Raw genomic sequence first — 144179 nt, 5'->3', positions numbered from 1 at the left:
CCCAGCCCTGCGCCCGCTACCCCGGCCCACGCTCTGCACTCTCTCATTTCCCTCCTCTCCTCCCAGCCTATTTTGTGTTTTTCCTGTCTGTTCTCTGTTCTTTTTCTTTCTTTATCTCTCTCTCACCTTTTTTCTATCTCCTTTTTGTTCTTTACCTCGCGTTCAACTGGCTGTAATTTAAGCCTACTCCCTCCCCTCGGCCAGGGGGCCCAGCCCTGCCTTGGCTGGGGGCCCCTCTGCACGTGTACGATGACCGGAACGACCGCTCCCTCCGCGGGCGGCTCCAGGCCATTCCCGGGGCTGTTCTTGCTGGGAGGAGGACTTGAGCTGCTTTGCCCGCCGCTGCAGGGCGCGCTCCCAGCCCCTCTTAACATCCGCGCAGCTCGGGTCTGGGTCCTAGTCAACTCAGCGAGTCTCTGACCCATCGGGACCCGCTCACAACACTCCCAACGGACCAGAATCTGCTGACTGTGTTGGGGGATGCTTCTCCAGAGCCCCGAGGGCACTAAAGCAGAACTCTGGAAGAGAACTGATGTGGGATACTAAGAGAGGAAGCAGATGGGGGAGGGAGGACTCCTGGCTTCCTGTCCCCCCTCCAGTGTGGTCACTTAATCAGTCCCGGCTGCCCTTGGTGAAATGGACCCTGTTCCCTCCCGCCACCCCCTCCCCACGCAAGGACTGAGTAGGCTTGTGTGCCTTGGGCAGGTGGCCCTTTCCTTGCTGATATGTGGTCCTTTAAGGCGAATTTCATTTTCTAAACTCTCCTCCTTTGCTTTCACCCACAGGACACATAGTATGACCATTAGGTGTTTCGTCTCCCAGCCATTTTCTATGGAAAACCAAGGAGATCGGGCCATGATAGCCACTGGCAGCTTTGAAGAAAGGGATGCCTTTAGAGAAGCTTGATCTTGGAGAACTCAGCGTGAGACCTTACTAAGCCAGGTAAGAGTCCAGTCTACAGGAGGTGTCTCGTGCTGCCTCCTAGCCCTTTGGTCTAGGGGCCGGGGTCAGGAAGACATTAGCACCACCACCCCAGTGAAGTCGCTCTTCAGAGTTTGCAAAGAACTTTCATATATCCCTGGTCTCATTCTGGCCATTAAGCTGACTCTGACAAACCAAGGAGGGTGGTCTCCATTATACAAAGGAGGAAATTGAAGCCCAGATGGTCCAGTGATTGGCCCTGTGTCACCCTGGGAGTCAGTGGCAGAGCTAAGACAGGAACCTATTGTTCTAACTACATATTATTGAGTCCAGCTTTGACTATCTCTGAGACTGAGATTAGTAATCAGGTGTATTTTTTTAACACTGAAACTGGTTATTTGCTGGGGACTGTAAAATATGATTAACTCTTTCTAGGCCTGTTTTACTTACTCTTCTTAGTAGGGTCTTTAGCTCAGGTGACTGTTGTCCCCATACCCACATCTCTGAAGGACCTGGGCAAACCCAAAGCAACATTCACAATGGCAGCTGAACCTCTATACATTCATCTTTGAGGTGGAGGAGGGCTGGGTCTTACTATTCTCTGGCCTTCACAACACTCTGCAACCCAGCTCAAGGTCAGGACATAATAGACTCATGTCATCATGTCTGACGGCCAGAAAAGGGACACCATTTGCCTGAACCCTCTCAGAACTATCATAGTGACAGAAGAGAACTGGGTTGGGTGTTGGACTTCCTCATGAGAGCCTTGCCTGTGCCTGGGGCTAAGAAAACAGGAGAGAAATGTTCTGGGCAGCAATACAAAGCAAATAGCATAAGCTTTGGAGCCTAAAAGATGTGGCTCTTACTAAGTTCCCTCATCTGTAACATGGAAGTAAGAGCAGCCACCTCAAAGGGCTGCTCTGAGGAGTAAGTGAGCTGATAGAGTGCCCCAGGCAGTGGAGTAGGGGAAGGTGTGGAACACTTCCTGGGAGATGGATGTGTCAGAGCAGGGAAGCTGGGGAGTCTAGAGCACCTTCATCAACCCATTCTGCCATTTGAATGCCAGTCTTCACTGAGCCTCCTGTGGGCCAGGTTCCAGGGAAACAATAAGGCTAGGCCCCACCCTTTAGGAGCTCTTGATGCAACTGAGTAGTAAGTAGCCTCTGGATTTCCCTGGTTGCCCCAGTCACCTGGGTGAGAAGCCCAGGAGGAAGAAGCTGGGTGAGCTGTTTGTTTCCATGGGTCTCTGTGTTCACAGCTGACTCCCACCACATCCTCCCTCTGCCAGCCAGCTCTGTCTTCCTGGCCCCAATGACAGGGGCAGCCAATCAGGCTGGGCTCAGAGCAGCTGCTCCTATGAAGTCAGAGAAGTGATCTCAGGGGAGAGAGAAGCAGGTCACCCTCCCCCATTGGGGTGCAGGGCTCACTTCCTCCTGAGGCAGCAGAGGAGGGCGTTGTTCCAACTCTGAGAACAAAATGGAGCTTTTGGTTTCCTCTGTCACTCTTCATAGCTCTGACCTGGACTTCCCCATCCCCACTGCTTTTACGGTGAAGATATAGATCCCCTATGTTGGAGGAGAAACTGTCCAGACAGGGAGACAGTTTTCCCTGCATCACACAGTAGGCCAGGCGGAGAGAGTCCAGTGACTATGCACTTACTCTCAGCCCCAAGAATTGTCCAGTGTCCTTCAAGGCACAGCTAAATTTTACCTTTTCTGATTACCCACTCTTCCTTACCTCTCTCCCGATGGAGTTAGTTGTTCCCTCCTCTGCATTTTGAGAGTACGTCCTGCAAGCCTGGAGTGCAGCTGGAATCACCTGCCTACCCCCTGTGCCTGGACAATAAGTCCCCTCTAGAGTAGACAACATTGTCTCCTGTGTCTGAACCAGTGCCCAGCAATGCTGTCGTGTTGAGTGACTAGCAAGCCCAAGCTGTGTGGGGGCTGGGGAAGAAAATTAGACTGATGGGCTGGGAGGGGACTGAATTGGACTTTTCTTTCCTTTTCTTCTAGACTTAGATAATTCCAGACCCATAGGGATCTCTCCTGCTTAAGAAATCCAGGGCATAAGCTTGTGGTTTTGTGCCTTTCAGGGCTTGATCTGGCTGAAACTTTTTCCCCACTTTGGCCTGTCCTCCAGACAGATCTGCAGAAGTAGGAATGTGGGTATGATCACTGAAATCTCTGCACTCAGCAGACAGGGCTGGGCCAGTGCCTGTTTGTGAGGCAGCACTGGATAGCCCTGATCCAGACTCTCCCTGAGTGAAAGGGAGGGAACTCCGCACAAGATATGGACTCCTCTGGCAGGAGTTGCCTCTCCAGCCCCTATTTGGGTTCCTCCAGGGAACTCACTCCTATTCCCCCTCACAGGGCTGCTCTGGTCCTTGCTTAGGGAGGTGGTGCTGTCAGGGAAGGTAAGGGTGAGGGGGTGAGCAGGGGTGCCTGGGGATACTGCTCCTCATCGGGCTTCTCTCTCCTTGGCTTAGATTCCGGCAGAGTTCCTCTATCTCGTCTTGTTGCTGATTGAAGGTGCCCCCTTCTCCAGTTTTTCTCCATCTCCTGGGAAATCGGCATCATGGTTGGGTTCAAGGCCACAGATGTGCCCCCTACTGCCACTGTGAAGTTCCTGGGGGCTGGCACAGCTGCCTGCATTGCAGATCTCATCACCTTTCCCCTGGATACTGCTAAAGTCCGGCTGCAGGTAAGGGGGGGAAGCCTGGGGGTCCTGATGGTGTCTGGTCTGCTCCCTTCCCAAGACACAGACTTGTCAAGGGCCAGTGGGGTGTTTGAGACTGTAAACTTTGGAGCATAGGGATGGCAGGAGATGGGGAGGGCAACCTTCCTATCCCTGTAACCACCGTTTCTTTGCCTTGTAGATCCAAGGAGAAAAGCAGGGGCCAGTGCGGGCTGCGGCCAGCGCCCAGTACCGCGGTGTGCTGGGAACCATCCTGACCATGGTGCGCACCGAGGGCCCCTGCAGCCTCTACAACGGGCTGGTCGCCGGCCTGCAGCGCCAGATGAGCTTTGCCTCTGTCCGCATTGGCCTCTATGACTCCGTCAAGCAGTTCTACACCAAGGGCTCTGAGCGTGAGTGTGGAGCTGGCCCATAGTCCCCTTGGCCTTTTCTTCTCAGTGATTGATCCTAGTTTACTATGCTGCAAAGCTCCTTTAGTCCCCAAGATCCCTAGGAGAATCAGAACTGAGAACTAGAAGGTGCCCTGATTCTCCTAACGATTCCTGAGCACCTGGGCTGTGCCAGGCTCTGAGCAGGGCATCATCCCATGAAGTCCTCACCACCACCTTGAGAAGAGTAGGTGGTGCCATCCTCATGTTAGAGATGAAGAGACTGAGGCTTGCCGCGGGGAGCAGACTTGGCCAAGGGCACACAATGGTGAGCTAGAAAACACACCCAGGACTTTTGCCTCCAAGGCCAGCACTCCTCCATTTCATCTCCTCGGCATGCCATGCCCACCCGCCATTTTACACATGTGGAAACAGAACCCAGATCAAAAGGTCACCTTTTTCCAAGATCACATGGCAGGGGGAAGAGATCTGGGATGAGAATCCAAGTCTTATGAGTCCCAGTCCTTGAGAAAGCCACTTCTCTCTGAGCCTTGTTTTGCACATTTGTCACGTGGAAATGATTCTCATTTCTCAGTGGTGTCGAGCAGGTTAAATGAAGTGAATGAAAATGCTTTATGAAGAAATCACTAACTCTCATTCTGTCCTACTCCTTGCTGTGTCCCAGTGCCTAGCAAGTAGTAGACACAGTGATACTTTGATGCGAGGAGTTATTAGAGCAAGAGCTAGTCTGGATCCTATTCCCAAAAAGCAAGAGGTTACAGTGACATGGTGATTTTGGTGGAGAGGCATGCCCAGCTGGCCGCTGACCCCCATGGTTCTCCCACAGATGCCGGCATCGGGAGCCGCCTCCTGGCAGGCAGTACCACAGGTGCCCTGGCTGTGGCTGTGGCCCAGCCCACAGATGTGGTAAAGGTCCGGTTCCAGGCTCAGGCCCGGGCTGGTGGTGGCCGGAGATATCAAAGCACCGTTGATGCCTACAAGACCATTGCCCGAGAGGAGGGGTTCCGGGGACTCTGGAAAGGTCTGTACCAGGTGTTTCTTTCTCCCCGTCTTCCTCTCCCCCCATTCCCTGGTCTCACATAGACACTGCTTCCTCCTGTAGGGACCTCTCCCAACGTTGCTCGTAATGCCATTGTCAACTGTGCCGAGCTCGTGACCTATGACCTCATCAAGGACGCCCTCCTGAAGGCCAACCTCATGACAGGTGAGTTAGGGTAGATGATGCTGGGTCTCGCCCTTCCTCCAACCAGAAATCAGGTGTAGGAATCTGTTTGCTTGAAGACCACATCTTTTCATCCTGTTTCCCCTCTGCTTGTGGAGCGAGTTTCTCTCTCCCATTTGCCATATTGAAGCCAACTGCGGCAAAGCTCTCATTTTACACATTGAGGCACTGAGGCTAGATTGGCAAAATGACTCCTAGGTCCTCAGGAGAGCTGGCTGGAGTCTCCGGCTCTCTAAAACCACGAGACCCCTAGCTACTTAAATAATCTCTCCCCTTATGGAATGATGGGGCAAGGAGTCCTGACTGCCTTGCCTACTTCTCCTCCTTGGCAGATGACCTTCCTTGCCACTTCACTTCCGCCTTCGGGGCGGGCTTCTGCACCACCATCATCGCCTCCCCTGTCGACGTGGTCAAGACGAGATATATGAACTCTGCCCTGGGCCAGTACAGCAGCGCTGGCCACTGTGCCCTTACCATGCTCCAGAAGGAGGGTCCCCGAGCCTTCTACAAAGGGTGAGCCTCTGACCCACCCCGCCCAATTCCAGGCCTCCTATCACTCAGTTGGGAGAGAACCACCTGGGACTGAGCAGCAACCAAGTATCAAACTATTTTTGATCCTGGCCCTGGTATTTCACTGGCATTCTCTCATGCTCTTAACTCCTTCCCAGAGTTGCTATCATCCCTACTTTATGGAGGTTTAAATGGAAGGGATTCTTGCTCACAGCCACACAGCTGTGAGGCTATTACCTGGGCCTTCCCAACCTCCTTTGAGACAAGCAGCTGGGTTGGATTGGATGCCAGGGCCCAGCAGGGTAAGTGGGAGGTGCCCCCTGTGACCTGTGTTTTCTCCCCTCTAGGTTCATGCCCTCCTTTCTCCGTTTGGGTTCCTGGAACGTGGTGATGTTCGTCACCTATGAGCAGCTGAAACGGGCCCTCATGGCTGCCTGCACTTCCCGGGAAGCTCCCTTTTGAGCCTCTCCTGCTGCTGACCTGACCACCGCTGGCTTTGCTTTGGCTTCAGCCAGGCCCTGCTTCCCTTTTCCTCCTCCTCTCCTCCCCTTCTCTCTCCCCCCACCCCTTCCTTCCTCTCCCTTTCCCACCACCTCCCTTCCCTCTCCCCACATTCTCATCCCTCTTCCGTACCCCATCTTCCATTGCCTCTCAGTCCTGGTGGAGTTGACCCCAACTGACCCTGTGGGAGGCCTGGCAACAGCCAGGATCCCAAGCCCTCAGTCCCCTGAAAAGTTCAGCCCAACTCTTCATCCTGCTCCCAGCCCAGCCCCACCAGCACATCACCCATAAAGCAACCTCAACCTTGGTGTCTCCTCCCTCTCTTGTAGCTGTTACCAGAGGTCTTGGTCGAATGGGCCCTTTTGATACCTGGTAGACAAGGGAGGAGCCACTTTGAAAGGAGTGTGTGGGCTACCTTCTACCCCTAGCACCCAGCCTGGGACCCATGGAGGTCATCTAGTCCATTTTGCTTTCCAGACCAGGCCTGGGGCTGAGGTGGCAAGTGAAGGAGCATCCCACAGTCACAGCAGTGGCCTCGCCTCCCCTTCCCCTGCCAGGCCACTTGAGCTTTCCCTCACTCAGTGCCTGGTGCTCCAGCACCAACCTTTCCAACCTCCCAGCTGGCCCCAGGCCTGTTTATCTGCAAAGTGAAAGTGTTCCCATCTGCCCTGCATTTCCTGTGCTTCCTGGAAGATTTAGAGGAACTTCGGAATCTTAGGTGCTGTGGGCTTATTTTATCCCGTTTTACAAATGGGAAACGAACCTCCCCAAAGTCCCGGACTCAGTGGGGACAAGTCAGGCTGCTTCCCATCCTCCAGAGTCACACCCTCAGGAGGGGGCCTGGGTGCACCTGCACTGGGTGGAGCGGGCTGCAGGGCAAACATTGGCTGCAGCCTGAGGATACTTTCCACTTTGAGTCTCACCCTCTCCCTGGGCTAGAGATCCCAAGGAGATGGTGACAAGCCATGGCTTAGCCTGCACAGGGATGTCAGCCTTCCTGCCTGCCTGTCCTCAGCGGCAGTAAAGCAGGTAGGCAGGGCTACTTCTGTTTCAAGCGTTAGGGGACTCTGAGGTCCCGGAATACCCGAGGCCTCTCCTGCAAGGCTGGGCCCTCAGAATTAAGTCACCCAGGACCATTTTATAGATGTCTGCAGAAGCTGAGGGCTGCGACAGGTCACGCAGGCAAGGACACAGGAAGACGGCAGCTGAACTGGGACCCTGACTCAGACTCCTCCCCCACCCTGTGGACTCGTCCCCCAGGGGCCAGTGCTGGGGTCCTACCAGAATCCTGTTGGGCAGCTGTGGAGCCAGGCCCAGAAAATAATGACCTCCCACTTCCCACAGCCTAAAGCAGCTCATGCTGCTGCTCCTTCCCTGCTGGTCATTCCTGGAGGCTAGGCCCTTCAGTGCTTGGGCAAGGAGGCCTGGAGAAGGAAGGAGGGCCCAGGATTTGTCACCTTACTTCCTTCTTCTGACAGGCTGAGCTGAAGCCTCGTAGTCTCCAAGAGGGACAGGGTTGGGTGCCATGAGTTGAACCTGGTTGAAGGTGGCAGGCAGCCCAGCCAGGCTCTTCTCTGCTGGGCTACAGGGAGTCAGCATAAGTGGAGGTGCTGGTCAACACACCTTAATTCTCACATTAATCCTGTGGGGCAGGCTGTTACTGTTTTGCACCAGAGGAAACAGGTGCAGTTTGTTGCCCTAGGCATGTCTGTCAGCTGGTTCATTCACCAGCCTTGTGTCCCAGACACTGGACTGGACATAGGCCACCAGGCTTCATCCTGGTTCTGAGCATGATCCTGGGACAATGAGGAGCTGGGAACAGTGGTAGGAACCACGGCAGTGTACTGGTAGGCCTGACTCAGTCACTGGTCCTCAACCCTTAGTGCCTATGAAATGAGCCTCTGGTAAGCCCTGCTTTGCCTGACTCAAGGTAGCACTGAGGATCACAGAGGTAATCTTCATAAAGGTCTCGTCAGGCTTCCTTCAGAGCTTCACCATGAGGCAGGTTAGGAGCAGACTCCTGCTGGCCCAGAGGAGACCAAGAGTCACAACCCAGGCCCCACACTCCCTCACCCACTTGCTTGCTCTCTGAGCAGGGCAGCTACCACCACCCCTCTCAACCTGGGTTCTGCCTTAGAGGGCAGAGTTTGCTTCACTCCTCTGGTTTCCACAAGGCCTGCAAGATAGGAGTTGTAGTCTTTGCTGTAAAAAACTGAGGCTCAGAGAGGTGAAGCGACTTGCCCAAGGGCACACAGCTGGTAAGTAGCATACCTGAGGTGTATCTAACTCCAAAGCCTACATTGTTTAATGACTATGGAGATGCTTCCTAGAACCATGGTCCAGATTCTACCTCAAATTCTGCTGCTGCCTTCTCCCTGATGGTTTAAAATGACTGATTAGTGCTACTGAGTCCCCATTTAGGAAGAAAACCTTAAGCTAATATGGTGCTTTGAATGGTGGAATCCAAGCAATATGGACAATATGGGGGCCTTTTCTGGCACCTCTGAAGTCACTCCACAAAAGTGGCCACCTCCTGTCAAGCTTGGACCTATCACAGCCCAAACCTAGACTCAAATGTGGGGAGTCTCCCCTGGCACAGGAGAGGTGCCTGACGCACCGTTGTTGGCTGATGGTGGGCAACAGGAGGCAGATGTGGTCTGCACAGGCCCAGCTGGGCCTAGAGGCAGGGACTCCCACAGGCCACAGTGGCAGCAATGCTGTCACCCTGAAATCTAAGCAAGTTCACCAAGCACTTTCACACCAATGACTTAATCCTCACAAGCACCCTGAGGCAGGGTATGAGCTCTGCTTTACGGATAAGACAGGGACCCCGTAACGCCTAAGGGGTGAGGGGCGGGGCCGGGAGCAGAACCCAGGTCTGCCTAGAGGCAGCCCAGGACCCACCGCACAGACAAGGGACTTAAGGCTGGCGAGGGAGAAACCAAAGCCATTCCAGCATGTGTGTCCTTTGTGCTGCCTCTAATCTAAGCTGGGTGAGTTTGTGGGAAGCGACCCTCGAGGTTCTGATGACAGTTTTGCCACTGAGCCGTGTGAGGCCTGGGACAAGTATTTTCTTCTCTGCTTCAGTTTTCCTGAGTACAGTGTCACCATATCACACTAGAGACAGCCCCTTGTAAAGATCGTGTGTTATGAGAAATCAGCAGAGCTGGGGACCCTCAGAGGCTACACAGCACTGCCCCATGCTGTCACAGTGGGAGCACAGAGGCTCTGAACCCTCAGGGACCCGGCTATGCCCACAAAGCCAGGACAGGGACCCAAGTCCTTGGCTACTTGGGCCCTGCCCTTCCCTCTGCTCCACAGAAGGGCTACATGATGCTCCTCTGCCTCCCACACACACTCTCCTGGGTGTAGCTGGAGGACAGGAAATAAATCTTTATTGCGTCAGTTTAAAAAGTCCCGTGGCATCCCAGCCTCCCGTCATGTAGGCACAGGGGGCTGGCTCCCTTGCACACCCTGAGGCCGTGGGGGTAGGAGTGGCGTGAGGCTCAGCTAGCCTTCCCCTTCTGTTCCTGCCCCCAGCCCACCAGGGTTATGTCAGCAATGCCTGGCGCAGCATCTGCTTCTTCTGGGGTGTGAGGCGGGTGGGGAACTGGATGTCGAAGAAAATGAAGAGGTCCCCCTTCTTGGTGGGGTCCTCAGGCAATGGCATCCCCTCACCTGGCACCTTCTTGAAGTACTTGGGACTGGGACAGGGGAGGATGAAACACGGGAGCTTAGAGGGCCCCCCAGAGCAGCACTTCAACTCATCCCAGGCCTCCCCTGCTCCCATAACCTCAGGCGTGGGGCAGTCACTACAGCTGCTGCTGTGGGATGGCTCTTTCCAGCCAGAACTGGTGGGAGGGGAGGGGGGTGGCTTGTTCCAGACAGCTTGCTCCCTGAAAACCCATTTACACTGAGTCTCTGGTGGAGGCTTCCAGGGGTCTTGTTTTAGATATGGGAAACAGGAGAAGGAAGGGAGGAAGGTGAGCAGACCCTGGGTTGGAGGTGGGGAGTATGGGCTACTGAGCAAAGCTTCCCAAGCCAAGGGCCTTTCTTGGAAAGGGACCTAGGGGTTCCAACTCAGAACCCTGATGAGATGTTTTGGAGGATGAAGGCAACAATGGTTGTCCAGCACTGGAGGCCTCCAGCCTCCACAGTGGCTTCATGCAAGTTAGAAAAAGGCACTCCATTTGCCAGGTGAATGCAACCCATAGCTTGGCCAAAGTAGGGGCTGGACTGCAGTCCTCTTGTGCCCCCTTGTGCTGGGTACAACCTGCACAACTGTACCAGGCTGTGTCTAACACTGCCCTCTCCTAGGTAGTGAGGTCCAGGCCAACCCTTCTCCTGCCTACCAGGACTCAAGCAGATGGACTTACTGGATGATGTCATTGATGGGAATGTTGAGCAGACGGTCATCTAGGGTCTTCACTTCCACGGTGCAACAGGTCAGAGCCTATGGGACATTCGAGCCAAAGGTGAGAGTGGGGAAGGTCCCCATGGTCATTCTGTCTAGAAGGTACTTTATCAGCCTATTCAGTGCCAGATGCCAGACTCTGAGCGGTCCGGGATGTTCAAGGACTAACAGGTGAGTGACCCACACAATTACCTGTCCTCAAGGAGTTCACAGTCTGGTAGGTAAGACTGATGTTGTGTTATGATAGAGGGAAGTAAAGGGGTCTGTGGGAGCCAAGGAGAGGCCCCCAAACCATTCCAGGGTGGGACATGAAGGTACATAGTCGTGGTAGTAGTTGATGGGGGCCTTAAAGGATGAGGAAGAGCTTGCCAGTTAGACAAGGTGGGTAGACCACATTCCTAGGAGAGGGCACAACATAAACAAGAGAGTGAAGGTCTGAAAAGGCACAAAATGGGCAGGAGCTCTAAGTGGCACAGTGGCTGGACTGCGGGGGATGAGACCAGCCAGATGGTAGAGGCCTCGAATGCCGTGCAAAGATGTTTAGACAATGAGGAATGTGGCACAGTCCCATGAGTATGTGAAAAGACCGCTTTGGGGAAGAGCCTGGAGGAGATGAGAAGGGAGGCAGGAGGGCCCCCGAGGAGGCTGCTGCACAGATCCAGATGCACAGACACAGACAGTGGGGATGAACAGAAGGGGACGAAGTGGAGAGATTTGAGGGTGGAATTGACAGGACTGAGTGACTGACTGCAGATTGGGTGGGGGAGGGGAGGCAAAGTCTAGGCCAGTGCCCAGGTTCTTGCTGGGGCTGTGAGGGCGTGGAGGAGCCACTCACACTGGAGAGTGAAGACAGCCGCAAAGATTGTGTGGCACTCATCACATTCTGAAGGCCTGCAACATGCTCTGAGGTGAATGGAGAGTGAGGCCCACTTGCCTTGGGGCCTCTGACGGGGCAGGGGGTGTTCACTCTGATCCGCCCACCCCCTGCTCCTCCTCTTTGCCCACTCACCTTTCCCAAGGGGATGGGCTTCACAAAAAAGAGGTTGTCATTCTCCCTGCGGAAACGAGGGTGTAGCTTCTCCTTTACGATGAAGATGATGTCGGCTGGGATGATGTTGGGGCCCTGGGCAAGGGAGACCAAGGACTAATTGACTGTGTGCCCTTGGCCAAGTTCCTGCCTCTACTGGTCTCTATATCTTTGTCTGAACAATGAACAGATTAGACCAGTTTTTCTGGAAGGGCCTTTTCAGTTTGGCCCCATAGCCCCTCCTGTGAGAAGCCTACCGGATGACTCCTGCCCCAGCCGCCACCCCCCCCCACTTCTCCCCTACTGAGCATGCCCAAAGAGATGCACTCAGTTGGAGGGAGACAGAGGCTTCCTCAGATGGTGGGCAGAACACTGGGCTGGGGGTCAGAGGAATACCCATAAATCTCTGTCCTGCCAAGCTTCATTAAGTCACCAAAACTCTGCTGAGGTCTCTTCTGGGCACAGGGCATGGAGGAATAGACCGGCCCCTACGCCCAAGGAGATCCCAGTCTAGTAGGGGAAACAGACACGTGGTGAGTCCTCAGCATGCTCAAGACTGTGATAAAGGGAACCCAGAAGCGGAGAGGCGTTGACCCCGGTGGGGAGGCCAGAGGAGACTGCCCAGAGGGGTGAGCCCTGGGGCTGGGTCTTGAAGGGGGTTTTTGGAAGGAGATGGTTCATGGGTGAGAAAGTGGGCAAGAACTAGGGGCAGAGGAATTCATCTCTCTCGGCTCTGAAGACACCATCGCTCTGCCTCTTCTAGGGACTTAAGGCCTCAGCATGCCTTGGACAATAATTTTATATTTTTATTTAAATAAATATTTAATTTAAAATTATTATTAATAAATGGCTTCTGAGTAGCTCCTATAGTTGGGCTTCACTCAGAGAAACACTGAAGAAAATGAAGACAAGCACTAGAGCTGGGACTGTGTTCTCCTTTCAGCTCTTGTGCTCTTGCCCTGGGAAAGTCCCTTCCTTCCCTGAGCCTCAGTTTCCCACTCGGCAAAGTGGGGAGAAGCCCTGGGCTGCTCGTTCACAGAAGCGTCGTGAGGCTCTGTCCCTTGGAAGGGACATTAGGGATTGTCTCACCCACTCTGCAGACTGCTGTCCCTGTCAGACCAGGGCTCAAAGGGCAGGAAAAAGCATCGCCTCCTTCCCCCTCAGTCTTCCACCACATGAGCCCAGGTGACTGACCCTAGTCAGCTTCCCTCCCTCTCACCTGGTCCCCTTCCTTCTCGAAGGTGATGCGTGTGCCCTGCCTCCAGCCAGGCTTCACGTCAATGGTGAGGATCTTGTCCTTGATGGTAGAGGAGTAGCCATCCTCGTTCAGCACCTGCAGCGGGATGGCATGGGGGGAGGTTGCTCAGGATTTCCCAGGTGGCCTTTACACACATGAAAGATGCCCCGTGGGATCTGTGTTCAGCTTAATCCTTTAGCAATGGGGAGAACCTGCCCCAAGCCATTCCTACTCCACCCCTTCCATTGGAACTGACAAGAGATTTTCGCATACTGAGGTATATGGGGTGGCATTCTGGCCCAAAACTCTTTTGGCTTGAACTAAAGAAGTCAGACGTGCATTGTACCCCTACTTTGACTATTAAATTAAAGAATGCATTAAACATTATCTCAAAGTAAAAGAATGCACTCTTTTAAGATAAGAACGCATACTTCCCCTCCTACACCCACCAGCAGCGGTAACACCTGTATCAGTACTCTTGAAGATAAGTTTCCTTTCCTGGACCTCAGGGTCATGTTGACTTACTAATTTGCAACTGAATACCTCTCTGAAACGTTGATGAATATGGATCCTAGGTGTGTGTAATGTATGTTCTTTGTTCTGAAAATGTATCAAACTGTTCTGAAAACCATGCTTCTCAGAATGCTTTCTTCCTTTGTGGAAGTTGCCTTCCGGGTTATAATCCTCATCTTGACTCAAGTAAAACTCACCTTATCCCTCTTATCTATAGAATGGTTATTGGTTATTTTGCATCAACAGAACCAAGAATTTATGATTCCAGGATGGCAGTGCACGTCATGGGGCTGAGGCCTGAGAAGTCAAGCAGTCACCATGAGCTGATCAAGCCCACAGCTCCAGTCCCAGAAATCACGCGGCCTTGGCCACTAACTGATACACAGTGAACATTTACCAGTTCCTCTTCCACCCAGAGGTTCTGGCCCTGAGCCTCTGGCAGGTCTCTTAGTCCCAAAGAGGGAAAGATCATGAGATCAACATATCTGAGGCATTTTCTTACTATGTCATCCATCCATTCCCTAATCACATGCCCAGAGAGGTGCCATCTATGGAAAGCATGAGCACAGTTGGCTTCTCCTCTGCTGGGCAAAGGTGTGAGAGGGCCTTGCTCTTGTGCCTAGCACTGGGCCGTGGGACTGAGGATCTTCCTTAACCAGTCCCCTTGGGGACTATCTCCCAGCCCACCCTCCATGCCCACACTGCTACCTCGTAAGCATGAAGCATACACTTTGATGAAACCCTGGGGGTCTGGTCTGCCAAAGAATAATGCCCAGAGGGCAGAATTTGCAGAAGACTCCTCCTACTCAGAGCCCAAACTTCTTCCAGGGCTGGGGCTGAACTGAGAAGAAGAGAAAGAACCCATTCCAGTCAGGAAGGCTGCAGAGGGGATTCCTGCACTAGGAAAGAAACGAGCTACTACCCTCAGTTGTACCTTCCAAACTTCAGATTCTAGAAATCTACAATCCTAGGTCTCCAAGTCTAAGATTCCATGGTTCTATCAGAGATCGTGCCTGAGGTCCCCAGTTAGGGTCAGGGAGGAGGTGACAGGCAGGTTGGATGGGATACATCGTGGCTCCCAGTAGGACCAAGGCAAGTACTCACCCTTCGGGAGATCTTAATTTTCTTGGTGCAGCCGAAGAATAAGTCCTCCAGGGATAGGTAGAGGTCTCGTTCGATTGGGGCATCCTGTTTCTTAACCCCTCGGCCCCGGAGCCCCCCAAAGTTCAAATCTGTCTCATTTCCTTCTTCATCAAAAAACTCTGCAGGAGGTGGGGAGAGGAGAGGAGTAAGAGAAATGATGTTCAAAGACTCGGATTCATAGACATCCTCCGCTCTCCCTTCTTCAGTCCCCAAGAGTGATACCCAGCATCCCGTTCCTACCTCGCAGACTCAAACTGTTTGGTCAGGCCAAGAAGCTGTCCTCAATTGCAGATCCAATGGTTATCATCCCTTGCCACTCCTCACTGCTTCATCCCCCGCTTTGGACATCCCCCCACTTTCCTCACTCCCTGTCCCCTCAACTTGGGGATGTGCCCCTCAATGCTGGCTGCCTCAGGAGAGAGAGGAGTGCCCTCTGGTGGCAGTACCTGGTAATGCCAGAAATGACGCACTGTTAGCTTTTGTGAGGGAGCGTCATAGCATGCCAGTCCTCCCTACCCTTGCCCCTCACTGTCCGGCCCAGCCCAAGACCACCAGAGACCCCAGACTCAAGTTTCTATGAAGTCAGCAGCTTAGATGGCAGTGGGGCAGGGTTGGTCCCTAACAAATTTGAGGTCACCAGCATATCCCCAAACTCCTCTTTTGCCCCTGCCCAGCTTTACCCCCATGACCCCTCTTGCTGCCCTGCCCTTCCATCCTAGAGAGCCCCTGTGCCTTGATGTGCTGTGCAATCATTTGGGCTTCAGTTTCTCCATCTGTGGGATGGGGTAATAATGCCTGGCCTGCCTTCCACCATTGGATTAGACAAGATAGTGGAGAAGAAGAGCTAAAACTTGCTGAGAGCTCCCTGTGCATCAGGTGCTGTTTTCGGCTCTTTGCATTATTATCTCATTGGGTCAAGAGGCCAAACAAAACGCCCACAGCCCCACAGCTGATACGTAGAAGAGTTGGGATCTGAACCCAGATGATTTGACCACAGAACCTGGGCCCTTAACCACCATGCTTATTGCTAGATGTGAAGCCCTTTGTAAACTGCAGAGCCAGGGGTCATATCATGATTAAAATTGTTTGTACTCTGCCTCTCATGGTTAGTGCTGTGGAATGAACTTCACAGGCTAGAATGGTGCAATGACCTTAGGCTGGAGAGGGCAAGGCGGGGTCACACTATGTCTCCTCTAAGATATGATGGGTAATTGAGAGGCCTGTGAATTACCTGCTCCCCTCTTGCATTGCTGAATTCATTTGTTCACTCGGCACCTATGGTGTGCCAGGTCTTAGCCACTCTGGTAGCCAGGAAGCCCAGCCCCTTGACTCTGCGGGGAGATGGGACACAGGAACCCCTGGGGTGAAGCACTGTGGCAGTATAGCTCCTGGGCACTACTTGAGGGACCCCCTACTCTGAGCTTGACCTTCCCTGATGAGCGATGCCTGTGTAAGCTCTGGTTTGGCTCCCCTGAACTGCCTCTTTTCCATGCACCTGTCCCTGGGAGAGAGAGGTCCATAACATGGCATTTTTCTGACTGCGAAGCCCATTTTCATAAACATTATCTCATCTGATAATGACCTGTGAGGCACGGACTATCACAGCCATTTAACAGTGAGGAGGCTGAGGTTTCAGAGAGGGGAAGAAATTTGCTCAGAGTCACACAGTTCATAAGTGGCAGTACATGGATTTGAAGCAGACCTTCTGACCCAAGTCCTTGCTTTTTCCAGTCTCACATGGAGTTCATACCTCAGCTTCCTCTGGCAGACAGGAGAGGCCAATGCACAGTGGGTGGGGTCTCTGAGGTGGAGGGGCAGTGGGCTGTAACCCACTTGTTAACATGGAGAAAAGGAAGAAAGAACTTTTGAAATGCAGACAGGCTGTAGTATAGCCGGGGAGAAGGGGCTAGAGGGATAGGCTGTGAAAATCTAGACTCTCTGAGTCGCATAACTGGAGCCAAGAAGACAAGTCTGAATGTTAACTGTCCTTGCAAGATGATTCTGAACCTGAGAAATCAACTCTTTGTCAGTTTGTCTGGGAGCCGGGATCATCCACTCATCCATCCACATGCTCGTATAACACACACCTGCACAATGAAATCTTATGCAGCCATTAAAATGAATAAAGTAGATCTGTATATAATATAGTATATAATAAAATAATCTCCAAGACATAATAAGTGCAAAAAATCCGTGTGTACAATGTGGTTCCATTTCCTTAATGAAATAAAATGCTTATATAAAAATAAATATATGCTCATCAATGCATAGAAAATTTCTGGAAGGACACACAAAGTGTTAACAGTGAGTGGCTGCTTCTGGAGAAGGAATGGAGAGCTGCAATTTATTTTGTCTTCAATAATTTTTTTTTACCACGTACTATATATATTTCCTAAAGTAAACAAAACAAAACTACTCAAAGCAAAGTATCTTTCACAGCTTTGTCCTTTCTCTGTAAGGCAAGCGGTAGGGAGGATCTCTTACCACTAAAGGGGTTGTCTCCTCCGAAGAACTCATGGAAAACCTTTTCGGGGTTGCCATGGAAGACGTAACCAGTTGTCCATGGGGTCTGGGATCCAAACTCCAGAGGAATCCCGCCCTTCAGGCCCTCTTCTCCGAACTTGTCATAGATGCTTCTCTTCACAGCTGTGGATAAGTGTCACCTTGACGAGGGGTCCAGCCTTGGGTGCTGATAGCTGGAGGGCTGGGAAGCAGGAAGATATGGGGCCAAGAGGAAGGGGCAAAAACAGCCTGGCAGTCTTTGGAGGGAGATTCTAGAAGTTATGGGTTTCATTTTATTGTGAGTGGTCCTGGTGTGGTCTCATAGCCCAGAGGAGAGAGGGGCAAAACTGAGACTTACTGGGGAGGCAGAATCAAGAGGCTAAAGGTCAGGCTATTGTCCTGGGATTTTGCTTAACTCAGTCATTATAGCTACTGTCTCCTCTGGGGTAAATAAAATCCTAGAACCTTGAAATTCTAGAATCTAAGAATTCTAGAGCTTCCAAATTCTAGAGCTTTAAAATCCTAGAGTCTAAGGATTCTACAATCCTGAAAACTCAGGGCCAGAGACACCTTAGTGATCTGGCCTTTCTTCTCCAGTCTCTGGGATTACAGTCTTCAGGACAAGCCCTTAGCGAAACCCAGTGGGCACGGCCCCGGGCAGAGGTGGGAGTCACACTTTCTCCACTGTTCTGGTTTCCATAGGAGAGAGATTTCCTAATTACTGGCCTCTCTCTGCCCTTTTATACACACTCTGTTCTTGGGGAGATGGAGATTTAGCCACTTGGAAATCTGGGAAGAATATCTGGGTGTGCCTGCCTCAGTCTTAGCCTTCCTCCCTTGGCAGCAGCCATCTCTCCATCCCTGCAGGGACAGGTGAGGCCTGGGGGACGTGGGAGAGCTTCCCCAGGCCCTGCCCTGAGACTGAGTCAGCACGTCAGCCTAATCCAGGGGCTTTCCACGTCATGGCCTCAGCCTTAGCTTGTGTCTACTGAGAAAGGTAATACTTCAGTCTGCTTTCTTTCTCAGTTTGTTTAGATTCTGGGAGGGAAGAGGAATGCTTAGTCTCTATTGGGCCCCCTCAAAAGCCCAACACTCAGAGACTTGAGGAATAATCTTAAAGGAGAAGTGGGACAGCAGGTGTCCCGGGGTCCCTCCTCCGTGCTCAGCCCCAGTCACTCACGGTCGCTCAGCACATCGTAGGCCTCTGCTATTTGCCTGAACGTTTCTACTGAGGATGGTCCAATGGAATTCAATGGGTGGTTCTTAAGGGCAAGTTTCCGGTACCTGGAAGACAGGGGGTTCATACAAGGCACAGCAGCTGATGTGTCACTGAGGTACAGACCATCGTTCAGAGCTAGTTCTGCTGTCTACTGCTTGGTGGCCTCTCAGAGCTTTGATGTTTCCAGCTATAAATCAACCCAGCCCTTCCTTCTCTCTCTCCTTTCCCAGCTATCAGACCTGCACTGTGGTCTGAAGATTCCTCCTGCGTGCTCCTGCTCCCCCTTCACCCTCAGGAGTGTTTCCCCCAATACCTTTCTTGCATATTTAATTCCATCTTGGTGTCTGAACTGACACGCAGGCTTCTTGGAAATATTAGATAAAATAAGGTGTCAGAGGGCCTGGTGCAGAGAGGCACTCAGTGCATGTCAGGACCCTTCACTGTCTCCCGTCTCTGTGCTCCTTCTTTTCCCTGTTCTGTATCCACCCGATCAGTGATGGGATTCCTGCAGCATCTGAGAATCTGATGTGTCCCAAGAGGAAAGAGATGGCACGAAGCGGGTGATTTGTGGAGGGTTTAATTGGGAACCACTTGCCAACGTGCAGGAAGTGGGGAGGGAAACCATGGAATGGTGCAGTACTCCTGAGGCCAGGAGCCCTCAGACACCCTGGCCACCCCTGAGCCTATAGGAGTTGGGGCAGGGAGAAATCCCTCAGGACAGCGTGTGTGGACAGGGCCCTTGGCAGGAGCTGTGACCTTCAGTTAAGGGACATAGCCGACCTGAAGAAACCCCATAGGAGGGGAGCTGAGAATAAATACCCCGGCCCCTTCCACCTCCTGCCTTGTGGTCCCTTTAGCGGAGGCATCGGGAAGCCAGAGGGCCAGGAAGTCTATTGATGCAGTTCAGACGGGCCAGCCTCCAGAGCAGAAGGCAGGGTGGGGAAAGGCGGGGAGTGGGTCTAGCGGAGCCAAAGGAGGGCATCAGCAGCCCCTAAGTCACTCAGTTCAAATTCGAGCCCATTTACCCTCCGCTGGGTCAGAGACCAGCTCCTCTGCCCTGCTCACACCGTCCGTGCTGGTGACTCCAGAGTTCTGCTGCCGCTCTTTCACTCTACACGCTCACCGCGGACAAGCTCCTCTACCTCATGGCTTTGAGTACAACCTGCTTGCTGATAACTCCCAAATCTCTGTCTCAAACCGGGGCACTGCCCTGAACTCCAGGCTTCTGTATCCAGCTGTCTACTTGGTGTCTCCTCCTCCATGTCCCGCAGGCTCCACAAACTCAATGAGCCCAAACGTGAACCCATTTTGATTCCTCATTTGCCCCCATTTGTGCAGACACTGCCGCGGGAAAGCCGAGCGTTATCTTTGCCTCCAAGTTCCCCTTCGTCCCCTCCACCCCATCCCATCGGGGACATTTCTTTCTAACTAATGTTCTGTTCCTGCCTCTTCCTCCCTCTCACTACTGCAGAACCAGGTCCTCCGGTTCCAGTTTCCCGCTCCAGGCCATTCTGTGTGCTGCCGCCGGTTTGATCTCTCTCCCTTTTGTTAATCTGATGCTTCTAAAATGCTCCCTACCCAAGTCACTCTCCTGCCTAAATCCTTCACAGGTTCCCCCTTTGTCTTCAGCACAAAATCCAGATGTCTCTACGATTCAAGGCCCTGCTTTGCTCTCTCTCACAGCTCTCCCTCCCTGCTCCCATGGCCTCTCCTGCCCTTCTTGCCATGCTCCAAACTCCCCACACTTCATCGCTCGTGCCTTTGACCTTCTACTCTCTCTACCTGTAAGGCTCACCCCTCTCCAGCCCCTCCCATCTCCTCCTGGCAAATTTTTATTCATCCTTCAACATCGAGCTCAGGGGTCAACTCCTCCAGGACACTTTCCCTGACTGCAGCCTCCACTCTAGATTAGAGTCCCCCTCCCACGTCCCCAGTGCCTTTGATCCCAGCACTCAGCAGGGGGTGCTCCAGTTGCTGGGTGACTGGTCTGTCTCTCCCATTAGACTGAGTCCCTTGAGTTGCTGTGTCCAGTTCTCCGTGTCCCCACTGCCTCACACAGAGCAGCAGTGAGAACGAATGATGTGAACTGACTGCCCCACAGGCAGCCCATCTCGCTGGGCGGCGGCCCTGACTTTCAGGCAACGCTTCCTCTTGCTGAGCCGGGCCTGCTGTCCTGTGACTCCGCCTCCATCCACGAGGGTCCTGGCTCTGCCCTCAGAGGTCTGACAGAGACCCTGCTCTGTCCACCTTCAGAGACTTGATGACCGTTGTCAGACCTCCCTTACATGTCTCAACCAGCCCTTCTCAGTTACAAAGGTCACAGTTAGGAGGAGAATTGCAAGTAAATTCTATCAGTGAGTAAAAGCAATGAAGAGCTCAGTTTTTCATACAAACTGGAGTGGTTTTAGGATTATCCTCACAGTAACATCACTCTCCTTCACCTGCCTTCCTGAGTGGGAGAGGGGGTGGGGTCACAGCTCCGACGTGGCAGCCTGGAGAGGATGAGTGACACTGAGAAGGTTAATCGCTGGGTGATTATGAACATTGTGGTGCTTCTCTTCATTATAAGTTTAGCTTTTTTTCTTTTTTGGATCAAAAAAGTCTAGGTACTCCCATGGGAGAGTGTGTTATACACGTGACTCAGCCCTAAGAGCTGTTGCAGGGAAGAGGGGTTCAGGACTGTTGTTTGAAACATACGCAGTTCTTTTAATCACTCTTTATATGACATGGTTACAGATGCAAATGATTGCTGGGCATTCTCATGTTTATTGTCTCATATAATCCCATTTCAATATCACAACAACTCATTTTTTTTTTTATAGATGAGAAGACTGAGGCTCAGAGAGGTTAAGTAATTTGCCCAGGTCACACAGCTAGCAGGTAGGAGAACCTGGCTGCAGACCTGGGTCTTTTCAATGCTTAAGTTGGGCTTATCCTGCATTCCAACTGCCCTCCCTCCTGGTGACCTTTCCCCAGACAGGCCCCACTGACCAATGAGATGCCCTGAACAGTGGGTGATATCACACACTGTCCTGAATTGTTCTCTACTTGTTTCGTGCTTTTGTGTCTCGTTTCTCCAACCACACTGTAGACGCTCTCCACTTACTGCCACAGGACCTGGCCCACAGCAGGCAACTAGAGTAGACATGGTGTCTGATTACTGGTTCCACTGTTTCCTAGGTGCCTGGCCTTGGCATAATCATAGCACCTACTACTCAGGGTCATTGTGAGGATTAAATGAAATAATGGTGAAGGTTCTCAGAACAGCATCTGCACAATTCAATAAATGTAGCTGTTATCACTACCCAACCTTAAGTGATTGAATTATCCTAGATTCCTCCCATTTTCTTTACCCTCCAGTGATCCAATTAATAGCCAAGTCCATTTCCTCTCCTCTCTCCATCCCACTGCCCTGCTTCGAGCCTCATCTTTTGCCTTGATTATCATGAGCCTCCAAGGGGGTCTCTCTCCTTCCAGGATAAGCTTCCAGGACACCCTGTACTTCCCTTTTTGTAACACTCATCACACTTGTGACTTTTTCAACATCTGTATTCACCAACAAAATTAAGTTGCATATCTGTCTGATTCGTGATTATAACTCTAGCTGCTACCATTGCACCTAATCCATATGGTAGGCACTCAATAAATATTCGTCAAAAAGACTTTTTTTCCCAGAAAAATGTGCTGACTCCTGTCCTAGACTTTCTTAGAAATGGACCACAAAGTCCCCAAGATTTGATGGAAGTATTCAGAGATGCAGTTTATTCAAGGCCAAAACCCCACGTGACGGCCAGAATGAAATTTGTAATGCATCCATCTGGCCAGGTCACCCTCCTGTTCACAATCCTTTGGTTCTCCATAAAATTCAAGACAAAGTTCAAATGTCTCCTTTGTCCCTATTTTATTGCTAGGAAAACCAAGACACCCAGGAGAGGAGACAGGGCATAGAGGGTAAAGAATGATGGGTTGGGGACCCTGACCCAGCCCAAAGCCAGGATGTAAGTGTGTAAGAAGCAAGAGAAGGAACCACCCTAAGCTGTGCAGGAAAGCTCAGTTTGGAAGAGAGGAGGGTGGGGCCTGCCCTAGCACACCCCTAAAGCCTCGCTTCCGCCCCAACTTACGCCTTCTTGATCTGGGCATCCTCTGCATTTCTAGTGATGTGGAGTAGAGCGTAATAATCCTGGCCCATGGCTGGCTGGCAGTCAGTCAGTGGCTAGTCCTGGCTCCGGCAGGGCTGTTGGTCTGCATTCCTTGGTTGCTCCTGACAACCACACAGGGGCACTCTGGGAGTTGTAGTCCTTCCTGCCAAAGCAAACTGCCTTCTCAGCTCAGCCTCATAGAAGAACAAATGAACAGATTGCGAGAACCAGGGCTGATTCTTTGAGCCTGATAAAGGTCACTCAACTCAGAAGCCACAGTGTTTAAAGAGAGTAGCAATTACTTTTAGTTAAAAGTTTTCAGAACAAATGCATTTGGCTGTTTTTTAAAATAAATTTTTATTTTAGATTTTCAAAAAAGTTGTGAAGATAGTACAGAGTTCCTGTATACCCCACACCCAGTTTCCTCTATTATTAACATCTTACGTGAGTACTGTACATTTGTCACAAATAATTACCAATTGATACATCCTTTATAAGGGAAGCCCATACTTTATTCAGATTTCCTAGTTTTTAACCTAATGTCTTTTTTTGTTCCAGGATCTCATCCAGGATTCCACGTTATATTTAGTTGTCATGTCTCCTTAGGCTCCTCTTGGTTACAATTGTTTCTAAAATTTTCCTTGTTTTTTCTTTTTGAGGAAGATTAGCCCTGAGCTAACTGCTGCCAATCCTCCTCTTTTTGCTGAGGAAGACTGGCCCTGAGCCAGTCTGTGCCCATCTTCCTCTATTTTAAGTGGGACACCTGCCACAGCATGGCTTGACAAGCAGTGCCATGTCTGCACCTGGGATCCAAACTGGCGAACCTCAGGCCACCAAAGCAGAACGTGCGAACTTAACCGCTGTGCCACCGGGCCAGTGCCCAAGTTGTCCTTGTTTTTGATGACTTCAACAGTTTAAGGAGTACTGATCAGGTATCTTGTAGAATGTCTCTCAATTGGGGTTTGTTTGATGTTTTTCTTGTGATTAAACTGGGCTTGTGGGGTTTTGAAAGGAAGACCACAGAGGTAAAGTGCCGTCCACATACCACAGATCAAAGGTACATACCATCAACGTGACTTTTCCCTGGTGATGCTGGCCTTGAGCCTGCTGCAGTCGTGTTGGTCAGCGTTCTCCACTGTAAAGGGACTTTCGTTTCCCCCTTTCTGGATTGTACTCTTTGGAAGGAAGTCATTTTGCAGCCCACCTCAAAGAGTGGGGAGCTCTGCGCCACCTCCTTGCGGGCAGCAGCGCCCTGTCATCCACTTACATCCCACATCCAGTCAGTCACCAAGTTCAGTCCATTGTACCTCCTAGATGCCTCTCAAGCCCTTCTTCTGCTCGTCCTCCTCCACCATGGTCTTGCTTTGGCTTTCATCTTTCAGCAAGGCCACTACAACATCCTCACTGTCCTGCTTGCTTCGTCTCTACCCTGCCAAGACCACACTGCACAATGCCCAGAGTTAATACACTACAGCACTTGCACTGCTCAGACTAACCCTCCTCTCTCTCACATTCACCTAAGCTGCCACCTCACCCGTCCCACCACACCCACCACCGACGCTGGCTTCAACCAAACTAACTCCTACTTGGTTTCTTCCCCCATGAAATAGCTTATATGCACAAAAGAACAGCATTAGAACATTCCTTATTGAAGGAATGTTGCCTCTGTGTGCCCCTCCCTAACTGTTTATTCTCCTCTTGCTTTTCTTTATTGTTTTACTATGGTGCACACATCCAGCGGTGTACTGGTAGGTATTTAACAACTAGCTCACCAGAAAGAAAAAAATAGCCCTGATTTGTAGCATTTGCCAATTTCTCCCAAGCTGGTACAAGCCAGCTCCAGGACACCACGGCATGTATCCCTAACAACATACTTATCTTTTCGTGTTTTTGAACTTTACATAAATGGTATCGCTTATGCAAACGGCACGCCTTTGTGTGTGTGTGACCTATTTTCAAGGAGGCTGTATAGCATTCTCTGCTGATGCTGAACATCCGGGTATGTGTCAACTCTGCGAGGTGAGGTCACACAGTTTTCTGACGCGGTTATTCTAATTTATGTGGTCAGAACAGCACTGTTGGAGAGTTCCTTTCTGCTCCACATCCTCACCAATTCTTGATGTCAAGTTTTTAAATACTTGCCAATATAGGCGTTAAATAGCATCTCATTGTGGATTTTAGTTTGCATTTCTTGGTTGAGCATCTTTTCGTGGTTATTGGCCATTTGTTTTTCCTCATTGTGAAATGTCTATTTAGGTTTTTTTGCCCATTTTTCTGCTGGGCTATCCTTTTTTAAAAATATTGATTTTTGACTCGTTATGTTTTCTTTTATGTTCTTTGTATAAAATACAAATCCCTTTCGCTTTTTTAGCATTTTTTAAAAATGGGATCAAATTTATCAATCTTTTCCCTTTTGGTTATACTTTTTGTGTCTAGTTTAAGAAATATTCCCTATGCAAGGTCATAAAGATCTTCCCCTAAATGTTCTTCCAAAAGTCCATTTCACTTTTAGGTATCATGGAATGATGGATGTAGAAATAGAGAGGTATGTATGTATTGTCCACTGATAGGTCCTAGAAACAATAATATGCCAGGAGTAAAGAGCACATTAGTGCCCAGATCTTGGTTTCTGAATACCATGTTCCACTAAAAGGAACCAGGGCTATTTGGACAAATGACTGTTTCCAGGCCTGGGGTGGGAAAGTGGAAGATAAGGCTTGAATATTTGTGGTACCAGAAAATATGGAAGTGCTCAAAGAATGATGGAAACATGTCAAAAGGACATAGGATCCAGCTTGAAGGAGGTCCCACTGGCCCAACTGGGACAATTTAAACATCAAAATAAATAACAGTAATAATGGCTTATGATCTACAGAGTATGAATTCATGAGTAGTCCATACTAATATATCTATGATGAATGAACAAGTGAACGAATAAATACTTGGAGAAGGGGAAGTTCTACCTTATAGTAAGAATGCCAATTACAAATGTAAAAAGAATGATGGGATTAGAAAACCACCATTTGGCAATTATCATAGAACAACTGATTCAGAGAAATCATCCAGGATGCTAAAACTAGTTGGTGGAAGTTTGATGAGGAATAGGATATTTATATAGTTTCAAAGTAGCTCCCCACAAAAAAACTTACTAACTTTGCTGTGGAGAAACCTGGTAGACATCATGTTACCAATTTAACATCACCTGACTATAATAAAAAAGATGGACAAAAAGAAGTGTTGGCAAGGACACGAAGAAATCAGAACCCTTATACACTGCTAGTGAGAATGTAAGGTGGGCAGCCACTTTGGAAAACAGTTGGCAGTCTCTCAAAACATTAAACAGAGAGTTACCGTACGACCGAGCAGCTCCATTGCGAAGTCTATACCCAAGAGAACTAAGACTCACGTTCACACAGAAACTTGTGCATGAATGTCCGTAGCAGCATTACTCACAACAGCCAAAAGTGGAAGCAACCCAAATGGCCACCAACTGACGAATGGATTAAAAAACTTGGCATATCCATACAATGGTGTATTACTCAGGATTCTCCAGAGAAACATAGTCAACAGGATGGGTGTGTGTATATAAAGAGAGAGATTTATTTTAAGGAATTGGCACAATTCCTTATGTACCACAATTATGGAGGCCTGAAGAGTCCAAAGTCACAGGGTAGGCCTGCAGGCTGGGGACCCAGGGAAGAGTCACAGTTCAAGTCCAAAGGCAACCCTCTGACGCAATCCCTTCTTGCTTGGGGGGAGGTCAGTCTTTTTCTATGAAGGCCTTCAACTCACTGGATGAGGCCCACTCACATTACGGAGGGTAATCTGCTTTACTCCAAGTCCACCGATGTAAACGTTAATCTTGTCCAAAAAACACCTTCACAGAAACATCAGAATGTTTGACCAAATATCTGGGCACCATGGCCCAGCCAAGTTGACACATAAAATTAACCATCATGAGTGCAATGTTGCTTGGCAACAAAAAGAAATTAAGTACTGATGCATGCCACAACATGGAAGAACCTTGAAAACATTATGCTACGTGAAAGAAAAGATTATGCTAAGTCAAAGAAGCCAGACACAAAAGGCCACATATTGTATGATTCCATTCACATGAAATGTCCAGAACAGGCAAATCTAGAGAGAGAGAGTTGATTAGAGGTTTCCAGGGCTGGAGGGATGGGGAGTAACTGCTGAAAAGTATGTTTCTTTTTGGGGTGATGAAATGTTCTGGAATTAGTGGTGATGGCTGGACTACCTTGTGAATATGCTAAAAGTCACGAAATTGTATACTTTAAAAGGGTGAATTTTATGGTTTGTGAATTATATCTCCAAAAAAACCTTAACATTACCAGTAATGGGACAAAAAATATATCATAAGGCTCTTAGCATATATCATATGCAGCTCTTAGGACAGAGAATCACTTTTGGGGTATTCTTGCCAAAATGATAACCTGAATCTAACCATGAGGAAACATCAGACAAACCCAAACTAAGGGTTCTTCTACAAACTGGCCTTTATTCCAAAAACATCACATTTATGAAAGACAAGGAAAAACTGAGGAACTACTCCAGACAGAAGGTAAATAAATGCCATATGTCATCCTAGATTAGGTCCTGGACCACAACGGAAAGAGTGATTATAAAGGACATTGTCGGAGCAACTGGTGAAACTTGAATGGGCTCTGCAGATTCGATGATAGTACGGGTCAGTGCTGGTTTCCTTGTTTTGATAGATGAACTGTGGTTATGCAGCAGTGTTCTTGGTTTTAGCAAGTGCATAGTGAAGTGTTTAAAGGTAAAAGGACATAACATTTGTATATTACTCTCAACTGATTCAGAAAAAATATATATAGCATATTTAACCTGTGTAGTATATATATATGTGAGATAAATATATACAGAGAGAGAGAGGGAGTGGGGGAGAGAGAGAGAATGATAAAGCAAACATAATAAAAAGTTAACAACTGGGAGATCTGTATGGGGTATACCAGAATCCTTTGTACTATTCTTGCAACTTTTGTGCAAGTTTGAAATGATTTCAAAATAAAAAGTAAATTAGAAAAAATATATATATATCCACAAAGAGACTTGTTCAAGAAAAAGAACAGGGGCCGGCCTGGTAGCACAGCAGTTAAGTTTGCACGTTCGGCTTTGGAGGCCCAGGGTTCGCCGGTTTGGATCCTGGGTGCGGACATGGCACCACTTGGCAAGCCATGCTGTGGCAGGTGTCCCACATATAAAGTAGAGGAAGATGGGCACGGATGTTAGCCCAGGGCCAGTCTTCCTCAGCAAAAAGAGGAAGATTGGCAGCAGATGTTAGCTCAGGGCTAATCTTCCTCAAAGAAAAAGAAAAAGATCATTTACTTCACAAGGCTACTGTGAGGACTGTGCCTGGCACAGAGTGCATGCTCAATAGCTGATGCCACTGCCAGCTCTTCAGGGCTGAGAAACAGACACACTTCTCACAAGGAGTCACAAGGGGGCATCTGAAAGCCAGGAAACAAGGTCCAGCAGAGAGCTTCACTGGGCTTGTAGCGCTGCAGATGGGGCTTGGCCACACTTCTTTACCCAGAATGCAATCCTCAACCCAAAAGAACAAAGACCTTTGCTGCAAACCGAGGATTATTCCATCCATAGTAGACAAGGCCTTGGGGCACCTGAGAGCTGGCCTCTGCTCCTTCTGTTTGGGTCCGGATTTCAGGGTGGTTGTGAAGTGTCACTGCATCCATCACAACCAGGATAGCAACTCTGGAGATCTGTGAAAATGGGCTCGTGAAGGTGACGGCAGTGGAGAAGAGCAAGTCCTGGCACGGGAACGCTGAGACATGCTTATGTGAAGTCAGCCATATCCTCCCTCATCCTGCTTTCTTTTTTTTTTTTCTTTTTCTAAAGATTTTATTTTTCCTTTTTCTCCCCAAAGCCCCCCAGTACATAGTTGTATATTTTAGTTGTGGGTCCTTCTAGTTGTGGCATGTGGGATGCTGCCTCAGCATGGCTTGACGAGCCGTGCCATGTCCGTGCCCAGGATCCAAACCGGCGAAACCCTGGGCTGCCAAAGCAGAGCCAGCGGACTTAACCACTCGGCCACGGGGCTGGCCCCATCATCCTGTTTACTTAATCTGACTTCTTAGGGTTTCCCTGTGGACCTCCTAGGATTCCAAAGTTTCTGAACTTTGGAATATGCCCCTTCCAGTTTACCTAAGCCTGTCACAAATTACTCCTTAAATGAAACTGCTCTAGTCCCAGACTACATGGTGTAGTGGAAGAAGGCAGACTGAGTAAGGTCCAAATCAGGGCTCTGGTACTTAATTTCTCGAGCCTCAGTTTCCTTATCTGTAAAACAGGAATAATATCATTTCCTTTTTAAGAGTGTTGTAAGGATTAAATATATATACAGTACCTAGAACAGAGTAGATACTAATAGATACTCAAGGAATTGTAGTGCTTTATTTTCACAATTTGGTTTCAGCATAAGCAACAAGTAGGAAAAAATGGGAATTTAATTTATTTTATTTTATTTTTTGCTGAGGAAGATTTGCCCTGAGTTAACATCTGCTGCAATCTTCCTCTTTTTGTATGTGAGCTGTCACCACAGCATGGCCACTGACAGACGAATGGTATAGGTCTGCACCCGGGAACTGAACCTGGGCCACCAAAGCATAGTGTGCCGAACTTAACCACTAGGCCACTGGGGCTGGCCCAAAAATGGGATTTAAAGTTATGATAAACTGTACAACTTTCTGCTCTCTATGACTCTTGGCAAATCACTTCATCTCTTTTGAGTCTCACTACCTGCATGTCACAGTTAGTTATAAAGATTACATGAGACTATACCTTTAAGAACCCTGTGAACCATACTATTACCCCAGCCAAGAATGACTTTCTTCCCTTAAATAAATCCAGATCTTAGCCTACATGGCCCAGCTCAAGTGTTGCATCCTCTAAGAAACCTTTTCTCTAATAGTCTCTAAAAATGTAAATGATAAGGTATTCACACTCTGAAAATTGATAAAAAGAATGAGAAAGGTCTGAGATGGGAAGAACTCAGAGATACTAAGAGATAATAAAGCGTGGAATACATACAGTATGATTCTATTTTTACGTTTAGGGAAAAAAAGAGGTGACCATGTCATACCCTTGCTTAAAACGATTTCATGGTTCCCCACTGCCAACCAAGTGAAGATCAAACTCCTGAGCTGGCATTCAAGCCCCTGTGCTATTTGGACCCTGCCAACCTCTCCAGCCTCATCTCCTATAAACCAGCCTCTGAGCCCTGGGTTCCATCTGTGACTAAGGTGCTCTCCACCATCTCTTCCTCTAGGTCTCAAACCTCAGCGTGCATCAGAATCACCTGGAAGCCTTGTTAAAAATACTGTGAGCCCCGCCAATAGAATTTCTGACTTAGGTCTGAGGTGGGACCCCAAAATTTCTACTTCTAACAAGCTCCTGTGTGATACTGCTGCAGCTCTTCCAGGGACCACACTTTGACAGCCACTGCCTTTCCAATGATATGATTCCACTTCATCACCTGTATATAGGCCGACCAACCACGTCAGTTTGCCTGGGACTGAAAGTCTCGTGTAACAGAAAACCCTTCAGTCCAGGCAAAATTGGCTGGTTACTCTAACTGTATAAGAATCTTTCCCAGGTTGCTGCTTATGGGCTATTTGCTGCTACTCTCAGGCAGTCATTCTCTATGGCCAGGCAAACAGGAAGTGCCTGAGAAAGGAGTTTCATCAGCTTGACTGACTTTTTGCTGGAGTAAGAGTATTTAACAAAGTTTTTCAAATTCAGATTCCTCCAAACATATTCTCTTTATTTCCTTCAGAGAACAGGCTTTAGTCCTCTGGTCCCTGTAAATATTTAACACAATTGGTGTGAGATCGCATTGTAAGCATCTGTATTTGCCCTGTGTTGCGGGGTAAGTTTATACAAGAAGTTGGGGCAAATGCAGTGAGCACATGTGAGCTTCTTACTCATTCAAAGTAGGTCTTGTCAGGGAATGATGGTTCCACATGGGCCGATGTAGCTGCCTTTCTGCGACTTCCAAAGGAAGCCCAAGACAACCAAGGGCCCTGATCCTTGGGAAGGACTGATGCTGTTTCTGCTCATTGTTGGTCAGGGTCAATCTTCATTAACTGGGACTCCTCTTTCCAGGGGGTCAGAGGTCAGAGAGCTGATAGCGTCGCACAAGACCATCTCGACAGCAGGTATAGATCTGCTTTTCCCACGTGGCTACCTAGAATACAAGAGTTTGCAGCTCAAAGGAGGCCTGGGATTCTTCCATTTTAAAAAGAAAGAGCATTCTCATCGACCTCCACTAGTATAGGGAAGTCTGAAAAGCTTTAGCAACTCCAAAGACAAGAGAAGAATTACATCCATGATATGTATTTAAAAAATGACTGGCCAGAGTCAAGGGCACTTATGACTACAGAACAGAGAAACTAATTGCCTAAGCAGAGAGCAAACCATTAGTGTCGTACATGGTTTAGTGCAGAGGGTCTGTACCTGGGGAGGAGATGGTCCATAGATAGGCCTGAGTAGCTCTGAAACTCATAAAATTGTATGCAAAGAAGTTCTCAATATGTGCCCTTTTTTTTTAGAAGGATTTCACTGACTTCCCAAAGAAGTCTGAGAATCAAAGAAGATTAAGAACCATAAATTTAGTAGAAGGAGCTTGAATTCTGGAGTTAGCTTAATCTCAGGTTTGCTAATATGTAATTTGTACGACCTAGGGCAATTTTCTCAACCCCTAAGGGTCTCAGTTTCCTCATTTGCAAAATGAAAATAATATGTTAAAATTCACAATACAGAACACTAAGCAAGAATTTTAAAAAATGAAGTGGATCTGTATGCATTTGTCTGGGAAGAGCTCCGAGACATTAAGTAAAAAAAAAAAGAAAGTCATAGGGCAATAAATATAGAATGATCCCAATTACGTACAAACTAAAGATAAAACTATATTATTTACATAAATATATAAACAAAAGATGTAAGTGCAAATTCTCCAAAAACAATCTTGTAAAATATATGCCAATGGGGCTGGCCCGGTGGCGCAGCGGTTAAGTTCACACGTTCTGCTACTTGGCAGCCCAGGGTTCGCCGGTTGGGATCCCGGGTGCGGACATGGCACTGCTTGGCAAAGCCATGCTTTGGTAGGCATCTCACGTATAAAGGAGAGGAAGATGGGCATGGATGTTAGCTCAGGGCCAGTCTTCCTCAGCAAAAAGAGGAGGATTGGCAGAAGTTAGCTCAGGGCTAATCTTCAAAAAAAAGAAAAAGAAAAATATATGCCAAACTATTAATGCTAGTTACTTCTAGAAAGAAGAATGAAACTGAAAAGGTCTTTAAGGGGACTTTTAAGTCTCTATTATTCTATATTGTTTGAATTTTTATAGGTATGTATTGTATAACGTTTTTAAAAATATAAGAAAAAATAGGAATAATAATACCTATACTTTGATGAATGAGTTCAATGATTAAATGAGATAATATATGTAAAACAACATCTGATCAATAAATACTATTTCCCTTTTCCCCTCTAATAAAATGAGATAATCAATCTCGAACTAGAAATAATAATAATGATGGCTAATAATCATAGAATCTTTTAAATTTACAAAGAGCTTTCCTATGCATTATCTCACTATAATCTTCATTTTAAGATAAATTGACAGATGGGGGGGTGAGGTTATTTTTTAAGTCTCTAGAGCCAGTAAGTGATGAAGTCACTTCTGATTCAAAATTATGATTTCCTTCTATCCCACTCATAAGTATCTGATCACCCCTAAGACCACAAAGTAGCCAGATTCAGTCCGTTCAAAAGTCCTAGATCCCAGGTGAGAATCGCCTAGGCCTGGTCTCCTCTCAGGCGTGTACCTTGTACACGGGGTCACAGTCAGCCCCAGTGAGCTCAATGACATAGTCTAAGTCTTGCTGGACAATGAAACAGCTTCCATCACCTAAAAGGCAGAAAGAAAATTTAGATAATTGAAGAGAAAGCTGCATGCAGAGGAATTAAAAAACTATTTTAGTTTATTTCTGTACATCACTAGCCTAAAGAAGATTGTCCTGAGACCCAGAACAGCAAACAGGTCTCATTATGTAGGCCAAATACGAGGCCCTGTAGTGGCTGCCTAGAATGCTGGGCTGGAGAGGGTTTGAAGGTTAAGTGCAAGCTCGGTGGGAAGAAAGGTTGTCTTTAGCCAAGGGCACAGACCAAGCAACTTCAGGTTTATATATCTGTTTGCAAACTTATCCTAGGAAATGATTTTTAACAGGGAATTCACCTATATAAATGTTTTCTTTAAGAAAAATCTATGCTCCCAAATTATTCTTCAATCTATAAACTTGAGCATATATATTAGGCAAAGGAGGAAAGTTAGACCAAGAAAATAAAAACCCATCTAATTTATAAACTTAATTTTCTCAGAAGAGCATGAACAAATGAAACTTGAGATCATCTATAAACTGCTGAATAAGGTGATTTTTGTTGTTATTTTACTTAATATAAAAGTAATACATGCTAGGGACTGCCTGGTGGTGCAGCGGTTAAGTTCGCATGTTCCACTTCGGAGGCCCAGGGTTCGCCAGTTTGGATCCTGGGTGCGGACATGGCACCGCTTGGCAAACCATGCTGTGGTAGGCATCCCACATATAAAGTAGAGGAGGATGGGCACAGATGTTAGCTCAGGGCCAGTCTTCCTCAGCAAAAAGAGGAGGATTGGCAGCAGTTAGCTCAGGGCTAATCTTCCTCAAAAAAAAAAAAGTAGTACATGCTCATTGAAGAAAACTTTAAAAATAAACAGAGAAGTAAAAAATCACCCATAATCTACCACAAAGATAATTACTGTTAACATTTTAATGTACTTTCCCAATCTTTTTTGTGCAAATTTTTATTTTACATGGTTGAGAGCATAACCTCTTTTATAAGAAGATTTTTATGCATAAAGTTTTTTCTGTATTAAGATTATAACTTTGTATAAAATCCTGAAAAAGAATCAAAAGATATTAATTAACCTTCTCAAACTTTTTGGAAATCTAAAAAACTGCTTTCCAAAATTATCTGTCAATCAATTTTATTTTATCTGTTAATCAATCTATCCTCCAACCAGCAGCATACAGGAGGACATTATCCTTCCTTGCACTATTAATATTAAAAATAATCTTTTCCAAAAAAGAATATTTATCTTTTAGAGATACATATAGAAATACTGACAGATAAAATAATATGATGTTTGTGATATATTTCAAAATATGATAAAGGCTGGGGATTATAAAGGAATGGGTAAAACATGATGAAAGAAGATTAGCCATAAATTAGTAATAGTTGAAGCTAGATGATGGGTGCACCAGGTTTATTTCTCTATCTTTGTATCGGTTTACCAAGTTCTATAATAAAAAGTTTAAAAAATTGTTTAATCTGGCAATTTCAATCTCCTCTCTAGTAAATCAAAGAGTTCGAAAGGACCTCAAAGATCATCTACCTCCACCTTCTAACTAGTACAGAATTCCCTCTACAGCACCTGGCAGCATAGCCAACCAGCCTATGCTTGTCCATCCCCAGAGTTAGTGGTGCTCACTACCTCAATGCCAGCTTCTTTCTTACAAAACAGATGGCTTTTCCTTATACAGTCGCACATCGCTTAACAACAGGGTATGTTCTGAAAAATGCGTTGTTAGGTGGTTTTGTCGTTGTGCAAACATCATAGAGTGTACTTTCACAAACCTAGATGGTATGGCCTACCACACACCTAGGCTCTATGGTACTAATCTCATGGGACCACCATGGTATACACGGTCGGTCGACTGAAACATCGCTATGCAGCACATGACTGTATTGAACTGAAATGCGGCTCCTGATAACTTTCTTTTATTGATCTTAGTTTTGTCCTCTGAAAACAGAGTTATAATTTTACTCTCTTTGCCTTTTTGTTTGTTTTGTTTTGTTTGTTTGTTTTTGAGGAAGATTAGCCCTGAGCTAACATCTGCTGCCAATCTTCCTCTTTTTGCTGAGGAAGACTGGCCCTGAGCTAACATCCATGCCCATCCTCCCCTACTTTATATGTGGGACGCCTACTACAGCATGGCTTGCCAAGCAGTGTCATGTCCGCACCCGGGATCCGAACTGACGAACCCTGGGCCGCCGAAGCAGAATGCGTGAACTTAACCGCTGCACCACCAGGCCAGCCTCTGCCTTTAATATTAATATACTAATATTAATATAAGATGTTAATAACAGAATTTATGCCTTTCCTTCTTTCCAGCAGAAAAGAGTTACAAACAGTAGAAGGGCCACAAGTTAGCTCTTCTCCACGTTACCTCCACTTTACTCACACATCCCTTTGCAAGGGAGATGTTAATATTCAACAAAATGGCCTAAAGGTAGGACAGAGGAGTTAAGAAATGCAGAGGCCCTGAGTGGCCTACATGTGGTTCTCCAGGATACCAAACTCTATTACTTCAGAACTGCCACCAAAGCAACAGAAGCTTCCCATGTGCTGCATCATGGCTCTGTGTTTGAAGTTTACATTTCTTGAGTCTCAAAATCTCATTTTAAGCCAGAGTGGGAAACCAACCATAATCTGTTTTCAGTTTCTCATTGTTATTACTTCAGCAAAAAAAAAGTGACATCTATTATTGAGTTTCTTTTCTCTCCTCTCAAAAAAGTATGATTACCATAGGTCTTCTTCTGCACTCAAGTTTCTATATGCAAATCTTATCTACTTGATAAGTCCCAGCTCTAATCCCATTCCCTCTAGGAAGCCATTTCTAACACCCCATACAGTCAACACTTTCTCCATCAATCTCCTGTAACGTTTATTATTCCTTTGATACTTCAACATATCTTGCCCTGTAGCATAATTCTACTTTTTGTGGTTCTGTGCCTTGTCACTGGATCATGATGATAAGGAACATGTTTTAGGAAGGCTTATAGGGCAAGGGGTAGTAACAAGAGTAAGAAGAAACTTATCATTTATAAAATGTCTACTTTATGTCGATTACTTTACATATTTTATCTCTAAGAAAATTGAGACTTAGAAAAGCAGAATGGCTTACCAAAGGTCATGGGACTATTAGATTAAACCATATAAATCTGCCATTTTAAATCAAAATGGTCATATATTAGGAATTTCATATGGTTGAATCTAATAGTAAGTGGTGGAGTAAGGATTTAAACTCATTGATTAGGTTGTCAGTTTGGATCCAAAATCTAGGCTTTTTCTACATAACGCTGCTGCCCAATAAAACAAGGGTTAAGTAGGAGTCAGGGCTAGAGCTATGGATTCCAATCATTAACAGCTAAAACCATGAGAACAGTCAGTCCTTGAGGAAGAATGGAGAGGAAAAAGTAGAAGGACAAAGGCTGAACTCAGGAAATATCTCTGTTTTACGGATGGCAACAATAATAGGAATAGCAAAAGGATTCAAGCTCAACAATTTGAGAAGCTACAGTATACCATGAATCAGGCTAGGCACTTATAAACATAGGCTATTGAAACCAAGGAAAGGAGAAGTAACTGGAGAAAGAGAATAACCAGGAGATTAATTAGTATCAAGAGAGTAAAAGGAGCTAACAATTTTAAGAAGCAAATAACAGTAACAGAATTAATTGCCATTAAGAGTCACGGAAGATGAAAAATATGTACTCACTCATTCAACAAACATTTGTTTAGATTCTTCAGTCCTGTGCAAGAGCTGGGGATACAGAAATGAAGAAGATGTGGTAGCTGCCCTCAAGAAAACTTAGGGACTAGTAGACAAGACAGGGCTGTATACTTAAAAGGCCACTGGATGTAGCAAGAAGCTCATCACCGGTGGCCTTCAAGGGCAGTTTGAGCAGAGGGATGGGGAAGGAGCCCAGACTGCAGAGATCTCAAGGGAAGAATGTGGCATGGCAGCAAAGGGAATCAAAGAAAAAGGATCACAGTGAATGGCGGCAGCAGCGTCAAGGGAAGCTGTCACAAGCTTATGCCAGCTGTTCTCCTGTTAAGGTTCTATAAAGCATCACCAAACCGATGCCAAGACATGGGGAAGAAAGAGAGATTAAGAGAGAATGAGTGCAGAGAGCTAGAAGATTAGGTCTACAGATTCCTGATTGCTCTTTGCTATGGTCCGGAAATCCTGAAGGAGAAGGGCTAGGGGAACAAGGCGCCAGTTCCGACAGGGATGAAGGCTATCGACTTGTATCAGAGAGCTGGCCATGGAAATCCAGACATTGCTAGCTCCCTACTCATCTATTTCCTTGCCCTTCTCCTAACTGACGGAATCCCAAATAGTCTCCAGTAACTGGTGACACAGGGGGTGAATCCTGACTAACCCAACCCAATTATGGTGATTCCATTCCCTTTGTTGGTTACTGCTTTAGGCATGAGCATGGATTATAATTCTGGTCAATGAGGTATGACAGTAAGTCTGCTGTGCTACTCCTGAGGAAATTTTCCTCATTCATAGAAAGGATAGCAGTATCCACTGCTACGTGAGGATAAGAGCTGCTGCAGCTATCTTGTGCTGTGACCATGAGGGAACAAGCTTGAAGACAAAAGCCAGCATGCTAGGGAGGAGAGCATCAAAGGATGGAAAAAAGCTGGGTCCTCGATTTTACTTCTTTTTCATTGCTAAAGCTTTTATTTATTTCTTTATTGTTATTATTTGTTTCTGCTGGAAAAGATTCGCCCTGAGCTAACATTTGTTGTCAATCTTCCTTTTTTTTCCCCCCTCCCCAAAGCCCCAGTACATAGTTGTATATTCTAGTTGTAAGTCCTTTTAGTTCGTCTATGTGAGCCACCACCACAGCATGGCTACTGACAGATGAGTGGTGGTGTTCCATGCCCAAAACAGCCAAAACATCCTAACTCCCACACTGAAATACTCAGGTAAGGTGGTCCCTACAGGTCATCCAGTCCAGTCCTCTTCACTTACATCATTCCTGTGAGGACTCACAGTGTCCCTTAATGGGCACCTTGTTCCATGCATTTCCCCCAACTCCACTCCCAAACTCCATTCCAAATATTTTGTCCTGGCTACACCAAGGTACTCACTTTACCTAGACTACATATGTAAAGCATCACACACAGTATCTACCCCATAGTAGGCACCTAGTAAATGATAGATCCCTTCTTTTTGCCCCTCTACCCTCATCTAAGACTTTGCACACACTATGACTTTGGCCTTCAATGTTTGTCTTTACAAAACAGTCATTGGCTTATATGTTACCTAGTCCATGAAGATGTCCCTGTAGCATTCCTACCACTAGAGTTAGCTTTACTCCATGTTCTCATATAGTTTTCTGCTGCAGTACTTATCAAACTGTACTTAATCACATGTCTATATGCCTGTCTGCCTCACTAACAGCTCATTTAGGGCAGAGACTGTAACTGATTCATTATTGAATCCTCAACATTTTGCAATAAAGGCCAATACATTTACTCTACCAATGTTTATTGAGCACCAACCATATAGTGGGCACTGAGCTAAATGCTGGGGTTGACACAATGAAAAAGGCACAGTCATTACTCTCAAGGAGCCTAGATTGGAGGGGGACATAGACAATTACACTTTCCACATAGTGTTTATACAATATACAATATACCAAAGAATCACGGAGGTCCATACCCCTAGCCCAGCTATAGACCAGACACTTAAATCCATGTTTAATTGAACTACATGGAACCATCTCTCTTAAATGGCCCCTAAACCCACCTTGGCTAGCAATGAATCCGTCTCTGAAACTCAGCAAGGACAGAACTGGTGCTCCTGATCTGTGCATGACTTGTACTGGAGTCCTAGGATTCAGGGTAAAAGGAGCAATTTTACTTTTTTTTTCTTCAAAAGCAACACTAAACTATATTCAACATATAGTACTTAGCATATAAAAGCAAACAGGACAAATGTGGACAGAGATTAGATCCTTATACGGTTTCTTTCCCGGCAAGATCTTTAAATAGTAGATCAAGGCAATTCATTCAAAATCACCTTGGAGTTGGGATCAGCCCCGTGGCTGAGTGGTTAAGTTCGTGTGCTCCACTTCAGCCGCCCAGGGTTTCACTGGTTCGGAACACGGGTGCAGACCTAGTGCCACTCATCAAGCCATGGTGAGGTGGCGTCCCACGTAGCAGAACTAGAAGGACTACTACAATATACAACTATGTACTGGGGGGCTTTGGGTAGAAGAAGAAGAAAAAAATGATTGGCAACAGATGTTAGCTCAGCGCCAAGCTTTAAAAAAAAATAGTAAAATTACCTTGGAGTGAATCTAAACGTGTCATCGAACTGAATGAACTAAGTCACTACCAATATCTCCAGTTTTATGGGAACGTCTGGCAAGCTTTTAAGATACCAGTGTTAATAATACGTTAATCTTTTTTACTTATAGACAGAATTAAGACAGTTATGAAATATTAAAATTGTCAGGACTCTGTAAAACGAAAAGAAAGAGGAGTGAGAATTAATTTAAAAATATGTAAGAGTGATTTTATTTTTTTGGTGAGGAAGATTCACCCTGAGCTAACATCCATTGCCCATCTTCCTCTTTTTTTTGCTTGAGGAAGACTAGCCTTGAGCTAATATCCATGGCAATCTTCCTCTATTTTGTATGCAGGATGCCTCCACAGCATGGGTGATGAGTAGAGTAGGTCCATGCCCAAGATCCGAACCCGCAAACCTGGGCTGCAGAAGCGGAATGCATGGAACTTTAACACTCAGCCATGGGGCCAGCCAAATCACCCAAGGGTGATTTTACAATAGGGGCCAGAGATTCCCTATCTCCATGGAGGCAAAAACAAGTACAAAAGTAAAGAAACAGATTATAGAAGAAAAGGTACAAGCTAGTCACTCTGTAGCTGGAATTTCTTCACTGCTCTTGGAACAAAGTCAAAACTCCTGAGAGCAGTCTGAAAGTTCTTTCTAAGCAAACTCCTGTTTTCCTGTCTGGGATCACTTCTCCCCACTGCCCCGCCCGAAGGGTATATACCAGACAGGGCAGCAGTGAGGAGTGTTCCATGTTTCTCTCTATGCTGTGCTACTGAGGGCAGGTCCTTTTCCTGTTTACTCGGTAACTTCCACTGGACAAGAGCCAATTAAAGCCCCATTTCCTTGGAGAAGCAGTCTCACCTTCTTCCCTCTCCTTGTCAGTGCTTCTTCAAATTCCTGTGTATAGTCCTGTCAGACCACTTGATCACACTGCATCACAACAGTCTTTTACTTGTCTGTCTTTACTGTTAGATTCCAAGGGCCCCAAAGGCAGAGTCTGTATCTTTTATTTCTGTTTTTCAGTGCCCTGTACAAAGCCTGGTGCCCACAGAAGTCATTCAATAAATATCAGGTGAACAAAGGAAAGAAATAGAAGGAGGAAGGGACAGAGTTGTAGAAATTGTTAAATCCTAGGACGGAGAGGTTGTATGATTCTCTCTGGGTATCTTTAAGATCAGCATAAGGCCTGTTTTAGATAGGTATGAAAAGCTAAATAAACAGAGCTGCTTACTTGAACTAAAAATGATTGATCTTAGGTCAACCCAGACCTAATATCATAGAGAAAATTACTGAGCTCCTTAAGATTAAAAGTTCCACACAATCATTTTAAGTGAAATGTTAGTTCATTATTTAAGCTTAATTTCCAAAGCAATCACTAAGATAGGACAATCATGACAGTATAAATCAAATTATCTTTTATTTACTTATTTTTTCCCCTCTTTTAAAAAATTTTATTGAGGTTATATTGGTTTAAAATATTGTGTAATTTCAGGTGTACATTATTACATATCAGCTTCTGTATAGACTACATCGTGCTCACCAGCAATAGTCTAATTTTTATTCATCACCATACATATGTGCCCCTTCACCCCTTGTGCCCACGCCCCGACTCTCTTCCCCTCTGGTAACCACTAAACTGTTCTCTTTATCCATGTGTTTGTTTATCAAATTACCTTTTAATACGATTCCAGGAACAATAAGATCAGACAATTCACACTGGAAAATGCTTATAAATGGAAAAATATACCCTTGATTCAATAGTCATCTATACGCTAGGCTAATCAATGTTAACACCAATAAAAATTTCCACTCTGCAGAAGACCTGCATCATGCAAATGAATGGTGACTCACCTTGGATTCCGCACGTCCAGCTGATAAATGTTTCCATCTTGTGTCCCAGCCAATAGCAAGAAGCCAGAGAGAAAAGTACAGCAGTTGAAGGCATCTGAGCCAATAAAGAGGAAGACCTGAGAACAAATAGAGACAAAAATGCTGTTTAAAGATTAATTTGTTTCCAGGAATAGAAAGGCACCAAGAAAAGGAAAATTTTTACCATTTTTAGAGATATTTTTTTCTTCCCCCTTTAAGTACTCTCAATCTAAACTAAGCATTCACCAACAATTGAGGAGGAAGCAGTCCCAAGATTTCAGGAACCTAGGTCGGCTGAGGACTTAAGCAGTTTACATAACACCATACTCTGAGGTAGTAATTTTCAAACTATTATCCTTCAATACACTGACTCATAGGATCCTCAACACCAAAAATCCCTTTTTTCCCTCTTTTCATTACAACCCCCGTTTGAGAAACACTTGCAATTCACACATTTAAGTTTTGCTTCATGTCACTTGTAACAACCTTTTGAAGGGAGATACTTTGTAGGAAAAGAAACAAGCTTAAATAAAGTGGCAATTTAAAGAATCATAATTCTCCCTATGTACCTGAAAAAATAAATTATCAGATTTGTATTTAATGTTAGCTCAAACTGATTATTTCTCCATCAAATGTTCTAAAAAGGAAAGAAAAGAACAAAACAAAACAAACTCCTGATTTTCCTTTGGAAATAAAAGCCAGCAGGGAAATTCAGAGTGCAAAGGCAATATGATCAACAATAATGATGTTCCTGGAACAAACTTGGAAAATGGAAACATTACCAGCACAATGAAGTAAAGAGATGAAATGAAAATACAAAGCCTGTGGCCAAACCAAATCATTAAAGTTGTCTGGCTGATGATGACATGAGCTGGAAATAAATTTTAAAAAATCTAATCCCAGAGACCTTAGAGTTCAATTAAGAGCACAGTCTGCCCAGCAAAACCTCAGAAGATGAAGGAAGAAAATTCAACTAATTCTTCTGTAAAAGACAGGTCATTAATTGATCCAGAGCCCTGAAGCATGAGTCCTTTACTCAGAATTTCTTCACGTTGCCTTAGAGGTAGAAGGAAATTTATGAAACCTGATCATTCTACATACTGCACACTGAGGCCCAGGAGAGTAACTTATCAAAGATCACAAAGCAGCAGAGCATTTAATCCTCATCACAAAACCATACAAGGTAAGTCCTACTATGCCCAGTTTAGTGAGGGGGAAACTGAGGCTCAGAGAGGTTAAGAACCCATTCAAGGTCATAGCCATTAAGTGGGAGAGCTGGCATTTAGATGTTGCCCTTATCCCAACTTCATGTTCTTAATCACTACTCTGTACTGCCTGTTACTCATGCAGCTTCCTCAAAAGGTAACCACAGGGAGCAAGCAGAAATGTTTCCAAAACCGCTTTCTAAGAATCAGCGTGACCCAGGTTGCCCTAGAATTCAAAGGTCTTAGAGGAACCACTTGCCGGCTGCCTGCTCTGTAGTCCCAAGCACTGAAGTTTCTTGTCTTCCCGGGCCAACAGCAGCATTTTCGACTCTGTTCCAACCTCCCGTTCACCTGCATGACAGATGAGCTATGTCAATAACAGGCTGGGCTGATCAGCTGGCAATACCCAGAAAGCACAGATACCAATGGCTGTTTACTGAATTACTGTTAATGATTCACTTATTAATTTAAAAAAGTACTTATTATGTTCTATATCTTGACTGTGGTATTTCTTTACATGACTGTACACATCTGCCAAAACTCACAGAACTATGCAATTTAAAAAGGTGACTTTTACTATATGTAAAATATATCTCAATAATTATGTTAAGAGAAATAAGCCAGACAGAGAAAGACGAACTCTGTATGACTCCACTCATAGGTGGAAGTTAACATATAGACAAAGAGAACTGATCGGTGGTTACCAGGGTAAAGGCTGGGTGGGGGGAGGGCACAAAGGGTGAAGTGGTGTACCTACAACATGACTAACAATAATGTACAAGTGAAATTTCACAAGGGTGTAAACTATCATAATCTTAATAAAAAAAACCTTCTGCCATAAAAAAACAAAAACAAAAACAAACATACAAAAAATATATCTCAATAAACCCAACTTAACATGACAAGATACCATACTAGGAACAGTGGTACAATGTTGAACAAAATAGTCTCTGCCCTCAAGGTTCTTATGGTTTAGAAGTATTCATTCACTAAACAAATGCTTATTAAGAGTCTACTATCAGGGCCGGCCCTGTGGCCAAGTGGTTAAGTTCGCACGCTCCATCTTCGGCAGCCCAGGGTTTTGCCAGTTCGGATCCTGGGCACGGACATGGCACTGCTCATTAGGTCACGTTGAGGCGGCATCCCACATGCCACAACTAGAAGGACCCACAACTAAAAATATATACAACTATGTTTTGGGGGGATTGGGGGAGAAAAAGCAGGGGGGAAAAGAAAAAGAAGATTGGCCACAGTTGTTAGCTCAGGTGCCAATCTTTAGGGGAAAAAAAAAAGAGTCTACTATGCATCAGACATTCTGCTAGGTGCTGAGGAAATAGTGATGTACAAACAAGGGTCCTTACTCTCAAAAATTCTAGTGGAAATATGAAATAGTGGAATAGGTAAATAAACAGGTAGGATATTTTCAGACCGTGGTAAGTTCTACAGTGGGAATAAAACAGGAAAATATGATCAAAAGTGAGTAGATAGTGGGAAGACAGGTGGGGGAAGGGAACTTTAAATTTCAACTTTAAAAAGCCTCCAGGGAAGCCACTTTTCAACTGAGCCCTGAATGGTAAACAAGAAGCCAGTCATGTGAAGAGTTTCAGGAAGGACATTCCAGTCTAAGGGAAAAACAAAGCAAAGGCCAGGAGGCTGGCAGAGGCTGTGCTGAAAGAACAAACAGAAGGCCTGTACTGGAATACAGTGGGCCTGGCAGAGGACAGTATGACACGAGGCTGGAGAGGAATGCAGGGGTCAGAAAGTGTAAGGGTTTGCAATAAGCCACGGTAAGGGGTTAGGATTTTCTTTCTTTTTTTCGCTGAGGAAGATTTGCTCTGAGCTAACATCTGTGCCAACCTTCCTGTATTTTGTATGTGGGTTGCTGCCACAGTGTGGCTGCTGGCGAGTGGTGTAGGTCTGTACCCAGGCACCAAACTTGGGCTGCTGAAGTGGAGTACACTGAACTTAACCACTAGGCCACTGAGCTGGCCCCCTAGAATTTTAATAAATGTATAGAAGGAGGCCACTGAGGACACCAGGGACAAAGGAGAGTGACATGAATGGATGTTTTTTTAATGACCACACTGGTTGCTCTGAGGAGAACAGATTATAGGAGAACAGTACAGGCAACAGATGGTGACAGATTGGACCAGCAAGCTGACAAGAGGAAGAGTAGGAGGGAGAGGGCAAGGTGGAAACATTAGAAACACTCTGAAGGTAGAGATGACAGACTTTGCTGATGTGGGACATGAGGAAAGGCAGAGGTAGATGGTGAATAAATCTCAGGCTTTGGGCTTGAGCAAACGGGTAGATTGCGGTGCCATTTACTGAGATGGGAAAAAACAGATTTGGGGTAGGGGTAAATCAAACACACCATGTTAGACAAGGTAAATTCAAGCTAACTATTAGATATCTAAATAGAGTCTGAAACTCAGGAGAGAGGTCTATACTTTAGATACACTTTTGGAAATCACCAGCTTAAATACAGTATTTAAAGCCATGGAACTGATGAGAACACCTAGGGAGAAACTGTAGTTAGAGCGGAGGGCCTTCCAATATTTAAAGGTAGAAGGGCTGGCCTGATGGCCTAGTGGTTAGGTTTTATGCACTCCGCTCTGGCGGCCCAGGTTTGGTTTCCGGGCACAAACCTACGCCACTCACTGACGACCATGTTGTGGCAGCAACTCACAAATTGGTGGAACACAGAGGATTTTCGGGGCAGTAAAACTTCTGTATGATAGTATAATTACAGACACATGTCATTATACATTTGTCCAAAACCATCAAATGTACAACACCAAGAGTGAATCCTAATGTAAACTATGGACTTTGAGTGATAATGATGTGTCAATGTAGTTTATCAACTGTAATAAATGTATTACTCTGGTGGAGATGTTGATAATAGGGGAGGCTGTGTGGGTGCGGGAGTAGAGGTATATGAGAACTCTGTGTTTTCTGCTCAATTTTGCTGTGAACTTAAAACTGCTCTAACATATAAAGTATATTATTAAAAAAATGTGAGAGGCAAAGATGATGGTAGAAAATAGTCCTATGGAAACAGAGAAGCAAGTATTAGTTATAAGCATGGGAAAATAAGAAAAGATTGCAAGGTGCCTTATTAGGACCTTTATCATTCTGACTCACCAGAGCCAGCATTCTACTCACCTATTTCCCATTACTACTACTCTTAATCCAACTCTGGCCCAGCCAAGCACATCTTTTTACCCAATAGTCAATTTCACCTCCAAGCTGTTTTCATGTGAACTGCCCCACCCCCTGCCCCAGCCCCCATTCTCCTATCCTTCCCATTCTTGTCTGATCAACTCAAATCCATCCTTCAAGGTTCAAGTCATCTTCTTTTGCGACATCCTTCTCATCTATACTAACCTAAAACACTCACTTCTTCCAAAAAACTATATTTGTGTTAAGAATCACTAAGTTACTTCAGCCAAAATCTTAGTGTTCTCTGTTTTACAGGCATTAGACTCATCTGCTAAATTAGACTGCACTTACTCAAACGCAGTAACTATGACATACACTTCCTTTGTAGATTCCAAAGCAACAGAAACATAATAGGTATGCAATAAGTATTAATCTTATGGTGAAAAATAGAAATACCAGCTACAGAGCAGGAAACGACAAGGAAGAAAAGGAGAAACTAAAACAAACCCTGAAGGGGCCTAAGGAAACAAAATAAGCTCACATATCATTATCAACTTACTGGGCATCTGCTCAGGGGAGCCGAGGTTTATGGAATTGTCAGCAGCACCCACAGCCACTCCATTGATGGAAGAACCACAGTCTGCAATGACTCCCAGGCAGGCTGAGCGCCCACAATCCCAAAGTCGTGCTGTCCCATCTCGAGAACTAGATACCACATTCCTCCCCCGGTCAACAATGGCTGTATCTAGGACACCTGGCAAGCAAAAAAAAAAGACCGTAAGATGGAGTAGGTAGCAAAAGAACTACAAGGGCAGGGCTGGCCCCGTGGCCGAGCGGTTAAGATTGCACACTCCACTTCAGTGGTCCAGGGTTTCATGGGTTCAGAGCTTAGGCACGGACATGGCACCACTCATCAGGCCACGCTGAGGCGGCATCCCACATAGCACAACCAGAAGGACCTACAACTAGAATATACAACTAGGTACTGGGAGGCTTTAGGAAGAAGAACAAAGGTAAAAAAAAAAAAGAAGAAGATTGGCAACAGATGTTACCTCAGGTGCCAATCTTTTAAGGGGAAAAAAAAGAACTACAAGGGCAGAGAAAATGGAGCTGCATAAATAACTCCATTCCTTCAAAAACATGTACTGGGTATGTACTACATGCTGGGCATGTTCAAGTGCTAGAAAACCAGAAATAAACAGAAGAGAGTCCCTGCTTCCCTACGGTTCAAAGACTAGCTGTGAGAAACAGCCATGGAAAAAGAAGCTTTGGATTTAAGTTTTAGTGGAGTGTTCTACAGCAGTGGTTTTCAATTTTTTTTTTTTTGAGGAAGGTTAGCCCTGAACTAACTACTGTCAATCTTCCTATTTTTGCTGAGGAAGACTGGCCCTGAGCTAACATCCATGCCCATCTTCCTCTATTTTATACATGGGACACCTACCACAGCATGGCTTTTGCCAAGTGGTGCCATGTCCACACCTGGGATCTGAACCGGTGAACCCCGGGCCACTGAGAAGCAGAACGTGTGAACTTAACCGCTGCGCTGCCAGGCCGGCCCCCAAGTTTTATTTTTTAAAACCTGTTTTTTAAGTAAAAATTAAGCAGACATCTTAGAGAGTTCAGTTTGAAAATCACTGTCTTACAAGATCCATTGAGAACTAATTGAATGGGTTAATTTCCCCATCTTAAAAAAGGATGCGACTTCTACTCTGGCCAAGATGGAGTAGCCCTATTCCTCCCAGGTCTTTCCCCCTCACAACTAAAAAACCTGGACATAACACAACAAACAAGCATAGGAGGCTGGAAAATGAAAAAAGAAGGCAGACCACCTAGGAACCTCAGGACTGGAAGAACAACAGGGCAATGAGTTCCCTGGATTTCCTCACCATTCCCATATATCCTGGACAGGACACTGCGGAAGCCTCCAACATGGAACTGATAAAGACAGGCACAGATGAAGAAAACAAACAAAAAAACACCAGGAAAGTCTATTGCCCCTAGGCAAAAGACTGGGAAACGGGTGGCCTAACAGAACAGAAAAATTTTTTGGTAATATTCACCTTACTCAAACAGTTACAGAAAAACTGCTACCTCCCCTCCCCTAAGGTTTCAGCAGGGCTGAAGAGGAAGTAATCTTCTACTTCACCCCCCATGGAAGCAGGAGGCAGCACTCCAACTCCTCCCCACTCCAGTGACTTGACCAGCATTGACCAGAATGAGGTGGTGGGAGGTAGTACTCCACTTCTTCCAGCTCCCACCACTGGTGTCAAGTCAGCCAGGAACTGAGCCTACACTTCCTTCATCCCCTCCCCTGCTGTCAGCAGGGAACTGAGCTTACAAGTCCACCTGGAGGCAAGAAGGTGGTGCAAGTTGAGGTGGTACAAGTCAGTGCCCCACTTTCACCAGGAGGGGGTCAGCAGTGCCAAGAGGGAAGCTGAGGTCGCATCTCATCAGTTTGCAGAGGCAGTGTGAGCCAGTGCTCCCCTTTCACCAGAGTAGTGTTAGAGGAGCCCAGCAGGAAGGTGAGCACAAACATCTATCAGGCCCCTGTACCATACCTCAACAAATAAGATCCAGAGTGTTACAATATCCAAAATGTCCACAGACTTTATAATTTTTTTAAAGATTTTATTTTTTCCTTTTTCTCCCCAAAGCCCTCCGGTACATAGTTGTAAATTCTTCGTTGTGGGTCCTTCTAGTTGTGGCATGTGGGATGCTGCCTCAGCGTGGTTTGATGAGCAGTGCCATGTCCGCACCCAGGATTCGAACCAACGAAACTCTGGGCTGCCTGCAGCAGAGCGCACGAACTTAACCACTCGGCCATGGGGCCAGCCCCTTTGAAGCCCTTTATTACCTGTTATCTGAATATATGCTATGGGCTCTAGCCTCAGAAGCACACAGCATTAAAAGGTAGAGATAGTCATGGACATAAAGAGTTAGAATAAAGTGGCAAATATGTGCTAACACAGGACTGTATAGAGTAAAAGGTATTCCGACCCTATGGTGTCACAGGCAGGGCTAGCACTTGTTTTCTTAAAACCCACTTACTGATTCTATTATAGGCACCCCATAAACTCTTGCAGATTGAGAGTAAGAGTTCCTGACTGAAGGTCAGGTTAGTGATCTGTGGCTTGCTCCCATTCCTCTCAAGGTAAGGATGACTTGAGATATACAAATCTTGACAAAAACTCTACAGGATAACTCAACGTAAGGAATAGATGATGGATGACCCATGCAAGTAACCACATGCCTCAATTCTTAGTGGAAATTTCACTTCGAAAATTTTTTTCAGAAAAAGATGAGTTTATGAAAATGCCACAAACTGAAAAAGTAGTCAACTTAGGGCCTGTTAGCAAATACGATTAGAGACAACTCAGGTGGGACCTAATCAAGTGTCAATTTCTAAATACATCCAACTTAAAATAAAAACTAAATCCCATTTATACAGCTAACTATAGTTTTTGGAAAAATAAAATGTAATCCTTGCAATTATATATCCACTGGATAAAGGCCACTTTAGACAAGGTTTTTAAGGTAACCTTCCTCTCAGAAACAGATCTAACGAGGCAATATGTTTTGCTGCTATTTTATGTTTCTTATTTACAACATATTTCGTAACGGCAAAGTATTTTGAGTTTGGAAAATCCACCTTTCCACTCTATCTCCACAACACATTCAGCATAAACCAGCTAGAAAAAGATTTTAGATTTTTTAAGAATCTCAAGGAATCACCAATAGGAACATTAGGAAGGGCCTTCAGCTCTTATTAAGCAATCAAAGACCTGTTTATCTCTTTATTGGAAAGTTCTAACTGCTATTTAAAAATGTTATTGAGTTCCATGGAAGTAGGGCAAACTTTTTAAAAAAATAGTTCTGAAAAGTATCCAAGGCAGGATGCTATGGCTGTAGCTAGGGAGCTATGAATGGTAGTCACTATGTACAAATTTCAAGTAACACTTAGCAAAGAGCTGCCATCTAGAAAGTTTCCTTTTTCTATAAAAGTAGAGTAGAAAATTATCACCCTCTCTCTAATAAAATGTCACTCACAATATATTGGCATCTAGTGTGGGTCTCTTCACTCTTAGATGACAAGAATAAAAGAAAGAGGAGTCCTACAGGAGCAGGAACTTATGAGGAATTACTTTAGAAAAAAGCTATGAAAGTAGCAGGAATGCCTTTGTAACAGAAGCAGCCATAGCTAAGACCTACCAGAAGCTGCAAAGACTTTAGATACCAAACCAAACAGATACAAGTCCTCAACAAAGAAACAAGATCAAAAAGTATTTGCCTTCAAGAAAAGATTCAGCTGCATCACATATAAACATCCTAGCTAAAGTCTGGGAAATAAGAACAACGTTAGACGAAACTATGACTGAAATCAATATTAGGAAGAAATAGAGCAAATTTCATATTTCTAGACATGTTTTTTAACACATTTCCTCTGTTAAAATTATCTAGTTTTACTATTAAGCTGTTTTAATGTTGCTAGGGAGCAAGATACATATGTGTACATGGGAAAACTAACGACTGTGCCTCAGATCTCAGAAAAAAATGAGCCTTGAAGCACCTAGTATTACTTGGAGGCAGCATATCCTGTTTCAAAGAAAGTATATAAGAGCTTGAAGGGGCTGGCCCCATGGCCAAGTGGTTAAGTTTGCACGCTCTGCTTTGGTGGCCCAGGGTTTCACTGTTTTGGATCCTGGGTACAGACCTCACACCATTCGTTGGGCCATGCTGAGGGGGCGTCCCACATAGCACAACCAGAGGGACCTACAACTAGAATATACAACTATGTAGGGGGCAGGGTAGGGGGAGGACTTCGGGGAGAAAAGGAAAAAAAAGAAGAAGAAGACTGGCAACAGATGTTAGCTCTGGTGCCAATCTTCAAGAAAAAAAAAGCTGGAAAATAATAGCCCAAGTGCTGAAAATGCAACCTAGTTTCTTAAAATTATTCTACAAATGTAAGCATCTTTCCTACTCTAGTGAGCCAAAAAACCCTCAACCAATCAACTGAAATGGTGTTTCATTTGGTCTAAAAGTTTTCAGATTATGAAAGATCTGGTCCTTATTACAAAGAATTAGTATTATGAATATATACCTCCAAATCCACCAACCTTAATTTGAAAATTTCAAACTGGTTAAAGTACACTTTAGAGCTACTTAGTAAACTCATATATTACAAACACAAAACTACTTTTAGTTCAACTTTTCATTGGAAAGATTTAGAAACATACACAAATCTTACCTCTGCGTGTTAATTAAGTAAAAAACACACTAATCCTTTAATTATATATAAAATATGTATCCAAAAGTATTAGGGAAGATCAGTTACGTATTATCTAGGGTCATATTTGTTTCCACTGGAAAATGTCTACTCTATCAGAAATAACAATTTCCGCTTTTCACATTTGACAAGTATGTTAAAACATGATAAGGCTCACCTTTCCTGGCAGAAATTAAAATTTAGTTTTATATTTTATATGAACAATAATAATATTTACTGTGCACTTATTATATACCAGGGATTATGTTAAATCCTTCATATGCATCATCTCATTTAATACTACTATCCCCATTTTACATCTGAGGAAATTAAGGTTCAGAAAAGTTAAGCAACTTTCCAAGGTCACATAGATTGTAAGTGGAAGAATTAAGATTTAAACCAAGATTTGTATGTCTCCAAATCCCAGTCTACTGTATCATTATCATGTTTTCTTTCTTTTTTTTTTATTTTTCTGTTTTTTCTCCCCAAATCTCCCCCAGTACCTAGTTGTATATTTTAGTTGTGGGTCCTTCTAGTTGTGGTATGTGGGACGCCACCTCAACATGGCCTAATGAGCGGTGCCATGTCCATGCCCAGGATCTGAACCAGCGAAACCCTGGGCCGCCAAAGCAGAGTGTGTGAACTCAACCACTCGGCCAGAGGCCGGCCCCATTATCATGTTTTCATATACTAGAAGCTGTAAGCAAGCCAGGGACTTAATTAAGCTAACAAAAGGTTATCCTTTACAACAGATCTTCATACAGAGCTACTTTATTAGTGTCCTAATGCAATAAGCATCAGACTAGGTTCAGTGCAGTCTTCCTGGTGTTTTCTTTTATATCTTGCTTGCCAAGACTTACTCTAGGCAATAAAAGGCCATGTTTGCTTTCAACACTTATTATCTTCTGCTTCTCTTATTTAGTCACCACTTGTGAAACCACTAAGGATCACAAATGCAGGTAATAATTCTTTACTCTGTTTTTATGTGGTTCATGGCTTTCGTTAATAAAATGCTTCAAAATCTCATAACTAAAGATATTGTAAAACAGGTGACACAAAGCAACTTGGAAGTTCTGGCTAGAGTGACAGAAATGCTGCTAAGCTATTGGAGATTAATCTTGATTTTTGCTTTGTACTGTAGAAGAATGGGCAGCCCCAAACCCAGGGCTACTTTACAGAACTAACCGGAGAGGAGCATCCAAGACCTGACAAATGTCAGCCTGGATCTGACTTCATGTCATTTCTCCTAAAGTTTATCATTTTTGTTCAATATAATAAAAACTCTCCTCCTTATACTCTGGAGAAGCCCCCACCCCTCTCCCAGGACTTTCTCACAAGGCCAAAAGAATGGAACAACTATATGAATAAAAGCTTAAATCTGGGGCTGGCCCCGTGGCCGAGTGGTTAAGTTTGCGTGCTCCGCTGCAGGTGGCCCAGTGTTTCGTCGGTTTGAATCCTGGGAGTGGACATGGCACCGCTCATCAAACCACAACTAGAAGGACCCACAACTAAGAATATACAACTATGTACTGGGGGGCTTTGGGGAGAAAAAGCAAAAAAAATAAAATCTTTAAAAGCTTAAATCAGATTAACAAACACTGTGTAATTCACTCTAAGCTAAGTGACACGTGTTCTTAAGAAGGGAAGAAGGCTGGGAGAATTAGGATTCATGTGGAGGGCACACTCAGTATCTGCAGTAATCCAAAGGTATTCCTAAGCTGATTGTGCACTGACGTTGAATATGCATCTTATTCAGTTCAACATGCAGAGTCATGCCTTGTTCCATTGGAAAGTTTCCCCATGCCTCACACACTCAGAAGGATGGCCAGATCTGAGGTGAATCCTTCAGTGTTCCTCTAGACTCCTTTGGCTCCTGGACTCCCCAACTGTGCAGGACGCTTTGACTCCTTAGACCTGTCAGTTCTTCATGCTGAACGTGAGGAAGGCTCCAAATGTCCTTTCTATTCCTTCTCAGTGCACCTACATACTCACAGCTTTAGAAGTAAGGCATTCATTTGCTAAGGTTAACACATGCGTTTGCTAGATGATCTGTATGTAGTATGGCAAATCAATATAAAGAAATATTAAAACTTAAAACTGAATTTCTATATGCAAGTTATTTATAATATAGTCAGGTACACAAGGCAAATACCATAAGTACACAACAATACATAATTTCCAAATGAGTAATATAGATGATATGTGTTATGGTTCCAAGGGAGGGATCAAGGTAAGGAATTACCTAGGAATGTTACTAGATTTTCAAAAATATCCAAACTTGTAAAATAAGAATAACATATTTATCACCTTTTTAACATTCCAATTAAGGATAAAATATCTTTAGATTATCGTTCTTTCCCAAAAAACCAACCAATCAGTTACAAGGGGAAGATGTTCTCATTCTGTCCCTATAGTCTGCTATCAATTGGTTACATGGTTAATCCTTTTTTTCGGTGAGGAAGATTAGCCCTGAGCTAACATCTGCCACCAATCCTCCTCTTTTTCCTGAGGAAGACTGGCCCTGGGCTAACATCTGTGCAAATCTTCCTCTATTTTATATGTGGAACGCCTGCCACAGCATAACTTGATAAGCAGTGCGTAGGTCCATCCGGGCCCAGGATCCGAACCTGCGAACCCCAGGCCACCAAAGCAGAGCATGCAAACTTACCACTATGCCACTGTGCTGGCCCCTGTCTAATCCACTTTTAAAATCTGAACTGTGATTTAAAGCCATGGGAATCAACAGTCAGTAGTAAGCTCTATCTCTGATGTCTGATGATGCAGCCATTTGCTACCCAGCTTTTACTGTCACCTCAGCCAAAGGACTAATAATGAGAAACTGTGGGCATACCTCTCCTCTCTTTTTTCCCCAGCACACAAGTAGATGATCTCCTAGGGAGGACTTTTTCCTTTATCAATTGTGGAAAACAACTTCTGTGTAAGGCAGTTAGTTTTAGACAGCAATAACAAGACTGAGTAACAAAGGAATTTCTAATCCTTGGAGAAATAGCAGCTCATTTAAATGGCCAGTTGGATGAATGATTTGTGTTTTTGTGGATAAGTGGCTTCTGTTTCTGTCTTCCTGGTGATTTGTCTCTGGGGCTGATTAGAGAAGTCTTTTGGCGAAATCACCACTCATACCTCCTTTGTGACCTTTGAAAGTCACTACGCAGCTAGCATCTTCAGCTGACCAGATCTTCAGTTGGGCATCCATACCCCCACTCAGAACCACAAGGCCTGATGGGAAAAACCTGCAACAATTCACATCAAACACATGTCCTTCCAATACTCTCTGGAAAAACAAAAGAAAATTTCGTGCTAGTTCTCTTGTCCATCCCTTGAGTTCTCTTACCTCCCATATCCTTAGTCCCTTAAATGAAATATCTACATGCTACACCCACATGCTGGGTTTTAAAATTAAAGAGGTCCAAAGGATCTCTTTAGGTCATCTGTCTACAAGGTAGTATTCTAAGATTGTTGGTTCCCTTTCCTGGGTTTTGGCTACAAATGTTGTGGATTGGAACTCCACAGCTTTCACAGCCATCCCTAAGCCTAGTTCTATACATAAGGAGCTGAGGAGGCTTGAGGACTCTTTTACTTACCTCTTAAAATCCTCTGTACAGGCTGGGGGGCTCAGCCATAGAATCAGTGTAATAGCCTAGTTACTCTCTCCTAGAAACTGATAACGGAAGGCAGCTCATACAAAGGGATCACCAGTTAAGACATTCACTGGCCTGCCTCCTCCACAGTTCCAGCCCCAATTTATTCTGGCAAATCACCAAGCTTGAGGATGGTTCTTACATTAACAAATGGGAGAGCAAAGATCAACTGAAGTGCAGTGGTCCTACATTTTTAGAATGGGCCACTCTTCTTTTCACGACCCAGTCTAAAGTTTCTCCGACCACCCTTCAAGCATAAGACCTAAAGTATAATCAAAGTCTTTACTCTGAGCTCTCCATTGGAAGCTTGCCAGATCTTCATGCTCCCATCAGAACTAGAAGATACACCAAGGCCTCCTCCACTAGAAATGTCCAGGCATGTCACCTGTTCAAAAGACAAAACAATCAGTGTTACAAACAGTGAAACGCTCTTCTTCCCTTGAAATATGTCACAACCCCCCCACCCCCCATTTCACACTTCTCTAAGACTTCTTCAAGTCCCAACACAAAGGACATGTGTTTCCTGTGAAGGCTGAGTTATCTCACAAATCTCCCAACAAGGCTAGAGCCAACATCTTCTATTTCTCAAAACAAAAAGATATTCTTGTATTCATCTATAGTCTCCTGCCTTAACTAAAAAGTTTTCCCTATCCTCATATCATTTCCATAGTTTCCATCTTTTGCTATTTTATTTTAAAATTAAGATACCTCTCCTAATTCTTATGAACCCACTTACACAAAAGACAGTCTTCCAAGATGCACCAGAAGAATTCATGGAAGCAAAGATGCTTCCAACTGACTGCTTTACATTCCCTCTGTAAAATCCTAAGAGTGTGTGTGTTCGTATTTCAGAATAAGTAACAGAGAATTCTCAGATTCTCTTACACAATTTCAATGCTAACAATCACTCCATGCATAAGCCATGATCAGAATGCCAAGTCTCCTTCATACACAGGCATACATACACTTATTAAAAAACATCCAGTTACAAATATTCCAGAAATGCAAGACTGAGATATATAATCCCAGACATATTCCCAGCAACAATGATTCCCATATGACCTAAATTATTATAGAAAAAGTAGGGATTTTTGCTTTAATTATCAAGCCTCCATTTTACTTTGTTCTATGCCAATTATACCATAATCAATAGGTTTGGCAAGAACTAAAGGGATAAGTGGGTCAACTCAAACACTTTCTAAGACTTTTTCTTCTTTAATTTGGTTCCTCAGAATAAAAAGACTGTTAATTATAGATCCTTTAATTTTAAGGATTATGACAATTAACATTTTTTATCATGTTTTATCATTCATAAAACATTTCCAAATACATTATATCATTTGATCTCATAATAATCCCATTCTGCTCCTAGCTTCCCATCACTGGGTGATGAGGTAAATTTGACATAGCCCTGCCTTCACATTCTAGTGTAGGAAACATCTCTCTCAGATCTATTTCTTCTTCAACACTACTGCTACCACCCTAATCCTGGACCTTAACTCTGATGGCTGGTACTGTCAATTAACTTCTTTCAACTCTATATCTGGCTCCCCAACTACATGATGAGCTCTTAAGTGTCAGAACTATGTTCAGGAATTTCTTCCACAAATCACAGGCTATGTACATAGTAACTATTCAACAAATACCAAATGATAGCAGTTTGAGAACAGAGATGAAGTATCTCATCAACACTAGGTAGGAAAGTAAAGTCATCTGACTTGTATCAACAAGACCAACTACTGTCTCTATTAGCAGGACCCCAGAAACAAGACATATTTAAACACTTTCCTACTCACTCTGAAATCAATTTAATCCCTAAAACAACATGGTTCAACCTCTTTCCTGACTCAGGTGGCATTTATCTGACCGTCTGCTAAGCAGACTTTTGGCTTTATACCAGACACCTCAAACTTAACATGTAAGAAACAGAACTTGTAAGTCCCATTACTCCATACCACTACTACTACTTGTCCCCCAATTAATAAATGGCACCACAATTTGCCCGATTCTCAGGCCATGATTTTAGGCATCATCCCAACTCCTTATTTTCTCTCACATCTCACATCCAAGTCACTAGCAAATCCTGTCTGGCCCCACACTGCCAGAATGTAAGCTCTACACCACAGATTTATTCTTTGCTACAGCTCCAGTGCCCAGAATACCAGGAACATAGTAGGTGATCAATAAATTGATGAATCACCTAATAATGAGCTCGAATAAGAAATAGAAAAGGGGCACAATTAATGATTTACAAAAAAAGACCCACTTCTCAAAAGGTGAGTGGTTTCCCCAACTCTCCCAAGGAGTTCATCACTTTCTCCCCCAGTGGTTTTCAGCACTATGTTCATATATTGTAGCTGTCGTCAACTAGGGGTGAATTTGTTCCTGAGGGGATATTTGGCAATGTCTGGAAACATTTTCAGTTGACACAGCTGGGGGTAATGTCCCACTGGCAACTCGTAGGTAGAGGCCAAGGTTGCTGCTAAACATCCTGCAGTGCATAAAACAGACCCCTACAATAAAGAATTATCCAGCTCACGATGTCAATAGTGCCAAGGCTGAGAAACTGATGTATCGTACTATATCCTCTCAGTTAATATGCTGTCCCTGGAGGGGACAGGGATATTATGTTATTTATCTGTGTTACATATCTCTGGGGCCCTAGGTCCCAGACCTAAAAAGTAATTAAGTCAGAACTATCCATTTCTTTCAAAGTGATAGGACACTGAAGAGCAGATTATAGGTCATACCAGCTGTCTCCTTCCTCCAAACTTTTATTTAAGAAAAAGAGGAAAGGGAACTAACATTTATTGAATAGTTATTATGTGCCAGACATGTAACAGACACTACTCTCCTATAACCCCCCCAAAAATCTATAAGATAGGTATTATTCCTATTTTTCAGATGAGAAATCTGAGGTTTAAGAGGTGATTGAGTAATTTCCCCAAGGTGACATAGCAGAGCCAGGATACAAACCTAGGCCAGAGTTTAAAGCTAAAGATGTACTCCCTAGTCACAGCAAAAAACAGACAGATCAACGGGACAGCCCTACATAAAGACGACAATTCAAGTCAGTGAGATAAAGGATGGATTACCTTCTAAGGTTGCAACTTACTAATCATTTCAAAAAGAATTGTTATATCCCTACTTCAAACCAAATAACAAAAATAAAGCTTGAAATGTAAAAAAAAAACAAACAAAAAAACAAAGAAAATATTGTATGGATAATTTTATTTAACAGTTATATTGTGCTTACTATGTTCCAGATTCAATTCTCACTGCTTGAATCCTCATAACAACCCTAAGAGATAAATATTAAATATTAATTTTACAGATAAGGAACCTGCAGCACAGGGAAGTCAAGTTCCTGGCCCAAAGTCACACAGTCAGTAAATGGCAGAACCAAAATTTGAATCCAAGAAGTCAAATCCAATGAGTTTGTCTTTAGAATCTGCTCTTATACATTATGCTATACAATTAAAAGTGAATATATATAAACTCATGGACTACTTTATGCAGGACCCCAAAGGCAGTTACCATAAAGGAATAAACTGATAGGTCTTATTATCCAGAAATATTAAATATTTGTGTGTCAAAAGACACTATAAACAAATTTAACAGTAAAAAATAAGCTAGAAAAAACTATCTGAAAAATACAGGGCAAGGGATCAATGCCCTTAATACAAGAAGAGCTCCCACCAATAAAGAAAACATCCACACTTAGAAAAATCGGCAAATGACATGAAGAGCAGCCAAAAAATATATGAAAAAGTGGTCAACCCTTGATTAAGCAAAGGAACGTAAATTAAACTAACAAAGAAATACCATTTCTCAAATTGGTAAAACTTAAGAAAAAATTCTAATATCCAGTATTGGCAGAGTGTGTGAAGTCAGGCTGGCAGAAAAGCAATACAGTAAAAAGCCCTTTTAGTCAATTGATAGGGCCCAGTGGTAGGTCAAATAATCAAAAAATTCAGTTAAAGTAGAAAATAATAAAAAATGATACACAAATACCTACATTTTACTTTAACTCAAATAAATAAATGTACATTAAAATTCACTAATCTTTTCATTAGTCCACTGATTACTATAAAGAAGCTTCACCTTGACTTTCTTATAATAAACTATAACCAAAAGGCACAATTTACAACTTCCAGTTTCTTTAAAGACAAATCTTTACTCACACTTACAAAGCAGTTTAAGAGCAAAACTTCATCTAGTGCTTCTTTCAATCTTTTCCCTAACATTTTGCATTTATCTTGCCTACACATAATATAATAGCAGCCCATGTTTACCAAGTCTTTACAAAGCAATTAAGTTAGTTTTCAAATAATCACTCTCTGTCTTTTCACACTCATATTTCATTGGTTTAACATATTTAATTAATTAACATAATTTCAAAAATAATATAACTGGCATTGTAACTGATCCTCGGTAAGCATTCAACTTAACCGGCAGTGTCAGAAGTATTCAGACCTCTGGGAAGAGCTTGAGCTGCAAACATGCTGTGGCATCAGTCAGTACATTTTACAGAGGAAATGCAGAGCAGTGGGTGACTCAACAAATCAGGTAAATGAAGGTCAGTTAGAACACACCAAAAGCCTTATAATTTGCATTACCTGTGACTCAGCAATTCTACTTTTACAAATGCATTCTAACCTCTTCCTATTTTTGTGAGCAAAGGGTTAACTATAAGTATATCATCAAAATATGAAATCAGAAACACCCGAATGTCCAGTAATATGAGACTGGAGAAACTAATTATAGTAAAGTCATAGGGTGGAACACTATACAGCTCCTAAAAGAACACAGAGAAAGATGACATAAAATGAGGTACATAATATATTATTAAGGAATAAAAAGCAAGTTATAAAACAGCATGTACTGTAAAAACCTATTTCAGTAAAATATTTACATATATTTTGGTAAAATATTTTTTAAAAAAATATTGAGAGGTTCAAGCAAAACGATATGTAAAGCTCAGCACAGTGCTGGCACATAGTAGGGCAATGAATAAATATTAGCTATTACCACTATGATTATTATTAATAAAGGCTATATAACAAAAGTTCACAACAGTTATCTTTAGGTTGTAGAAGTATGACTGATTTTCACTTTCTTTTATATTTCCTAAATTTTCATCACTAAACATATATTTGTTTTGCAATAAGGGTAAAAAATAGCTATTTTTAAAAATAATACCACACAATAAGAAGTGGAAGGCTTTAATATAATCAGTTTATCCACCTCTTTCTCACTTTTGCTTACAAAAACATCATGGTAGTAGAAAGGTCTTTATCACACAGTCTTTTCAAAATTATTCTTCGGGGGCCAGCCCCATGGCAGAGTGGTTAAGTTCTCATGCTCCGCTTCGGTGGCCCAGGGTTTCACCAGGTCAGATCTTGGGTGCAGACCTAGCACCACTCATCAGCCCATGCTGAGGCAGCGTCCCACATCGTAGAGCCAGAAGGACCTACAACTAGAATATACAACTACGCACTGGGGGGCTTTGGGGGGAAGAAGCAAAAAAAGAAGACTGGCAACAGATGTTAGCTCAGGTGTCAATCTTTTTCTTAAAAAAAGGAAAGAAAATTATTCTTCAATATGTTGTACTTGCAATTTTGAGAAAACGTCCTGTTGGCAAAAAGGAACAGAAATACGACAGTGGCAAATTATGCAAACATCAGCTACTATCATCACTATCCAAAAGGTGGTAAGTAGTTCTGCTAAAATATGTATAAGGAAATTTCACACAATTCCTTTCTCTAAGATTACTAGTGAGCATAGACACATTCTATGTAGACCCAAGTACCAATTTTGCCAAACGTATCACACTTCATCAGCTGTATTATCTTACAATGCAAAGTAAATGGAAGACATTAATTATGAAAACATTCATAGCACTAGACAAGCAGATAAAATGAAAAATTAACCTGCTATTACATTTTCTCAAAATACTTACACTCTTTGCATGAATTCTGGGAAAAGTAGTACATGGTGCCAAAAACTTTGAAGATGCATTTTCCTTTGGACATGAAATATGAATGCTTTTCTAAACAGAGGGGGAAAGATGAAATTCATCAGCAAAGCTACTCCTGTGGAATCAAGGCCCCTTAAAGAAAATATTAGGATGACAAGAAATTCTCATCTTTTAAGTGTACCTTCTCTAATCCTCCTTCCCCAGCCCATAAAACTATCACGCCTCACAGACGAACAGTTCTTTTACTGCAGAGGGCTGCAATATGATTTGGTACCGATGAGCTGCCATTATCTTTTTCTGTTGAAGTAAACTGTACCATAGAAGACAGACCAACAATAAGATACAGTTGACAAAGGTGAGACCATTAATTTTTAGAAGAAAATCTAACACCAGTACTCTCAATTAGCACCAGAGCAAGGAATAGGACCAACAGAAGAGTTCATAAAGAGATGTGAGAAAACAGCACTAGCCTCCAAGCCCGGGGCCTCACAGATTAGTTTACAAGTAAACTTGCTGCCTGTAAGACTTGCAGAGAAAAGCTTAGGCTACTGACATCTACAGTTACCAGAGAAAAGTGGTAAAGTAAATTACGGTACACTCATACAATGTGTAGGCCCTGGTCAAGCTTGTGGGGCCCATTCCACCTAGGACTTCAACTAACTGTACATGTTTGTAGATAGGTCACTGTCAGAGAGCTGTATTATGATTGCCCAGGTGTTTTGCCTAGTCATTATCACATCTTTCAGCTACTGTAGCAAGACAACACTGGTGACACAGTAGGAAATTATACCTAGAACCAGATGTTAGATTCAGGCTATATGACTTGCTAAAGGCAGCCTTTGTAACCATTTAAGATAGCACGTGTTGATGTATAAAAGGCTAGATAAACGTTTTTCAAGTATTCTTGCAAAATGACAGTCCCTTACTCTAACCAGTAGAATACCACCACCACCACCTAAGGATATATTGTCTCCTATAGAGAGCTGAGGAGCTGCACTCACTAAACAGCCCTTAATCTGCTATTTCTTCTGTAGCAGCACTCCAAAGTTTCTGGAAATTCTACTGGACAATGAAAATGTCTTCAGTAATCAAGATTTTCTGAACCTCTTTATAAGGTTAATCTATGTACAATAAGCACGGGTTCTCACAGTTCATTAGTTTTGAAATCATAATATTCTCATCACTAAAAATCAATATGCTCTTATTACAGGTCTTCCACTTCTTTAAAAAGAAAATCAGAATATTCATATAAACAGTACTTTCTTAGCTAGTATACGCACGCCTGGCTGCCTGCAGGCCTTTCATTAAATGAGTTTTTGCTTCTAACACATGACAAAGCCCATATAGCTGCAAGAGAGCTGACCTGGATTTGGAATTGCCTCCTGTACCCAAAACTATAGTGTCAGCTAAACTCTACTGGCTAAATATTCCTGCTAGCAAGGGTGCAAGGAGCTCCAAGAGCTTAGTGTTCAGGATTCTGTAAGAATTGGGTTTTCTCTCGGAAGACTTAATTTCTTTGGGGCTAATTACAGGAAAGATTTCAAGAATCAGTGGTTTTCTTGTGCTTATCAATCCTGCAAATCAATCTTTAATCCATAACCAGGCTATGGAGGAAGATAAACGTGGAACTACCTTCCAATGTAAGCAGTGGAGAAGCGTGCTGTTAATGAAAATATTTTAAAGAAAAGTTGCAGGAGACATCAAAACAGGCAAAAATCTGGGGATGGGGGCGGGGATGTGAGTATTCCACACTAAGATAAAATTCAAAGTTAAACTTTTTTATTCTTTGGGGTTAAGTATTTAAACATAATGACAGATCTTCTGTTTAACAGAACAATGTAGCAACATCAAATAGCAAAGTGACTCATGGCAGTTAGGAATTGAATGCTCAACCATAAGCACTTACTGTCTGACCCAGCAGGTACACAGCAGAAATTAGCAATGATGCTGGAAGAGATAGGATTGCATCAGGGCCTGAGTACAAAGGGAAGAAAGGAAGTCAGCACCCAGGCTGTGGATGCAAAACACCTGGGAAAAATGTAGGCTGGTAAAGTGGTGTTATACTTGAAGTTATTAGAACTGGGTTTCAATTCTGGTATACAGTCTAACTAGCTTTGATTATTAGGGTTAATTAACCTCTCTGAGTCTGTTTGCTTATCTGGGTGGAAATTTAAAATGCCAATCACCTAGAATGTCATGATAAACAACAACTCACTTTTGTAATATCTTAGTTTCATTCATATGCACTCTCACTCCCCACTAACCAGCCAGCATTTGAAGTAGAATACTATCTCCATTTTATAGATGAGGAAACTGAGGCTCAGGGAACTAAGTTATTTATCCAAAACCATATTGCTAGTAAGTGTCAGTTAACTAAGACTTGGACTCAGATCTCCTGACACCTTCCACAATACCATGGCTGTTTATGAAAAGTATATATAAAATATATAACAATATGTTGCCTATTACCTTGCACAGAGAGTAATAAATGAACATTTGCTAAAAACTTGATGTAAAAAACAAAGTATTCTCTATTCTTATCAGTATACCCAAAATATTTTACAACTAAAAAAGTTTAATTACACAAAAAATGGGGAAAAATAAAAGGCTGGTTTACCCTTTGGGAATCATCTCACCAAGCACACTGACTGCAGCCATCAGAAAGAGTAAGGAAGGTCAGATCATGGGTTCTGCAACACTTAGTTTGGCCATCTACTCACTTTAAAGACCAATGAGAAAAACCATTAAATACCATTAATGTAGGTCTTCACCAAGGTCAGGCACATTATAAGGTTATGCTATCCAATACGGTAGGTACTAGCCACATGAGGCTACTGCGCACTTGAAATGTAGCCAATGCAAATAAGGAACTGAATATTTTATTTTATTAACTTAAAGTTTAATTTAAAAACTAATACTTGATTTATTGGAAAACTTTTTAAGTATGTTTAGAACTACTTGGGTTTGTGAATCTATGTTCTCAACTATAAATTTTATGAAATCTACATACATATCAAGTATTTTCAATAAAAATTAGAGTCTGAATTGAGATGAGCTGTAAGTATAAAATATATGCAGGATCTCAAAGACAATAAGAAAAAAATGAACGTAAAATATCTCATTAATATTTTTTTAATATTAATTAGAGGTTGAAATATTTTAGACATACTGGGTTAAATAAAATATATTATTAAAATTAATTTCACCCATTTCTTTTTTCCTTTTTCATGTGGCTACTAAAAACTTTAAAATTACCTATGTGGCTCATATTATTTATCTATTGTACAGTGTGGGGATAAGGGAAGTATTAGGAAGTTTGATTGCATCTAAAAATATATGTAACTACAAAAATAAACCTCTTGATATTCAAGGCAATAAAAACTATGATTATGGTACAAATGAAATGGAGATGACACTGACAGATAGATAATAGTACAAATATTTAAAGTAGATATATAGGTACAATCACAGTTTTGGACATGGTGTCTTCTAGAAGACATAAAAACCTACCTTGTTTATTTCATTCACAATAAATCCTTCTGAAGCTGTAACTTCTGGGATGCCATCTTGGCCAATTCCTTGACAAGTTAGGTTGCCATACAGAGTTGGTTTCCCTATAAGCACAAAAGAAGCATGTCTCAAAAAAGAAGAAGAATTTAACATTTTTCTCCTTGAAGACCCAATTTAGGCATCTGTATAGACAGCAGAAAATTGGCTCATGAAAGAAAAGCAGGTATTCATATTAAAAGTGAGGTGAAGTGGAAAGAGCACTAGCCTAGGCGAACCTAATTTGGGAGGGAATACACTCAAGGGCTAAAAGCTAGGAACAAAGATTTAGAGATATAACATACTATTTGTAGAGAAAGCTAGTGGCGTGATCTCAATCTCAGTTTTGCTGGCTGTGAAATGGAATTTTCCCAGGATGAAAGGTGAAGATCAACATGCATATACATCCACAGGATATACGCAAAATACATGGCAAAGAGTTAAGCGTCAGTAATCTGGAAAATGTGCTTAAGTAGAACATTGCTTTCTCAGTAATATGGGCTAAACACAATATTACCCCATCTACATATAAACATATGTAGATGGTAGAATGAAATTTAAAACTTTCTATTCTTCTTCTGCACTTTATATATATACTTCTGTAACAGCCCATAACACAGTTTACATGTCTGACCTCCCCCCTAGACTGTGCACACCTGGACTGCAGAAACTAGCAGGGTGCTACAAATTATTCAGTAAATAACTGTTGCACCAAACTGAAATTCTAGGAGTAAGAGGGAAGTAGAAACCACCCATCATGGATTGACACAGAGTTGGAGGGCTTCCCAGAGAGGGTGGAACTTGAGTAGGACCTTGAAAGATAGGACTGGGCTAGGCAGAAGATAAGCAAAGGAAACTCCAAGTCAGGCAGGGGCATGTAAAGAATAAAAGAAAGTCAGAAAGAACAGGGGGAAGGAGGCATCAAAGAATATACCAGGTTTGCTTACAACAGTCATGGAAAAGGTAGATGGAGGATATTAATGGAGGGCCTCACAATCTAGGGTAGAAGTTTAGACAAGAGAAGATCTAGTGAAGAAGCTTTTGGCAGAAAACTAGCGTGAAGCGATAGTTCAGAAAGACACCACAAAAATAGGATTGAGGGAACTCGGCTTTTTGTCCCACTCTATGATTCCCTCTTGGCTTCACCAACTGCCCTATGAAGTCTGGCCCTCATGGTACATCACTGCAAACTATCTCCTATCTGCACCCTCAGTGGTCTCTTTGTAAAGTCACCGAAATGATCTCAGTGTTGGTTTTTCGTCTATATAACAGACCTGGGATTAATCCAAATACTCACCTTCTACATTCCTACATGCAGGCTGCTAAGTGCCGCTAGAGAAAAGGACCCAACTGTGCAGACTGGCACCACTCAAACTCTGCATAGTTTTGCAGTCCTTTTGCCCCTGCTGTTCCCCACAGCAGCCAATTCTCATGACACCTATCCTGCCATAAAAACCTTCTTTCTGAATAGCTAAGAAGTAGAAACAACTCAAATGTCCATCAAATGATGAATGGATAAAAAAATGTGGTGTATCTATGTAACGGACTATTACTTGGCCACAAAAGGAACAAAGTATTGACAAAAATGGATGAACCTTGGAAATGTTATGCTAAAGGAAAGAAGTCAGAAGACCACATATTTCATGATTCCATTTATATGAAATGTCCAGAATAAGCAAATCCATAGAGACAGAAAGTTTATTAGTGGTTGCTAGGGGCTGGGAGGAGGGGGGGAATGGGGAATGACTGCTAAAGAGTATAGAGTTTCTTTTAGGGGTGATGAAAATGTTCTGGCATTAGATAGTCATGATAGATACACAACTCTGTGAACATACTAAAGTCTACTGAATTATATACTTTATTTATTTTATTTATTTATTTTTTTGTGAGGAAGATTGTTGCTAACATCTGTCGCTAATTGTCCTCTTTTTGCTTGAGAAAGGTTGTTACTGAGCTAACATCTCTGCCAATCTTCCTCTATTTTATGTGGTATGCCACCACAGCATGGCTTGACGAGAGATGCCAGGTCCATGCCCAGGATCTGAACCTGTGAACCCCAGGCTGCCAAAGCAGAGTGCGTGAACTTAACCACAATGCCACCAGGCCAGCCCTATATACTTTAAAAAGGTGAACCTTATGGTATGTAAATTATATCTCAATAAAGCTGTTACTTGAAAAAAATTAAGATCCTAATAGTACCTACCTCATAGGATTGTGAGAAATAGAAATAATGTATGTAAAGTAAGTAGCACTCATTCTACTTCAATAAAACTGCTATTTAAAAACAAACAAAATCTGGGGCTGGTCCCGTGGCATAGTGGTTAAGTTTGAGCACTCTGCGTCAGTGGCCTGGTGTTCGCAGGTTCAGATCCTGGGCGTGGACCTAGCACTGCTCTTTAAGCCACACTGTGGCAGCGTCCCACATAAAATAGAGGAAGACTGGCACAGATGTTAGCTCAGGACAATCTTCCTCAAGCAAAAACAGAAAGATTGGTAAGAGATGTTAGCTCAGGGACAGTCTTCCTCACAAAAAAACAAATCAAAACAAAAAACCTCTTCCTTAGGAGCTGACACTATTTTCAACATCACAAAGAGAACTGAGGCATTAAGACACTCTCAAATTTCCATGTCCATGCCTATGCATTTATCTACATCTGCACTTACCCTCACCTTCTTTCATCTTACTCTTTTAGACTTAATTCTATCTCCTTCTATCTCTTCTAAGACATTGGTTTTTTAGTCAGTCCTCTCTGCTACCTACAACCTATATTTTAATTGCTCTGCAATTAGTTCCCATCTTTAAAAACAAAACCCTTGACCTTCCAGCTACCATTCTCTCTTCTTCTATGCAGTACCAATTTGCTCAAAAGAAGACTCTGATTAAAACTCTATTTCTGGGCCAGACCTGGTGGCCAAGGGGTTAAGTTCAGCACACTCCACTTCAGCCGCCCAGGTTCAGTTCCCAGGCAGGGACCTACACCACTCGTCTGTCAGTGGTCAGGCTGTGGTGGCGGTTCACATACAAAAAGAGGAAGATTGGCAGTGGATGTTAGCTCAGGGCAAATCTTCCTCAGCAAAAAAACCCAAACCAAAGCAAAAAACCCTCTATTTCTCCTAGAAATAGAATATATTATTATACAAAGACATCAAAGGTATCTGAAATGAAAAATAATCAGTAAAACAAAACTTTCTGATAAATTTGGAAGGAAATTTGATTTTTTTTTTAATGTCACCACACTAACTGCAAACAAATAGAGAAGAATAACACAGGAGTGTCAGTCAAAGGAAAAATTGATAAGATTTGGGAACTATCTGGATATGGCAGAGTAAAGCGACTAGGTTTTTCACTCTGATGCCTAGAATGATAGTAACTTAGGAAATAAGGGGGCCAGCCCAGTGGCACAGAGGTTAAGTTCATGTGCTCTGCTTCGGCAGCTGGGGGTTTGCCACTTCGAATGCTGGGCACAGATCTACACACTGCTTATTAAGCCATGCTCTGGCAGGCATCTCACATATTAAAAAAAAATAGAGGAAGATGGGCATAGATATTAGCTCAGGGCCTATCTTCCTCAGCAAAAAGAGGAGGAGTGGCAGTGGATGTTAGCTCAGGGCTAATCTTCCTCAAAAGAAAAAAAGAAATGAGAAAATCTAGAAAGATAACCTGTTTGACAACAGAAGTGCTCAGCTTGGTTCTGGATTTGATAAATTCAAGATGACAGTGAATGTCTAGTAGAGAAGTGTTCTAGCAGAAATGTCTAGCAGACAACTGTTCAATCTCTACTTGAATTCAAAGAGAGGTCAGGGCTAGAGTGCTGGGAGCCGTCAGCCTACAAGTTAAGCCTCTGCCTTGTGACACCGTCCAGGAGAGAGATGAGGGGACGCACGGCGACCCTCAAGGGAATCTACCAGGCTGCACCTGCAATAAGTCTCCCTGGCACTTTTGACTTTCCTGCTTCTGCTTACTCTGTTCTGCACCTGGGGTTATTTCAGGGGAAGTCAGCTCGGCCCTGGGAATGAAAATGAAACAATACAATATTCTAGGGAAAGTTCTGGGAAAAAACATCTTCTAGGGAAAGAACATTCTGACCCGTCCTTTGGTCTGGTGAAGCGATGGGAGTGGAGAAGGAACAAAGAAATCTGTAGCCCCCACAGATCTCTCTGGGAGGATGGTGGTTGCCAAAGCCCATTGAGTCAGGAGGCCGCTGGGGGTAGCCTCCTTGAAGTAAAGAATTACAGAAGCTTAACTCCCCCTGGGCCTACACACAATCAATTACTCTTGGGCAGAAGCTTGACTCCCCCCGGGCCTACACACAATCAATTGCTCTTAGGACTATTGTCTACCTTACAATCAATTACTCTTAGGACTATTGTCTACCTTGCAAAAACCCGCTTACGCGAGCCAAAAACATGTACTGGGATTGTTTCATGAAATCATCCTTGCATACCCTGAGCCCTATATAAATCATACATACACAAAATAAAGTTAGACTTGGACACCAAACTCCTTGTCTCACCGCCTCCTCCCCCACCAACGCCGTCCATCCCTCAGGAGACCCTGTTCAGCTGGGGCTGGACCCCGGCACTAGAGCTCTAGATCTAGGAATCATCATCAGGAAGGTCACAATTGAAGCTATAGAACTGTTTAGAGTACAATAATAAATGGCTAAGAAACTGATTAAGATGCATCAGCAATGTGTCCATGAGTAAGTCTGTGGCTTCTAAATGGGAAATCAATCTGAAGGCCTTTCCCCGGAATGGAGAAGTTGAGGTGATGTGAGTACAGCACAGATTGGTCAAGAACATTTGAAGATTATGAGCATTGCACAAGGAGTCTGGGCCAGGAGAAAGTAGGACGCTCTCTTCTAAGGATGGTAAATCCTCCTTCTCTAAAGGGAAGGCATATAGATTTATGGACATTACCTGGGGGGTGACAGCTCAGCCAGGCCTCCCCTTCATCCTTCCTATGAAGAGAGACAAAAGCCTAATTAGGCTCACTTAACGTTGAAAAGGATGCCACTGGTGCAAGGGGAGAAAAAAGATCATATAATTTCCAGTTTGGCCATAGTACTTAAACACGTCTAATATAACATCTTATCCAGGTATAGATTATTCTAAGACAAACTTGGTTTATTTGTTGAAGAAATAGTTGTCGATTGAGTGTTTAATACCCAGATATCTGTTGGTTAAACAAAGCGCAAATATTTCAATACGGAGTTCACTATTCATTTATAGCTCTATAGCTTTGAACAATCACAAATATTTTATATTTAGATATTTATTGAGACTATTGTAAGCCAGGCCCTATGCCAGCACTTTGCATATAACATCATTAATCCTCACAACTTAACAAGATACCTTTTATTATCCCCATGTTAAAGATAAAAAACCAGGGACCAGCCCTGTGGCCGAGTGGTTAAGTTTGCAAGCTTTGCTGCGAAGGCCCAGGGTTTTGTTGGTTCGGATCCTGGGCACGGACATGGCACCACTCATCAGGCCATGCCAAGGCAGTGTCCCACATGCCTAAATAGAAGGACCCACAACTAAGAATATACGACTATGTACCAGGGAGCTTTGGGGAGAAAAAGGAAAAAATAAAATCTTTAAAAAAAAGATAAAAATCTGAAGCTCAGAGAGAAGTGACTTGCCCAAGGTTACCTAGCTATGAAGCAGGAATTGAAACCAAGGACTATATATGATGTCTATGTTCTACCACCTCACAGACTTTTTACATGTTTTAGAATGCACCTCTAATCCTTATCTCCTCACTCTAACACTTTTAAGGTATAGTGGAAAGGGCTTAGGCCTTTAAGGAGGAAGACGTAGGTTGACAGCAACTCTCTATCACTTACTAGCTGCATGATCTTGGGCAAGTTACTTTCTCTGATTCTGATTCTGATTCTGCCTTCTCTCATAGGCACCTGGTGGCCCTCAATAAATGTTAGTGTTCTTCCTTTATTACTTATCACACTTTCTCTGTTGTAGCAAGTGATGTGTATTTCGTTTTGGCCTATCTAGTAAGGTATTAAGTTTAAATTTCTTAAATGCAGGAGGCTATGTTTTATTCATCTTCACCATTTTTTCAACTTGAAAAACCCTTATCAGTAATAACAGTTGCCATTCATGGCACTGCTGTACTTATCCTGGTATCTAGAGTAATGACTTGCACAGTATATGATCAAAAGTATATTTTAAAAGGATGAATGGTTTCCTGTGCCTTCCCAATTAAGCTGTCAGCTTCTTGAGGGCAGGAACCAACCCTTAAGTTTAGAGTACACATCCGAACTCTACCAAGCATCTACCTAGGTCAGAGTCTGGACATGGTAGTATCATATCACATGGTTTCCTGAACAGAATTGTCCAATATGACTAACAGAGCACTACAGGCCGAGGAAGATACAAAGATTTCATCATACACTCAAAGACAATGTGGTGGTGGTGAGGCCAGGGACTTTTGCAAACAGCTGACGACCAATAAATATTTACTAAACAACTATGACTCCTCAGCCAAGAGTCTTTCTTCAACTCATCGATCCTAGTTCTCACGCTGGGATCACACAGGACCTATGTGTTCCCTTGGCCTCATGGCAGCTCTTCTAAAAATGAAAAACAATGACCATGTAGATTTGAGACTTTTTCTAGACCCAGTGCTGCCTCAACAACTGATGAGGTAACCCCTATGGATATCCTGGGCCGGGCAAGGTTATCCTTAACGCAAAGGCAACATCCGTTACCCGCCTCCTTTGTCCCGGTTCCGGGCTTGGATTCACCTGAGGGCTTGCGCCCAGTCGCTCTGAATCCTCAAAGGCGCCGCCATCTTGACCCGCCTCCACTAGCCCGCCTCTTCCGCTCTTTCCCGGAAGTGGGTCCCCTGAAAGGGGCTGAGGCGAGGACGGAGGGCGGGATCTACACCGAGAGGCCACCAATGAAAATGCGCGGTGGGTCCTTCCCCTCACCCACGTCCGCGCGCGCGCTCCCCATAGAGGCTGGTTCCTGGCAGGAGAGTCGGAAGCGTTCCAACTGCGTGCAAAGCCGACGCTGCCGTGCAGGAGCGCGCGTTCGGGTCTCCTGTTCCGGTGAGCATCTCGTGCGGCGCCTTTGTGCGGTGAAGCGTAGCGGGCACAACCGAGGTGCGCTCAGCCATTGCGCGCGCGCATGCGTCCTCTCCTGAAGTTGGGAGAGGAACCTCAGGTGACTTGGCCACCTGATTTTCTCTGCTTTCCCCTCCTTTCCAAACGTCAGTCCAGGCCGGCCTCCGCCATCCAGCTGCCGACCATCTCGCTTGCCCACATCTCTGAGCAAGGGTCCTCCTCTTTTTACTCCAGGGGGCACGGAAGGCGGGATTTGGCGAGGGAAGAGTACGGTAGCATTTACTGAATCCGCTTGTACCCCATGCACTTTTCACTTATTATCATATTAATCCTGACAGTAATTCTGCGAGTTAAATATTACTTTAAGGAGGAAACTTAAACAGATTGCATGCTAGGGTAAACAGATTGCATGGTAAGGCGTGGTGCCGGTATTTGAACTCGGATTTCTAGGTTTAGGAACCAAGGCACTTTTCTTTCCACCGTGCTTGCTCTAAGAGGTTTGCCTTTAAAGAGCTCACAGTGTATTTAGAAAGAGGAAACATGTACAGTAATACGAACTATCGTTTATTGAACTCTGGACGTGCCAGTCTCCTTACATGCATTCTCTCATTTAGTCTTCGACAATCCTGTGAGGTAGATATTATCTCTTTTTTTCAAGATAGATTATGAATTGATTTGCTCAAGGTCACCCAATGAGTCAGTTGAGAAAGCCAGGCTTCCAATCCAAGCCTGTTTTCAAAGCCCATTTCCCCCCTCCTCCCTTAGGTTATACTTCCTCCAAAGCAACTGAGTTTTGTGTCGGGCTGTGGAGTGCTTAGATTCTTCTTGTGACTTCCATTGCCCTCTAAATGCCTTCACAGGGCTAACAAGGCCTTGCTATGATCAGATATTTTCTCGTCTTGCCAATTTCACTTGTTTTCCTGTTCTCATACTTTATTCTCCAGTCATACGGAACTTTCACTTCCTCTCCGTGTTGCATTTTGTCTCAACCCCCTCCGTGCTCTTCCATTGACCAGGAACATTCTTCCTCCCCATCTCTGGCTAACTCCTATTCATCCTTCAAGTCTCAGTTTAGAAATCACTTTCCCAGGAAGCCTTCCCTGCCTATTCCTGCCCTTGTCTGGTATCCCTCCACTGTGTTCCCAGTTTTAACTGTCTGGACACACTGTATAGTAAACTGTTTACTTGTTTAGATTGTAAACTCCATGAAGGCAGGAACTGTGTCTTGGTCACTCCTGTATCCTCAGCTCTAGCATGATAGGTACTCAGTGATCCTTTGCTGAGTGAATCAGAGACACAGGCATTAAGGAATCTTCGCTCCTTTATAGCATGTTATGGTGAAATTTGTGCAAAGGCCAGGGTCATTTCTCTTCAAACCTTCCTTAAGGTCCTTCTCTGTGCTACTTTCTACTGGGTGTTCTGAAGCAGATGATCTTGGGAAGAGAGTCTGGGCAAATACACCTCACATTAAGCACTCTCGCTTACCTCACAGACTCATCTCTTGCCCTGACCCTTGCACACTGTATGCTACTGCCACTCAGCTGTCTCCATTCCTCCCATATGTCAAACCCTATGCATAATTGGGTACTCTCCAAAGTGTTAAACTTTGTTCTTCTCCAGCCATAGAATAAGGCCAATAGGAGAAAAGAAGAGAGATTAATTCTTTTGGGGTGGATCAGAGATAGCTTCTCCAAAAAGGAGACATTTCACCTAATTCAGATTCCATTAGCAGAGTCCATTGAAGCTTATTTAGTGCTGTGCTAAGCATTCTCACATACTTTGTCTCATTCCGTTCAGTTCAAACCATTTTGTAGGCATGCACTCTGCCACGCCTAGTGCTGGGGGCACAAAGGTGAATCAGGTCCAATATCTGTCCTCAAATAGCTTACAGTCTCCAAGGGAAAACATATGCATAAATAGGCTATAACAGTGCAGTGGTCAGTGGTATTTATAGTAGAGGAACCTCATTTATAATCATGTCCCTATTCTAACCTTGCCTCCATTGACGTTCTAGAGACTCCCAAAGATGTCAACTCAAGGCCATACCTGGGTCCGACAGGTGAAGAAGGAGGATGAGGAAGAGGACCCTCTGGACCAGCTGATCTCCCGATCTGGCTGTGCTGCTTCCCACTATGCAGTGCAGGAGTGCATGGCCCAGTACCAGGACTGGCGACAGTGCCAGGCACAGGTGCAGGCCTTCAGGGACTGCATGAGTGAACAGCAGGCAAGGCGGCGGGAGGAGCTGCAGAGGAGGAAAGAGCAAGGCACTGCACACCACTGAGACCCCAAACCACCTATCCCCAGAGGATGGCCCTGCAGAAACTAGCACTGAGAGATCATGGGAGGAAGAAATCCTAAATGGTGGAAGTGTGGGCCAAGAAGTGTAAAACTAGCAGATAGTCTTTGGGACTGGGGTTAAGAGCGAAGCAGCAATAGGTTTGGACAGGACTGCCATAAAGAGCTGTCATATTTTCATGATGAGATCCCATACATTGTTGTCCATCTTTTCCCACCAATATTAAATATTGATGAATATTTGCCAAGTAAAACAAAGAGTGGGGTTAAGGGATGCTCTTCTACCCTACATCTTGGGTTAGTGTGCCAAGTACTGAGCTGATTACATGGACATTCAATTTTAAAAATAAATTCACAATCTGAAGGTAAATTGGTTCCCTAATCAAGCCTTCATTTATTCAGTCATTGGTTCTACAGGTTTTTCTGATACCTTCTCATGTGCCAGACACTTTTGGAAACTGATGTGATGAATAATATGATCTCTGCCTTCATGTTGCTTAGTCTAGTTTGAGAGAGAGAAACAAAACAACACTGGAATAACAATCATATAAGTGGGGCCAGCCCCGTGGCTGAGTGGTTAAGTTTGCACACTCTACTTGGGCGGCCCAGGGTTTCACCACTTTGGATCCTGGTTGCAGACCTAGCACTGCTCATCAAGCCATGCTGAGGTGGCATCCCACATAGCAAAGCCAGAATGACCTACAACTAGAACATACAACTATGCATTGGGGGGCTTTGGGGAGAAGAAGGAAAAACGATTGGCAACAGATGTTAGCTCAGGGCCAATCTTTAAAAACAAAAAAAACGAATCTTAAGCGAGTTAAAGTTGAACCTTTAAAGATGAAGTAGACATTACCTATTTGTAACATAACAGAAAGGATTATTATCTGCAACAAATAAAAGTTACCTAAAAATCAGTAAGAAAAAACAAACAGCCCAAATGAAAAGTGAACAAAGTTAAAGTATTATTAACTGATTCTGTTGGAAAAATCAAAAGTATTTGTAATGAGCAGTATTGGTGGGAATGGAGAGAAACATATTCACACTATTGAAGGGATCATAAATTAGTAAAGCTTTTGGAGGGCAATTTGGTGGGATCTACAAATATTTTAAATATTTAAACAGCAGTTCCTCTTTTAAGAATCTTAAACAATATTTTTGCAAGATGTATCTACTATTTTCATTGCAGCATCGTTTATAATTGTGAATAAATAGTCACAATGTAAAATTCCATCAATAAGGACTATATTTGCTTATATATCCAAATCTTTTATAACAGGAATGTATCTATGGGTTAATTTGTGTAATTAAAATAGAAATAATAAGGCATGAGATTCTAGCAGAGAGGAAAGGCAGAAGGACCTCCTTAGCAAGAGGAATGCCTTTCACACTGGCTAAGTGGAGGGAGCAGTTTCTGAGGACTCGGGCTCTAACAGGGAGCTAATACATTCTGTGACTGGGTGGGTCACGGAATGTATTTGGGCAAAGAGGGCTTTATTGCCACCCCAGCCTGTTTCCTCAAGTAAATGGGATAATTCCTGTTTAATAGGCATCCTAAGAATTAAATGAGAGATATAAATAACTAGTAATAAAAATTGTGAGCATTTATTTTTCTTTTCCTTTTACTCCCCAAATCCCCCCAGTACATAGTTGTATATTTTAGTTGTGGGTCCTTCTAGTTGTGGCATGTGGGACGCCACCTCAGCATGGCTTGACAAGCGGTGCCATGTCCACGCCCAGGATCTGAACCGGCGAAACCCTGGGCCACCAAAGCAAAGCGCATGAACTTAACCACTCGGCCATGGGGCCAGCCCCAATTGTGAGCATTTATTAAACTGTTATAACTAATATTTATGGAGCATTTAACCCAGGCTGTCTGTGCTCTCAATCCCTATGATAGGCTGCTTTCAAATCCTACTATGCAACTTACTAGCTGTGTGATTTGCAGCAAATTACTTAACATCTAAGGATCTGTTTTTTCTTCTGTAAAAATGCAGTTATAATACCTTCCTCATAAGCTTCAAAACTAGTAAAGGTAGACCTTTCTCATAGGGTTGTTGAAGAATGAGTTAATATTGGTAAAGAGCTTAGAAACAGTGTCTGGCACATAGTAAGCATTCACTAAATGTTAGCTGTTATCATCATTATTGTATGCCAGTCACTGTCCTGAGTTACATGATCTCATTTAAGCCTTCACTAACACTTCACTAACTTCCCTTTACAGAGGAGGAAATAAAGGTCAGATTGGGGATCAGACTCCAAGTATGTCTTGTTCTAAAGCCTATGCCGTTCTCTGCTCCGTGCTCTCTCACAAACATCCAGTGCCTAGTACAGTGCTTGACACACTGTAAGTAACCATATTTACTATGTAAATGTTACTTTTTTTTTTAGTGCTTTACAGAAATTAACCAGTGCAAGTTGTGCAGTGTTCTAGATTGGTATGGTTTTTTGGGGGTTTTTTTTGTCTCTCAGCTCTGCAGCATACAGCAATGGAGCTGGAGTATAAGGTGGTCCATGCTTATCCCTATGCAATCTACATCTACCTTTGCAGAAAGGCTTCAGCCAGAGATGAGTGGAGAGACCTCTTGGCTGGGTGCCCCCCTTGGCTAGGCCTAGGGCAGACTCATGATTTGGCTCTTACCTGCAAGGTCCTTGGCTGAGGGACTTGGCCTGTGCTCAGTACAAAGGTGCACTGTAATGTGTTTTACTAGATGAGTAATAAGACACTCCTCCCATTCTCCTTCCCTCAGGTAAAGTTGCCAGACTGAGTCCTGGGCTGCTGACTTTAGAAATCCAAAGAGAACTGGAGCGTGTCCAGGTTGAAACCTTATACTTTGCTGCTGGACAGAATGCTAGGGCTCCCGGCTCTGCTCCAGCAGGGACTTAAGCAGGCAGAGGAAGTAGGAGGGATTCTTTCCTTCTCTAGCAGCTATCTTCTGAAGAGTTTTCATTCTTCAGAGCCTGGGCATGTTTCAGAGCCTGGATATTCTGTCTAAATGGTGAGCTGATTCCCTAAACCTGAAATGGATGAGAATAAAAGTTATTCCAGGGGGATTATAAAAACTAAATGAATCATTTCAGATTCTCCAGGGAGACCAGACATTTGAAGACAAAAACAGTACACAGAGATGAAAGTACAGATTAAACAAGCAGAAGACACGCTGGCCGCCTCTGTCTGCAGTGCCTTTCCGGCAGGTCTACTTCTAGGCACGCCCACTGCTTTCCTTCCTTAAGTACACTTTACGTCCTAGAAACAGTGGGCATAAGGGGTCTCTGAACATTGTTGTAGTATCTGAATGGCCAAAATATCCAGACTCCATTTCTTCCTCTGCAGCTAAAACATAGCCTTTCAGAATCCACGATTGGCAATCTCCAGGCTCCATGGTGGAGGAAAAAGGCATCCTCAGCCAGAGGAAAGGGACTAATACAGGAAGCTGAGGAATCTACTGGCCTTAAGTAGGAAAACTGCCCATTTGACCTAGGCATTTGGTTCTTCTTGAAAGTTACTGATCTACACAAAAATCCATTTCTAAAAATCTCAGTAATATGCACTGAACCAAGAATTGTGTGACCTGGAGCTATCCTTGGCTGTCACTGGCTAACTAGGTGACCTTGGACAAGTCTTTTTCCCTTCTGGGCCAGTTAACTTATGTGTAAAATGAAGACCAAACAGATTATCCCAAAGGTTATGTATTGATAGAGCCCAAACTGGAACCCAACTATTCTGATTCCTAATCCGTTGACCTTCCCTCTCTTCTCTCCTGCCTCTCTCTCATGTTGTTACAGCAGTACTAGGCATAGTTTAACCCTAGATGGGGTATTGAAAACAAAGTATGCTAGAGGGATGAACTACTGACACCTGCGCCAACCTGGATAAAACATCAGGGTAAATGAATGAAGTCAGACACAAAAACTAATCTATGGCAATAGAAATGGGATTAGTGGTTGCTTCTGGGGAAGAATGACTGTGAAAGAATATAAGGGAACTTTCTGGGGTGATGGAAATGTTCTTTATCTTGAGAGAGTATAAGTTACATGGGTGACTGCATTTTCAAAACTGATCAAATATACACTTAAGATCTGTGTTTCACTATATATAAATTATACCTCAATGAAAAATAAATCTTTTTAAAAAGTATGCTGAAGGGACTGGCCCGGTAGTGCAGCAGTTAAGTGCGCACGTTCCGCTTCGGCGGCCTGGGGTTCGCCGGTTCAGATCCTGGGTGCGGACGTATGCACCACTTGTCAAGCCATGCTGTGGTAGGCGTCCCACATATAAAGTAGAGGAAGATGGGCACGGATGTTAGCTCAGGGCCAGTCTTCCTCAGCAAAAAGAGGAAGATTGGCGGCCGATGTTAGCTCAGGGCTAATCTTCCTCAAAAAAAATTAAAAGTATGCTGAAGAAGTTTAGAAGGGAAAGTAATCTAACATTTACTGAGCATTTGCTAGCCCATTATATACATTATCTCCATCTCAAACTCCAAAAAAAGGATTGTCCCCATTTTACAGATCAGAAAAGTCAGGTTTAATGAGGTTAAAATAACTCACCAGAGGCCTCAAAACTAAAAAATGTAGAACCAGGTACAGCCCAGGTTTGTTTGCTGCTTTTCTTTATAATAGGTTGTCTCAGAAAGAGGGAAAGGTATTTTCAACCTAGAGCCAGGAGACTTGAATTCCATTTGATTTCACTGCTGTGTGATCCTAGGGTCCCGCCCAGCCTCACTCTAGAGAGTCAAATGAAGCTTTATAATTGTTTCGTAACTCTGAGGTTCTAGCAATCAGAATATCTCCTGTCCCCTTACCAGGGTAAGGCATTACAAATTTGCATTTGTCTCAGGGCAGACTAATCATGAGCAACAAAAGCGCTTCGACTCTGGTGAGAGGATAAATCATCAACTAGGTCAGTGACACAAGAGCGCCAAGGTGACAGAACCCAGCTGCCTCCTGTTTAGACCTAAGCTTGACTCATCCCTCAGTGATGTAATCAAAAGAGATGGACTGAGAACCAAGAGATCTGAATCCTGCTCCCAGCTCAGCCAATGAGGTGTCCTGTGACCTTGAGTAAAGCTCTGCCCTTCCTGGGCCACTAAACTGCACTTGCTAAAAGAAACGGTTAGGCTAGCTGGGTTCCCAAGTCCTTCAGCTCTAATATCTTGTCAATTTATGAAATTCTGCATCCTTTCACAAATTGCTGTATTCCAGGTTCCTAAATGGGGTCCACGTGATACTGCCCATTGCCCATGTGCTATGAGGGCGTGTGTGTATGCATACATTTGTTTATTCACCTTTTTTTCCCTAAAGATTGGCACCTGAACTAACAACTGTTGCCAATCTTTTTTTTTCCCCTGCATTTTCCCCCCAGTCCCCCCAGTATGTAGTTGTATATTTTAGTTGTGGGTCCTTCTAGTTGTGGCACGTGGGACGCTGCCTCACCGTGGCCTGACGAGTGGCATCATGTCCGCGCCCAGGATCCAAACCAGCGAAACCCTGGGCCACAGAAGTGTAGCACACAAACTTAACCACTCAGCCATGGGGCCCACCCCTTTATTCACCTTTTTATCTTCATGTCACCTCACCTCCCCCAACTTTACACTCACCCATTAGCTGCTGCTTTTATCTTCCCTAAAGAGATTCAGCAATAAGCAATTCTATAACCAAAAGATCAGGGGGCCGGGCCGTGGCCAAGTGGTTGAGTTCGCTTGCCCTGCCTGGGTGGCCCAGGGTTTCGCTGGTTTGAGTCCTGGGCACAGACATGGCACTGCTCATCGAGCCATGCTGGGGAGGCGTCCCACATGCCACAACTGGAAGGACCCATAACTAAAAGATACACAACTATGTACTGGGGGGCTTTGGGAGAAAAAGGAAAAAAAAAAAGATCAGTCTTCACCTGGAAAATTCCCCCCACACTCCCAATGGGGTTCACTTGGAAGTCCTGGCCTGCTGAGTCTTCAATGTGAACTCAGAGAAGCATTTTAACTGAGGGCCCCTGCCATCTTGATAGCCCTCCCTAGTGTTACACCTTGGGAGGAAATCTGAGTTTCCTCGTTGCCTTTGGAGACCAAGGCAAAGAAACCAAAATAACCTCAGGACTGAAACTGATGAGTTTCCGAAAAGTACTTGAAATGTTAAGAATGCTCTGAGCTCCCACAGACCTCTGTGTAGGGGTATCCCAGAGAAGCAGTGGAGTACAGAGGAGAGAGGTCTGCCACTTATTACTTGTGTGACCCTAGGAAGTCACTTCATCTCTCCAAACCTCAGTTTATCCATCTGTAAAATCGGGGTAATACCAGCAACCTCAAGGATAATGTGTATAAAGTACATAGCATAATGAGGTCTCAATAAATGTGAGTGAGATGTACTCACACACATTTTCACACACAGAGATACCCATCCACATGCACACACTAAAAGACTGGTGTGAGGATTAGAGCTAATGTAGTACCTGGCACAGGGTCTAGCTCAGTAAATGATAGCTATTATGTACAAAAGTATCAATGCACTAATGCCCCAAAGAGGAAAAACATTTGAGGTCACTTAGAGGTTCTCAAAGAGGTAACCCCGGACCAGCAGCATCAGCATCACCTGGGAACTTGTAAGAAAGGCAAATTCTAGGCCCTTACTCAAGATCAAGTAAATCAGAAAATCTGGTGGTGGAGTCTAGCAATTTGTGTTTTAAAAACCCCTCCAGGTGATCCTGATACATGCTTAAGTTTGAGAACCACTGACTTAGATCAGGGTTGGACAAACTTTTCGTGAAGGACCACATAATAACTGTTTTAGGTTTACAGTCTCTGTGACAACTACTCAACTCTGCCATTGTAGCATGCGAGCAGTCATGGACAATATGTAAATGAAGGAGCATGGCTCTGTGCCAATAAACCTTTATTCACAAAAACAGGCAATGGAGTTTTGGAACTAGATAGAGGTGGAGGTTGCACAACATTGTGAGTGTATTAAATACCACTGAATTGTTCGCTTTAATATGGTTAATTTTGTGGTATGTAAATTTCACCTCAATAAATTACTTTTAAAAAAACAAACAGGCAGTCAGTAGGATTTGGCTCACAAGTAGCAGTTTTCTGACCCCTGACAAAGATCAACCTTTAATTCTTTGCTTAAACTCATTCCAGGCAACCCTAATTAGCAGTTTATGTAACACTTACCTGAATACTTAGGACAAGTCACTCACTACCTCACTAAGCAATTTTTTTCACTTATGGACAGACCCTGATTCCATCTGGAGAGTTTTTTCATATTCAAAGCCAAAATCTCCCTCCTTATGCCTTCTACCCACAGAGAGTTTACTCATGTTATGATCCTCTGTTTCACTGAAGGACTCCATGCCAGATTGCTTTAAAGGATGAGTTCACTCTAATTGGAGAAAATACTGAAGGGGAACATACTTCTGTGCTAAAGCACCAGGCAAAGAGAAAATAGAATCTTAGTTAAAGATGCTCCACAGGATGACCATCTTCTCCCATACACACACACACACCCATCATCAGCAGATCTTTATTAGATGGAGGATACCTAGGGTTGGCTCAGAGGAAAGTGGTGACAATTGGTAAGCACTCCTCCATAGAGAAGAGGAGGCATTCCTGCCTGTGGGGATGTCTACTTATGATATCTAAGGGTGAGAGACTCCTGCTTAACTTTGGCCACCCAGGAAGCTCTTCCCCTTGGCACTCAATGTCACCGGTGCTGGCAGGAAAGGGTCGGGAATGAGCTAGTTCAACTTGGCTAACAGTTCTTCCAGTTCTGGCCGAGCTTTGAACCTTCCCTTGAAGTCCTCTTCAGTGTGCTGGAGAGAAGAAGAAAAAAGTTGGAATTACTGCAGCACTTTCAGTGACTCACATATGCACAGCCTCCAAAAAGGATCCGTCAGCAAGCTCTGTAGAGAATGGTTCAGGTTCAACTAACTTTTATTGAGTATCTGCTATGCACCAGACTTGTTTTAGGTCCCAGGGACTCAACGTGGAATTAGACTTCCTCCCTGCCTTAAATGAACTTATAGTCCAGTGAGAGAAGATAGACATATAAAGAACTAATGTCAAAATGCTATAAGTATCACAACAGAAGCACTTAAAAGAGAGAGAGAGAATGCCAAAATTCTCCATTTACAATAGGAAAAAACAGACATAGGAACTGGAATATTTCAAGTCAGCATGACCAGCACATTTTCTCCCTGTAGACAGATCTATGTGAAACCCAAATAACAAGAAGCTTAACAAGCATGGACAGAACAAGGGGAGTGGATGAAGCAAATGGCATCAGTCAGTCTAAGATGACCTGAGTGTCTGTCATAAGGATCATTTTGGCAACTGGACTCAAATACTCAGTATTTAGGCTAAGGTTCCAAATGTATTTGAAGTTTTCCATGCCAAACTTCCTTCTGACTGGCATTCTTTACTGAATATATTCAGTCAGGCTACAGTCAAGCCTTGAAGATCCAGGAACCTTCTCTCTAAAGTACATTTCCCTATTTGCGTTCTGATTAATTATACTGTATGTGATCTTAAATCATGTTCTTTCTGCTATACAACTGCCTGATGGGAGTGAATTTGGGGTGTAATGGGCTCATCCCTAACATCAGGATGCTGTGATGGAGTTCAGCTCCTATGGTCCATAAAGCATCATCCCTGATGCACTGGAAGAGCCAGAAAACCGACCATGGTAATACCAGCCTGCACACCTTTCCTGAGTATTATCTGGGCTAAATTATCCACATCTCTCTGTTGTTTCTAACACCAGGCAGTCTGAATGCTCTTTTCCATATTTTGAGCACAGGTGGCCACCAGGGGGCCTCTTCTCAAACTAACACCTACCTCTCTCACTGACAGTTTGACTCCTTCAGGAAGATTGCTTTGGATTATTTCCAAGAAAATCTCTGCAAATGTAGCACTCAAACCGCTGATCTGCAAAAGGAAAGAAGAAGCTTTAAGAGAGGCACTGCAAGCTGGGTAACTGGGCAAACATGGCATGGGCTCAAATGTCAGTCCAGCAGAGCTAGAGGGCTCTTGGGTGGAGGATTAACACCCAGAGCTAGTTTCAGAGCCCAGCCTCTACAGGATTTCTCTTGCTATCTGCCAAGGTGTCCGCTTGCTGAGATGGTCATGGCCAATATCTGCTCCTGTAGGCAATGGATGTCATAACTGGACCAAGAGGTTATGAAGTCCAGGATGACGTTCTGATTCAACTCAGGTTTACCCACATAGACCAGGACCTGATTGATGTCAGACCTTGTGCTAGAATCCAGAGGTGAATCAGATGTGTGTAGAGGGGCATGCAGGGGGCTGTGGGAACCCACAAGAGAAAACCTACCTAACAATCAGAGGAGGTCAAAGAAAGCTTCCAAAAGAGGTAACGTCTGGGTGGAGTCTTGAAGAAAAACAAGAGTACACTGGGAGACTTCAACAGCAGTGTGTGTGTGGTGGTGGTGGGGGGGGGGGGAGGGTTTCAAGGCAGAGAAAACAATATACAGTAAAATGTGAAGCATAGCACAGTACTAGGGAATTACAACTAGTTCCATGTGTGGCTGGAATGAATGGGGTGTGAAGAGGAAAAGCAGGAGGAGAATCATGAAGGCACTTAAGTGCTAATCTAAAGAGTTCAAGTTTTATCCTATGGGTCTCAGTAGTATGTTAGATCTGTCATAAGATTATATCAAATACTTTCTTCCTGATAATATTTAAAGAACCAAAGATTGCAAGTACTTTATTTTAAAAATTAACAAAGATTTAAGGTTTAACATTAACATTTAACATTAACATAGATTTAACATTCCTCTCATTACTTTGCTGATATGTTTCTTGAGTGGATCAAAAAAGGGTGATGTCCACACATTGGACTATTATTTGGCAATAAAAAGGGATGAAGTATTGATACATATTACAACATGGATGAGCCTTGAAAACATCACACTAAGTAAAAAAAGCTAGACATAAAAAGCCATATGTTGTACAATTCCATTTAAATGGAATGTCTAGAAAAGGTAAAACCATAGAGACAGAAAGTAGATTAGTGGTTGCCAGGGGCTGGGGGAATGGGGAAAGAGGAGTGACTGCCAACAGATACAGAGTTCCTTTTTGGGGTGATGAAAATGTTCTAAAATTAATTGTGATGATGCTTGGATAACTGTAAATTTTCTAAAACCTTTTAATTGTGCATCAAATAGGTAAATTGTATGTGACTAAAACTCTCAATAAAGCTGTTCTACATAAGGGGGGTGATGTTAAGTATGAATTTTTAATAAATCTGGGCACCCTCATGATGGTATGGTTGTCAACCACCTGTCTGCAGTAAAAAGATAGAGAACCATGGCTAGAGCTAAAGGGAAGCCACTAAGGGGTTCCAGGCAGGAAAATGACATGATCACATTGATATGAAGGTAAAGAAAAGTGGATGGATCTGAAAGATTTTTAGGGGTAGAAACTATAGAATTTGGTGAAAGAATGGATATCCGAGGGCAAAGAAGGGTCAAGCATTAGGCTCAAAGGTGGGAAGGATTATAGAAAAAAGAGGAACATCAGTACCTCTCCAATTAGTTTTGTATACATTGAGTGTAGGGCACCTGTGGAACATCTCAGTGGAGAAGTCCAGTAGTTAACTAGACATCAGGTTTGAAGCTCAACCAAGAGATCAGAACTGGATATACATATACCTGGGGTTCTGGGGGTTATCAGTATTAAATGATGATCACTGAGGCCAGGGGAATGAATGAGATTGCACAGAGGGAAGGTATTACATCAAGAGAGATGGAGGGATCAAGAAATGAACCCTGGAGAACACCATCATTCAAAGGGCAGGCAAGAGGCATGAAAGGAGAAAAAATGGATAGAAATAAGAACCAGGAAAGGCAAACACATTTCAAGTTTCTCCCAGAGTACCTACCTGAACTACTCGCTCATGGGTGGTAAGAACTGAGTCCAAGAACATTTTGCTGCCTTGGTCCTGCAGCTGCAACACCTCCATGGTTTTGGTGGGCATCGCATAACTGTGGGAAGAAGAGTCAGCTATTGGGAGGGTTCCCTTAAGACAGCACACCACTTCAATCAGGGTAGTCCCTGAGTACAGCCCCTCCGACATGCAGTAGCTCCTGGAATCTAGAGCTGTTTATCTGCAGCCAGGAGCAAAGTTACCAGATCTTCTGAAACCTCCTCCAGAGGTCTCTCAACTCCCTGAGGGGACAGACCATGTCTAATGCTTTTCTGCACCCCCAATCAGGCCTAATATAACACTCTGAATAAAATCTGGTGACTAATAACTATTTGCTGCTACTAAAGAATAGCCAATTCTAAAAGGATCAAGCTCATCACTGGGTATGCTTTGGAGGCTAACCTTGGGTATTTCATCTCTTCTGGAGAAATGAGGCATGAAACCCAATTGTTCTAGAGCAGGATTTCTCAACCTCAGCACTATTGACATTTTAGACCAGATAATTCTTTGCTGTGGGGGTCTGGCCTATCCATCCCTAACCTCTATGCCCACCAGATGCCAGTAGTACCCCCGGAAGTGGTGACAATCAAAATTATCTCCAGACATTGTTAAATGTCCCCAGGTTGAGAACCATTGTTGCAGAGTTTATGCTTCCCATAATTGGCTTCAGCAGATCTACACGCTACAATGAAAAGAATGCTGGACTTGGGGTCAAGTCTTGGCCCTGCCACTTACTAGTAATATTTACTTAGGCAAGTGACTTCCCTCCCGGGCCTCAACTTCTTCATGTATAAAGGGGATTACAATGTAGGCCTATATCGATAGACCGTTGTGAGGATGAGGTGTGATGATAAGATAGGACTGATGGCTGCACATAAATATGGTATTAGTGTTGTGTACATCTTATCAAAAAGTTTACCAAACTGAAGAGAAATGGAAAAAGAATAACAACAGTAGGAATGTGGAATTTTCATGCCACACAAAGAGTCATCAGTTAATATCAGGGACCATGGCCCTCTACACATGGACTTCTACAAAAGGATGTTTGGTTTAATGGAAAATGGATTAGAGACATGATAGTCAGTCCTGGATTTAAATGTTGGCCCTGCCACTGATTACCTATTTAACCCTGAAGAAATTAATTCACTTCTCTGAGTCTCAGTTTCTTCAGCTATAAATTGAGGATAATAATACCCAGTTCATAGGGTTGTTGCAATTATGATTAAATGAGATTACATAAGTAATTTGCCTGGCACACTATGCCTAAAAATGCCAGTTCCCTTGCCCTTATAAACAGTGAGTAAATGCTAGGTATTGCAAACTCTTCTAGGTAGCCTCCCTAAATAATATCCATTCCCATTTTTCAACAAAATCTCTGATCTCCACTTCTAATTCAAATTTGGTAATAACTTCCCTATGTAAAAAAAATTGGGACACATCCATAGACTTGTTATGGAAGATAAAATAAAATATGTAAAAGCTTTCAGAAAAGTAAAAAGCACTCTAAAATGCTATTTTTCCTTTTTGACATTCTGCAGATAAGACTGACTGACTGAAGTGGGAATTGTCCATTCCTGCCAATGAGTATGCACTTTATTCTTCAACACTTACTTCAGCAAGATTTCATTGATTTTTTTTGTTCATCTTTCATTCATTCAACAAACATTTACTGACAGCCTGTTCTGTGCTAGGCAGTCTGCTGGGCACTATGCAATCTATGCTTTCAAGGATCTCACTAGGCGTGTTTTGAAGAGACAGGTAAGTACACAAACATCTATACTACAGTAAGACACAGGCAATAATAAGTATGTACCAAAAATTATAGGGACGAGAGGGGGAGAACAGGGGCCTCCGGGAATGTTTCATAGGTGAAGTAGTGCTTTATCAAGATGTAAAGAATGAACATAGGTGTTTGCCTGGAAGGCATTCAAAAAAGGGACATTCTACAAAGGCAAGGAGGCATGAGAGGCCCTCAAAGAGAACCTACAGAGAAATCAGACATAGTTTGATAAAGAAATACTGGGAACTCTTGTCATATCAAAGTAGAGTAGGTCTTTGAGCAGTAAGAGTATAGATAATTTTTCTTTAGTATCTACACTTTTCTGTACTTTCCAAATTTTCTGCAATAAACATTACTTGGATGATCAGATAGTAAAAACAGAAGGGAAGAAATGAAATAAATGCATTTCAAGAGTCAATATAACATGACAAAATAGCTCTACCTTTGGGAGTACTGCCTGGGTTGGGACACAAGGGTGCCTGCTGGGGTGCTAGGGAACTTAGAGTCTGTGGATTCTACTATATATAAGTTATACCTTTACTTTAAAAAGTATAACTGGATTAAAAAAAAAAAAGGAAAGAGTAGCCTTAGAGAATGATGCTGAGTGATGCTTTGACTCTCCAGAGCATTGGGGCTGGGTCAGCTTCAGGCTTGGAAGCTGCTTTCAGATGAGTAAGATTTCCCTCTCTCCAGACAGCTGCTCAGCAAAGGATGCGGCAAATTAAGGGACCCACAGGAGAGGCCTCTTGCTCTTCTCTCCTGGGTGAGCTGCAGCTGCAGCAGTGCAGACCATTTATAGAACAAAAGCCAGCATACGGCTCCCCTGCCCAATTCCATCTCAAGGTCAAAGCCCTACCCCCACTCCCAGAGGAAAAATGGATCAAGATGAAATGACAATCAGAAGAAAAGAACATCATTTCATCTCTGAAAAGCTCGGCAGCGAGAATGTCTAATATGACGGTCTGAAAACCTCAATCAATGCAGAGAAGCGAGCTGCTGAAAATGAACATCTCTTTATGCTCTGCACTATTCAGAGCAAAGAACCAAGCAAGAGGCAAAAAGCAGCACATCATTCATTCTGTTATTCTAGGAAACACATTCATGCCTACTGGAACTCAACTCAAGTCAATAAATATTCATTCAGTGCCTACTATGCGTCAGGTACTGGGCCAGATCTTAGGGTTAGACTGCTGATGAAAACAAAAACAGTCCTTGCTTCACAGATTTTAGAGTCTAATAAGGTAGACCAATAATAGTTAAGTAATTAAAAAGGTAAGGAATGAGTGTTATGAAAGGGAAGTTATATACCCTTTACTTCTCCTAAATATATAACATAAGGACCTAACTTAATGAGGTTCTCTTAAGAAGTGACATTCAAGATGAAGCCTAAAAAGAAAAGTAGGGGTTAGTTAGGTGAAGGGAAAAGAATACTCTAAGCCTTAGTTAGCATAAGCAAAGGTCCTGAGGTGGGAAGGGACCAAAACAAAGCCAGTGTAACTGGAAGTAGAGGGAGAAAGAGAGAGAAGTGTGAATTAAGGCAAGAGAGGCAAGCCCAGGCCATGGAGTACCTAGTAAGGCATGTGAGGAACTTTTATTTTGATCCTAAAGGAATGGGAAGCCACGGAAAGGAATTTGAGCACAGGAGTGACATAATCATATTTCCATTCTAGAAAGATCACACTAAAAGTTGTGTGGAGAACCAGTTAGAGGGAAATGAAAATTGGGGGGAAAAAAGTGGTTTCAAATCCAGACCTTGCCACTTATCAGATAGATGACTATAGGCAAGCTTATATTATATTAATAACAAAAATTAATAATAATAATAGCAGCCAACAGTTTCTGGACATGGTTGTAAGCACTTACAATATATCAACTCCCTTAATTTTCACTATAGCCTTTTTAGGTGGGTACTTTTATTAACCCTACTTTACAGATGAGGAAACCAAGACACAAAGAGCTTAAGTAAACTACCCAATGTCGCATGACAAGAATGCAGCAGAGCAAGAATAAAACTCAGGCAGTCTTCCTCCAGAGTCAATGCTTTGATCCACTATGTGCAAGGTGCTTGTTTCAATTATGCAGAATAATATACCAAAAAAGTACCTAACAGAGCGGCTGGCTGACAGTAGGTGCTCAACAAATGTTCCTGCCTTCCTGCCTTCCTTCCTACCACCCAAATGCAGCCAGAGCTTTTCACAGCAGGGTTTTAAAAACAGAATCTTTTAAAAAGTCTTGAAAATTTTAAACACTATTCCAGGGAGATGATCTCCTGTAGGTATGACAACATTCTGTAAGAAAACATTTAATGCCTCTTTGCCACCACAACCTCTGAGAAGCTACCCCTAATCCCTGCCAGCTGAAAAAAATCTCTTCATTAATTATTAACAACAATAATGCTATTTACAGTGTTTACAATGTGCCAGTCTCTCTGCTAAGTTTTATCATATATTTTTTAATTTACAGAACTCAAAGAAATAGGAAAATTACCATCCCATTATATAGATGAGGAAACTGAGGTTCAGAATTTCTCAAGGTCATATTGCTAATAACTGGTAGAACTAGAATGTGAGTGTGGCAGTGTGATTCCAGAGCTTGGACGCTTAATCACTTGTTACTCAGTGTGGTCTGTAGACAAGCTGCTGGTGAACAGACAGCTTGTGATCAGTCATGACAAGATGAGAAATGTGCAACAGTCACTAAACACACTGTTTAATTCAGTCAACATTTTTTTTTTAATAGCAAGACTTTCTTGATGAAGGAAGCAAACTTAATATGCATTCTGGCATAAGCTCCTGGTATCTTCATGGAGCGGTACTTTGAGAAGCACCACTCTAAATTATTATGCTACTCTGCCTCCTTGAACTGCCATTGCACTCTATCTTTCACTTACCGCCTTCCACATTATAATTATTCTCCGTGTGTGTGTATATACACACTGTGTGTATACACATACACACTCCCTGAAATCAGGGACATTCTCCTTTGTATCCTCCAGTCAGAATGTCTAGTACAATGCCTACCACAGAGCAAGATGAGGCTCAATCAATGGTTTTTTAATTAATGAATGAAAGCACTTTCATTAACCTTTAAGAAATGTATACCACACAACTGGATTGTGTAGTCATACTTAAGAAGCTTTCATTCCTTCAACAAGGGCTAAGTGTCCCCCATGTGGCAGGCCTTATGCTAGGTGCTGAAGAAATAAAGAACACAGTCCCCATCTAGTCAGGGGGAGGGGAGCTGACACAGGAATAGATCATTATGTGCCGCCCCCCCAACCCCCCCAGCCCTGAGCACTAAGTGACATGATAGAGGTGTATGTCAAGTGCTGAAAGAGCAACCAACTCTCTGGGGCATCAGAAAAAGATAAAGCGCATCTTTAGGCATAAAACAATTGAAGTTCTATCAGCTGAGAGAGCTAAAGTCACAGCTTATTATCCAGTCTTCTAAAGAGCACATTTAGCACACTTATACTCTAAGTTATAAAGGTTTAAAAGTTCAAATTTGGCTTAAGGACTTAAAATAAGACCCTAAATAATGAAAAATACTTGAGTCAGGCAGAAATGGGTCAAATCCAGGCAACTTACCGGTTCTGTGATTTTTGGCCTTTGTGAGCTTTGCTTCCTCATTTGTAAAATGGGAATATACTAATATCTAGTGAGTAAGAAAGGATAATTTTTGCCATATCCACATACTGTGCCATGTATTACCTTGCCACAACAGCAAACCACTCAAACTATTATTTATTAAATATTTCTCTTTAAATCAACACACTTTACAACATTTATTTTAAAAAGAAACTTGAGATGTGGAAGAACTGGAACTTATGTTGCTGATGAGAAAGCAAAATGGTACAGCCTCTTTGGAAAGAGTTTGGCAGTTGCCTGTAAATTTAAACATACGCTACACTTACCATTCGACCCACAATTACACTCCTAGAGAAATAAAAACACATTTTCACAAAAACCTGTGCATGTTTACAGTGGCTTTCTTCATTACTGCCCCAAAGTGGAAACACAAATGTCCTTCAAATGGATAAACAAACTATGGTACATCCATTCAGTGAAACGCTGCTCAGCAACAAAAAGGAACAAACTACTTCATACAGGCAAAAACATGGATGAATCTCAAATACATTATCCTAAATGAAAGAAGCCAGACTCAAAAGGAAAAATATTGTATGATTCCATTCATGTGACATTCTGGAAAAGGCAAAACCATAGGGACAGAAAATAGATCAGTAGTTGCCAGGGACTGCGAGTCGGGGAAGGGAGTGAGACTATAAAGGCAGGAGGGGACTTCTTGGGATGATGGAAATGTTCTATATCTTGATTATGATGGTATTTACTGCAAGCATTTGTCAAAACTCACAGAAACTTCGCTAAAAGGATGAATTTTACTGAATGTAGCTTATACCTCAATAAGCCTGATTTTATATCAGCATTGTAAATGGAAAACCAGTATCAGCTGGCATAAATAGAAAGTAAGTTAAAAATAAATACAAAGAAAACAAGACAATGTTATAAAATTCCAACTAGATACTAGTGCTTGCCAAAGACTCTGAGCCTGAGGTCCCCTCTGTGTTATAAAGATTAGGAAGTGCTAGAGTGGTGTTAAGGACATACCAGCACCACACTAGGAATTTCTCCTTGACATAATTAGGTTGGATGAGAATTAAAAAGGGAAGAAATTTCTCACCATGTGATTTAATGTTATTTAAGGCAAACCACAGGGCATGCCACGCTTGCAGGAACACTGAGATAAGATATGTAAAGTGCCTGGCCTGGAGTAGGTAGCCAGTAAATGTTAGTTCTCCTCCCCCACAGTTTTCTAACAAATCCAAAGAGTAAATGAAAAGAAGAGAAGGCAAAGAATACCCAAATAAATGGGGAGACATACCATGTTAATGGATCAGAGGATTCAAAATAGATAAGATGTCAATTCTCCTCAAATTCATCTACAGAGTCAACACAACCCCAACGAATTTCCATTAGGCTCCTTTCTGTAGAAATCAACAAGCTAATTCTAAAATTTTTATGGAAAACCAAAGGACCTAGAAGAGCCAAAATAATTTGGAAAAAGAAGAACAAAGTTTCAGTAATCAAGTTACAGTAGTTAAGATAATGTGGTATTGTAAGCATAGATATAGATCAATGTAACAGAATAGAGTCCAGAAATACACAGACATATATATGGTTAACTGACTTTCAACAAAGGCGCTAAGACAATTCAGTGAAGAAAGACAATCTTTTCAACAAATGGCACTGGAACAATTGGATATCTATATGCAAAAAAAAGAAGAAGAAAAGAAAAGAAAAAAAATTTCAAGATATATCTCACACCACATACCAAAATAAATCAAAATGGATCACAGACCTAAATCTAACACTTAAAGCTATAGAACTTCCAGGAGAAAATGTGATCTTGAGTTAGGCCAAGATTTCTTAGACATGACACTAAAAGCACAAACAATAAAAGAAAAAAAGGATAAATTGAACTTCATCAAACTTAAAAAACCTTCTGCTCTTCAAAAGACACAGATAAGAAGATAATTCAGAGACTGGGAGAAAATATTTGTAAAATACACACTGAAAAAGAACTGGTATCTAAAACTAGATAAAGAACCTCCGTTACCCAATAATAAGAAAACAACCCAATTTCAAAAATGGACAAAAGATTTGAACATGTCGTCAAAGAACATGTAAGAAGGTACGTCAGCACATGAATAAAGCACATCAAATAAAGAAATAAGCACAGAAAAAGATGCTCAACATCATTATTTACTAGGGTAGTGAAGATTAAAACCACTATGAAATACCACTATATATCTATTAGAATAGCTTTAAAAAAACCTGACAGTACAAAGTGCTGACCAGGATAAGGAGTTACAAGAACTCTCATACACTGCTGGTGAGAATACAAATTGTGGAGTCACTTTGGAAAACAGTTTGGCAGTTTCTTATAAAGTTAACCATACATTCACCATAAAACCCAACAATCCCAGTCTTAGGTAGTTATCCAAGAGCAAAGAAGACATATGCCCACACAAAACCTGTACAAGAATGCTTATGGCAGCATTCATAATCACCAATAAACTGGAAACAATCCAAACATACATCAACTGGTGAATGGATAAGCCAATTAAAGTTCACCATTTAATGGAATACTACTCAGCAATAAACGACTTAGAAAAACACAAATGAATCTTAAACACATTATGCTAAATGAAAGAGTCCAGACACAAACAGCTGCATACAGTGTGATTCCATTTACTTGATGTTCTGGAGAACTTAAAACAATAGGGACAGAAAATCAATCAGCAGTTGCCAGGGACTTGAGGGAGAAAGAGGAAGAGATTGACTACACCTGGGCACTGGGGAACTTTTTGGGTTAATGGAAGTTCTACATTTTGATTATGGCAAACTATATGCCTAAAAGGGGTGAATTTTACTACATGTAAATTATATCTCAAAACCTCATTTAACAACAACAAAGCAGAGCATGCCACCCACACCAAGAACATCCCATGCGAAGGCATCTTTCATACCTTTCCTCGACTTTAATGGAGAGATGGTTACAGAGGTTGTGAACATATTGGGCATAACTCTCCGCCACGGCCATGTCGTACGCAGTCACGTGAATGTTTAAAGCCCCATATTCATAATCTGTCCCCAAATTAATGGGTCTCACTTCCACTTTTGCCCTCTTCTTCTTGGGCTAAACAGAAAGCAAAAAGAGAGAGAAAATAAACCAAAGTATTGTAAAAGAAATTCTAATCATACCATCTTCACATTAAAAAAAAAATCAATGTTTCAAATGAATTTGTTTACCATTTTTCTCTCAGGTTACCCTACTTACAAATGAAAAATCTCCTGGGGAGGAATGGGCAGCTTCCCTTGCCACTCGGGGCTGTGACATCAGCCAACGAACGGAGAATGGAGAGGGAATACTGCTGGCATTATTATTTTTTTTTTCTTTTCTAAAGATTGGCACCTGGGCTAACAACTGTTGCCAATCTTTTTTTTTTTTCCTGCTTTATCTCCCCAACCCACCCGCCCCCCATACACAGTTGTATATCTTAGTTGCATGTCCTTCTGGTTGTGGGATGTGGGACGCTGCCTCAACGTGGCCTGACGAGCGGTGCCATGTCCGCGCCCAGGATCCGAACCCAGGGCCGCCGCAGCGGAGCGCGGGAAGTTAACCTCTCGGCCACGGAGCCGGCCGTGTGCTGGCATTATTTTAACATGAATGCATGTGACTGTCTTCTGCCATTGACTAGTTTTGAGACCCACCTCCCATCTCTAGACCTCAGTTTCTCAATTTTTAAATTGATGGGAATATGCTAGATAACAGATTCTTAATCTAGAACCCAGAGAGAAATTTCAAGGGGTCTGTCAACACCCAAACTTACATGCAAAATTTTACGTGTGCACATTTTTCTGAGGAGAATCTTTAGCTTTCATCAGAATCTTAAAGAAATCAATCACAAAGAAGCTCAGCATTAGCTCTCTTCCAGCCCTCCCAGCTTTGAAATTCTGTAGTCTAATTATTAGACAGTTTAGAAAATTTAGAAAAATTATTTTCTTTCTCTTTCATATAAAATATTGCTTCACTACATATCAACCTGCGCAAGCTGTTGTGAAAAATTAAAATGAAGCCTGGGAAAACAGACGTTTAACACAACATAGATCAAGATCAAGAAAGCTTTTCAACTGGAAATAATCTAACCTAAATGCCCATCAAGAGAGGACATGTTAAATAAATCATGGCACATCCATTCAATAGTCATTATGCAGCTGTAAGAAGGAACAAGGAACTTCTTTATGTACTGATATGGAAGGCTTTTAAGATAAATTAAATGACAAAAGCAAACTGTAGAATAATGTGTTCAGGATATTGCCATATAAATAAAAAGGGTGGGTGAGGAGAATAGGTGTGTGTGTGTGTTTAATTACATACATATTTATTTGCTTGCATATCCCAAAAATATCTCTGGAAGGATGTACAGAAATACCATATCATTGGTTGTCTGTGAGGGAACTGAGTGGCTGGGGCATAGGGGTAGGAAGGAGATTTTTAAATCATTTCTCTTCTATATTTTTTGAATTTTTAATAATGTGAATCTTTTATCAATTCAAAGTTAGAATCTTAAAATCTACTGTTTTAAGAAATTTTTTCAGTAAAACTTTTATTGCAATATAATATTTATACTGAAGAATGCATAAATAAGTACACAGCTCAATGAATTTTCAAAGTGAAAATATCTGTATAATCAGTATCCTGAATAAGAAATAGACCAGGACCAGCATCCCAAAAGTCTCCTGCCCCAAAATTGGTAACCACTACTCTGACTTGTAAAACCATAGGGTTATTTTGCCTGTTTCTGAAATTCGTGAAAATGGAGAGATATACTATGTTCTCTTTTGTGTCTGGCTTTTTTAATTCATTATGTTTATAAGATTCATTATGTATTAGGCAAAACAGTGGTTCTTTCCTTCTCATTGCTCTAGCAGTTTATTATACAAATATGCTACAGTATTCTAGTTTGTTTGTTTTAGCCATTCTGATTAGTATAAAGTAGAAACGCACTGAGATTTTAACTTCCATTTCCTTTAAATCTACTGAGCTTGAGCACCTTCCCATATGTCCACTGGCCATTGGAATATTCTCTTCTGTAACCTGCCTATTCAAATATTTTGCCCATTTTTAAAATTGGGTTGTCTGCCTTTCTCTTACTGATTTGTAGATGTTCTTTCTATATTCTAGACATGATCCTTTGTTAAAATGTACATGGGCTGGAAATATCTTCTCCCTCTCTGTAGCTTCCCTTTTCACTTTTTAATGGTGCATTTTCATGAGCAGAAGTTCTTATTTTTAATGTAGTCCAATTTACTCATTTTTCTTTTATGGTTATAGTCATTTTTGTGTCCTGTTTAAGAAATCATTGCCTACCTTAAGATCATGAAGACATTCTTGTATATCTTCTAGCAGTTTGATTATTTTAACATTTACATATAGATCTACAATCCATTTTTAAGTGATTTTTGTGTACAGTGTAAAATAGGAGTCAAGAGTCATTTTTTCTCACATGAGCACCTGGTCCAACTGACCCAGCACCATTGCGTTGCAGTGGAACCTTTGTCATATAAGTGTCCATTAGATACACAGATCTGTTCCTATTCTCCTTATCCTGTTCCATTGGACTATTTGTCTATCCTTGAGCCAATACCACACTGTCCTAATTACTGGAGATTTATAATGTCTTGCTAATTGGTAGAAATAGTTTTGTTTTTTTAAGAAAAGGAGGGGGACTCTCTCTCTATTTACAGGTCTTAACTTGCCCCTATCTAACAGCTAACAGCCTAATGGCTGTCCCAGCAGGGTTGTTCCTGGCAGAGTACCTGGAATGGTTCTCGCACATCGCTGCTCTCCAGTTCAACCTAAGAGAGCAGGGGCTCAGTCTGGGGAAGTGGGGGGAGGACCAAGAAATGGTCCTTTCCCAACGCCAGTAATAATGATGACAGACCTGACCTCATAGGGATGTTCTAAGAACTGAACAAAACACTGTATGTAAAGGGGTTAATACAACCTGTGGCATATATTTAAACACTCAATAAATATTAACTTTTATTACTATTTTTATTCTTATATTCTTCATATCTAGCACAGGGCCTGACAGAGAGAAAACATGCAATGAATCACAATTTTAGAATTTTGGAACAGGATGGCATTTAGAGATGATTTTGTCCCAGTTTTTCATCCTTGCAGGGGAAGAATATGAAGCCCAGAAAGATTAAATATGTCACGCAGAGTCACACAGCCAGACAGGACAGATCCTAGGAACGAACACCCAGACCTCCCGACCCCCACTGTAGGGATTTTTCCACTGCAGCCTCTGCATTATTAAAGTTCTTAACAGTGGGGGCCACCCCAGGGTCCTAGACTTTGCCGTGAGTGAGAAGCCAGCCTCTAGAGAACAACCACCAAGGTGCAGGGGCTTGGCTCTCTCTCCTTCAGAGCCCACCACGCTGGAAGCCAAATGCAGTGATCCAGACTTCTCATCATGACAGCACTGCAGTCAGAGCTGTGAAGAATGCTAAAGCTGGAATGCAATGGGGAGCGGCTGAAATTTTCCAGCAGAGAGGGGAGGAGCTCCTCTGAAGCCTGTAGGAGGCTTTTCTTAACCAGGGAAAATGCCAGGGCTCTTCAAAGGTGTTGCTTTAGGGGAACAAAAAAAGAAAGCTGATTCCAGTATCCCTCTTGGCATCTCGCTTGCTTTTCCGTGTTGGCCTAGATCTGTCTGGACCGATCCACACCATCAGGAGCCCATTGTGATATTATATTTCAGTTCTGAGCCAGGGCACAGCAAAGCCAGCAAGAACTTGACTGCAAATAATAACAGACACCAGTTCCTATAATTTTACCTGCACAATCTTTCTCATATCCATCCCTGCCTTTCTATTCCTAATGTCTGAGTTCAGGTCTTCATGACTGTCATGGGGAGCCATGAAAGATGTTTGTGCAAGGAATGTACATGACTAGAGCTGTATTTTGGCAAGGCCACCCTGACTGCATATGGAGGAGAGCCAGGCAGGAAAGGAAAGGAGGCTAGAAGAAAGGTGGCAGGGAAGACGGACTACTGTCCACCATCAAACTTCGGCATCTGTGGCTGACCTGGATTCACTGTGGGATGGCCCAGGGTGGCCATTCTTAAGATCCCTGTAGGATTGCACTGTGATGCCCAAAATGGGCCAGGGGATAAATTACTAAACCATTTTTGTGCAGAAATGTCCATATTAACCCTATTCTGCAGACAGAAAAATGAAGTCCTCTGAAGGCACGATACTTGCCCAAGTTTATAGGGAAACTTTGCTGGGAAAGAGCAGATAGAGAAAGGAGTCAGATTAGAACCACAGGATGCTATAGCTGGAAGGGATCTTAGAGAGAATTTAGTCTCTCCTCCCTTCCCTCCTTAATTTTACATACGGGGGAAGTTGAGGCCCAGAAAGGGGAAATGACATGTGTAAGGTTACAAGAGTAAGGAAATGGCAAAGGTAACCACTCTACGTTTAGCCATAGCTAGAAGCTGGGTCTGTGGCCTCAAGCCCAGGCTCTCTCCTCCAGCTTCTGTGAAAGTGAGAATATCTGCCTATCACTATAGGTGGTATTCTCTAGCGTGGGAAAGTTGGAAAGAAATTGTATCATCCTAATCCTCAAATGAAAAGGCTGATAGGTCTATAACATATTCAGCTTCCAGAAATTCTGGTGATGGAAATTTAAAACATTTACACCCGGGGACTTGAAAGACAGAAGGCCTGGCCATGAGAGGGATGGCAAAGAGGCACAACCTGGTGCTGCATGAAGAGTACTAGACTAAGATGGAAGCCAAAGAAAATATGGACTCAAGTTCTATCTGCTTAGTCACTATATGACATTGAGTGACCTCTCTAGGTGTCAGTTTCTTCATCTGTAACACCTAAAGTTCTTGTGAAGCTCAGAATAGTGAATATATGAAATGGAAATAGCACAGACATTAGATGGATTCTGACCATCCTCGGTTCAAATATTGGCTCTAGAAATGACTAGCCACTTGGGCAAGTGATTTAATCTAAGTCTTAGATTCCTCATACAAGGTCTTTAATAACCACAGGATATCTGAGGATTAAATAAAATATGCCATTTGTAATACTATAAAATAAAATAATGCTTTTAAAGCCTGACACATAGCAGTTACAGCATTTGGTATATAGTAGTTACTCAATAAATAGTATCTTTAAAAAAGGTTGAGTAAGCTACACAGATGGAACACTATTATTACTATAAATTGTTGGTAAGCATGTTCCTGGTATCCTAGTGGTATGCCTTACAGAATGAAGCACTTATTAAACATCTGCTGTGTGTAAAGTGCTGATTCAACCAGTCTAAGGAAAGATACTAAAGAAATAGAAAACACAGTCCCAGCTCTAAAGGAGCTTACAGTTCAGAGAGAGAGAGAAAAGACACACACGAAAGAACAGTCCCTCTCAATTTAGTCATAAAGAGCAGCCCATGTCTCATGGCAAGTTCAACACAAGCTACCTAGCTGCACCATGCCCATTAGATCTCTAAGGGCAACCAAGAGCAACCACCTCAGGTGGGGTGCAGCTGAAAGGGCCGTGAGTAGAGTCAGTACCCCTAGGTATTTAGCATGACATATAAGGGTAATATAGTAGTTATTCACAAATGGTATCTTTTACAAAGGTTGATCTAGACCCTGCCTACTTCTCACGTCTCATGTCCCTGCATCCCCTGCTGCCCACTTGAGACTCCAGGATCAACAAACTGCTAAAGCTTTCCCAACTGCATCTCCTGGATTAATGTCTTCCCACCTTTGCTCAGAATGTTTCCCCTCCCTGCAAAGTGCTTGACTCCTCACCCCAGACCTTTAATGTGAGCAACTCCCTCTCATTTTTTACGACCCAGCTTATGCTCTACCAGGAAGCCTTCCCTGATTGCCTCAGGCTGAGTTAGATACTACTCCCATGTGCTCCCATAGCAACCCCCCCTTCTATACCACTATCACTTATCACATGTACTCATTATTCAACAAATATTTTCTGACTACTAGTGATGAGCCAGACCAGGGTTACTATTAGGGATAGGACAGTAAATAAGACAGCCATAGTCTCTGCTCACTGAAGCTTACAATCTGTCAGGGAAGGCATATACAGAACAAGAAATTATAAGGAGATGCATGTTTTGAGGGAGGAAAGGAGAGTGCTGTATGACTATAAAAAGAAAGACTAATACTATCACCATCATCATCATCATCACCACCAGCACTTACGGGCTCTATGTTTCAGACACTGTGCTAAATACTTCAACTTTCTCACTTAATTTACTCCTCACAACAACATTTAAAACGTTCACCAATTTTTTTCTTATAACGATTGGCACCTGAGCTAACAACTATTGCCAATCTTCTTTTTTTTTCTCTTCTCCCCAAAGCCCCCCAGTACATAGTTGTATATTGTAGTTGTGAGTGCCTGTGGTTGTGCTATGTGGGACGCCACCTCAACGTGGCCTGATGAGCGGTGCCATGTCCGCACCCAGGATCCAAACTGGCAAAACCCTGGGCTGCTGAGGTGGGAGCGCGCCAACTTAACCACTCAGCCACGGGGCCGGCCCCTCACAACAACATTTAAATAGCATGGTTACTTAACACCAAGGACACTGTGGCTTGGAAAAGTTAAGTAACATACTCAAGAACACACAACTAGTAAGCCCCAGAGCTGAAGCTTTAAAGCAGGCCTGCCTAATTCCAATACATTCCTCTTAACCTCTGTCTTTCCCTTTAGGGAAGGTGGGCAGAGCCACCTGCCAGTTTCCTCAATATCTACTCTCTCTTTTCCTTTAATAACAGAACTGTTGAATTTTAGCTGGTACATGACCATTCACAATAAAAATTACATTTCCCAACCAATCTTGCAGCTAGGTATGGTTATGTGACTAAGTCTGGCCAGTGGGACATGAGCCCATGCACACTGCTTTCTTTTTCTGCTGATTGGAATGCTTTCTGTTGGTTATGCCCTATCTACCTCACAGGATAGTTGGTGAATCAAAAGACATGGTTTTCAAATTTGTTGGTTGCAAAGGGCCTAAAAAAATCATGTTTCTCTTTGTGAAACCCCATGAAATACTCATCAGTGTACTTTCATCATATACAACAAGAACAACTTAACTAGCAGAAAATATGGTTAAATCATTATTATTTTTTAAGATTTTATTTTTCCTTTTTTTCTCCCAAAGCCCCCCAGTACATAGTTGTGTATTTTTAGTTGTGGGTCTTTCTAGTTGTGGCATGTGGGATGCCGCCTCAGCATGGCTTGATGAGCGGTGCCATGTCTGTGCCCAGGTTTCAAACCAGCGAAACCCTGGGCCACTGAAGCAGAGCGCAAGAACTTAACCACTCGGCCATGGGGCCGGCCCCAAAAATATGGTTACACTAAATAAATGGAATTCTCTGCATCTCAAAAAAATTATGAAAACATATCTGAATTTCTCTGTTAAAACTTGTTTTCATAAAGTAAAATTGATGGGAGGAAAACTGGAAATTTAGAAAATTCTATCCATTAACTTAATGTCTTTCTAAAACATGCAAGAATGCCATTATTAAACCTGAGAAGGGGCTCCCCTCTAAGATCACCAGTGTTCCAGGGGCATATGGTTTGCGAGGCACTGAGATAATGGATGTGAAAGCACTCTGAAGATGGAAAGGGATTATTACTTTTATTCACATCGATTATGAATCCCTCTAAAACTGACACTTGTCATTTAGCAGAACAGGCAAGGCAGGATGAGACTCCAGTGGGCTGGTGCTCTAATGGCACAGGCTGAGAGTCAGGTCTCCACAGGAGTCGCTCTTTGTGCCTGGAAAAGCTCCAGGAAACTCTTTTAAGTTCTTTATGGCCCCAGTGTTTCCAGCTACTCCAAGCAACTGGATGCTCTTAGAGGAACGTCAGCGTGTTTTACATACTCAGTGCAAGAATACGGGTGGCATTTAATGAATGTGTGTTGAGCTGAGCTCCATAACACCTTCACTGACCCTTTCAGGGAGAACTGCTTCTTCATCTTTATTCTCTTAATATTTGGTTCATTCCCCTAGCAGCACTTTCCACATGTATTTGGTTACATTTTTTAGCACTATATTTCCTAGCCCACTGTGTGCTTTTTGTAGGAAGAGACTGTGTCCAGTGTCTGGCACATAGAAGGTACTCAATGATGTCTTTTCTTTTCAATGAGTTATGAAAGGTAGACCTGAGGGAAAACATGGACGCTAGTTTAAAACAACTGTCCCCAAGCCAGTCCTCTAATCCATGTCTAGCCGTACAATCACTAGACTGGCAAAACCATTCTTTCAATTTCCAGGAAGCCGGGACTGTCACCATAAAGTGATTCTGATCTGCTGATTTTTCTGGGAACGATGCCACAGTCTCCTCACAGACTTGAGGCTGTGAGAGCTGATCTCTCTGGGCGCTACAACAAAATAAATAGGTGTTACAAACGGCAGACACCTCCTCTATGTCAACAGTAAAAACAGCATGAAGTTTCCAAGAGAAAAGGTATCTTGAATCCTAGACGCCATTCTATAAAGAAGTAAATTGCCTAAGTTACAAGATATACCTTACACTCTTGCCCCAGGGCCTAGAAAATAGAACATATAACTACTACAAAATGACAGCAATTTATGTTGCCCCCATTTCATCCTCCCACCGCTTCCTCTTGGCAATTCTCTGATTCTTAGGCTGCTATTACCCCAATGTGGGAGGCTGGACAGCAGCTGAGGGCAAGCAAGTAAGTGGTCTTGGGAGAGATGACCTATCACTCCACAAATGTGAAGGACTACATTATTTTTATTTCTACCAAACAAAAATCACTCCAAACAATCTGAAGCCTTTTAAATTCAACAAAATGATGCAGGGCCCTTGAGGGAAAAATGAGACATTGAGACACAGTGCTAGGTCTGAAGATATGGTCTGAAATGTGATCCCTCACTGCCACAAGTCAAGCTGTGTCTTACAGGAAAGGTACCATCCCATGAAGAGGAAAGAGCATGGGCAAAGGCACAGAGGCATGAGAGAGCACGGGCGTATGAGAAAATGTGCTGAAGCAGAGGGTGCAAAAAGGGAGATCACTGAGAAGGAGGCTGGGCTGTGCTACGAGAGACCTGGAATCCCATGGTTTGCTGCCACCCGAGAGGAAGCTTCCCTCCTCTCACTAACTCCTCAGAGAAGCATCAAGGACAGGAGCACAGGACGGAGGGATGGGAACAAACCTAGAGTTATAAACAGACCAAGCAAGGAAGAAAGAGGTAAAACCAGATTGACAAGGAAAGCTGAGATGAGGTAGATGTCCCTTTTCCTTCCCAAGGTTCAGGAGTCATAAGACAGAGTGTGGAACCTTTGGAAGGAGGAATGAAGAGATTATGCCAGGAGAAATGGGACAAGGGCTGTGCACTTCGAGTTTGTCTCAGGGATATGGGCTCAAGAGAGGAGAGGGGCAGCCTGAGATCCAGAGAGGAAAAAGTGGGAATCTGGCTGCTTATTGTTTTTTATAGATTCTAGATTTAGGGAGAGAAAGGGGGCCACAAGATGTCTTCTAGCTTATCCAGTCCAGTTCCCCAGGGGAATAAAAGAGACAGGGACTTGGGACAGAGCTTCTGTAAGCTGGAAGATGACAGCTATCATTATTCTGTCCCAGGCAGGAAGTGAGGAGGCTGAAGCAGCTTCCACCACTATCCAGCACTATTGTGCTAGCCACTGAGGGACAATGAACGACATTAGAGAAAAGCCTATAACTCTAACCAAAAGGAGCATCACTCCCTTCAAGCAACCAAGGTCATCTGCAGCCTGCTGTTTGCAGATAGTGTGTTGTGTTTGTTTGGTAGCTCTGATTTACAAAACCTCAGGGCAGTTCGAATAACCACATTTCAGTTCAGTTCAGTTAATATTTACTGTACTTGATGCCAGGCCCTGTGCTGGACAGTGACAGTACAGAGAAAAATGAGACATGGCCTCTACCCTTAGAGAGCTCACCATCTAGAAGGGGAGATGGTCATCAAAACAGTTGGCTAAAACATCAAGCAGTAAGTCCTAGCACAGAGGAAGCACAAGGAAATCCGGCAGCTCAAGGTAGGACAAGTAACCCAGTGCAGGGAATCCAGGAAGGTTCCTCCGAAGGGGAGACTCGTTTTTTCCCTCCTCACGCTGCTTCCTCACGGGTATCTAAAGGTTGAGGATATATTAGCCAAGTGACGAAGGGGGAAGTTCTTCCAAGTAAACAGAACAGCATGTGAGAGGCCTTCAAACACTATGATGATTTGGATGAAAAGCAAGAGGCCCAGTGCAGTAAAAGCATGATATCCACGAGACGGATGAAGAGGCTGGAGAGAAAGATGGGGACAGATGGCATCAAACATGGCGTTAAGCTTTTTCACCAAACTAAGGAGCAGGTCAGAGGTCGGCATATGCAGAAAATTATCTTAGAGGGAGGATCCCAAGAAATCTAAAAAAAACCAAAAAAACACACCCCAAACAAAACTAATTCTATTTCCCATAAATTTATGTGGGTCTTTTAGGAGGAAGATGTCCCAAAATAAAACAACACCAACAACTTACTGTAAGGTGTCACAATTCGGAAAGTGTGTGAATCACTCTTTCTTCTGAATTTTAATAGCACTTTGTATCTTCCCTTTAGCCCTTGGCACTTTCTGCCTGGAGCATGATTATCTGTGTCTTATCTCTAATGGTTTACCAGCTCCCTCGGAGCAGGAACCAGGTCTTGTTCATTCATCCTGTAGAATTTTATTGCAACTCAGTCTGAAGAGGCAAGATACCCCCAACATTAGACCTAGAACATAACAGATGTTTGATAAATATTTCATAGCATCACGGAGTTACATGATACCAGGCTGAAAGACTTAAAGATATTCCAATCCAGAGTTTCTCAACCTCTGTGAAGAGTCTGATAAAAGCTACAGACTCTCTTCCCAGAAAAATTCACACATAGAAAACATTTTACGTATAATTGCAGGGCCCACCATGTCCAGAGGGGTAAGATTAACCTACCCAAAGTCACAAAGCTAATAATTGGCAGAACCAAGCCTAGAATACAAGTTTCCTGTTCCCAATTTAGTACTCTTCCCACTACAAAGAAACAACTTTAGTCGGGCTGTTTCCTCCTGGGAGCTTGCCTGATACAAGTCTCAGATACGGCATTGTTCCTCCCATGAATTCCTTGTTTTAAGGATGGTGCTCAGGAGAAAATGACAAGTTTAGTGGCTTCTGAGGCCCAAATACAGGGGCACTGGACCTCTGCCAAGGAGAGAGAGGCAATGGGAGATGTGCATGGTTGCGTAGGAGCATTAAAAAAAGCCAGAGAACCAAAAGTGATCTTGAAGTCTCCCCAAGTAGAACAGCAAAATTTTCCTAACTGTATTGTTTACAGGAAGTGATAGAATCGTGACTCAAAGCCAGACCTTCTGACTTTCAGCACAGTGCTATGGCCCCTCACTATAAAATCCTCTGCACAAGCACAGAATCTAACCATGACAGAAGCAATCCTGCAGCCAGGACCAGAAAAATAGTCTAAATTATCTTATAATGCTTAGGACTAACTCCTAGTTATCTATAATAATGGATTCAAGGAACACACACATTTTAAATCCATAAATACTATAAAAATCAGCTATTTGGCTGAAAATGTCAATCCACCTCTACTTGCCACAAACCATTCATTCAACTAAACTAAATGTATCATTTCCACTGTGAGGTCCATACCGAACAAGAAGATACCAAAAAAAAAAAAAAGTATCACAAATAATAAAACCAAATCATTTGCTTGTCACTGTGATAACCTGGCCTAGAGACAAGATTGGAAGCTGGTAGAAACATCTCCAGTCTGGATAATATCCAAACTAAATAACTAGAGAGGACTGAAGGGCAACCCCTATCCTTGCTAGCTCCAGTACTACCCAATCTATGCAGATCTGACCTTCAGGTCTTTGCAAAAGCTGCACACTATCCTTTTCTAAAGGGCCCCTGCCCCCTTTACCTCTTGTGTTTTAACTAGGTGCTTGTATCTTCCAATGCCATGGGTTGGCTTTGTCTTGTAGTGACGACTAGTATTCAGCAGAATGCCACCTAGAAGAGAAAATAAGACAAAACCTGTTTCAAAGCCTTCCAGAGACAGACAGATCATATGTGAAGAGACAAATTCTCCACTGTAAGACTGGAAATATTGGCCAGGACTGGGCCTCTTGTTGGTTTAAAGAACCAGAGCTATTTCTCAATCCTGAGCTGACTCTCAGTTTACCCCCTTTTTCTCTCCTTTTGGTGCCTGGACCATATCCAATCCCTACTACCCATCTTTCTTTGAAAAATTCTCTCCTAGAGCCAATGGTGGTAGAGGGACAAAATCCATTCTCACAGGGCTCCTGTTTTCTTTTGTTCCACAACAGGCAATAATCCTTTTTAAGTGTTCTAACAGGGATTGGATAGAGAAAGGGACACGTGGCAAATACAATCAGGAAAGAGGACAACCACAGATTTCCACAAAGTCTTAAAAACTATCTAATTTGATTTATTTGTGCTGATATGGAACAATCTCTAACACACACTGTTAAGTGAATAACAGTAAAAACAAAAACCTAAGGTACAGAACAGTGTGTATGTACACTACTACTAGGATCTCTATATACACATTCATTGTGGTACGTCCAGAAATGCACCACTGCGATCCTCCTTCAAGGAAGGACTTCCTAATATATACATATTCTTCTTTAATCCTCATTATTTTTATCTTCATTTACAAATAAAGAAACTGCACCTCAAAAAATATGGTAAATTGGCCAAGGTCATCCAGCAAGTAAAAGGCAGAACTGCAATTTAGACCCAGGTCTGTCTGATGTGTTTTAACATCTGAATTTCTGGAACACAAAATCTGGCTAGAGTTGGTCTTTGCTAGCTCTCATCTCAGTTCCTTATCTCTACCTTTTTGCTGGAAACAGCCCTACATAGCTCTGCTACGTCTGTCTGTGTTTCCTGCTTGCTCTCCACCTTCTGGAGAAGGACTAGTCCCAGGTTCCACTCCCTTTCCTCCCAGCTCCTGCCCTCAACTCCCCAGGGCCACCACTCTGTGGGGGCTAGACACAAAGTGGTGTGGAGAAGTCTAATGACATCAAGGGAAATGTTTCTTAGGCTTTTCTTTTCTAAAATGGGCTTCCAAGCAGGTCTGCTCGGCCAGGCCAATCAGACAGTCGTGGCTTCAGAGACTTTCTCTGCACTTACATTCCACACTATTTCATCACGACAACCCTGGGATAGCATGGATCCCTCCCATAATATGCATTAGTCCACATTTACTATTACATGCCAAAAACTGTACAGATACTGGGACAGTTCCAAAGATGACTAAAATATGCTACTTTCCCTGGAAACACTCAAAATGTACTAGGGGAGGATGATGGGAAAGCAGATAATTACCTTACGGTATACAAAATACTTTAATGGAGGTGACAGCAAGGTTGTGAGAGCCTAGAGGAAGGAACAACTAACTCTGCCTTGGCGAGGGCTGGGGGAGGGTGCAGGGAAATAGGTTCAGAAGAGGTACAGGTGTATTCTTGAAAGAGGAGTGAGAGTTTACCATGCAAGGAAGGAGGTATTTTTTGGCAGAGGTTCTCAAAGAGCACTGAATATAACTGAGGTGTCTTCTTGGCCACTGCCACAATTCGTTTTTTTTTAAGTTTTTTTGTTAAATTTTTCCTTCTCCCCAAAGCCCCCCAGTACATAGTTGCATATTTTTAGTTGTGGGTCCTTCTAGTTGTGGCATGTGGGACGCTGCCTCAGTGTGGCCTGACAAGTGGTGCCATGTCCGTGCCCAGGATCCGAACCAGCAACACCCTGGGCCGCAGAAGTGGAGCGCGCGAACTTAACCACTCATCCATGGGGCTGGCCCCTACTGCCACAATTCTGTCTCTCTGAATCTAAGACCTTAGACTCTTTGAGCCTTTGGGTTCCAGACTCTGCAACCTGGGGCCCAACCCAAGTTGCTGATATCCATTCCCCTTGTTGGGTAAACAATGATCCTCAGAACAGAGCCTTGCAAATGAATCTTATCCAACAAGATTTCATTATGACCTCAAAACAGGACCTCTAAAAGCACTGAACTCTCCAAAGCATGTTCACTCATTCAACAAATATTTATTATTACCCATTAGGGTAGTGAGTGACAATTATACCCTCACAACCACCTGAATGGCACATACTAGACTTGTGCGGTGTACAACCCAATATCCATGGCAGGCCTGACTGGCACCACACAATCCTCTAGAAGCCGTGGCTATAACAATAAACAAAGACAAAGTCTCTGCAATACAGAACCTACAGTCTAGAGGGGAGACAGTAATATTAATGTAGGCTGATAAGGGCTGTACATGGGAGGGACACTTAGGCTAGACTTGAGGCGTTGGGAAAAGATTTTTAGAGCAAGTGGCTTCTTTTTTTTTGCTGAGGAAGATTTGCCCTGAGCTAACATCTATGGCCAATCTTCCTCTATTTAGTGGGTCACCACCACAACATGGCTGCTGACAAATGGTGCAGGTCTACACCCAGGAACCAAACCCGGGCCACAGAAGTGGAGGGCACCAAACTTAACCCTTAGGCCACGGGATTGGCCCCAGAGCAAGTGGCTTTTAAATAAAACTTGAAAGCTGAAAAAAAAAAAAACAAACCTTGAAAGCTGACTAGGAGTTAGTGAGGAGAAAACATGGTATGGAGAAGGGAAGAGCCAGAGAGAATTTCAAGGCAGAGCATGAGGAACAGAGTGGCAAAAAATGAGCTTACAGAAACAGGCAAAGTTCAGGAAGGGCTTGGGGCTGGCCAGTGGCATAGTGGTTAAGTTCACACACTCCACTTCGCCAGCCTTGGGTTTGGGTTCATGGGTTTGGATCCCAGGTGCGGACCTACACACCATTCATCAAGCCATGCTGTGGCAGCATCCCACATACAAAATAGAGGAAGACTGGCACAGATGTTAGCTCAGCAATAATCTTCCTCAAGCAAAAAGAGGAAGATTGGCAATAGATGTTAACTCAGGGCCAATCTTCCTCACCAAAAAAAAAAAAAAAAGTTCAGGAAGAGCCTAATAATAATTAGTACTTATGCTGTGCCAGGCAGTGTACAAAGAGTTGGGGATATAACAGTGGATAAGGCCAACAAAAGTCTACTTATGGAGCTTACAGTCCAGTGGGAAAAGGGAATCATTAATGGAATAATCACAAAAGGTAAAATTACAAATTGTGATAAATTATCAAAGAAAAAGCATGGAGGACTATGACAATAGATTTACTTTAGATTGAAGTATCAGGGAAGGTCTCTCTGAAAAAAATGACATGTGAACTGAATTTAGAGGAAAATGGTAATAATGATTATCCTCAGGGAGAAGTGGCTAGAAGGCAGGAGAGAGAGGGAGACTTACTTTTTACTTTACGCTCTTTTGTATCTTTTAAAACTTGTTCCATGTACATGTATAATCTATTCAAAAAATAAATAAAATGAATTGAAACCTGGAAGGCAAATGGGAGTTTATTAGGTGACAAGATAGAGGACAAGTGTTCCAGGCAGAGGGAACAGCATGTGCAAAGGCCCTAACGTGGGACACAGCTTGGCACATTCAAGGACCAGAAAGGCTGTCAGCTGAAGCAAAGTGAGAGGGGCAGAGTGCACTAGAGACCACACTAGGCCTTGTTAAAGGTTTGGATTTCATGCTGAATAGCCATACATGGGGAAATTATATGTCTGATATGTTTTTAAAAGATCACTTTGGTTGTTGGTGGGTCAAAGTTCAAGCAGAGATTCAAGCAGTAGCCTTGGTTAAGTTAGTGGTGGTGGTCTCCCAGTATCCACACCCGCCTCTCTATTCCATCCTTTAGAGCTGACAAATTAATCCTTCTGAAATGCAACCCTAATCACATTATTCTCTTTCATTAATTCAATGCCCACACACAATTTTTTTAAAGCACTTAGTAGGTGCCAGGCACTGTACCGGGCACTATGAGACAAGGAAGGTCTTTGCCATGTTTCAAAATGTTTGATGGTTTCCCCTGCCCAAAGTTCACACTCCTTAGGTAAATCTAGTTCCAACTACTTCATCTCCTCACTCTCCTACTCTCCAGGCCTTTAAAGCTTTGCTCCTCAGCCACAGAGCTGCACTGGCCATTCTGTCTAAGCCATGTAGTTTTCACACCTCTGTGCTGTGGGGGGCTGTCGCCCTCCTGGGACTGCACCTCTCTGACTGGTGAAATCCTACACAGCCTCCTGGGCCTGCTCAAATGCCACCGTCTCTGTGAAACTCTTCTGCTGCCCTAAACACAGAAAGATCAAGTGTTTACTTCACGGTTATAGCTCTCCCATGCCTCCATTATATAGTAAAATTTTTTGTGTAAATACAAAAAGAAAACTCAGATGTCAATCACCATCTTTAAGTACACAGAAACTCAACCACCACCAGTGGTTTCAAACAGCAGAACCAAAAGTGACCTCTGAGAAGATGACACGTCTTAGGTGAAAGTGCCACAGATGCTCGCCTCAGCCTCTCATCTACCGAATTCCTTGGCAAGGAGGCATTTTCAAATTCAGTTTAGGGCAATTCCTATAATTAGAGCAGCTGGTTAATTAAGAAAGTGGATCAAACTACTGTTAAATTAACCATTTCCCCCCTTAGATGAAAGGTTTTGGTCAAATTATCAGTGGTTAAACTGCTTAATTAGCCAGTTGTTTTAATTACAAAATTTACAAGTTTGAAAGCCTCTGATTCCCAATAAGTTTAACTGATTCTTCCCCCCTGCTCAGTGGCATTAAGCCGAGTTTCCTGCTGTCACATTAACATTACAGCCTCCTGAGAGAAAAGGCAACTCTTTTCACTGAAGAAGACACAAAACCCCAGGGTTTCAAAAGGAGGCTTTGAAAATCTTTCAGTTAGCACCATGATAGGATGTAATCACATATTGACTTCTCCCACATCATGCCTCTTTTCTTTGTATATGCCAGAGCCAACATCCTTGTTTAATAAACTGGGAACTAAACCCATCAATCTAGAATGGGGGTAAACAACTTCATTTTAATTATTTCTCCTTCAAAATTGGAACAAGCATTTTTAGCAAGGCTATGCAGGAGGGAAAGAGGAAAAAATTGGGGTAGGCCCAGTCAAGAATCTAATTACAGGATATTTTCTCCATTCAATAGACAGAAAAACCCTGAAGGGCAGATGCATCCCAGCACCTGGCAAAACAGTATGTGCTCAGTAAGTGTGTGTGTATATACATATATATATATATATTTTTTTTTAAGTTCTTGAGATATTTTACCAAGACAATCTGCAATGATTTGGCCCTGGCAGCTACCCATGTTTTTCAACATCTCTTTTCAAACTTCTTTCAGTTTTTCTAATTACACTGAACTACTTAGACTTGAAAGTACCATGTTTCTCTGACTCCACCTTTTCCCTCAAGCTGAAACAAGAGGACTCTGAGTTCCCTTCATCTAACCTCTTTAGACTTCTTTATAAATATTTACTTCTGCCTTTCCAGGTATGTTTAAATCAGGAAAAAAAAAAAGATGGTCACTACGATCAGGCCCTTGGAGAGAGCAGGTGGGATGGTACCCAGGGCCCACAGAGAGGGTATGATGCGTGAAGGTGGGAATGGGACACTGCTCCCTACTCTGCTTTTCTGAACATCATTATAATTCAATTTTGAAATTTCTGGCTTTGAAGATATCTCAAAGAATCCATGAAAAATGCCAACAAAGCTGTGTCCTTTCAAGTAGAATTATTTTGGCATGCTGATGTGGGGGATCAGAATTGGCCACCCCAAAATGTGTCTCTTTGGCTTGATTATTTTTAAGGAGAAAAGACTCTAAAGGAAACTTTGACCTTCCCCCTACCTCCCTAAAAGAATTCAAAGTAGAAGGCTTGTCCCAGGACAGGCCATCCGCACAGACAACTCTGTGTATTGGTAGACTGGGACGATCACTGCTAAGCCCATTTTTCTCTCTCTCGGGTCACATTGTCTACAGATGGTGCAGCAAACATTTGCTTGCCAAACATTTGCTTTTCCATCTCCACATAAATTGCCTTCCTCCCCTTTGAATTCCAGAACCACTACCCCAATATCCTCCTTTGTCTTTAGCTGAAGATGATATTTAAGGTAGGGGCTTCTGCCATTTTAGCGAGTTATTCAGTTTTCCTGGGTTTCTCCCATGTATACATGTTATTAAACTTTGATTTTCTCCTGTTATTCTGTCTCATGTCAATTTAATTCCTAGGCCAGCCAGAAGGACCTGGAGGGAAGAGGAATAATTCTTCCATCCTACACTGACACTGGTGGGTTACCCTGGGCCTTGGAACCTTCTAGGCACTGGGATTCCCTCACCACAACTGAAAAATAGGCAAAGGAAAGTACAACTTGTCAGTAAATATATAAAAATATGTTCAACCAACTTGTAATCAAAGACATGCAAATTACAAATACAAGGAATGGCATTTTTAAACTTATAATATTAGCAAGTACTAAAAAAATAATAGTATGTTGATGAGTGTATAAAAAGGGATTCTCAAATACCAAAAAAGTATAAAATGGCACAATTTTTCTGGAGTGCAATTTGGTAATACATATGAATAGCTTTAAAAATGTGCATTTCCTTTGACCCAAGAGTTTGACTTTTAGAATGTACCCTAACTAACTAATCAGACAAGGTAGAAATGCTAATGCACAAGGATGCTTATCATAGTGTTGTTTACATTGCAACACGTTGGAGACAAGTTAAAGTTCTCCAGATAGGAAACTGTTTGAGTAAAGTGTGTTATTATCCTCCATTTCTCTTTTCAGAAAGATCCCTACTGGATCTCTTTCAACAGCATTAACGTACCCTATTTGATTCCAGTTGTTTTTTTTTAAAGATTTTATTTTTTTCCTTTTTCTCCCCAAAGCCCCCCGGTACATAGCTGTATATTCTTCGTTGTGGGTCCTTCTAGTTGTGGCATGTGGGACGCTGCCTCAGCGTGGTTTGATGAGCAGCGCCATGTCCGCGCCCAGGATTCGAACCAACGAAACACTGGGCTGCCTGCAGCGGAGCGCGCGAACTTAACCACTGGGCCAGGGGGCAAGCCCCTGATTCCAGTTTTAAAAACAAAATAAAACAAAAAAGTACCCCAGAATTAGGTAGTTATCAGATACCAAAACCCAATAGTATTAAAACAGGTTGGTACTGGCATCAAATATACAGACAGATCAATGAAACAAAACAAAGCTAAAATAGTTCCAGATCTCTACAGAAACTTAGTATATCATAAAGGTGACATTCTCAAATCTACAGGGAAAAGATGTATGCTTCAATAAATGTTGAAACGACTGACTACTCATTTGGAGGGAAAAAACTGCACCCCTATCCCCTTCTAATTTCAGATGGACCACATATTTAAAGGAAAAAAAATATCAGAAGATAACATGAAGAATTTTAAAAAATACTCTTGGAGTAAAGAAGACCTTTCTAAGCATGAAACAAAATCTAGAAATCAAAGATTAATGAATTTAGCTGTATAAAAATTTAAAACTTCTATTCAGCAAAAACACAAAAACAAAGTTAAGGGATAGATGACTGGAAATAATACAAAGCACAGATGACAGGAAAATGTTAATTTCCTCAATACATAAAAACTATCTAAAAGGTTCTTACAAGTCAGAAAGGAAACAACCCAATAGAAAAATGGGCAAAAAATACAAACAGGCAGTTCACAAGGAAACAAATGGTCAATAAAAATATGACAAGATGACAAACTTTCTCAAGAAATGCAGATTAAAACAATGACACACAATTTTTCACCAGCAAAAAAATAAGATACTTTATAAAACCCAGTTTGGGCCAGCAAATAGAAATGTAAATTAATACAACTTCTCTGAAGGGCAATCTGACAACACTCACCAAAATGTTCAGCTCACAATCCCTTGACTCAGCAGTTTCAATTCCAGGAATTTATCTTACAAACGTACGGGAACAAGTTTACTAAGATGTATAAAAACGGTTGCCGCAGCATTTTTTGAAATAGCAAAAACTAAAAACAACCTAAATGTCCAGCTTTAAGATACAGTCATACACACACATAATATATATGTTCATATATGCATAAAACTTTCCTGAAAAATATACAAGAACTTGCTGTCAGTGCATACCACTGGGGAGTAGGACTGGAAAATAGAAGAAAATTCAACTTCTCATCATACACTCTTTTATACAGTTTAAATTTATTTTTACCATTTGCATCCATATGCATGCATTTAAAATTTTTAACAGTTGATAAATTAAGGGACGAGACCAAGGCTAGGGAATACAGGGGACTTGAACATAATCTTTTTTTTAATATACATACAAGGGGAAAAACAATGCAAGTCTAACAAAACGTTAATAATTGCCAAATCTGGGTTTATTTGACATAGTACTGTCTTTACTTTTCTGCATGTTTTTATCTCTTGCAAAATTAAAAGTGTAATTGAGAGAAAAATAACCACTAAAAATAAACCTTTCCTTGACCCCCATAGCCCTCTCCAGCTCCTGCCAATTCTCTCTCCTCTCATTCAAAGTCAAACTTCTTAAAAGCAATGTTTATAATAGCTTTCTCTAACTCCTGAACTCAAATTCACTCGTCAACTCAGTGGATTTCCACAACCAAACCCCACCCCACCACGACAGACATTATTCTCCCTAAGGTCACCAGTGACCTCTATGTTCCTAAAGCCAAGGAATGTTGTTAAGTTCATATCTTTCGTGATCTCTCAGCAGCACATAGTTGAAATGGTTAACCACTCTTTCCCACTTGAAACACTCTCCTTTTGGCCACCATGAAACTATACTAGCCTGGTTTTCTCCTAACACTTTGGCTTCCGTTTTTCAAGTTCATTAGCCATCTCTTTCACCCTCTAATTCCTAAGGGCCTGATCCATGGGCCTCTTCTCTACTTGTTCTTCTCAGTGGTCTCATTTTTTCCCATGGCTTCAATTAAAATGGATAATATAATGATTTTCAAATTTAAAGTTTCAACTCAGACCTATATTTTGAGCTCAAGGTCAGTGTATCCAATGGGCTACTTAATATATCCTCCCCACAGGCACTCCAACTCAACATGTTCAAAACTAGACTCAGAATCTTCCCCTATAAATTGTTCCATTTAAGGGAATATATTAAAAATAATTATATAGATATTTAGATATAGACATTTATTTATAAATATATTTTATATGTAAATAAAATACATATAAAAATACAATAAAAAATATATATGTAAAATATATTTATATAAGATAATAAATATATATTTATAATATATATTAAAATATACATATAAATACTTAGATATGTATAAAATCTAAAGATATAGATACTATACAGATATAGATATTACATATTTATTTATTTATTGTAGTAGGAACATGTTTACCATAGATTAAGTTAAAAAAAGCGGATTATAATGGAGTACATATTATTTGTCCCCATTACTGCATGACAAAAAAATACATATACCTAGAGAGAGAGAGAGAAATGCCTAGAAAAAGACCTAGTAGGATACACATCAAAATGTTAAGCAAAATCTCTGGATGGTAGGATTGTAGATGATTTTTATTTTCTTCAGCTTCTTCATGTATGTGTGTATTTTCTATATTCTTTAAAATGGATGCTTTTCACTTTTATGATTAGATATTCTTAGTGGTTTTTTTCTTTAATCTCCTGTTGGGATGCAATATGAAGTTCAAAGGATCAGTTATGAAGTTTTCTTGGTAAACTGTTTAACTTAAATCTAAGCTTTTAGATCTAACTTCCAGATTTTAGGAAGGAGGCAGAATAATATGTTATATAACACCACAAAGAAATAATCAGACAAATCAAGAAGGAAGGACATGCTATAAGACAAATGGCCGGCCTAATCAAAAAGTCACTGTTGTAGAAATAAAACAGTGGCAGAACTGTTCTATATTAAAGGTGACATAATAGTGAAATGCAAAGCACGAACCTTCGTTGGCTCTTGGTTATAATATAACAATACCCATAAAATATATTTTGGGAACAATTTAGGAAATGCATAGAATGTTAGATAATATTGGGACATTATTATTAATTTTCTTGAATGACATAATGGTGTTGCATATGGTTCTTGAACAGAATGTAAAGAATGTCTTTATTTCTAGAAATGCATGCTGAATATTTAGGGTGAAGTATCACAACATCTGACAGAGAAAGCTAACATGACGACATGTTAGCAACAGCTGAATCTAAGTGGTGGGTATAGAAGTGTTCTTTAGGGGCCAGCTCTGTGGCCGAGTGGTTAAGTTCGTGCGCTCCGCTGCAGTGGCCCAGGGTTTGGATCCTGGGAGCGGACATGGCACCGCTCGTCAGGCCACGTTGAGGCAGCGTCCCATATCTCACAACTAGAAGGACCTGCAACTAGGATATACAACTATGTACTGGGGCAGGGGGGGGTGGGAAATAAAGCAGTAGGAAAAAAAGAAGTGTTCTTTATATTATTCTTGGGGAAAAAATTATTTCTTACAACACTGTAAGCTTCCAAATGGCAAGGACTGTATCATCTTAATTTTGTACCCCCAGGACCTAAAACAGAGCCTGCTACAATAAATGTTTGTTGAGAAAATTAACAAATAAAAAGAAGCCCGTATTTTGAGATGCTGCGCTTTAGGCCTGGTAGAAATGGTGATTCTCTACATATAGCTGCTATCTTCTGAAATAATTAACGGAGGTAAAACCTCTTACATGCTGCCTGGTACATATTAGGCACTCAGTAAATGTTAGTTCCCTTTCTTACTCCCATTCCTTTGCCTCTGATACTCTTTAGTCAAATGACAGATGTCATTAATATCCAACAGTTGCTTTGAAATTTGCATTAATAGGCAAAGCAAAAATGGCAAGTAATTGGGTTGAAACAGAGACTGAAATTCATTGAGTTAATCAGATTGAACGGACATTCATTTTGGATAAAATACTGAAAGAGAAGCCTTAGCCTGGTAGATGACGGACATGAAAGACAGCTCTGGAATAGTAGCAATAATAATTATAATAGCTAACTCTTTCGAGCACTTTATGCGTTTTATCTCTCTGAATCTTCAAATCATTCACTGCAGTTTATAGTATAATTATCCCCATTTTTTTCAGTGAGGAAACCAAGCTATAGAGACACAGTCCAAGATGACAGAGCAAATATGTGGCAGAGTTGGATTCCACACTTCCTCCAGAGCTCTTGCTCCTGACCACTCCTTCATGGTTTCACTGCTGTCCTGTTCCACGTGAGGGGCAGGACTTGGTCCCAGCCACTCTTCTTAAAGATATGCTAGGCATCCTTCCAGACAAAATTATTAGAGTGTTAGAGGATCACTTGAAGCAGTTAAACTACATCAGGAAATAACTGCTTACCTGCAGAACAGACAGGATTCTCTCCTGAAGTTCTGAACCTAAAAAGAGGGAGAAAGTATGTTGAATACAGTTAGAGACCCACATTTTATTTGTATAGTTACCAAAGCTATATGCTTCTCATTAAGGATATACCAATGCTAGATATTTCTTTAGTCCCTTCTTCCTTTCTTTACATAAACACTATGAAGTACCTACTATGTGCCAGACAATGTGCTAGGTCCTGAGGATGCAAAAGTAAGTAAAATATCTCTATCTATGGTCTAGTTGGGAGGGAGATATGTAGAGAAATGAGAGTCATTGGGGGGGAGGGCAAAAGGGGTGATTAGGCTCGCATGTGAGGGGATGGACTATAATTAGTTTTTGGGTGGTGAACATGATGTAACCTACACAGAATTCAAAATATATTACACTGTACATCTGAAAGCTATATAATGTTATGATCCAATGTTACCGCAATTAAAAATATAATAATAAAAATAAATAAATAATAAATAAAAAGAAATGCGAGCCACGATAGAGCGATCATCCCGAACAAAAACATGTACAAGATTTGATGGAACTCCAAGGAAAATGTGGTCATTTCCACCACACAGGTGAAATTATTTGAGCTGAGTTTTAAGAAATGAAGAACTGTTCTCGATTATTTAGCCCTACGGGGAAAGCATTCTAGGCAGAGGTATGAAAGTGGTATATTTGGGGAAGGACAGGCAGCTGGACATGAGTGGCACTTAAGCAGCAGGGAAGGGGGCAGGGTAAAAGAGGTAATTGGGGTCCAGTTTATGAAGAACCTCGTACGCTGTGCTAAGGAGTTTGGTCTCTACTCCGTGGAGGCAGTGGGAAGCTCCCGGCAGAGTTTAAGCAAAGAAGTGAAATAATTAAGTTTAAGTCTTGGAAAGGTAACCCTGGCAGCAGGTGAGCAATGAATGGGAAAAGGTGAGACTGAGGCAAGAGAACCAGTGAGGTGGTTCTTGCAATAGCCTTGCGTTATTAGAACATGCTCAGGGAGGATGGAGAGGAAGGAACAGCAAAGAGAGCCAGACTGGATACAGAAGCCAAAGAACATGGAGGAAAATAATATGGCTGTGTTCGGCTGACTAGGTAATCAGAGTATTTTAGTTCAGAAGCTTTAGAAGTTTACTTTTTTTTTTTTTTTGAGGAAGATGAGCCCTGAGCTAACATCTGCCGCCAATCCTTCTCTTTTTGCCCACGAAGATTGGCCTGAGCTAACATCCTTGCCCATCTTCCTCTATTTTGTATGTGGGACGCCTACCACAGCACGGCTTACAAGAGGTGCATACATCCGCACCCAGGATTTGAACCGGCCAACCCTGGGCCACCAAAGCGGAACGTGTGAACTTAACCACCGCGCCACCAGGCCGGCCCAAGTTCAGAAGCTTTGAAACTAAACTGTGGAACAAGCTAGAGACAAGCAGATCTGTGATTAAAGGCTGACTCTACCGTTTCCAAACTGTAACCTTAGGCAGGTTGTTTTACATCTCTGTATCTCGGTTATCTCATCTTTAAAACGCAGGTAATAATAGTATAACCTCATGGAACTGAAAGCCTATCCTAAACTCTCTGAGCCAGGTTCCTCTCTTGTAAAATGATGATATTTATATTTGTCCTGTAGTGTTTTTGTGGAGATTAGGGAGAACATGTAAAATACCTAGCATGGTGCCATAGTAGGTGCTTATTGAATAGCTGACTGATTAACGATGGAAAAACAGATTAAGATGGAAAGGGGGTGAAAGGAGAAAGGCCTCAACAAATGTAAAGGATTAAACAAATCATCCAGGCAGTGAGTGCCATGTGGTCCAGGAAGATATACAATTCATTGTTTTATATCATGTGGCTGCCACACATAAGACACTCAGTGAATATCTGCTGAACAGAGAAACATAAACTACTAAATGCCGTTCACTACCATCTAGAGAAAAACAATGGCAGGCAGCATAATGTACACGCAGAATGGTGAAAAGAAACCTTGGCTTTGAATCCTAACTCTAACTCATATTAGCTATGTCATCCTAGAGCAATCAATTAACCTCTCTGGACCTCAGTTATTTATGTATAAAATTGAGATAATATCACCTGTTTCACCAGGTCACTATGAGGATATATTCATCAAACAAATATTTATTAAATGCCTACTATGAGTCAGACACCATATGTGCCAGACACCATTTATATATATAAATTTATATAAATATATAACTATATGTATAATGCGTCAGATAGTGATACCCACTATGAAGAAAAATAAAGCAGGGTAAGGAAACAAAGATTGATGGAGGGGGGCTATTTTATATAGGGTAGTCAGGGAAGGTCTTTCTGATGAGATGACATTTGGGCACAAACCTGAATAAAGTAAAAGAACAAGTCATATGGATATCTGTGGGAAGAATGTGCAAAGATCCTGGGGTGGTAGAGTGCTTAGATCATCAAGGAATAGAAAGGGAGCCAGTGTGGCTAATGCTGAGTACGTAGTAGTATATATTGAGGGAGCAGATTATATAAGCCTTGTAGGCCATGGTAAGAACTATAGATTTTATTGTGAGTGAGATGGACACCACTGGAGAGTTCTGAGAGAGGAATGATGTGAGCTAACATGATTTTATAAGAATCGCTCTGGTTTTAGTGCAAAGGATAGAAGACAAAAGTAAAAGCAGGGAGACCAGTTAGGAGGCAGGATGAAGGTAGTAAAGAAGAGAAGAGGAGCTGCTCCCTAGCAGTTTAGCAAAACAGAAAGCATGAGACCTGAAACTGGAGGTGAGAAATGGTTTGATTATGTACATATTTCAAAAGTAGAGCTGACAAGATTTGCTAAGGAATTGTATGTAGAGTGAGAGAAATGACAGTGTCAAGGATGACTCCAAGGATTTTGGGCTGAGCAACTAGATGAATGGAGTTGTCATTTACTGAGAATGGGGAAGGAGCAAGACGGTGGGGAGTTAATGCCTGAGATCCTTAGTAGACATGCTATTGGAGATGATGAAAGAAGAATGTTGTGATCTGCCTAGCAGAATGCAAATATCGGCTCTGTGTAATTGCTGTTATTAATGTCCTTACCTTAAGAGGGAAAAGGCTTGCATAAAAATGGTGTTGTTCCTCAGACACAGCACCTACAGCAAAACAGCCATGTTAGAACAATCTTAAGCATTCACAGATCTCCAAGCACCTCTTCACAAAAAGGCTAGAAACCCACAGTACACAAACCAAAAAGGACCCAAACACTCTTATCTAGCAAGGAAGCTGTCCTACAGTTAATACCAAACATGCCAGCAAACCAAGGTCATCTTCTTTCTTATTTTACCCACTACAGAAAATGCTCAAAAAACAAAAGCTTCCCTTCCATGCTGCTTTTTTTTTTTTTTTACCCTATTTCCTCTTTCCAGTTTGATCTATTTTTTCTACTATCAATCAACACCTATTACGCATCTGCCAAGCAGAGGCACCAGGTGAGGGACTTTCTTAACTGTTCCCTAATTCTCAAAACCCTGCAAAGCAATTTTACCGCTGAGGCGACTGAAGACCCATAGAAGTTATATTCCAGGAAATTATAGCTAAGTGGCTAAGAGGACTGTTTCACTTCAAAGGCAATGCCTTTCTCAATAACGCCTTTCTCAATGTCTTTCTCAATAATAATAACAATGATCAACATCAACAAAACAATAATAATGAGAGGAGGCAGTTGCAGGGGCAGCTTCCCCTCCTAAGCTTCCCCCCAACCCAGTTATTTCACTCTCACTCTGCCCTGGGGGCACCCAGCCAAAAGGTCAGTGGTGTAGCTTTACTAAGGGCACGTTTAACACAGGAAGTCTTTTTACAAAGTAACTAGATGATAAATACTAAATGTCCTTAAGGTCCCATAACATAAAGAGAAAATCCTGTCCACTATGGGTAACAATTTCAATTGTTGCAACATATATGTGTTAGAGGCTATTATGCAGAAACAAGGAAAAGTCTGAGAAGCTATCACAGACAAGAGGAGCCTAAGGAGACAAGACGTCTAAACATAATATAACATCCTGGAGGGGATCTTATAACAGAAAAGGGACATTACATTAAAAAAATGAAAGAAATATGAATAAAGTTTGGACTTTAATAATAATATATCAATATCAGTTCATTATTACGAAAAAATGCACCATATTAATGTAAGATAATAAGAGGACATATGGGAATTCTTTGTACTATCTTTGCAACTCTCTTGTAATTCTAAAACTATTCTAAAATAGTTTTTTTTTTTTAAAGATTTTATTTTTTCCTTTTTCTCCCCAAAGCCCCCCGGTACATAGTTGTATATTCTTCGATGTGGGTCCTTCTAGTTGTGGCATGTGGGACGCCGCCCCAGCATGGTCTGATGAGCAGTGTCATGTCCGCGCCCAGGATTCTAACCAACGAAACACTGGGCCGCCTGCAGCGGAGCGCGCGAACCCAACCGCTCGGCCACGGGGCCAGCCCCTAAAATAGTTTATTTTTAAAAAGCCTTTTATGTGCCAGCTACTGTGCTGAATATTAAAGGAAATATAAAAACAAAATGTAACAACATGGATAAACTTTGAAAACATTATGCTAAGTGAAAGAAGCCAGTCACAAAGGGCCAAATATTGTATGACTCCATTTATATGAAATACCCAGACTAGGCAAATCTATAGAGAAAGAAAGTAGATTAGTGGTTGCCTAGGGCTGGAGGGTCTGGGGAGCTGGGGATGATAGCTAAGGGATATGGGGTTTCTTTTTGGGGTGATGAAAATGTTCTAAAATTGATTGTAGTGATGGTTGCACAACTATGAACATATTAAAAGCCACTGAATAGTACACTTTAAATGGGTGAATTGTACAGTATATGAATTGTATCTCAATAAAGCTATTAAAAAATGTAAGCACAATCCCTGTCTTACAGGAGTTTGAATGGCTGGAGATATGAACATATATTTGCATTAAACAGCTGAGCAATACAGCAAGTATTATAAGATTAAGTCGGGGCTGGCCCTGCGGCCGAGTGGTTAAGTTCTCACACTCCGCTTCAGCGGCCCGGGGTTTCGCCAGTTCAAATCCTGGGCACGGACATGGCACCGCTCATCAGGCCACGCTGAGTCAGCATCCCACATGCCACAACTAGAAAGACCCACAACTAAAAAATAGATATACAACTATGTACCAGGGGGCTTTGGAGAGAAAGGAAAAATAAAATCTTTAAAAAAAAAAAAGATTAAGTCAAAATAGGCAGTATGAACAACAAGCACCTCTGGCAGGAAAGCCAGGTGGAGATGGCCAGCAGGAGAAGGTTTGAGCTTTTAGGGTGTAGTGACATTGCTGAGAATCTGCTCAGTCATGAACCTTCTCCCCAGACAAATACATATCGGCATGGATATCCAAAAGTTTACATACTACTTCAAGAGATTCACTGAAACTCTTAACATCACCCACAGACTACTATACTAAACCAAGAGGTCCTCAGGGGCAAGGGCCATGTCATATTCCTCTCAGGCACATTGTAGACGTTGTCAATCAAAGTTTGTTTTGATGAACAAATAAATGATTAGAAAGAAGTAAATTAGTGATAATCATTGTTACCATTTATTACCACCAACATCTATTTTGTTCAGTAACCTACCATGTGTTTAAATCATAATTCCCTTACAGGATAAGTATTATTATCCCATTTTACAGTTGAGGAAACTGAGATTAAGTAACTTACCCAAAGTCAAACAGCTACTATAAGAACTAGTATAGGATCTTAGGTTTCTCTCTAAACCCATAATTTCCCCACTATTTTACACCCTCTCTCACATAAATGAATGTGTTAATGTTTAGGAAATCAAGGGGAAAAATGATCAAATTTAGGAAAAGTCTCCCAGAGAATGTGACGTCATGAAGATTTGGAAGGATATGAATGGAAAGAAGGAAGGGCAAAGTGCATAGACGATTCTAAAAATCACAATTAAAGCAGATACTAATATAATAGACTTTGTAAAGTATGTGTGCAATACGCTTAACCTAACATTGGCCAGCATAAAAGACAGAATAGGCAACTGGGAGCGCTGGGAGACAGGAGCTCCGGGCAGCTCCCTCCATCACTGGCCACCATACCTTGCCTAGTAATTCTCCTTTCTGGAGTTAGAGCAGATGACTCAAAGGTCCCTCTAGGCCCAAGATCTATCAACCAAGACAAACAGAATAGAAATCAGAGTGAACAGAATGTATTCTTAAATGGGTCACTTCATACAGAAGAGGTATGGATGGGAAGAAAAATCTAGACGAGACTGATTTTTCCTCACTTTAATTGTTCCGATTTCTGAGGCTCTACAACAGCTAGGAATTTAATTATCTAAAACCGAGGCTTAAGGCTTGGCAACTTTCTGGAAGACATTCAAATTGTGGTGCGAACTCTCCCTCTCAGCTCTGGGAAACGTGCTTCCTCTCCCCTGCAATGCTCGGCGTTATTTAGCAGGACAAAAGTAATCTATTTTGGGACTGTATCCACAAATACCCCCTCCCCACAGTCAGCAAATGAGGAGCAGCTCCAGCTCTGGTGCAAATGAAAGAGGAGGGCTGTGATGCTAGTGAATGAATGAATGAGGACACAGCTGCTGCAGTGGATTACAAAAATACTTGTCCCACGAGCTAGGCAGCCAGGAATTGAGAAAGGCCTGAATAGCAACCTAACAACTGAAGTCACAGGGCAAAATCTATAGTGTGTGAGGAGTTTCGGACACCAAGGCCCTAGGGTGGGTGGTGACAGCGGTGAGTCAGTGGCCCGTGAGACAAACAACTGAGAGCTGTTTTATGAATACTAACAGAACATATTTGTATATTAACAAATATTACTTAAAATAGCATTGTTATTATCACTTATTGAGTACATCCTTTGTGCTAAGCACTTTACATGTACTATTTCAATTAATATTTACACCAGTCCTCTGACTGAAACATTACTGAGATAATTGCCGCCATTGTATAGAGGAAAAAACACCGGCTTAGGTAAATTGCCCAGTTGGTAAGAGGTGCCAGGAATTCAAAGCCAAGTCTGACTGAACTCAAAGGCCATCTTTTCCATTCTGCCACACTGCCTTGCAAAAGAGTAATACCAATTTATATTAGTGAAACTCATATGGTAATAAAAATAGCCTTAATAATCGTACCTTTCTTGAGCACCTGCTATATGCCAAACATCATTTCCTTCAATCTACAACCGTTCTGTGTGGTAGATATTTCTACCTCCATTTACTGTGAGGAAACCAAAGCACAGATGGGTGAATTAATATGTCCAACGCACAGAGCTAATAAGTGGTGTTCTAGCTGACCTTTTCCTAAGTTTTTTCAAAATTGCTTTTGTTTGTAGTTTTTCCTTTGGCCATTCTCTCCTAAATATATTGAATAGGTTGACTGTCAAAGTCTGTCTTTGCACGGAGTCTTTACAGCAGTTAGGAGCCCAGGTTATAGGTTCACACAGACCTGGGTTTGACTATCAGCACTTCTATTTTACTAGCTGTATGATCTCTGGCAAACCACTGAAGAAATACTTGGCCTCACATTCAGTATGATTTCATTTATAAGAAATGGCCACAGCAGACAAATCCATAGAGACAGAAAGTAGCTAAGTGGTTATCAGGGGATGAGCAGAGTAGGGAATGACGAGTGACTGCTTATCGGGTGCAGGGTTTCTTTTTGGAGTGATGAAAAAGTTCTGGAATTAGATAGTTGTGATGGCTGAACAACTTTGTGAATAAACTAAAAACCACTGCACTGTCCACTATCGAGGGGTGAATGTTATGGTATATGAATTATATCTCAATTTTTTAAAAAAGAAGTGAAAGAAATATCTGGCTTCACACTATAAGTGCTGGATGGCACTTCCAGGCCACTGCTGAGCTCTGTTAAGCCCAATTCCCTAACTTCCTCCAGGACTAAATTCAGCTAGGTTTCTTTGTGTTTTTGGTGAAGAAGATTGCCCCTGAGCCAACATCTGTGCCAGTCTTCCTCCACTTTGTTTGTGGGATGCCGCCACATAATGGCTTGATGAGTGGCGTAGGTCCATACCCAGGATCCAAACCCACAAACCCTGGGCCGCAGAAGCAGAGAGTGCAAACTTAACCACTACACTGGTGCCTAAATTCAGTTTTAAAATACCTCTGGTTACCTGAAATGTAAATCCAATGCCTGACCATCTCCCCAGCTCTCATACCCATACTTCTCTACACACTCTCTCTCGATCCAAGCCCCACTGCTTCTCTCCCTCCCAACTTCCTCTGGGCCCTCTGGAACTCTGAGCGTGTTCTCATTTCAGAGCCTTTGCACATGCTCTCACTGTTTAAATTCTATCATTCTTCTTTTCTTTTGAGGAAGATTAGCCCTGAGCTAACTGCTACCAATCCTCCTCTTTTTGCTGAGGAAGACTGGCCCTGAGCTAACATCTGTGCCCATCTTCCCCTACTTTATATGTGGGACACCTACCACAGCATGGCTTGCTGAGTGGGATCTGAACCGGTGAACCCCAGGTCACCAAAGCCGAACGTGCGCACTTAACTGCTGCACCACCAGGATGGACCCTAAATTCTATCATTCTTTTAGTCATGGAACATCCTCAAGAAAACTTTCTGACTGCTCAGACTTATTTGGATCCTACTTTATACACTCATATAGCACCCAGAATCTTTCTTTTGTGGCATTTACCACAATTAGTTAACTATTTATATGTTTAATTCATCTGTCTCTTTTGCTAGGAATATGATCTCCATGAAGACAGGAAACTGCTACATTTCAGCATCTAGCATACTCCCTGGCACAGAGAAGCAGCTCAATAAATACTTGCTGATTGAATTAATAAACCCTTCCAAACCTCACTTCCTTATCCCTAAAGACGTTATAAAAAACTTACCTCATAGAGTTGTTGATCTGATTAAATTAGATAAGATATGAAAAGGGCTTAGCAAGTGCAAGGAACATTGTTAATGGTCAAATTGGTAGGAGTGATGATAACGGGGGTGATTGTTCAGCTCCTCATTTACTAAACGATATGTACTTTAGTGTGTGACAGGTGCCGAAGATAAAACCACAAACAACATAGAAAAATGTCCCTGTGCTTCAGAATTTACAGTCTCACAGTAACCAGGAAACAGCCAACTTCTTGACCATTTTCCCGGGCTTTTGGACTCCCTACCTTTCTAGGCACCCTGAAATTTGTCTGCTCCAAATTTCATATCTTCTTATGTTCTAATTCATGTCTCTTAGCTTGTCATTTGCTTCAATCCTCGCTGCTATTTGTTCATATGAACTCTGCTCCATATGAGACCAATCCCCAAGGTTGCTCCTTCTGGGCTGGGGAGACTCAATCTGGCACACATTTTGTGATCACCACCCCTCCCCTAACCATATCCTTCTGGTTCAGGAGTATGGTAATCCTGAGAGATGAACGGTAACCTCAGGGTGAGTGACATCCAGACCTGAGCTTGACACTCCAGGCCCATCCATTTTCTGTGCAAAGTAACTGAGCAGGTGAGCCACCCATTCCCTGGTGCATTCTGACTTCCACAGACACGATCCTGCCACCTTAAACAATCAATACGTTTTCTGGGGGTCTTGGGAATATCAGCATTAGTGTCCTAATTGGATCTACCCTGCTCTACCACTTCTGTTGACCAAAAGATGTGTGTGATTCCACCCAGTTTTATTCCAGTAAAGCTGGCTTTCTCACTCATCTAAAATTTGAGATGACTATAAGCTAAAAACTTCTTAGGGTCCCAAGGAAAGACCAATGAGCTAAGAGTTTGAAGTTCTAGTCCCAGCTCCACCATGTACTTACCATGTAATGTCAACATTTGTTCATTTACTTATTCATTCAATATTTATCAGGTACCTACTTTAGGCCAAGCACACTGTAGGCTGGGCACATACAGACATGAAGAAAATACAGTTGACTACCCTCAGATCTTTCTAGTGAGGAAAGCAGATGTACAAATTATTTATTACATTGCAATGTGAGATCAGTATAATGGGCTGTATAGATCACAAAGAAGAGAAGGACTGACATCTAGGAAGGTCAAGGAAAGTTTTCATTCCTCATTTCACAGATGAAGAAAACCTAGATTTTATCAAATTAGGGAGATGTGAAATACTCAGAAACGGAAAGGCAGTGGGGTCTTAGGAGGGGTAGAAAATCTAGGCTCCAGTCTCAGTATTAAGCACTTAAGAGGTAGGCAAGGCATTCATTCATTCAGGCATTCAGTAGAACATTTGAGAACCTATTATGTATCAGACATTGTGCCAGTAGCTTCCATTTCCTCATCTGTTGTGCCTGCCAGGATTATCTCATAATATTGTGAAGATCAAATGAAATTATGCAAATGAAAGTAGTTTATTAACTGTAGAATAATATCAATATATCTACTTGTATAGTCTTTCACACCTTACAAAGTACTCTTACTTCCATTATCTTCCATAATCTTTACAACAACTCCATATGGTGGGCATCATCATCTGCATTTTACAGATATGAAACTGAAGCACAAAGAGGTCAAATACCCCACCTAAGGTCGTATAGCTAGCAAGAGATAGAACCCAGGTCTGATGCAAATGCCATGTTTTTTCCTTATAAGTGTAAAATATTAACTAACACTTCCAGACAGGCTGACACAAGGATGGTCACAAGACTGCATATGATTAGGTGCCAAAAGATAATACCAGCTAGGAGTCCAGAAAATAAACAGGCACTTTAGACAGAGTGGTCAGAAAGGTTTTATGGAAAAGATGAGAACTGAGCTGTGTCTTGAAGATGGAGCACTGGAATAGGTGATGAGAAGGGTGAGGGCACTCCAAGTGAGAAGTCTCCACAGATGAAGGATCAGGAATTCAGTCTTTGTCAAGTCAAGAAGAGACTCTGGCCAAAGCCGTAGGGCAGAAAGGAAGAGTAAAGTCAGCAACAAAGGAGTCTGAAAGGGAACAGTGCCATCAGACGTGTAGGGCCCTCTCTGCCCTTGTATGTTTAGGTGATGGACTATTGACAGACTTCCATAGGCTCTCCTGGAGTATACAATGTGGAAAACAGTATTCCTTGAAATATGATCCCTCTCATTCAGCATTCCTCAGAATCAGGGCAAAGAGAGCAGGAGAGTGGAGTCATGGATCAATCTGACCATCTTTAACAATGGAATTTCAGAACTTTGATTTTTTTTTTCTAGTATCATTTCACCAGATCTAGCCAAATTCTCACAATTTGGCTACGATGAACAACAGTGAGTTATTTCATAAAGGATGAAGTGAGGTTGGGTCCTTAAAGAAACACATCTAGAGACAGTCGGGGCTGCCCCAAGGTAAATACTAGTAGGTCCATGAGCAGCAATGATCATGCTGATCTATGCAGCATGGAGACATAGTCTGTACAATTAATGCCTAAAATAAAATTTTAACATAAACTGCTAAAAATAAGATTATTCTAAGTAGCATGATACAACCGGAAGAGCATAACTGAAATCAGTTAACTCTGTTCAGAGGACAAGGGAAGGCCAAAGAACGCATTTATGGTGGTTCACACGGTTTTACTGTGGTTACTTAAGCTTCTGTAAGTAAATATGTAGTTTATTATTACCCTTCCTTTATCGTCAAGCAGCCTCCCAGCCCAATCAGTTCAGCAAGTCAAAATGGTTTTCTTCGAAGAAATTCCGTAAGTTAATGACAATGCAAAAATGAAATGACCTACTCAAGGTCATTCAAGCTATCTGGACCCATCCTGGCCTCGTGATTCTCATTGTGGCTCCGTTCTCTTTCCAGGCCAAAGGGCGGCGAGAGAAGCGAGCGCAGGGGGCGTGGCGCGCGGGTCAGCGCGAGCGAGGACGCCCGGCGCGGAGAGGAGGGAGCGCCTTTGACTACAAGGCGCCGCGTGTGCTGCCGGGAAGAGCCGTGTTCTCGCCAGTGTCTCATACCCGGATGTCCGCAGAGGCGGCAATAGCCGCGCGGCCGCCTTCCACCTTTGCGCTCCCCACCACGTCCCCCGCGCCCAGCGTGAGTGGGACCTACGTTACCTTTCCTAGAGCTCCGTTCATCCTTTTGCTGCAGTCTGTAATTGTGGAAGCTGAGGACTGGCCCAAGCAGCTGCGGTCCCTGGGCGTCTGAAAACACTGACGGAACGGCCTCGATCTCGTCCAGTAATGATATCCGACCGAGACTCACTCAACTCCCGCAGCATCTTGGTTCCGGCAGCTTCTAAGGCTGTCTAGAAATGCCCCCAGACTCCGCCCTCACTACAGCTCAAGTGTCACCTTCACTGCTGTTTCTCCAGGCAGAATTAATTGCCATCTCTTTGTTGCCCCAATACTTTGCACATAATTCTGCCATTTCATCGATCATATCATGTATTAATTATTTGTTACTCTTTCCCGTATTTGTGGCTTCCTCAAGAACTGAGATCCTGTCTGATTAATTCATTCCAGTGTCTAGCACAGGACGTGATCTGACTTCTAACTTCGATTTAAAAGCTAAATGACCCTAAGAGAACCTTCCTGACATTCAACTGCCTCATAATGATTGGTAATAACTACCTTATATTGCGCGATCACTCTATGCAATGCATTGTGCTCAGAGCATCACTTAATTTATTCCTTATAACAAGGCTGTTAGTGAGATATTATCACTCGATTTTACATATAAGGATATTGCAAGAGGTTAAAACACTTGTGCGGGGCCAACCTACCGAGGCAGAACTGAGTTTCAAACTCAGTCTCTATGCAAAGTGTTTTCGTCATGACACATCCCTTCTCACATGAGATAAAGGTCACTGCACACATTCGTTTACTTACCTTACACACATCAACCTTTTACTTAGCATGACTTTGTGCCAGTCCTTTGATTGAACCCTGGGAACACGGAGATGAATATTACATGGTCCCTTCCCTTAAGTGACTCATAGAAGATTGCATCAAACTAAAAACCTTCTGTGCAACAAAAGAAACAACAGAGAGAAGAGACAACCTACAGAATGGCAGAAAATATTTGCAAATCATTCATCTGATATCCAAATATCCAAAATATATAAGGAACTCAATTCAATAGCAAGAAAACAAATAACCCAATTTAAAAGTGGGCAAAGGACCTGAATAGACATTTCTCAAAAGAAGACATACAAATGGCCAACAAGTATATGAAAAGATGTTCAACATTGCTGCTCATCAGGGAAATGCAAAACAAAACCACAATGAGATATCACCTCACACTTGTTAGAATGGCTATTATCAAAAAGACAAAAGATAAGTGTTGGCAAGGATGTAGAAAAAAGGGAACACTTGCGTACTGTTGGTGGGAATGTAAATTGGTACAGCCATTATGGAAAACAGTATAAACAGTATATATACATAATGGAATATTACACCAGACTTTAAAAAAAAGGGAAATCCTGTCATTTGTGACAACATAGATGAACCTGTAGGACATAATGCTAAATGAAATAAGTCAGGCACAGAAAGACAAATACTCCGTGATCTCATTTATATGTGGAATCTAAAATAGTCGAACTGATAGAAGCGGAGTATATAATGGTGGTAACCAAGGGTTGGGGCGAGAGGCTGGTGAGGATGAGATGTTGGTCAAAGGATACAAAGTTCCAGTTATGTAGGATGAATAAATCCAGAGATCTACTGTACAGCATGATGATTATAGTTAATAATAGTGTATTGAGTATTGGAAATATGCTAAGACAGTAGATTTTAGGTGCTCTCATCACACACAAAAAACGTAACTATGTGAGGAGATATGTTAACTAGTTTGACTGTAGTAATCATTTCACTATGTATATGTATATCAAACCATCCTATTAGACACTTTAAATATATACAGTTTTTTTTAAGTGGCTCATAGAGACTAGTAGGGAGATTTTATAAGCAGACAATTATAAAGTATGATGAATTCCAAATACAGAGATATAAACTCTGTGTATGACAGGAGTACATGGTCACATAAAATCAACATCAAGTGAAATAACAAATGTGCAATTATTTTTATTGTCGCTATTATTATTATTGCTGCTGGTACTGTTTTTGTTATTATTGTTCTAAGCAAGGAAAAGGTGTAACAACTGGTAAATATGAATGGGGCTTCAACAATAGGGAGTTTACTTTGTTGTCAGAAACTCTACCAGGATCCCTTATCCTATTGTTTTATCAATCCCTTCTATGATGAAATTCCAAAGAACAAAGGGCTATGTTGGTAAATCTATGTCCCCCCAAAGTAGCATTTAACTCCTTTGGGGTAGAGTTGCTAAGAGACCATTTAAAGAGACAAATTCACAGTTAAGTGATGCACTGTGCATAATACATTGCACGTAGTGGTCACTCAGTAAAACATACTCATTATCAATTATTATGAGACAACTGAATGTCAGAAAAGTTCACTTAGCTTCAATCAGCTTATAAATCGAGGTTAGAAGTCAGATCGCTGTGTCCTGTGCTAGACCCTGGAATGAATCAATCAGACAGGATCTCAGTCCTTGAGGAACCGACAACTGAATATGGGAAAGAGATAGTAACAAATAATTAACACATGGTAGATGAAATAGCAGAATCGTATGCAAAGTTCTGGGGCAACAAGAGATGACAATTTATTCTGCCTGGAGAAATAGCAGACAAGTCACACCTCCTCCACCACGGTGACCGGTTATTGCCTGCAAGGGTATCTAAAAGCTGCTGGGATTTTAGGAGTGAATTTTTAAATAGGAAAAAAACATCTATAAAGTTCTTAGATTGTGCCGGGTCAGCTCGTTTCAGGTGTATAGCTTCATTCAATCTTCCCTATAACCTTGTGAAGCTCAGAATCATTACAATTATTTCATAGATGAGGAACAGAGGCACCAAGAAGTTACCTGGTTGACATAAGTCACATTGTAAGTGATGAACTGTCTGATTTCAGCACCTGTGCTCCATCTGCTCCATAGGACTTTGTCTATAGGTTGCCAAAAGGGAAGGTTGCTAGGCCAGGGAGTTTCTTTCCTTGTTTAGTCCAGGTAAATGCAATCTGGTGAGATACAAATTGCATCTTTGTGTTGTTCATACACTCTGAGGAGGGAGCAAGCTGAAAGGAAGGAGCAAAAGAAGGAAGAAGGAGACAATTAGTTCTGTGTATCAAAGTACAAGGATTCCCAAAACAACCAGAATACTTTAAAAGGTCAGGCATCTAGCACCCAAAAGGGAGGTGAAGTCAGCATATATTGTTGTAAAGATACCTGAGCAATATTCATGAATGTCTTGAATTGGATGTTATTGTTGCCAAGCTCTGCTGATGATATCATGTGTGATAAAGGAATATAAACTTCCTAAGCTTCCCAGAAGGACGTTTTCATACAATGTGACCAGAAATCCTTGTGTATCCGTTATTCTGTAGTTTCTCTGACTTATTTTTCCCCCAGCTTCTAAAAACTAAGACTCTGTTGGGGAATCCAAGACAGCTCAACACAGGCCAATGTCCAAGTACCAAGGCTCCTGCTTTCTTGCTTCATCTTTTTATAGACTATGAGCTGCCCAAGGTAGAGGATGTACCTTACTTATCTTCGTATCTTCAGCATCTAGTCCAGGGCCTGGACCATGGTAATATGCACCTGGTGAACTGAACTGAAAGTTTCTTCTTCTTTCTCTTTTTTCTCCTACCCATGACTCATCTCTACAATGGCATTTCTTGTCTGCCCTTTCACAAGTGGCATCGTAGAGACATAAGGATGGGAATATGGGCTCAGATCCAATCCTGCCTCTACCCATTACACACTGTGTAGTTTTGAAAAAGAGAGAGTGGTGAATGTTTGGGGGACTTCAAGTTTGGTCGAAATTTAGATATAGAGAAAAAAGTGATGAGAAAAGAGACTAGTGAGGCAGAATAGAGTCAAATTGTTAAATTCCAGGCCAAAGGGTTTGGGAGGCTTTGACCAGTCAGGAGGCAGTGAGGAGTGGAATAGTGGAGGAGAGAATGGAGCCAAGGAGTCCAGCCAGAAGACTATGGGAGTAATTTAAGTGAGAAAGAGGAGGGCCTAAGTTAAGGCACTGATAAAGATGGAGAGGAATCAGTATGAGAGATTTTAAGGACGTATAATGGGCAGGATTTGGTGACTGGTTAAATATGGGAAGTAAAGACCATTTTCAGTTATAATCTAAGGTGGTGTTGGTCTGAGTATCAGTCTACAAATAGGTGGCAGATAAGCCAGTTTCCCATTCTCCCAGGCACGTGACCTGTTCCTGCCCCTCTCTTTAATTCCCAGAAGTACCTTTGGTCATCAGCATAGAGTGGGAAATAGATTGAGGCTCACCAAATCCTTCCTGACCTCCCCAGTGGGAGAAATAGAAGAAAAGGGGTGGAATATTTGAATGCCACCTGTAAAGCCTGCCTGAAGTAAATCCTTTCGGCCTAAATTCTGGATAGTTTTGCCTTCGTGATGAGTGTATGTTGGAAGAGAGGCAGTGAAGACAGTAGGGCTAAGGAAGACAGAACCAAATAACAATTTGTGATCACTTAACTTTAAAAATGATTTGTGGGGCCAGCCCTGTGGCCAAGTGGTTAAAGGTTCGGCACACTCTGCTTTGGTGACCCAGGTTCTCAGGTTCAGATCCTTGCTGCAGACCTACCCCACTGTCAACCATGCTGTGGCAGTGACCCACATGAGAAAAATAGAGGAAGATTGGCACACATGTTAGCTCAGAGGTAATCTTCCTCAAGCAAAAAAAGGAAGATTGGCAACAGATGTTAGCTTAGGGCAAACCTTCCTCAACAAAAAAACAAACCAAAACAAAAGACTTGCAAATCCCTCTCTCCCTCTCCTCCATGCCATTCTTTTTTTTTGAGGATGATTAGCCCTGAGCTAACATCTGCCACCAATTCTCCTCTTTTTGGTGAGGAAGACTGACCCTGAGCTAACATCTGTGCCCATCTTCCTCTACTTTATATGTGGGAGGCCTACTACAGCATGGCTTGCCAAGTGGTACCATGTCTGCACCCGGGATCTGAACCGGTGAACCCCGGGCTACCGAAGCAGAACATGCGAACTTAACCGCTGAGCCACTAGGCCAGCCCCTGCAAGCTGTTCTTAATGCTGCCATCCGAGTGATATTTCCGAACACAAATATGACCATGTCACTTCCCTGCCCAAAGACATTTTATGCTCCCTACACGATGCCTATAGCAGTGCTGTCCAATAGAACTTTCTGCAAATGTGTAAATGTTCTGTATCTGCTCTGTCTAATCTGGTAGCTACCAAACACAAGTAGCTATTGAGCACTTGAAATGTGACTATTGCAACCTAGGAATTGGATTATAACTTACTTTAATTTTAATTAATTTAAAAGTAAATAGCCACATGTGGCTGGTATCTCTCTATAATAGCCTATAGGAGCAGGTCCAAACTCCTGAATACGACATACCGGGTCCTTCACACTCCAGCTCCTGCCCACTTATCTAAACATATTTCCTACCCTTTTCAACACAAATATTACTCCCCAGTCAAAATAAATTTCTATGATTCTTCAATCATAATATACTCTATTACACCTCCCTGCCTTCATACCTGCAATTTCCTCTGCTGAAATGATGTTCACCTGGAAAACTCTTTCTCCTCTTTCAAGACACAAGTCAAATGTTACCTTTCCTTTTAGCTTCTTGTATCCATTTCACAGGAATGGTATGGCCTCTCCACGGTACTCGCACAGCCTATTTTTCATGCCCTCAACTATTGTAACTATTTGTCCATGTGTATATCTTTCCCAATATATTGGGAGCATTTTTAAAGGAGTATTCTTTTTGTCCACCTCAAAGATTACCACATATGTTATTGTGTTTATTGTTTTGTTCTTTCCAAACCACTTCCATGAACATTATGCAATCTTACCAAACGTAGGATGATGGGTATGTTTTCTCAGTCTGTAGATGACAAAACTGAAAGGAAGAAGAAAAGTGGCTTGCCTGAGCTTAAAAAGCTTGTACATGACAAAAACAGAGTTACAACAATTAATTTTTAGCTCTGAAAGTCCCCTCTGTGGTCAAGAACAGCAAAAGCAAACTAGAAGCTCTGAGATCCTCCCATTGCCAACCCTAATCCTCAAACCAACATTTGGTGAATTGATACTTAGATAGCACAGGTGAATTTGGGCCACAAGCAACCTAACTGAGGGAGTAACAATGAAGCCAGTCATTTCCCAGGTAATAATGGAGGCTAAATGCAATGGAGCACCAACTTCTTCTTCAGCCCTGTACATTTCTCCTCCCCCTCCAGACAGATGTCAACCGATTTTTGTCCACTTCATCTTTTACTTAGTCCTGTGCAGCAGATTCTTAAAGGCATATTCTTCATTTTTCTTTGTATCCCCAGCATTTGGCACAGGTCATAGAACATAATGAGGCTCCAATAAATGTTGAATGAAATAATGAATGAGTGAATATATCAGCATTCCTAGATGTAATTATGGATCTTAGATTTCCCCAAGATCTTGAAGCACAAAAAATAAGGATGGAAGAACTTTGCCTTTCTGGCTTTATTTTTACAAGCCAGCCTTCTTTAAAAGCTTTAAAAAAAAAAAAAAACTGCTCTAGTTCTCAGCACAGCCACATCAGAGAAAGCCTTAGGGAACAAGAGAGAATAAAGGGAGGCCCTTCAGAAGAATATGTCTGAGCTCAGGTTAAACTTCCTTCAAAGTAATAATTCTGTGGTACCTATTATAAAAAGTTCCCCAAGGGTGCCAAATAGCTCTAATTTATAGCTTAAGTAAAAATATATGCATTAAGCTACCTCCAATTGAAAAGTATTTTAGCTTTAGGAGGACTTTTCTGCTTCTATTTTTTGGTATGGTTTTGGTACAAAGAAAATCATACTTAAAAGGAAAAAAAAAAAAAAGACAAAAGGCTAGAGGTGAAAGAGAGCTGCCTACCCAGGAAAAACCAGAAAGGGATGGTGCTGACTCCCCTGCCTGTACTTTACCAGGAGTCTTCTGCTTGTGCAGGGCTGGGCCAAGTGAGTAGGGATTACCTAACCCTGGAGAGAGGGAGAAAGGATGATGAAAGAGGCTGCAAGAGGGATACTCAAGATGTTAGTGAGATCATAGAAGCTTTAAGAAAAGAGGCAGAGGGTGCAAAGAATCACTCACCAAGCCGCTAGGTGTGTAACTCAGTCGAGAATCTTTCTAGAAGCCCAGAACCTGTGTTCAGGTGGTCCAGCCCAGCCTTCAGCACGGGCATGCCAAGTTGGACAAAGCTCCTCCAGCTTAGGGATACTGGGATACTTGGACACCTGAGAGGCTATCCTCTCCCCATCCTTCCATGCCTTTCAAGTTTGCTTGCACTAAGCCACCTTTTATAGTTTACAGCATTACTCCGTATGAGAAAAACTTTTCTTATGGACTAGGAAGAATCCTTTATGTTTCTGCTGCCCAAGCCCCAGATATCACAGATACTGAAAAACAGAACCCAAGAAACCATAATTTCACTCTAGCAAACTACTCATAGCCTCTAGAGTAATTCTCCTGCCTGGCATCTTGGGATTAGAAGACACAGGTGCAGATTTTATAAAATCATGATGTGGAGGCTGATTGTGAAATAAATTCCTCAGAAGACAGTAACATCTCTTTGACCTACTGAGATAGGAGCTTCTAATCTTCATCTCCAACTATCCTCTCCATGTCTTTATTTGAATGCCTCCTCCTCTTTACCTCCACACCTACTTCCCAAGGTCCACTTTCACTGGCTCTCACATGAACTATTGTGCTGGCTTCTGAATTGACCTACCAGCCCTCAGTCTCATGACCCCATTCCAGTTTATTTCAAAAATCAGCCCTCTTGAAGCACATATCATGGAGATCATGATTTCTAAAACAAAATAAATCCAAACAAGACAAAACAAAACAAAACCTTCGATTTTACTTACAGCCCTCCAATTTAACAACATATTCCTTACCATGTCATTCATAGCTCTAGTGATCTATCTCCAATTTACCATTCCAACCTCTCCTATTCATGTACCCATTGCTTCTATTACACTGAGACTCTGTTCAACATATTTTCCTATACCTCTCTTATGGACTTTATCATTTGTATTATAGTTATTTACAGATGTGTTTCGTCTGACCATCAGACTGTACTTCTTGATTTTAGAATCCTTGTCTGATTCAGCATTGTGTTTCTCTCAGCATCTTTATAGTCTGTACGCATCAGAGGCACCAGAAAATATTTGTGGACAAACATTGGGCTTGCTGAAGAATACTAACGCCTTTGGCCCCAAAGTGTGCTAATCAAAATATAAATGGTTCTCATGATAAGCTACTCCTATTTGAGTCTCTGAGAGCCTTTCCTCAGAAAAAAGTGGTGGGGGCATACTTACTATAAAACATTTGGACAGAACAAAAAAGTAAAAATTAAAAAATTGACACCGCACAAAGACAGCAAGTATGTTAGCATTTCATTATATTTCTCTTTTATCTATGTCTTTTAAAAATAGTTTTAATATAGTCTGCATCCAATTTTAGAGGCAGTTTTGTTTCCAGTATATTATGACAAACTATTCCCTGGTTTATTAAAAACTTGACACAAATACCATTTTGTAGCTGCATAGTATCCTATTATAAAGACATATCATTGGATCTCAAATTGTTTACTTTTATTTTTTATTTATTTTATTTTATTTTTTATTTTTATTTTTTTAAGATTTTTTTTTCCTTTTTCTCCCCAAAGCCCCCTGGTACATAGTTGTGTATTTTTAGTTGTGGGTCCTTCTAGATGTGGCATGTGGGATGCCGCCTCAGCATGGCTTGATGAGCAGTGCAGTGTCCGCGCCCAGGACTTGAACTGGTGAAACCCTGGGCCGCCGAAGCAGAGTGTGTGAACTTAACCACTCAGTCAGAGTGCCAGCCCCTATTTTGTATTTTTTTGCTAAGGAAGATTCGCCCTGAGCTAAAATCTGTTACTAGTCTTCCTCTATTTTGTATGTGGGTTGCCACCACTGCATGGGCAATGACGAGTGGTGTAGGTCCATGCCCAGAAACCGAACCCAGGTTACTGAAGTGGAACACGCTGAACTTAACCACTAGGCCATGGAGCCAGCCCCTCAAATTGTTTACTTTTAATATTATGAATTATACTAAATTTTCATGTTAAAGTTACTTTCGTATAATAGCTATTATGAGAAGCAGAATTAGTTCTAGATAGATTCATTTTGAGCCTTTTGATATATTTTGCCAAATTGCTATCACTGTATTTCTCTGTATTTCCTGTTTTACCACACCTTCATAAGCATTAAATATTAAATATTTGAAAACTTTCCAAGTTTGGTAAGTAAAAAAATTTCATATCAAAAATCTTCACAAATTTGATAGTTTTCATTTTTATTTTCTGTTGTCAGTATGATTGAATCTTTTTCGCGTGCTTTGTTATCCAATTGTATTTCCTGTATTGCTTGTTCATATCTGTTACTTATTTATCCTTTGGAGTCTTAATATTTTTATTCCTGACAATCTCAGCCTTTTATACACACTCTCATCGTATTTTAGGAAGCAGCTTTTATTCAGGGAAAGAACAGCATACTGGGATTCAAGAAATCTGGCTTCAAGTCCCAGCCCTACTATTACGTGACCTGGAGCAAGTCACCTCTTCTCTCTAGGCCTCAGTATCCAAATCTGTACCATGAGAATGGTGGACCAGGAGCTCTAAGATCAAGGGAAAGGCCAAGTGGATGGGGCTACCCTCCCAAACTCCTAACTTCTGGGTTTTTTAAAGATTGGCACCTGAGTTAACATCTATTGCCAATCTTTTTTTTTCTTCTCCTCCCCAAAGGCCCCCAGCACATAGTTGTATATTCTAGTTGCAGGTCCTTCAAGTTGTGGCGTGTGGGACACCGCCTCAGCATGGCTTGACCAGCAGTGCCATGACCTCACCTAGGATCTAAACCAACAAAACCCTGGACTGCTGAAGTGCAGTGCACAAACCAAACCACTTGGCCACAGGGCCAGCCCTTCCTAACTTCTGCTCTAATTAAAACAACTCCCCTTTTATCTATTTATATATAGATAGATAGATAGATAAATTATAAATTATATATATATCCATTGGATATATGTATTCCTAATGGATTCCATTATTCTGCCACACTTAGGCAGTAATCCAGTTAGAGAACAATTCTATTGTTGTTATTTGTATTTTACAGATGAGGAAACTAAGGTTCAATCCAAATGAACAGATTTTTCTTGAAGTCTGGCTAAGAGGAAGCCAGACCTCCTAACTCTATTGTGGTCCCTAGCCCCTTCCTGAACCCAGAATTACCCTCTTTCTGAATTCCAACTCTTCCTGAAACTGCATTGCTCAGCCTTTCAGGGTCCTCCAGCATGTACATGCTTACAATGAATGCTCAACAAATCTCCACCCAAAACCACTGAGATAACTCTGTTCCTTCCAAGCCAAAGAAGCAAATTCTTCACAGTAACTCAGAAGTCACTCTGAGTTGATAATGCTGTCATGGCATAAGAAGTGGTCACTGACCTCATGAAAGACTCCCCTACGTGCTCAGCCATAGAGGCTTAGGGGAGTTACTATACCACTTGACTTTTGCTTCATCTCTCTCCCAATTTTCTGAATTGTAATAATTCTTCAAAAGTTTCAAAACTTTATTTCAAAAAATTGTATGCCATTAGGGAATAATAACAGCAACACAGTGCCTTCTTTTTTCCTAAACACCTTCACAGACACTTTCTCAACTGCTCTTCACCACAGTCTTATGAAGCAAGTAAAGAAGGACTTACATCCTCATCAGGGGATGAGGAAATCAAGGCTCAGAGAGTTGAAGTGACTTGCTCAACATCACACAGTCAGAAAGTAAACCCAGGTTTTTAGTCTCCTAGCTCAGTGCCCCGTTCATCCAACCACTGCCACTCAACATTATCTCATTTGATAATCGTTTGTTGGAGGCCCACATTCAGGCCAATTTATCATTATTACAGAGCTCCTGAGCAGTCAGTCCCTCTATCCCCAGGGTCTCATGGAAGGGACCAAAAGAGACCAAAATTTATTTCTCTCCCATCAAATAAATAAGTAAATAAATCCATGGAAAACTCCCCCTTGCCTATCCTGCTTATCTGCCTAATTAGAAACTGTGGTGCAAGACAAACAGCTTTAGATACCTAGGAAAGTTCCTAGAAAGGAAGAAGTTGTGGCTGGAAGTCCTAACATTTCTTGACCAGTCTGTGAAGACCTGTTAGAGCTATTTTGACACAGGAGAGAGATTGTGTACATCAGGAAAGAGGTGACATTCTAAATGTAAAGGACCCAAATTTTGAGAAGGCTCTGATTGTTACATACTCCTACATTTGGTGAGAGGTTGGACTTGTTTCTTCAGAGATCCTTACCCCAAGATATTACGATTGTGAGTTTCTCAAGATTGTTATACTCTGGAACCCTAAGACCTAATGTCTCTAAGGCTCTAAAGTAATTCTTTTTTTTTTTTTTTTTTTTTTTTGAGGAAGATTAGCCATGAGCTAACTACTGCCAATCCTCCTCTTTTTTTTTTCCCTTCTGAGGAAGGCTGGCCCTGAGCTAACATCCGTGCTCATCTTCCTCTACTTTGTATATGGGATGCCTATCACAGCTTGACTTGCCAAGTGGTGCCATGCCGGCACCCGGGATCCAAACCAGCGAACCGGGTCCTGAGAAGCAGAATGGGCGAACTTAACCGCTGTGCTACCAGGCCGGCCCCACTAAAGTATTGTGGAACAGCTTTACAAAGAGGAGATGAAGTTGTGGACTAGCCAGTTCTTAGCTGTCTCTCCTCCTCTACCTGCCCCACCTGTAATCAGCTATTCACTTACTATTCCAAATGTTTAAATGCCCGTTGGAGAAATATGAAAATTATGGCACATTTATCCATGGAATACTTTATACTATACATTCGATTAAAACGACAAAGAAAAATACTTAGTATGTAACAAACAACACATAACCTTATACAGCATTGTCCCGGTTGTGTTAGAAACACAGGGAAAAAAAACAAAAACAAAGAAGAATGACAAAAGTTAATCACGGTTGTTCCTGGTTGGTGGGATAATAAACCATTTTTATTTTCATTATGCTTTTCTCAACTTCCTAAATTATGTATGTATTTTTGTAATAAAAATACGTTTTAAGTTCAAAGGTGTCAGGCCACACCTGACGCCGCCAATCTGACTCGGAGCTGGGACACAGAGATGAGTCATCATCTCAACCGAGAGGGAGGGGCCCGCGGGGCTTTGATTTGGGCTGGCTTTGAAGGGGAGGGACATGCACTGGATAGGATGGGGACTGATGGGCTCAGTTTGAGTTCAACCCGGAAGTGCTGACGGCCGCACGCTACCGGGCAAAATCCAGCCACAAAAACTGGGAATAACGTGGCAGCCGCAACACGCCAGCAGGGCCGCCCGGCCCAAGCCACCCTCACCGCCCTCCGGCCGACGCCCCTGGCGAGCCCCGCCCCATGCCGCTCCCCATTGGCCCGCGGAAGCTCGTTGGGCTCCGGGGTTGGCAAGTGGTGGGGCGGTCCCTCCCCCACCTCAAAACGGACCGCCGTGCTGAGTGTGGTCAGATTTAGCAGGGTTGGGGCCCTTGGCTCTTTCGGCTTCCGCTGTAGCCTCCCAGCTTTTCTCCTTTGTTGCAGGCTATCGAGGCCCAATGGAAAGAGCGGTTTGCCACTTGGGAGCGGGGCGTTTGTGTGTTGTGCAGACGTCTCGGCGCAGTCTCCAGTTCCCTGGAGGCCGGTGGGTTTTAGTGTTCCAGAGGTGATGTCATCACAAAACCTTTCCAAGGTCCTAATGCCGCTGGTTAGGATCTCAGAACCACTGAAAATCAGAGATCCTTAGAGATAGGGTGACCATATAATTTATTGTTCAAACTGGGACAGCTTTGAGAGCCTAAGGGGATACTATTAATAATTATGATTGGCACAACAGTCATAAAGGTGGACTGTTCTGGAACTTATAGCCACCCTACTTAGAGATCACCAGGTCCTAGGCCCATCTCTCTCTCTCTCTCTTGTTTTTTTTTTTTTTTGGTTTTTTTTTTTTCACTTTTTAAAAATAGCAGGCGCGAGCCCTTGGCCTGATGGTTAAGTTTGGTGCACTGGACTTCTGGGGAGGTTTGCTTCCTGGCACGTCTGTGGTGGTGACCCACATACCAAATAGAGGAAGATTGGCATAGATGTTAGCTCAGAGTGAATCTTGCTCAGAAAAAAAAAGATAAAAGTTGCAGAGCCAGTCCTGACGGCCTAGAGGTTAAAGTTTGGCCACTCTGCTTTGGCCAGGGTTGGGTTCCCTGGGCGGAACCACACCACTAGTCTTGGCAGTAGCTGTGCTGTGGTGGTGCTCACATAGAAGAACTAGAAGAATTTACATCTATACACAGCTATGTACTGGGGCTTTGGGGGATTGGGGGAAGGAAGAAAAAGGAAGAAGATTGCCAACAGATGTTAGCTTAGGGTGAATCTTCCCCTGGAAAAAAAAATTGTAGTAAAATGTATATAACAAAACTTTACATTTTAACCATTTTAAAGTGTACAATTCAGTGACATTAACTACATTTACAGTGTTCTGCACTATCACCATTATCTGTTTCCAAAAAGTTTTGTCACCCCAAACAGAAACTCTACCCATTAAGCAATAGCTCTCCATTAACCCCTCCCAGGAGCCCCTGGTAATCTCTAATCTACTTTCAGTCTCTTTGAATTTGCTTATTCTAGCTATTTCATGTAAGTGGAATCATGCAATATTTGTCCTTTTGTGTCTGGTTTATTTCACTTAGCATAATGCTTTCAAGGTTCATCTATATCATAGGATGCATCAGTACTTCATTCTGTCTTATGGCTGAATAACATTCTATTGGATGGATATACCATAATTTGTTTATCCATTCATGACTTGATGGACGCTTGGGTCTTTTCCACCTTTTGTCTATTGTGACTAATGCTAGTATGAACACTCCCATACAAGCATTTATTTGATTCCCTACTTTTAATTCTTTTGAGTATATACTTAGGAATGGAATTGCTGGGTCATATGGTAGTTCTGTGTTTTAACTTTTTGAGGAACTGTCGTAGTATTTTCCACAGCGGCTGCACCATTTTACATTCCCACCAGCAAAGTATGAGGGTTCCAATTTCTCTACATCCTCACCAACACTTATTTTCCTATTTTTATTTTTTATACCATCATCATAGGTGTGAAATGGTATCTCGTTGTAGTTTTGGTTTGCATTTCCTAATGGCTAATGATGACGAGCATCTTTTCATGTGCTTTTGGTCACTTGAATATCTTCTCCAAAGAAATTTCTGTTCAAGTCCTTTGCTCATATTTGAACTGTTTTTTTAATGAGTTCTTTTTATATTCTGAATATTAAACTCTTATCAGATATACAATTAGCAAATATTTTCTCCAATTCTGTGAATTACCTTTTCACCCCCTTGATAGTGTCCTTTGATGTACAAGTTTTTAATTTTGACCAAGTCCAATTTATCTATTTTTTTCTTTTGTTGCCTGTGCTTTTGGTGTCATATTTAAGAAACCATTGCTAAATCCAAGGTCGTGTGGCCCATCTCATTTTACAGATGGAGAAATTGAAGCCTACAGGGGAAAAAATCCTGAGGGCTCAAGGTCACTGGAAGTTAATGGCCGCTGGGACCAAAACCCAGAATTCTATTCATGACCAGTGATTAAAACACACACACACACACACTTTTTTAAATCATTGAGTGGAGTTTTACCTTCAATAATAAAACAAAGATAATAGAGTAGAACCTTCAGAACGACGTTGCTCCTAGAATAAGCAGAGAAGGTTGTGTATATAGTTCAAATTATTACGGCAACTCTAATTGGATAATTTGGGGGTTGGTATTAAACAAACAAACAAATGAAAATTGATGTCTGTGATAAAGAAACAAACGGGATCCTGGCTTATTTCAGGACATAAAGTTTACAGAAAGGCTTAATTCATGGCCTGGGATACTAGGATTTTAGAAATCTGAGTCTTTACTGGCTGAGTTACCTAAATGGCTCCCTATTGAAGCCAAGACCCAAAATGTCAATTTCACTCAAAATCTTTTTTTCACCAGTGTACATTAATAGAAATGCCCTTGCAAAATTTGGCTCTTTTAAAAAACTGAGCACATATGTCTGAAGTTTAAAATTACTTTATTCAACAAATATCTACAGAGAACGTTAGGTCTATTAGGGTCTTTATTCTTATTTTATCCCTTAATTTGTGAAGTAAATATTAAGAAATTCTCTTTCTCTGAGGTTTACATGGTTCACTCTGTTAGGACTTGAACAAGGCTAGTCCTTCTATTGTGTATCCAAGTGAAGATGAATCTACTGTATATGTAATACCAATGCTTCCCCATTACATTCATTTCTGGACATTTTTAAATAGCATAATTTGCTTTTCCTTCAAGACTATAAGGTTTTGGATGGAAGGCAATTAATTAGAAATCACAAGAATAGGAGGGAGAAATTCTTAGACTATGTCTTAATCAGAGTAGGTGGTACTGATGGTGGGGTCATTCATGTATTAAGCTGTGCTTTAAAAAAGAATTTGGAAGCTTTTACTTTTGGAAATTTTTTAAATTTTCTTCCAAAATAGCAGCTCCATTCACTCAGCATTTAATTTTATACTTGGAGAAATCGCCAATTATAATATCTCCCTCTTTCAAATCTTTCCACCAACCTTCCCACCCCTTGAGCCAATTGTCTATCAGAATTGGCTTTAAAAATAAACAAACCTGAAAGAAAAGTATATAAATATGACTTTTGTACCTGCAGGGCATATCACTTCTCAGGAACATAAAAAGGAATAATAATTCCCAAAATTTCTGCAAAGAATTGTAGAGCGTATTTTACTTTATCCTCTCTATAAAACCAGACCATTATAAATATGTTGTTTACTTCAGTCTCTCAGTTGAGCACGTGAGATCACTTGGTTCTAAAGTTTTCAGATTAGGAGCCTGTGGGACGGCAAGATCTGATTTCTTACTAAAGGTTACTCATAATTAGAGTTGCCAGATTTAGCAAATAAAAACAAGGATGCCCAGTTAAATTTGAATACAAAATTTTAAATTCAAATTTAATTGGACATCCTGTATTTTATCTGGCAACAAAATCCATAATACACCAATATTATGCATTAATTATTTCAATTTAATATGTATTTGTTGAACACCACTAGAGTAAAACCTTGGGCTAGGCTTTGTAGGTCAAACTGAAGGTAAAATGTATAACCTCAAAAAATTTATAATATTGGAAGATACAAGGCAGGACACTGAAACTATATGTAAGCAAACAAAAACTACGTGTGTAATGATGTTACTATATGGAGCTGTCAATCTCTGTGTAGTTTGTTTCTTTGAATCTTGAGTATTGGTGCCTTCCAGGTATTTGTATTTGTGAGAACAGTCTTCTCTCTCTACTAGAGCTCTGTCTAGGAATCAGCATGGTTTTTGCCTGTTCATTGCTACCAAAGCATAAATATCTGCTATTGAACAAGACTGTCCAATATTTTAACTCTCTCTACAGTCAAGCAAAGAATTAGAAAACTAGACGCTTAAATGCTTTTTCATTATAATTTCAAACTTGCTTTATCTTTTTTTTTTTTAAGATTTTAGTTTTCCTTTTTCTCCCCAAAGCCCCCCGGTATGTAGTTGTACCTTTTAGTTGTGGGTCCCTCCAGCCTTGGCATGCGGGATGCCAC

General features: G+C 42.4%; 5 protein-coding genes across 10 annotated transcripts in view; 2 read left to right on the top strand and 3 right to left on the bottom strand.

The window, feature by feature from the left end:
* Window positions 1-6544, top strand: part of UCP2 (uncoupling protein 2) — a 6693-nt gene extending 149 nt beyond the window's left edge. The window contains exons 2-8 of the mRNA XM_046637603.1: window positions 786-942; window positions 3407-3621; window positions 3797-4007; window positions 4831-5025; window positions 5107-5208; window positions 5559-5739; window positions 6084-6544. Of these exons, the coding sequence (XP_046493559.1) occupies window positions 3496-3621; window positions 3797-4007; window positions 4831-5025; window positions 5107-5208; window positions 5559-5739; window positions 6084-6198 (930 nt within the window). The 5' untranslated portion in view covers window positions 786-942; window positions 3407-3495 and the 3' untranslated portion in view covers window positions 6199-6544. The remainder of the gene's footprint in view (window positions 1-785; window positions 943-3406; window positions 3622-3796; window positions 4008-4830; window positions 5026-5106; window positions 5209-5558; window positions 5740-6083) is intronic.
* A 128-nt stretch (window positions 6545-6672) lies between these two features.
* On the bottom strand, window positions 6673-24503 carry DNAJB13 (DnaJ heat shock protein family (Hsp40) member B13). Of its 2 annotated transcripts, XM_046637602.1 has the most exons (9): window positions 23497-24496; window positions 22414-22594; window positions 18254-18357; window positions 17056-17217; window positions 14533-14690; window positions 12898-13011; window positions 11661-11774; window positions 10614-10690; window positions 6673-9941 (listed from the first exon to the last, which is right to left on the bottom strand). In XM_046637602.1, the coding sequence occupies exons 2-9, from the start codon at window positions 22479-22481 to the stop codon at window positions 9788-9790; spliced, it is 951 nt and encodes a 316-aa protein (XP_046493558.1). In that variant the 5' UTR covers window positions 22482-22594; window positions 23497-24496; the 3' UTR covers window positions 6673-9787. The 2 variants fall into 2 exon arrangements, with proteins under 2 accessions (XP_046493558.1, XP_046493557.1); XM_046637601.1 differs by lacking the exon at window positions 6673-9941 and having other exon boundaries at window positions 10588-11774; window positions 23497-24503.
* A 3936-nt stretch (window positions 24504-28439) lies between these two features.
* Window positions 28440-72634, bottom strand: PAAF1 (proteasomal ATPase associated factor 1). 5 transcript variants are annotated; one of them, XM_046685370.1, is made up of 12 exons: window positions 72504-72634; window positions 68290-68330; window positions 63334-63437; window positions 59806-59895; window positions 54130-54228; window positions 53326-53476; window positions 45481-45675; window positions 42019-42110; window positions 40537-40652; window positions 38137-38219; window positions 32314-32396; window positions 28440-30673 (listed from the first exon to the last, which is right to left on the bottom strand). In XM_046685370.1, the coding sequence occupies exons 5-12, from the start codon at window positions 54163-54165 to the stop codon at window positions 30596-30598; spliced, it is 834 nt and encodes a 277-aa protein (XP_046541326.1). In that variant the 5' UTR covers window positions 54166-54228; window positions 59806-59895; window positions 63334-63437; window positions 68290-68330; window positions 72504-72634; the 3' UTR covers window positions 28440-30595. The 5 variants fall into 5 exon arrangements, with proteins under 5 accessions (XP_046541326.1, XP_046541325.1, XP_046541323.1 ...); XM_046685369.1 differs by lacking the exon at window positions 72504-72634 and adding an exon at window positions 70105-70198; XM_046685366.1 differs by lacking the exon at window positions 72504-72634 and adding an exon at window positions 70137-70254 and having other exon boundaries at window positions 28443-30673.
* Window positions 70440-73132, top strand: LOC124252153 (cytochrome c oxidase assembly factor 4 homolog, mitochondrial). The gene is made up of 2 exons (XM_046685371.1): window positions 70440-70557; window positions 72472-73132. The coding sequence occupies exons 1-2, from the start codon at window positions 70522-70524 to the stop codon at window positions 72736-72738; spliced, it is 303 nt and encodes a 100-aa protein (XP_046541327.1). The 5' UTR covers window positions 70440-70521; the 3' UTR covers window positions 72739-73132.
* Window positions 73133-80248: 7116 nt separating this feature from the next.
* On the bottom strand, window positions 80249-127543 carry MRPL48 (mitochondrial ribosomal protein L48). Its single transcript, XM_046638680.1, has 9 exons — window positions 127499-127543; window positions 118545-118597; window positions 115476-115513; window positions 107482-107537; window positions 104059-104147; window positions 92015-92184; window positions 83643-83745; window positions 81578-81667; window positions 80249-80553 (listed from the first exon to the last, which is right to left on the bottom strand). Exons 4-9 carry the CDS (start codon window positions 107528-107530, stop codon window positions 80479-80481), a joined length of 576 nt encoding a protein of 191 aa, XP_046494636.1. The 5' UTR covers window positions 107531-107537; window positions 115476-115513; window positions 118545-118597; window positions 127499-127543; the 3' UTR covers window positions 80249-80478.
* Between the last annotated feature and the right edge of the window lie 16636 nt (window positions 127544-144179).

Source organism: Equus quagga, chromosome 14 (genome assembly GCF_021613505.1).
Source record: "Equus quagga isolate Etosha38 chromosome 14, UCLA_HA_Equagga_1.0, whole genome shotgun sequence".
Lineage (NCBI taxonomy): Eukaryota > Metazoa > Chordata > Mammalia > Perissodactyla > Equidae > Equus > Equus quagga.
This window is presented reverse-complemented; position numbering and strand designations above follow the sequence as displayed.

Bases quoted from the DNA above. Each gene is read 5' to 3' on its own strand.
- DNAJB13 (XM_046637601.1), bottom strand. From the start codon at position 22,481: ATGGGCCAGGATTATTACGCTCTACTCCACATCACTAGAAATGCAGAG. The intron at 13,012-14,532 runs GTGAGTACTTGC...ATCCCGCTGCAG, and splicing joins AAATTAAGATCTCCCGAAGG to GTGCTGAACGAGGATGGCTA. The intron at 11,775-12,897 runs GTGAGAGGGAGG...TCCCTTGCCCAG, and splicing joins TCGAGAAGGAAGGGGACCAG to GGCCCCAACATCATCCCAGC.
- PAAF1 (XM_046685366.1), bottom strand. From the start codon at position 70,183: ATGGCGGCGCCTTTGAGGATTCAGAGCGACTGGGCGCAAGCCCTCAG. The intron at 68,331-70,136 runs GTGAATCCAAGC...CTCTCTTCATAG, and splicing joins GACTGGGCGCAAGCCCTCAG to GAAGGATGAAGGGGAGGCCT. The intron at 40,653-42,018 runs GCAAGTGGTTCC...ATTTGTTCTCAG, and splicing joins GACTACAGAGCAGGCAGCCG to GTCTTCCTCTTTATTGGCTC.
- LOC124252153 (XM_046685371.1), top strand. From the start codon at position 70,522: ATGCGTCCTCTCCTGAAGTTGGGAGAGGAACCTCAG. The intron at 70,558-72,471 runs GTGACTTGGCCA...TTGACGTTCTAG, and splicing joins AGTTGGGAGAGGAACCTCAG to AGACTCCCAAAGATGTCAAC.
- MRPL48 (XM_046638680.1), bottom strand. From the start codon at position 107,530: ATGTACATGGAACAAGTTTTAAAAGATACAAAAGAGCGTAAAGTAAAA. The intron at 83,746-92,014 runs GTATGAAAGATG...TTCTTCCCACAG, and splicing joins TCCATTAAAGTCGAGGAAAG to TTATGCGATGCCCACCAAAA. The intron at 80,554-81,577 runs GTAGGTGTTAGT...TCTTCTCTCCAG, and splicing joins TCAAACTGTCAGTGAGAGAG to CACACTGAAGAGGACTTCAA.